Source organism: Mastigoproctus giganteus, chromosome 6 (genome assembly GCF_048544385.1).
Source record: "Mastigoproctus giganteus isolate SK-2022 chromosome 6, ASM4854438v1, whole genome shotgun sequence".
NCBI lineage: Eukaryota > Metazoa > Arthropoda > Arachnida > Uropygi > Thelyphonidae > Mastigoproctus > Mastigoproctus giganteus.
In genome coordinates, this window is record NC_143580.1 from 154,888,099 (window position 1) to 155,032,277 (window position 144,179).

The following is a 144,179-nucleotide window of genomic DNA, read 5'->3' on the forward strand; positions in this document are numbered from 1 at the left end:
ATTAGTGGAGTTGGGAGAACGGTAGAGACAACAGATGAATTTGACAGAATGAGGTAGAGAGATTTTAAGCCAGAGAAGATCAAAGAGAGGAGATTCCAAATTGCCAAGTCTCTGACAGGGAATATCAGAACGGACATATGCACAAGTACCACCTTTGAGGCGAAAGGAATCATACAGCGAATAATTTGGGCATCTGAGATGAGCAGTAGATGAATCAACCGATAACTGAGATTCTGTCAGAAAAAGTACATGGGGTTTGGCAGACTGCAAGTGGAAATGGACATCGTTGAGATTAGAATTGAGACCACGTATATTTGTGAAATGAATTAGGAAATCCTTGGGAGGTTTAGATCTTTTCGCAGATAAGCTTGCTCTATTAGTTTGACAATTCATGGTGTATTCAATAGTAAGAAAAAGTAGGTGGGACATGCTGTATGAAGTAATGAAATTTTTGGATATGGCATACATGTGGTAAGAATATACCCAGATCCTTGACATAACGTGGCCTCGACAATGCTCCCCGCATACACACTACTCGGACTCCCTCCAGTCACTATCTGGCAGAGTAGAGGTAGCAAGATTATACACTAGCTGATCCGGAAGCTTCCTAGAGAGTTACCAATAGGTTCAGTCCAGTGTACTAACTAGCGGCCGGCCTGCGAACACCGTTTTTAGAGCTGTACCCTCGAAATGTAAGGAATATTGGATCTCGCCACGACGTTCATCATAACCTCAAAAGTCATCAATCATACTGCACGATGGAAGAGATAGAGACGGGTTGACCGGAACTTAGCTCTAGAGCAGGGGTGGGCAACTTTTTTCGTCAGCGGGCCGAATGAAATTTTCGTATCATGATGCGGGCCGAATGAAATTTTCGCATCATGATGCGGGCCGGAATAGATTGAACGATTTTATTAAAAAAATCAGAACCTAAAAAATGTTATATTACTTGAATTACCAAATTATTAATGTATTTTTAAAAAAAATATCTGGATGTCCAATTATCATTGAAAATGCGGCATTCGGCATCAATTTTTCTTTTTTTTTTAATTGGCTCATTTTATGGGCTATAAATTATATTAAATTAAAAATTGTAATAATTAGAAAAGGCATAAAACATAAAATATCTCGCACCAATATTATTTTTTTCAATAAGAAGTCAAACCCAAAGGAACTTCGTTCGATCGATGCTACAATAATAATTAGGAAATAACTCTTTTTGACGCTGCGTAGAATCACTTGGTTACTGTTGTACTGGCCGCAATTCCCGATTGAACCGAATTAAGCCGAACGTTTACGGCGAGTGTAGTCAGGTATGGATTTTCTATATTTATGCATTTACCGAGGGGGCCGGATTCAACATCATCGCGGGCCGGCTGTTGCCCACCCCTGCTCTAGAGACTAAACATGGGTTCCACCACTTCAAGCCTCCAATAAACAAAGTGGTAGTATTTCACCGGTTGATGAGAGTCATCTACCACCTAGTACTGCCTGGTAACATAGAGGGGCGACGTTCCTCCATGTGGTGTGGGCGCCACACCACCTGGGTGGTCACCCACCATGTACTTGTGCATGGAGGTTATACCCAGGATTACTAAAAGTCCCACCATCGTGAAGGTGCAAGCAGAGGATTTGGCTGTCACAGACCGTCCGGACTTTGCCGAAATTGGGTCCACTTGACTTGAGTGTCACCCGAATATCAGTTCAATCAGCGTTTTAGACTCCCAGGTAGCAAGTACAGCTTGCTACCTGGGAGTCTTGTCTGGCATATCTGAGAAAATGTCTGTGACAACCTCAAGTACCAGAATTGCAGAAGGAATGAGCCATGGTTGGATGAAAGAGGAAGAAAAACTATTCATTCATCAATTCTGAAGAAGATGAAGTAGGCTTCGAAAGAGACAAAACTAGGTTGTGAAAACAGTGATACATGGTCCAATGCATTAAATTTTAGCTAGAGCTTATGCTTTTACTGTACTCGCCTCTTAATCCATGTGGTTGAAGATAATGAATTGAAATTTAAAAAATGCCCTAAGGCAAAAAGAAGTGCACAACTCTTTTCTCAGGTTGTCATGCATAATTAAACTATAATATGGGCCAAGTACCAAGAGTCTTAACGCGGCATTTCACGACATTTCGTGAAATGTCGTCAGTTGGGTATGCCCTGGAAAAGAAGTTGTGAACTTTTATAAATTAACTTAACTCCCAGGATGCACTGTTAAAGCATGTGTTGGAAATTTTATATATGTTAGATGCCATATTGGCAAAAGGTTTGCAGGTAATTTCATATTAAGAATCTCATTTTGTGAATTTTGACAGAACCATTCAACAGCCAAGGCTTCATATGATAATAATTTATAATTAGAATTTGATCTCATTAAGGTTATTGCTGAATCTATTTGAGGGTTATGGTTATGTGATTGTGGGTGTTGGCTGTGCTCTGTTACGGAAATAATTTGACTGAAAATTATTATTATGATAATAAGCTCTAGTATTTACGGTTCTAATTTAACAGTTGTGCTGCCGATATAGCATGTGTTGTTACAATTGTGTTGGCATTTGATAAGATATATTATGTTGTTTATATCTTGAATGTTGTATATGTTTCTTTGTATATGTTAAATAATGTACCTAGTCTGTTATATAAAAAAATCTGCATAATATCAGTACCTGAAAATATGTTACGGATTCATCGGGCTAACTTGACTATGATATGAAAGTATAATTCTGATGCATTATTTATTGTTATTTAATTTAATTGTTTCATTGTAAGAGGGTTATTTATTCTATTTTTTGCTTCTGAAATAGTTTTTTGTATTAACTGTATTGTGTATTTCCTCTTTGCAAAGGCATTAGTTAAATATTGTATTTCTATTTCTAAGTCTTCTTGTGCACGACAGTATTTTATGGTGTTGTAGATTTGATTGTGATACTGATTTTTTTCACACTGTCAGGGTGATGTGAATAAAAATATAAAAATTATAAAAGTTTACAACTTCTCCATGGCATAACCAACTGATGACGTTTCACAAAAGTCATACGTTAAGACTCTTGGTACTTGGCCCATATTACAGTTTAATTGTGTATGACAGCCTGAGATAAAAGTGGTGCACTTCTTTTTCCTTAGTGCATTTTTTAATTCATCTCGCTTCACTTGAATTTTATATCTTCAACCACACATATTAAGAGGTGAGTATTGTAAAAGCATAAGCTCTAGCAAAAATTTAATGAATTTAATGAAATTCATTAAATTTAATGGATAGTATGAATCAGAGCTGTAATACTCAATATGTTCTACGTTGATAATAATATTAGTAAATTAATAAGAGGAGTTTACCTCAATATAGTACGTGGAACACTTCCGTATGATACCCTCCAGAAATTAAAACGGAAAAAACGAAAAAATCGACAACTTACCGGTCCATTAAAGTAAAATATAAATAATTAAAGTAAAATATAAATAATTAAATAATCAATTTAACACAATTCAAAATCAATTCAAAACAATTAAAATTCAAATTAACGTAATTAAAAGAATAACGAAAATATTCAAAACGATCTTCCTTCCTGAAGCTGACAATGCTTTTCGACCGACTGTCGTGATCACAGGAATGAAAATCACCGAATCAGGCAAAACCTGCAACTTAAATAGTGATTATGTGTCTTCGCGCATCCGCGTAAAGGTCCACGCATCGGAGATCAAATATGGCCGCCGAACATTAACAGAATTCTCGTGTAATTTAATTTCAATGGTTTCTGCAATTAATAGTCGCGTATAATTACGTTGAACGTTAAGTATTTTGGCCTCGTTAAATAAAAAAGTATGTTTTTCGTTAATGGCATGAAAGGCTAATTCTGACGCTGCTGAACGAGAAGCACGAACTGAGGCTTCGTGTTGATTTACACGAATATTAAGAGAAAACCGCGTCGAACCCTGATAAGACGAGTCGCAATCACCGCAAGAAATGTTGTATACTAGATCATTAATTTGTGTTGCGAACGCGGAAAGAACCGAGCGATTGTTCAGTATAGTGTGTAACTTCCGTATAGGCCCAGCTATAATTTTAAATTCGGTATCTTTAAAGAATCTGTTAAGCTGTTTGTGCCACTGTTCAACGTATGGGACAGAAATAAAGTATTTTTTGATATTACTATTGTTGATTGGTGCAGTATTTTGTATCCTATCCTTAGCTTGTACCCTAATTCGATTTATTGTGTTAATGGGATAACCCCTGTTCAAGAATCTGCTAGTTAATATTTGTATTTCTGAGTCCAAAGCAGAATCGGTCGTTGAATATTTATAGGCATTTAGAAATTGATTAAAGATAATCGATCTTTTGTAGGTGAACGGGTGGTAGCTATTATAATGTAGAAGCATACCGGTGTTTGTGGGTTTTCGATAGATGCTAAATTGTATTTTGTTCGAGTCCCGGGTAAGCGTGAAATTTAGAAAGTTTAATGATTTAGTATCCGTATCTTCCCTTTCCAATGTAAATTTGAGTCTAGAATGAATATTATTAAACGAATGTAAAATGTCTTGGATAGTACTACTATCGGTAATAACTAGAACATCGTCTAAATACCTCCCATAGTATGTGATACGGGGACGAAAAGGTGTCAAATGTATCTGCTCAATCGTTGAGAGATAGATCTCTGACATTAAGCCACTCAGGCTCAAACCCATTGGTAATCCAAAAATTTGTTTGTACACCTTGTCTCGAAAGGTGATGTAGTTAGCCTCAACTAATAGTTTAATTAAGTGAAAAATTTCCTTAATAGGCAGCTTCGTATAATTAGTCGGTGTCGAGTTTTTATTTAACATATCCCAAATAATATCCAATGTGTATTCAACGTTTACATTCGTATATAATGATGTAACATCTAATGAGAATAAATTGTCATTGTCGCCGAGTCTACAGTCTTTAAGATTATTAAATAATGTATCGTAATTCTTAATCCCAAATTGTATAACCTGTCTAAAAGGTTTTATAATGTTATATACATATGTGGCTAAGGCTGAAAATGCCGAGTTCCTGTAGGAAACAATAGGTCGAATCGGAAATCCAGGCTTGTGTAATTTTACCTGACCAAAAAGTGCAGGAATATTGTATGTTCTGGACTTCAATTCCTTCAACTGAACCATAGTAATGTAGTCGTTTTTACGATATGTGGTTAACGTTTTATTGTATTGATTTACCAAATTGGTAAACAGTGTCGGGTCCACTTCACGATAAGTGGAGGTATCAGACACAACTGAATCTAACTTATTAATATAATCATGTTTATCTAGTATTACCACTGTGTCTCCTTTATCTGCCCTCTGTATAATAATGTCCTTATTTTCTCGAAGTTCTCGTAAAGCTGAACTGTCATGTGTATTCAATTTAGGAAGTCGCGTTTCTTTTATGTTATTCACTACTTGGTTAACTTGTTGAATAAATACATCTTTTTGTGGAACACTACGAAGTCCAAATTCAATATCAATTACGCATTGTTTTTTTGGCAGCTTTCGAGGTGGTAAATTATAATTTAATCCTTTGGATAAAAGTGAAATCTGGTCCTGCGATAGTGTACACGAGGAAAGATTTGTAACCTGTTGATATGTCGGTTCGTTGGATACTGGGTGAGGGGGTGTTCGTGAACTAGCCGACATATTCTGTGGTAGTGCGTTATGTGTCTGTGGGGGGGATGTCACCCAACTCGTGTGAACTTGGTCGCAAGCTCGCGACAATGTGTTAGAATTCGCATGAACGTGTCTTGAACTATTCGATAATGTTTGCAACTTATTAACGTGTCTGTTTTTTATCTCTGAGGCTTGTGCTTCCCGTCGCAAATCTATGGAGGTCTTCAATACAGACCAATCGTTCGGATGTAGATAATTTTTTAATTTATCGCGAAGCTTCCTAACCTGGGAAAGGTATTTTTGTTTATCCGAATATCGAGATTTTAAGGCAAGCTTAACAATATTACGTGATGTCGCCAGTGATAGTTGTTTTATGCCTGAAATTTTTTGATTTAAATTCACCCTGGCAAACTTCGGAACGATGTTGTTTTGAAGGCAATATTTTAGGAAAGAAATATGGTAACTTTGGGCCGAGTACCTTAGTGTAGATTTAATGTAATTTTGTACCAAGCCATTCAAAAAATCTCCCATAATTGTGTGTATCGATTGTATACTACTGGAGAGACAGGAAGTGAATGGAATAGTCAATAAGAGTTTGGAAATTAATTAGATTAGTATGAATTTCATTAAATTTAATGAAAACACGGTACTATAATTCCTTGGTAAAATTTATATAGTGTGTACCAATACTTATATAAGTGGTTTCTACAAAAAAATAGTGAAGGAGTACTGATAAATGAGGTAATTTTGAAAGCATAGGCACCTTAAATTTCATAATCTACTTGGTGGAGATGATGACACATTTAAAGCTTCTGAAGGGGGGCTTTGGAGATGGAATGCTCATCATTGGATATCCCAGGTTAGTCTTGTAGGCAAATCTACATTTGGTGACATTATAGCAGCAGAAGCATCTCCTGAATTTCTGCATAATGTGATTCGAGATAGTGAATTCACAGACAAACAGTTATACGGCCATGTCAAAACACTGGATGTTAAAAAGGCACCCAACAAAACAGGCATGAAAACTAACAAAGAGAGAATTACTGTGTTAGTTTTCATGCCTGATGCCTGATTTACTGATGCATAAAGCCATTATGCATCAGTAAAAGTCAAAGTCCCTGGTGTTTTTAGCATATCAACATGTGTTGGATCACTGCCCAGCTCATCCTTCTGCTGATACCCTGAAATTGAACGATGGCAAGATCAGAGTTGCATTTCTGCCAAGAAACACAGCTGCACTAATTCCTCCAATGGATCATAGTATTATTCAAGCCTTCAATACCTACTGTCATGGTGAGCTACTTGCTGATGTTGTGAACTCAGAAATTCAAGTTCTAGAATTTCTGAAAACATTAACAATGAAAGCCATTGCATACAATATTGGATTAGCGTAGGAGAAAGTAAGCTCAACAGTAATCAAAAACTGCTGAAAAAATGTATTGGAATAGATGAAATCACTAATAATAACCTTGAATTAGCGGCATTTTCAGAACAAGAAGCAAAGGCTGCTTGTAATGTACTTGGTAGCAGTCTTGGAGAAAATAACCTGGCTGCTCTGATTGAGTTGGATGCAGAAGCTCCAGTTGCAGATTATCTGAGTGAGGAAGAAATCGCAGCTTCTGTAAACAGTGGGAAGACAATTGACAATCAGAAAGCCAACAATCACGTAGGAAATAACTCAGAAGATACATGATACTTTCCTTACATGAATGATCCACAGGCACCTCTGTAGCCAGGTGGGCAGGAGCAGCAGTGCGTAGCAGACGCTTCTTGAATACACTGGAGTTCGAGCCCGTGACCACCAAATACGAAAAGGTCAGGGAATAACCACCGCATATCCCTGAAGCAATATGGCCTTAGTTGCGAAAGCTCCAAAAAACCAAATAACAAACAAACACAAACACAACGAAATCCACATTCATGTAAGGAAAGAGCACTAGAAATTAGCAAAGTGCTTGAAAACATTAATGAGGTGTTGGTGTGATTAGAATGTCAGGATGATAGTGAACATCTTTATTTATTGGATCTAACCACTATTAAAATTTTCAGAATGGAAATTTAAATGCAAGTCCATAACAGCATTGTGTATTAGTAGAATGCAAAGGGAAATATAACCTTTAATACTTTTAGCATTAGCAGAGGAATACGATGCAAGAAAGCAAGCTTATGCAGCATCAGCCAAAAAAAAAAAAAAAAAAAAACCATTTCACTCCAGCTGAGCCTTAAATTTATTTAGGCTATCAGCTTCCACAACAAGGGATGGAAGTCTGTTCCACCAACCAGCTATCGGCTGGCTAAGGCTAAAGGCAAATTTCCGCACATCTGTTCTACATCTGTCTTTCCTAAATCTGAATTTATGCCCTCTCAGGTGATTATTCTGAGCAAGAGGAAGAATCCTATCGGCATTGAGCATGATCAAACCATTCAAGGCTTTATGCCAGTGCCTAGTCTCCAGACACTGTAATTTGCAAAACTTAAGCCTTTCTTCATAAGAGCAACCTTTTGTTCCATTCACTAATCTTGTTGCCCTTCTCTGAACTCGTTTCAGCAGCTCTACATCCTTCTTGAAATTAGGCCTCCAGACCTGTATACAGTACTCAAGGTGTGGCCTGACTATTGCCTTATACAAGGGAATAATCACCTCCTTATCCCTGCTAGAAAAATTCCTGTATATCATTGACAATACACCATGAGCTACTCTTGTAGCCTGTATGCACTGCTCAGAGAACTTCATATCTGCCTGCACAATTACCCCCAGGTCCTTTTCATTCTCTACCACTGCCAGTATAGTACCACAGAGTTGATACATTGCTCTGAGGTTGCTGTTTCCCATATGTAGTACTTTACATTTGTCAATGTTAAACTTCATTTGCCACCTCTCAGCCCATCTGCTCAACCTTTCCAGATCCTGTTGCAGCAGCATAGCATCAGTAGTATCCTTAACAACCCTGCCAACCTTTGTATCATCTGCAAACTTGGACATTAAGCTTGATATACCATCATCATCAATATCATTTATAAATTTTACAGTATACAGTACTCTAGGTGTGGCCTGACCTGGGGGTAATTGTGCAGGCAGATATGAAGTTCTCTGAGCAGTGCATATGGGCTACAAGAGTGGCTCATGGTGTATTGTCAATGATATACAGGAATTTTTCTGGCAGGGATAAGGAGGTGATTATTCCCTTGTATAAGGCAATGGTCAGGCCACACCTAGAGTACTGTATACAGGTCTGGAGGCCTCATTTCAAGAAGGATGTAGAGCTGCTGGAACGAGTACAGAGAAGGGCAGCAAGATTAGTGAATGGAACAAAGGGTTGCTCTTACGAAGAAAGGCTTAAGTTTTGCAAATTACAGTGTCTGAACTAGGCACCGGCGAGGTGATCTGATAGAGGTGTATAAAGCCTTGAATGGTTTGAGTATGCTCAATGCCGATGGGATTCTTCCTCTTGCTCAGAATAATCACCTGAGAGGGCATAAATTCAAATTGAGGAAAGAAAGATGTAGGATAGATGTGCAGAAATTTGCCTTTAGCCAGCAGGTAGTTGGTTGGTGGAACAGACTTCCATCCCTTGTTGTGTAAGTTGATAGCCTAAATAAATTTAAGGCTCAGCTGGACAGGTATTTCAAATGAACAGAGGGGTGAAATGGGAGTGGTTTTTGTTTTGTTTTTTTTTTGGCTGATGCTGCATAAGCTTGCTTTCTTGCATCATATGCCTGTACTAATGCTAATGCTGTCAGAAGTCATGGGATACTTGCCATTATAAAAAAACATATTTTCTTCTCCATTCTAGCAATCAAGAAGTACTATGTACAGTTTGTACAGCTACAGTTGTCTTCCTTTGTCATTATATACAAATTACCCCTCTCCTCAAACTTCCGTATTATGTGGCATAACTCATTTTGTGACTAAGGAGAACATCTTGATCTTTTTTTATATTGTTTGAACAGCATGTTGCACAGGTTATCTTTATCTGAATACTTGAAATGAAAGCAGTTTGACTGTGTGACATTTAGACTCTCTTTATTACTAATGAAATCTCAAAAATCATGTTTTGCAAATTTTTGCTTCTCCACTTCAGTGATTGTAATCCTGCTGTTGCACCATCATGAAAAAAAAAAAAAAAAAGACTAAACTGACAAACCATCACAAAAGATCAGTCTTACAATTTGTCAGAAATGTATGATTTTTAGACTCTGTTAGTAATAAATAGTTTCTAAACTTCATATAAGTGAAGTGCTTTTATTTTAAAAATTTAGATTGCTCTTTTCGTTTGTTAGTGATATTTGCAAAGAGCAATCGAGTAAGTGATATCGTTTTGGTAATAGAGTCCAGTAAAGCACAGTTCTTAAATACAAGTTTAAATTTGAATGTTCTTCATTTTGTTCTAATATCTCTTCCATGGGCACATCATCAGAATATAATTAACATGATTCTTCTGTGCATTACTGTTTTCTCCATTTGTAGCACTTTATGGAACTATTTTATTTCTTTCCTATATTCCTTGCTGGGTTGCCTTGAATTTGTCCATTCTCAATTTCAGCTCTTTATCATTAGCCATTTTCTGGCTTCAGGTTATCAAAGTGATTTAGCTTAATTATAACCATCCTGTACTTCATATATCATTCATAATTAGTTTAAAGAAGCCTTTGTTCTTTCTGTAATCATTATGCATAGTGTTCAGTCTGCCTATTCAGATAATATAATTTTGTTTAGATATTGTTTATTTGTGTAGTCTTTCACAGTGCATTCGACTACTAGCATTTCATAGGATTCCTAGTAGTATTTAATCTTTTTCTAAGTATTATAGAAACACTTGCTAGTTCTTGCATGGATATTAAATTTCTCGTAATGCTTTCCTAATTCTTTTGTGTATTCTTTGTTTTTTTTCTAATAGCTATTTATGTACACCTGTGTAAATAGAGTACAGGAAAAGATAAAATGATTTGTTTGATTACTTAGTTTTCTTGATTTCATAAAACTACATTGTGTTATTCAGTTTATTAAATTTAAGGCCTAGATACAAAAGAATATATCCTATTTATAGTATATATTCATAGTATATATATTTATAGTATATATTGCATGCTTATATCTGAAAAAAAAATTTTTTTTTAATTTAGTTACCCTGGATGATGAGCTGTGGGGATTGTTTGAGGATCGATTGTATTACCACTCATCTCATATTCTGTCTTTTAAAAGTGTAGAGACAAAAATTTCACTGAAAGATTCAAGTTCTGCATACCAAGAAAATGACTTTGAAATACTTTGATTGTCTTCTGATCTAGTCAGGTTTCCCACGAAAACTGTATCCACACAATTGTTTTTATTTTTTGAAGAACTTTTACATATTTTTCATTATCAAAAATATGAAAACTGAATTTCATATTGTAGCAAAAGTATATAAGGTGAATCCAAAAGAGCATCATATGATTTGGCATCCCCTGATGTCACAGAAGGTCAAATTACATTCTTGTTTACAATCCCTAGCAATGGGAAAAACAGATCTAGATTTAACTACAGATTTTGCTATATGGCCTCAGAGAAGTTATAAAAAAGTTTGGAGGACAGTCATCCTTTCAGTGTTTTTCTGGCCTATTTAAACTTCTTTGATAATGCTGTGGATCTGATGCTCTCAGCAGAACAAACTTTGCCTTCACAATGAGTTGTTCTACTTTCAAACAAATGGCCTTGCCAAAATTTATATTATAGCATTAGTTATATTATAAAAATCTTTGCATTTCTAGTTTACACATTTTGTGCAATTTGTTTTTTATACGTTTTCCTCAATTCCAATTTAACTCTTGTTGATTACATGCAAATTCCTTGCACATGTTCTTACCCCTTGAACAAACAGTTTGAAAATGTTGTCAGTGGCATAAGAAAAGCTATCTATCTGTTATAGTTGGTGTGGGGAGGTAGAATCATATACACCCATATATCACAGGTATCATTGTGAATAGGATTAGTAGCATAAAATGATGCAGGCAAACTTATAAATCATCAGTCAAAAACAACTGTTTAACTCCTCTGTCTGATCCCTCTAATAATTTATTTAATTCTTCCTTAAGTTTATCCAAACCTGGTGAAAGCAACTTCTCGCATATTTATTGCATATCCACTGATATTGAGGGAGACAGCCAGAGAGAGTATTGAACTATTGAGATTAATTATTAGGATCATTGGACTTGGGAGAGATGGTATTAGTATTAATAATGGCCGCATGGTGCAAGAAAGCCTATGGCTTATGCTGCACCAGCAAAAAAAAAAAAAAAAAACCCCGAATAAAACAATGATAAAAAAAAAAATAAATAAAATAACAATAAATAATAAAAGAAAAGGAAATTAAACCTAACATCCTATACGCTTCCCTCACCCGAAGGTACTATCCAGATGACCTTTGAATTTCCCCAAACTGCCAGCCTCTACCACCCATGTAGGCAACCTATTCCAATAATTTACAACTCGCTGGCCAAAATAAAACTTCCTGCAGTCCAATCTAAACATTTCCCCTCGTAACTTGAATTTATGTCCCCTAGTTCTAGCTTCATATATAATCTTGAAAATTTCTTCCCCATTCATTTTACTGATGCCACTCAGAGCCTTAAACACCTCAATCAAATCTCCTCTAAGGTGTCTAGTTTCCAAACTCTGCAAGTCTTTCTGCAAAAAAACTCTGTAAATCTTTCCAAACTCTGCAAGTCTCGAAGTCTTTCTTCATAAGGATGCCCTTTTGCCGATCTCACCAGGCGAGTTACCCGTCTTTGCACCCTTTCAAGAAGCTCAATGTCTTTCTTTAGGTGCGGTCTCCATACTTGAACACAGTATTCCAAGTGTGGTCTAACAAAAGCCTTATATAATGAGATTATCACGTCCCTATTTCTACTTGCAAAAGTTCGATAGATCATAGATAGGATGCCATGGGCCTTCCTTGCAACCTGTTTACAATGCTCAGAGAATTTCATGTCTGACCGTATCGTAACACCCAAGTCTCTTTCCTCCAATACTGAGTTTAGTTAAACTCCACCAAGTGAATAGGTTTTTTTGGGATTACTGTTTCCCAGGTGTAATACCTTATACTTTGTTGGATTAAAGCATAGCTGCCATTTTTCTGACCATTCCTGAAGTCTATCTAGGTCTCTCTGAAGAAGCTCAGCTTGACAGTGATCATTAACTACTCTACCAATTTTAACATCATCTGCAAATTTAGACATCACGCCCTCTATCCTTCCATCGATGTCGTTTATGAAAATTAAAAACAACAGTGGTCCTAATACTTATCCTTGGGGAACCCCACTTCTTACATCAATCCAATCTGAGGAATAGCCATTTATCACTACCCTCTGCCTCCTGGAAGAAGGGTGACATGATTTTTAAATAAAAAAAAATCATGTCACCCTTGTTGAATAAAATGCATTGTAAATTTGCAGTGTATTTTACTCTAAAAAGTAATTTATTGTTCATTAATTCTCAGAACTTGAAATTTAATAAAATTAAAACAGATTGCAGTTCAAAACGATTCCTATTTTTTTCACTTTGAGTATAATGTTATTCGAAGTATCTCCTAAGGTTTTTCCACATGTTTGCCTCTAGAGATAATTGCTGGTGTATCCCACAAGCAGTAATTTTGAGCTACTGTCTGTTCATTTTCATTCGCAGTTTTAGCATTTTCCATTGATATTCAATATTATTTTTGTTCACCCCTGAAATTTAACATAAAGTGCTCTTTATATTTCACCATTAAATGGATGAAATATCTGCCTCTTAAGTTTCTGATTTTGTTGTAGGCTGACCATCATATTATAGCCATCGTTATTAGCCATTTGTGCTATGTATATTTGTGGGCCAATCAGCACGTTTGCAGACTGAAAAACCAGGAATAACTCAGGAGGAGGTGGGGGGAACTCTACTTCTTTTTCTGCTTGAAATTGGCTAGCACCAACTGAAGAGGGCCTTTAAGAGGTTTTCCAGTTTCTGATGGGATTCAAATCCACACCTCTCCAAATGAGTGATAAATGGCAAAAAAACAACTATATTGTCGCAAAGGATATTTTTGGTGCTACCTTTTCTTTTATATACAGCATTCTTAGCAAACTTTTTACCTCTCTGTTCTTTAGAAATTAAGTATGCTAATTCAATTCTCTTTCATATATTCAAAAAAAAAAAAAAAAAAAACATTATTTATTCAGTTATGTTTAAGTTTTATTGGCAGGATTTCAATTAATAAATTAATGAATCAGTCAAGTAATTTCAAACTGTAGACAGATCAAAGTTATGGGTTCCTCATAAACAGTTGAGAAAGAAGTAGGGTGAGATTATTTTCCTTGCTTTATTTTTAATTGATCATCATCACATCATCAAAGAGGCCAAGTGTATTTATCATTGTTTAAAAAGTGTTGGTTACTATGAGGAAAAAATTTAATTAATCTAGAGAGTTTGTGTGCTTTTTTTTATTATTTTTAACTATTTAAAAATCCAAAATTTCCAAAATTGTGTGAACAAATTTGAATTTTTCAATTTTTCAGGGGCACAAAATTGTGCCCCTGAACATTACGATTTGATGCAAATTTTTTTTTAAATCAAAAAGATTTATCTTTTTGATTTAAAAAAAGTCTTACACTATACCAGTGATTGTGCCCCAAAATTCGACCTCAAAAAGGAAATAGAAACTTCAACTAGCTGATACATGCTATGTTAATATATATCCAATTGTGTGCACTGACTGCTGATCAAAGCAGCTGGCAATTTGCTTCAACCAAAGTTTGTTTTACTTGGGCTTGAATTTTGCCCAGTAGTGTTTATTTAACCATGTTCATAGAATATGTGCCAAAGCTCAAGTGAGCTTTTCTTGACAAAGATTGGATGTAAATAAATCTCCATAGGTGCCTCCGTAGCCAGGTGGGCAGGAGCAGCAGTGCGTAGCACATGCTTCTTGATTAGACCGGGGTTCGAGCCCGTGACCACCAAATACGGAGGATGCGGAAAGGTCAGGGAATGACCACCGCATATCCCCGGAGCAATATGGCCTTAGTTGCTAATGCTCCTAAAATCCAAATAACAAACAAAACAAACAAATCTCCATAGTCAGATTGTGTTATCTGAACAAAGAGCTGAGCCCCTCTGCTATAATAAAAATAGTAGCATTTTTATTATAATAGTTAGGGCACTGGGGATGAGGCACCCTACCGTGTCATTCAACATTTCCTTGATAACTTTTGCTACATCAACTACTTAGGCCATAGTGCACTAGTTCTTATAATAATTCAGTATAATTGTATTTGCATATAAGTAAAAGTACCGGGTGATTTTTTTTTTTTTTATTCATTTCATTCACATTTGAAGGGAAGTGATATGCCTGTACAAGTGTGTTCATGGGCCAATTTTCTTGCTGTGAGGGCTGAAAACAGAATACTGTAATCAAAAGGAGGAACCCCCTACTCCCTACAAATTGAAAAGGCCTTTAAAGATTCTCTGTCTCCAGGAATCAAGCCTAGATCGCTCTCCAAATGAATTAAAATTGCTAAAACCATTATACCATCACAAAGGATTGCCGTTTACCCAGGACCAAATTGGATATCTGCATACTCCTACCTAGAGTACTGTTGTGTAGTACATAAGTTTCTATAGAATGTCTGTTGTGAGGCTGTTCAATTTTTAAAGATCCACACACCCCTGCACTTCTGTGTCACCTTATCATTTTGATATCAAGTCCCCAAATTTCATTCTATGATTAGTTGTGTGTCTGTTGTACAACTTCAAGGATGAACAACTTGAAGTTAGGTGATTTGGAAATTCCTAAATCTCCCTAACTGATGACTTTTCAGATGTACCTTCTTCAACGCAAATGTCTGTTGCACAAAACTGTAATTTAATCTTCTTTTGCACGTTGGGACAAGTACAGAGTGATTTTTTTTTATTCATCAAACCATTTTAGTTATATATATTTTTCTAATTCTTACAGTCTTAGAACTAAATACACTTTATTTTAAAAACTTTAGTTATAAATTTGGAATATACTGTATATTGGCAACTTTGGAATGGCTCCATTTCACCCTAAACATTATGATAGAAAACATTACCCTGAGCCCTAATGTTTTACCCTAAACATTACCCTAATGTTTCACCCTGAACATTACAATAAAAAAAAAAAAAAAAAGAATACTACAAAAATGGAAATGGGAATATTCTTTGCAGGATTTATTTTATGCAATACACCATTGAAAAACACTACTTTCTGTTTGTAGAAACAAGTTACCTTCTCTCAATCAGATAGAAGGGATGTGCTAGGCATCTATCCATAGCGCATCTGATATTCATGTTTTGTGGGAGATATAACATAGTTTTCTTTTGACATCTCAATATTTGATGAAGAAGGCATCCAATATCTACTAAACACCGGACAATATTTTTTGTTGGTATAGTATATGAATTGAACTCTATCATCATTTCTTTTATAAGAATTTCAATTTGTTTATTATTTCATTATGAAAGCCTCCTGTTGCATACTTTATTCATTCATGATGTTTGAAATTAAAATGGCACAGTTACAAAGTTTCCGACATAAATTCTGCATATTAATAATAATAATATATACCTAGGATCTTAACTTTTCAGTTACAAGGCTGCAGAATTGTAAAAATACACACAGCTAAAATGGATTCAATGAATAAAAAGTTGCTCTGTAAAATCATATACATTTTTTTGGTGGAGGCTCTTTTGCAGTCTGTTTATTAATATTGGTTATCATTTAGAAAAATAAACTATACTATAAATTAAATTAAACTATAAACTAATAAGCCATAATTAGTTGGTAAAATTAAAATTTTTTACAATGTTTTTATAGCAGATTGTGCAGTGATAATTATCAGCACATTAGAATATGCTAAAAAAACTATTCGTGTAAGAATTGACTACTATCAAATACATTGGTATCAGATTTCCACAAGGGAAACTTCTGTTTTACTGAGAGAAACTAAAGAAAATAACTTTACATAAAAGATTGTACTTGAATAGTTGAATAGCACATCCCTATTCCTGATTTGCAAAATAACTTTTATTGAAAAGATGAAGGTCTCTTGATATGGATATGTTTTTCATATATCCAGAACTGACGCCACCTTTTCAATGAGTTGCAATTACCAGATGATGAAACGGAATACCATTTCATCAGCTAAAACAGCTAGAGGGTGGTGGTGGTGGTGCCACACTTTTTTTTTTTTATATCTCACTTCCAAAATGCAATTTATTTGAAAATAGTGTAACACTAAGGCAAGTCACTGAAAAGCTGTTACTGGTTTTTTGTGTGAAAAACGTGTCCATCTGAAAATATCTTTGTCTTTTTAATACAAATTTATATTTGCTCAGTAGAAATAGAAAACAACTACAATATCATCCAATTATATTATTATATCATTCTTAAATACAATCTTTTCCTCTTAGTCATAGCTGAAAATATATTTTTTTTAAATAAAATTTTTAATCTCCATATGACATCTTGCCTAAAGCCATTTCTTTTCTGAATTGTTTCATTAAGTTTCTTTATCTTGGAAAGACAGCAGTATAATAAAAATAATTATTAGTGCAATGACAATAAATAGCAAAATACTTCTATTTTGGGTAGTGTTATTTATTTTATAATAATAAATAAATCAGGACAACTCATTGAAAAGGTGAAGTTGATTCCAAGTGTGAGAAATAAGTCCATGGAAAGTGCCAGGAATAATATGTATGGGCAGTATAGTGCATCTGTTCTGGGTATTATTCAGATTATTTTATAATTTGAAAGCAGTTAAATGAATCTGTAATATTGTAGTTCAATACAAGTTTTAAAATGTTTTTTTTTTTAAATATTGCATTATAGTATATAACAGAACTATGATGCTCAATACGTTCTACGTTGATATCAATATTTGTAGAAGAATAAGATAAGTTTACCTTAATATGATACATAGAACACTTGAAATGTTTTACATATTCTTCTACATATATTGCATTATGTATATTTGACTGTTGCCTCACCTGTGATATAAATCATTTGGTTGTATATGTGCTGAAATAATTCATCTCAGAAATATTATATACTGAATAGTTTTGAGATTAATATTATACCAAGAGTTTTATAATTAAAACTTTTTGTTTGGAATAATTTTCAATTTTGATTTGAATTATATAGTGCTGTAATTTTTATCTAACTAAATAATCTAGAAATTTTATATTTTAAAATTTAAACTATTACACATGCATAATAATCAAGACATTATCATATATTCCAGTTATTACACACTGGATCTGTCACCAGAATGTCTACTCTCATCAGAGTAAACGTGTATGTACACCTCAATTAATAAATGTTCTAATTTCATGTCAGATTTACAATCTGAACAGCAAATTACGCCTTCATTGCTGCATATGTCCACCAACCAACTACCTTATGATCAAATTTAATTGCTTTGATATTTACTCAAAATTATTATTAAAAAATTTAAAACATACCATGTACTATATAAATGCAGTTTTCTTTATAATGCTAGGCTGTTTCTTTTTTGAAAATTATATGAATGCAGTTTTGTGCACAATCTTATGGTTCTTTTATACTTTAATATATAAAATAAAAGAATGAACCACAGTATAATGCACAGCATACAGCATAATGACTTCTTTGAACTAACTTCATTGTAATATAGTTTCTTCTATAATCACTGCAACATTTGATAGGTGCACAGGACCAGGGTCCTGTTCCACTTATCAAATGTTGCAGGGGCAAAGGTTAATGATGTTGTAGAGCAGATATCATTTAAGAACACAAAAGGTGATATTGTTGTACACATTGGCACTAATGATATTAAGAGTAGGAGACTAGTGGAATTACTTAACAAGTACAAGTCAATGTTGAAAAAAAAGCCATGAGTTAGGGTTGAATTTGAAAGTGTCTGCAATTCTGCACAGACATGATAGGAGGGAGTAAATTATGAGAGCCTTGTTGATCAATTCGGTCCTGCAGAGATTATGCAAGGCTCAAGGGGTAAAATTTTTCTCAGCCTGGTCTATATTTGTTAACAGCAGAAACTGCTTCAACAGGGATCGGATACACTTAAATAGAAAGGATGCAACAATATTTGCTGATGCTATCGAGGCAGTGTTAGGCGGGTCAGAAAACTGCTAGCTTGAGGGGCTACATGGAATAATAGATTAACAGTAGCTGTGGCAGAGGCAAAAGTGATTCTTGCATTGCTTCTATTGGAATGAGCAGCATCCTGGAAAACAAGGTGCAGGGGATTTCAGAGAATGCGCGGAGTCATTGCGGAACAAGTAACTACATGGGCTCTGTTATTACAGTAGCTAAGAATAGGAACAGGTGCATGTATAATTGTGTGTACACCAATGCTAGGAGTTTGGTAAATAAATATGATGAATTTGAGATGTTGGTCAAAACATCAAAGGCAGATATTGTTGGGATATCAGACTTGTTGTGGCACACAGATATAAGGAATGCAGAACTGGAATTTGGGGAGTACAATGTGTACAGGAAGGATAGACAGGACAGGAAGGGAGGAGGGGTTATGCTGTTAGTTAAGAAACACATAAAATCCAGAGGTACAGTCAGTCGACATGGCTAGACAGTTCAGTGTCAAGTCAGTTTGGTGTGACCTAAGTACTGGGAAACCAAAATTGAGGGTACGAATGTGTTATAGGCCTAATGACTCTGATGAGTATAATAAACAATTATACAGAGAAATAGAGTGGGCCAGTAAATCAGAGCATCTTATAATGGGGGATTTTAATTTCCAAGATATTGATTGGAATTTCTGGGTTAATCACTGACACACTAGCAAGGCTTTTGTGGATTTATTGGATGATTGTTTTCTACAGCACCATGTTTGGGAGGCAACCAAATGGAATAATACTCTTGATCTGATTATCAGTAATGATTCTTCATGCATTAAGAATTTGCAGATAAAGGAACCATTAGGTGGCAGTGATCACAATGTGCTGAAGTGGGATTTACTGAAAGAGGTAAGTACCGTCAGGGGTAAAGGAAAAGGTTTTTGCTTTTGTAAAGGTGACTAAGGTTGTCTGAGACAGTATTTAAATTCTATATGGTGGGACCAACTGATGATGTTACCAACAGCAAATTCAAAATGGGAAGCATTCAAAGAATTAATCTTGGAAGCTACAAGGCTTTTCATACCAACTAAGAAATATTGTTCAAGGATTAGGCCTAAATGGATGTCAGATGAACTAATGAGACAATGTGACAGAGAAGAAAAAAATGCATGGGATACATATAATTTAATAGGTGACACAGAAGCCTATGATAGATATAAGCTGGTCTGTAACCAAGTCACAAAGGAGGTTAGGCAGGCAAAGGCAGATTACGAGAAATCTTTGGCAAAGGATGTGAAGAAAAACAGCAAAAAGTTCTTTACTTATGTAAACTTTAGAAGGAAGGGGATTTTTTTTTTTATGTAAACCCCAAACATGAGAGGTATTAGAACCCATAGTACTTAGTACCGTGCTTGGGTTGAAGGTTGAAAAGATGAAAGAAGATATTTTTTGATATTGGACTTGAACTTCAGTAGACTGTTATTTTCAGGAAATACATACGAAGGAAGGTTGTTCCAGAAAATGGCAGTTGAATGAATAAACGAGGAAGATGAAAAGTTGGTTCTGCGAGTTTGAAGTTGGACATTAAATGGATGTTGGCTGGTGGCTGCATGTGTTCGGACTGTTTTAAAAGAGAAAGCAGGAATTGTAGAAGCCAATTCAGAAGAACAGTGCTCATGGAAATATCTGTAGAAGAGGCATGCAGCAGAAACAGTACATCTATGAGACAGCGAGTGGAGAGACTCTGTTAGAGATGAATCATTAATTAACCTAACTGCCCTCTTCTGAATGGAATCAAGAAGCCTGAGAGAGGTTTTGGGGGCACCACTCCAGATGTGAGAACAATATTCCATGGTAGGACGGATTTGCTATTTGTAGAGAGTGAACAGCTGTTTGGAAGCAAAATAACGCCGAGAACAAAAGAGAAAACCAAGTTTTTTAGATGCAGAGTAAGCAATATTTGTAATGTGCTTTTGCCAAGAGAGACTAGAAGTCAGAGTAATCCCCAAAAGAGATATATCATTTTGCCTACTAATTAGATTGTCACCAAAGATAAGCATAGGAGCAGAAGAATCATTTTTGCAAGATATAAGACAAGACTGAGTTTTAGAAGGATTGAAATCAACTAAGTTGTCTTTGCCCCACTGGAGAATTACCAGAAGATCCGCATTTAAGGAATTGGTAGCAGATTTTCGAGAAGTTGAAGTTGATTGAGCAGGGCAAGGTTTCTCAAAACGGAAAGTGGAATGCAATGTGCTATCGTCGGCATAACTATGGATAGGATTTCCAGTCAATGGAAGAAGGTCATTAATATACAAAAGGAAAAGAGTGGGGGAAAGAATTAAACCTTGGCGGACACTGGCATTAGTGGAGAAGTTAGAAGACAGAACACCATCTACCATCACTCTCAGTGAGCGATCAGAGAGAAAACTGGATAACCAATTACAAAAAACAGATGGCAAACCATAAGATGAAAATTTGTTTAGAAGACTTTTATGCCAAACACGATCAAAAGCCTTTGAGATATCAAGAGCAACTACTTGTGTTTCACCAAACTTTTCCATTGAATTAGTCCATAAATGGGTAACATAAGCCAGAATATCACCGATGGATCGACACTGATGGAATCCATACTGGCAATCGTTGATCAGACTGAAGGTTTCTAGGTAGTTTAAGAGTTGGCGGTTAATGGATTTCTCCATTACTTTAGAAAGAGTAGAAGTAATTGCAATGGGACAATAATTGGATGGTAGGGATTTGTCACCATTTTTAGGAATTGGCTGGATATGAGCAAATTTCCAAGCAGAATGAAAAACACCTTTCGAATAAGAAAGTGAAAAAAGGTGGCAAAGAACAGGAGTAAGTTCAGGAGCACAGGTTCTGAGAACAAATGGAAAAATACCATCAAGATTCATCAACATCCTTTAGATGGAAGACTACAGGAGGCATTGAATGGAGCGTGTTGGGAATGGTGGGAGGTGTTTTACCAAGATCATTAATACATGACTTGGAAGAAAAATGAGATGCTAGCAGGTCAGCTTTATCCTTGGTTGAAGTGACAACAGAACCATCTGGTTTGGACAGAGTTGGGAGCAGATATGGGCAAAAGTTGCGGCCAATAGCTTTGGCAAGAGACCAGAATTCTCGGCTACCATTAGAGCAAGAAGTAAGTTTTCTACTCTTAGCCTGTTCAAACTCTAGTTTGGACTGATTAATAACTGATTTAAAATTGTTGCAAGCTTTGGTGTAGGCAGAAAATGAAGCTAAAGAATTAGAAACAAGCCAATTACGATATGCAACATCATTCTTCTCTTGAACAGCCTTAGCACATTTATTGGAAAACCAAGGTTTAGATAAAGTATGAGATTTTAAAGAGGAGTGTGGGATAATGGATTCCATTCCTGCAAGAATAATTTCACTGACACGATAACTTGAGAACGAGAGTAGCCTGTGCGGACGTAGCTTTTTGCCGCTCGTGGAGCAGAGAAGTTTTTTCTGATTTCTTTTCTGTTTTATTAGCTAAAATTGCCATATTAACTTATTTTCTAGAGTAGCTTTATATTCCTATTTACAATACTTAGTTTAAAGTAACTTAGATAGAGATTTTGGAGGTATTACTTAGTATCGGTAAGGGTATCAAATCCACGTGTTTACCGTTCGTAAATTGCCGCCATTGTCACGCGATACAAAATATCTCGAACTAGGTTGCATAAGCTTAATATAGTATAGTATAGTACATAATATTGTCAATTAATCAGTAAAATCTATTAATCTTGTTGAACTTCATTGTCAATTAAATTGTACTTTTCACTATACATATAACGACTTAGGTTACGTAACATAAATAATTAGTAAAAATAAATAATTAATACTTAACTTGATACGGAAGTTACATAAAGGGATTTCGTAGATAACACTCGATACTGAAACATAAATATAGCGTTATAACTGTGTTGGGATACAAGTTTAAGGTTTTAATTTTGTACTGAAATTGAAATTTTATTGAAATTAAATCAAAATCATGACTCAGAGCAGCAAAGCAAAAGGCTCAAGCTAATGGGAGGGCTGTGGCTCAGGGGAGAACTGAGGGGGGCAGTTGCCCTCTGAATCACAGCCTTTTAAAATGCACTACTTGCTTGATGTTTGTGGAGCAGTCTAGTACGGGACATGATACTGCCATGGGGGGATGTCTTTGTGTGTGCGCGATGCATGGAGTGTAAGGAAATCAGGTGACAACTCAGCGTTATTATGGGCCTATATGAGAGCTTGAAGGACAGGGTGGATGCCCTCGAAGGATTAAAAGTGAGGGGCATATCAAGCTCTCAGCTGCCCACACCAATGCCAGAGCTTGCACTTGGTCATCATGCAATACAGCGGCAGCCCCCAAGGCAGAATGCGCTGGTCCCAAAGGAACTAGTAGTTGTTGGTGACACTATTGTCAGGGAAATGGGAAACATGCTTTGTAAAAAGGATAGGTGGAACAGGACCAGGGTATATCTGCCAGGGGCAAAGGTTGATGACGTTGTAGAGCAGATATCATCTTTTAAGGGCACAAAAGGTGATATAGTTGTACACGTTGGCACTAATGATATTAAAAGTAGGAGACCAGCAGAATTACTTAACAAGTACAGGTCACTGTTGAAAAAAAGCCGTGAATTAGGGTTTGAATTTGAAAGTGTCTGCAATTCTGCCCAGACACGATAGGAGGGAGTATATGATGAGAGCCCTGTTGATCAATTCGGCCCTGGAAAGATTGTGTAAGGCTCAAGGGGTAGAATTTTTTTCAGCCTGGTCTGTACTTGTTAACAGGAGAGACTGCTTCTACAGGGATGTGATACACTTAAATAGAAAGGGTGCAAGAATGTTTGCTGATGCTATCGAGGCAGTGTTAGGTGGGTCAGAAAACTGCTAGACTGGGGGGATACAAGGACTAATAGGTTAACAGTAGCCACTGGCAGAGGTGAAAGTGATTCTTGCACAGCTTCTATTGGAATGAGCAGCAGCCTGGAAAATAAGATGCAGGATATTTCAGAGACTGCTGGGAATCATTGGGATACAAGTACAGTAATACCCCGAAGTTACGCAATAGGTGGGTCCGACGAAAATCGCTTAAGTTGAATTCGCGTTAAGTCGGGGTACAACTTTGCATATAACTACATATAAATTTTGTTTAATTGGGACCAAGGACTAACAAAAACATTAGTTTAAAAGAAAAATATTTAATAAAATTGCAGTTATTTATACATATTAATACAAATTATGTATTAAAAAAATAAATGAGTTACGTAAAAAAGTTATTTCGTTGTCGATGGCTTCATAAAATCTAACAAATTCGTCTGGCGACACAGCGCCTTCTTTTTTTCACACAGAATTTCTTCGTAGCAAGCTAATAATTTTTTATTCCTTGCTTTGTAGCTATAACGCATTCTTCGTTGGGGTCTGTTTTCTAAAATTTTTAAGCCCTTTTCAATTGAGCTGTGAGACCTTCTGTCAAGATTGCAATTGTCATGTGCTTTTCCGGTGGAACTGGGTCTGAAATGTCGGATAATTCAGTGACGTTTTGCTCACGCATCTCTATGAGCCCATTCATTGTCAGCTCCTCACTATGTGAATCCAACAGCTCGTTGACATCATTACCATTGACTTCCAAATCTAATTGCCTGGCAAGATTAACAACTTCTTCTATCATATGAGCGACATAATCAGTTTCTGGCGTTGTTTTCGTCTCGTTTTTGAAAAAAAATGGACAAAGTTTCTTCCAGACATCATTCAAAGTTTTTTTGTGAATTTCATCCCAAGATTCTTCAATGATTCTTACAGCATCTAAAACATTGAATTGTTTCCAAAAGTCTTTAACAGATATCTCACTATTTTGTCTCATAGCTTCATTCAGACGTGCAAACGAACGCCTCGTGTAGTAGGCCTTGAATGTTTTGATGACTCCCTGGTCCATCGGTTGAAGCAAGCTGGTTGTGTTTGGAGGCAAAAACACAACTTTCACACGTGGGTCAAAATTAATTAGGGTGGCAGGAGGGTGACTGCGTGCATTGTCAATAAGAAGCATCACTTTAAATGGAATCTGTTTTGACTTGCAATAACGTTCGACTTCGGGTATGAAGTGGTGACCAAACCAGTCGTCAAAAACAGAAGCTGTCACCCAAACTTTATGATTTGACTTCCAAATCACTGGTAATCTAATTTTAGATATATTTTTTAAAACTCTTGGGTTTTTGGAGCGATAGATTAAGAGAGGTTTTAACTTGCAGTCAACAGCTACATTCCTGCCAACCATCACTGTCAATCGGTCTTTCGAAACCTTAAAGCCTGGAAAGTTTTTTTCTTCATGAAAACGATGTAATTTCCGACAAAAGTTGAGCAAGAATTCGAACGTACACATATAAATATGACAGTTGGAATGCAAATCCTTGTATATGTGTGCAGCTCATGCGGCAGCAAAGTTGAATTTTGTTCTTCTTTCGCTCTCACTCTCCGCCGTCGCACCATATATCGATAGCATATGAAAAACGACCTTGAAGATAGTGGGCTGCAGTGTTGCCAAATGAAAAAAATCAAGAACCGCGTAACTCCGAGTTCGCCTAAGTCGGGGTATTACTGTAATACAAGTTTCTTAGCTACCCTAACACAACCCAAGTAAACACATGGGTTGTGTTAGGGTAGCTAAGAAAAAGAACAGGTGCATGTATACTTGTGTGTACACGAATGATAGGAGCTTAGTAAATCAATTTGAGGTATTGCTCAAAACATCAAAGGCAGATATTGTTTGGATTTCAGAGACGTGGTGTCACACAGATATAAGGAATGCAGAACTGGAATTTGGGGAGTACAATGTCTACAAAAAGGATAGACAGGATAGGAAGGGCGGTGGGGTTATGCTATTAGTTAAGAAATAAATAAAATCCAAGAAAGTGAAGCCAGTTGACATCGCTGGACAGTGCAGTGTCGAGTCAGTTTGGTGTGACATAAGCATTGGGAGATCAAAATTGAGAGTAGGAGTGTACTATAGGCCTAATGAGTCTGATGAGTATAATAAGAAACTGTACAGGGAAATAGAGTGGGCCAGTAAATCAGAGAGTCTTATAATGGGGGATTTTAATTTCCCAGATATTGACTGGAATTTGGGGGCTGGTCACTCACACACTAGCAAGGCTTTTGTGGATTTATTGGATGATTGTTTTCTACATCAGCATGTTCGGGAGGCAACTAGAGGGAGTAATACTCTTGATTTGATTATCAGTAGTGATTCTTCATGCATTAAGAATCTGCAGATAAATGAACCACTAGGTGACAGTGATCACAGTGTGCTGAAGTGGGATTTACTCAAAGAGGTAACTACCATTAGGGGTAAAGGGAAGGGTTATTGCTTTCGTAAAGGCGACTACGATGGTCTGATACAGTATTTAAATTCTATACAGTGGGACCAACTGATGATGTTACCAACAGCAAATTCAAAATGGGAAGCATTCAAAGAACTTATCTTGGAAGCTACTAGACTTTACATACCAACTAAGAAATATTGTTCAAGGTTTAGGCCTAAATGGATATCAGATGAACTAATGAGACATATGGCAGAGAAGAAAAATGTATAAGATATATATAAATTAACACATGACACAGAAGCCTATGATAGATACAAGTTGATCTGTAACCAAGTTACAAAGGAGGTTAGGCAGGCAAAGGCAGATTACGAGAAATATTTGGCAAGGGATGCAAAGAAAAACAGCAAAGAGTTCTTTACTTATGTAAACTCTAGAAGGAAGGGGATGAATCAGATTGGTCCCCTTGATATCGATGGGTCAACTGTTGATGATCCTGCTCAGGTAGCTAACAAAGTAAATGAATATTTTGCATCGACATTCACACATGAGGAGTTATTCAGCGAGGGGAATGCCAGAGGTGTATTCAACTCTGGCAGTAAGCTAGAGAATCTTGTAATAACTGAGAGTAAAGTGGAGGAGAAACTGTTGAAGATAAACACAAGAAAGGCAGCTGGGGTGGATGTGATCTATCCAGTTATATTAAAGGAGGCAGCAAAGGAAGTAAGCAAGCCCTTAGCCGTAATTATGAGAGCTTCCTTGGACTCAGGGGAGGTACCCATGGACTGGAGATGTGCAAATGTGACCCCAATTCACAAAGGAGGATCAAAGGCTGACACAAGTAATTATAGACCTGTGAGTTTAACATCTGTTCCCAGAAAATTAATGGAGGCACTGGTTAAAGAAGCACTGCAGGATCATCTAGACAAGACTTCAGTTATAGCTCGGACACAGCATGGTTTTGTTAAGGGGAAGTCTTGCCTGACCAATTTGATTGGATACTATGATGCAGTCACAAAAGAACTGGATGCAGGGAATAACTTTGATATTATATACTTGGATCTTAGAAAGGCTTTTGATACTGTTGCACATGGAAGACTGTTGCACAAATTGGAGCATTGTGGCATTGGAGGCAAATTGCTGCTATGGATAAAGGGGTGATTGAGGGGGAGAACACAAAGAGTGGTAATCAATGGACACTGCTCATCGTGGACTAATGTTAGTAGTGGAGTCCCTCAGGGTTCATTGTTGGGTCCATTATTGTTTTCTGTATTTATAAACAATATTGATGATGGTATATCAAGCTTAATCTCCAAGTTTGCAGACGATACAAAGGTTGGCAGGGTTTTCAAGGACACTACTGACACTATGCTGCTGCAACAGGATCTGGAAAGGTTGAACATATGGGCTGAGAGGTGGCAAATGAAGTTTAACATTGACAAATGTAAAGTACTACATATGGGAAACAGCAACTCCAGCGCAACGTATCAACTCTGTGGTACTACACTGACAGTGGTAGAGAATGAAAGGGACCTGGGGGTGGTTGTGCAGGCAGATATGACATTCTCTGAACAGTGCAGACGGGCTGCAAGAGTAGCTCATGGTGTATTGTCAATGATATATAGGAATTTTTCTAACAGGGATAAGGAGGTGATTATTCCCTTGTATAAGGCAATGGTCAGACCACACCTAGAGTACTGTATAGAGGCCTGGAGGCCTTATTTCAAGATGGATGTAGAGCTGCTGGAATGAGTACAGAGAAGGGCAACAAGATTAGTGATTGGAACAAAGGGTTGCTCTTATGAAGAAAGGCTTAAGTTTTGCAAATTACAGTGTCTGGAGACTAGGCACCAGGGAGGTGATCTAATAGAGGTGTATAAAGCCTTGAATGGTTTGATGGGATTCTTCCTATTGCTCAGAATAATCACCTGAGAGAGCATATATTCAAATTGAGGAATGACAGATGTAGGATAGATGTTCGGAAATTTGCCTTTAGCCAGCAGGTGGTTGGTTGGTGGAACAGACTTCCATCCCATGTCGTGGAAGTTGATAGCCTAAATAAGTTTAAAGCTCAGCTGGACAGGTATTTTGAACGAACAGAGGGGTAAAGTGGAAGTGGTTATTTTTTATTTATTTTATTTTTTTTTTTTTTTGGCTGATGCTGCATAAGCTTGCTTTCTTGCATCAAATGCCTCTGCTAATGATCTGAGCAAATGTTGACATCAGAAGTTTTGAAACAGTAATCCAACCAAGGAAAAGAAGAAAAGAAATCTCGCAGGTCATCCCATTTTGCATTCTTGTAATGCCAAACAACATGAGGTTTTGAATAGCCATGAGATAAAGGTTCCATTGGAGAAGAGACAATCACCAAGTTTTGATCTGAAGTGCCTAAAGGACCTCTCACTTCAACCGTGTACTTAGAAGGGTTGTTTGTGAGAAAAAAAATCAAGCGTGTTGGCTGTATTATTAGGATTGTCCAGTATTCTTGTAGGTAAATTAACAATCTGTGTAAAGTCATTAGTAATTGCAAAAGCCTCAGCATCTCGACCAGCTGGGTCGGTGTGACTAGAAAACGGAAGCCAGCTGGAGTTGTGAACATTAAAATCACCAAGGAAAATTACCTCACTGTTAGGAAAGTTGGACTGGAGGGAGTCAAATTGCAAAGAGAGGAAGTCAAAGAGCTCCAAGTGATTAGTGGAGTTGGGAGAACGGTAGAGACAACAGATGAATTTGACAATGAGGTAGAGAGAATTTAAGCCAGAGAAGATCGAAGAGAGGAGATTCCAAATTACCAAGTCTCTGACAGGGAATATCAGAAAGGACATATGCACAAGTAGCACCTTTGAGTCGAAAGGAATCATACAGCGAATAATTTGGGCATCTGAGATGAGCAGTAATTGACTCAACTGATAACTGATATTCTGTCAGAAAAAGTACATGGGGTTTGAAGACTGCAAGTGGAAATGGACATCGTTGAGGTTAGAACATATAATTGTGACTACATATAATTGTGAAATGAATTAGGAAGTGTTTGGGATGTTTAGATCTTTTTGCAGATAAGTTTGCTCTATTAGTTGACAATTCATGTTGATTCAATTTCATTTTCTGCCTACTCCATGGCTTTGGTGTAGGCAGAAAATGAAGCTGAAGAATTCGAAACAAGCCAATTATGATATGCAACATTCTTCTCTTGAACAGCCTTAGGACATTTATTGGAAAACCAAGGTTTAGATAAAGGACGAGATTTTAAAGAGGAGTGGGATAAAGGATCAATCAAGTTGGTCCACTTGATATCAATGGTTCAACTGTTAATGATCCTACTCAAGTAGAACAAAGTAAATGAGTATTTTGCATCTATATTCACACATTAGGAGTTATTCAGGGAGGAGAATGTCAGAGATGAACTAAACTCTGGCATTGAGCTAGTTGATTTTGTAATAACTGAGAGGAAAGTGGAAGAGAAATTATTGAAGATAAACATAAGCAAGGCACCTGGGGTGGATGGCATCTATCCAGTTATGTTAAAGGAGACAGCAAAGGAAGTAAGCAAACCTTTAGCAATAATTATGAAAGCTTCCCTGGACTCAGGGGAGGTACCCATGGAATGGAGATGTGCAAATGTGACTCCAATTCACAAAGGAGGATCAAAAGGTAACACAAGTAATTACAGACCTGTTAGTTTAATTTCTGTTCCAGGGAAATTAATGGATGCACTGGTTAAAGAAGCACTGCCGGATCATCTAGACAAGATTTCAGTTTATAGCATGGGTTTGTGAAGGGGAAATCTTGTCTGACCAATTTGATTGGATACTGATGTGGTCACAAAGGAACTGGATGCAAAGAATAATTTTAATATATATTTGGATCTTAGAAAGGCTTTTGATACTGTTGCACATGGAAGACTGCTGCACAAATTGGAGCCGTGTTTCATTGGAGGCAAATTGCTGCTATGGATAAAGGGATGGTTGAGTGGGAGAGGACAGAGAGTGGTAATCAATGGAAATTGCTCTTCGTGGACTAATGTTATTGGAGTCATCTTAGTCATCTTAATGTTATTGGAGTCATATTAGTGGAGTCATCCAGGGTTCAGTGCTGGGTCCATTGCTGTTTTCTGTATTTATTAATGATATTGATAATGGTATATCAGGCTTAATGTCCCAGTTTGCAGACGATACGAATGGCGGCAATGTTGTTAATGACACTAATGACAGTATGCTGCTGCAACAGGACCTAGAAAAGTTAAGCAGATGGGCTGAGAGAGGCAATGAGAGAAGGCAAGCTTGCTTGCTTGCCTTCTCTCATTGCCTCTCTAACGTGCAGTTGTAAGAAACAGTGATCCAATAAATCGAAAAAATTACTGTTCTTACCGATTTATCAGTTGTTGTTTTTTTCATTTATTTCTTCTTCTTCAAGAGGAGTGTTTCCATTTACAATGGGTTTCCTCAGTCTACAAGTTGTTTCTTGTTAGGAATTTTTTCCCGCCATAAAGTGCGGTTCAAGTTGTCTTGGTTGGTTAGGCCTCGGGCTGTCGTGCACTCCCGTAATCCATCCATCCATGTCCTCCTAGGTCTTCCTCTTCTCCTTCTTTCAGGAGGTATCCATTCCAGGATAGCCTTTGGATATCTGTTTTCTTGCATCCGTTTTACTTGTCCATACCATGTTAGATGCTTTTCTTTGGTGGTGTCAATAATACTTCTTTGTACTTCTATTTTTTCCCTTATGTCTTCATTCCATTTTCTGTCTCTTCTAGAAGTTCCTGCTGAGCATCTCCAAAAATTCATTTCTGTGGGGAGCAATTTGTTTTCCGCTCACCTATTCAGTGTCCAGGTTTCCGCTCCATACAATAGAATTCTTTGTACAATTGTTTGCATTATAAGTTTCTTTGTTTTATTTAGGATATTTTTGCTCCACCGAACAGAGTTTAACATGCCGATAGCCTTTCTGCCGTCTGCAATTCTCTTATTGGTCTCTGCTTGGGATGATCCATCACTTTGTAAGATTGATCCCAAATATTTGAATTTATCGACTTGTTTGATTTTAAAACCTGCAATATTTAGAACATGTCCTGGCCCTGAAGACAACATTTCAGTCTTGCTAAGATTTATTTTTAGATATATATTTCTCAAACAATTGATGAAATGCATACTTTGCATCTTCTAAGTCTTGTGCTATCATCACCTGATCATCTGCAAAAAGTAAATTGTGAATATAGGTGTTCTTGTTAATCGGCAATCCTATTTTATTACATTTTTTTGACCAGGGTCTTAGGCAGATGTCGATATAAATTTTGAAAAGCGTTGGTGACATGCAACAACCTTGTAATAAGCCTTTTGAATGTGGAATTCAGGTGACAAAGCTGATCCCACTTTAATTCTGCATCTATTATTCCTGTAAATTGCCTTAATAATGTTAATCAGTTGTCCATCAATATTTGGCTCTTTCAGTGCTTCCCATAAGAATTTTCTTGGAACACTGTCATATGCCTTTTCAAGGTCAATGAGAATCATAAAGATTTTTTTCCTTTTTGATTGGCATTTTTCAAGGATCTGTCGTACTGTTGAGATATGGTCTATACATAACCTCCCGGCTGAAAAACCACTTTGTTCTTCTGATACCTCGATTTGGGCTTCTAAATGGTTCCTGATCCACTTTCCAAGGATCTTTAACAGCGGGTTCAGGACGCATATTCCTCTGTAATTTGAACAGCTTTTCCGATCGCCCTTCTTATAAATTGATGTAATATATCCTGTTATCATTTATTTCGGTATTTCTTCTCCTCTCAGTATACTATTTAACAGTTTCTTATCAGAACAGCCACTCCTCTTCCTCCTTATTTCAGAAGTTCCATGTAAACTCCTCCAGGTCCAGGTGATTTGCCATTCCTTCCTTCCTTCCTTTAGCAGGAGTTCTACTTCCCTAACAGAAACTTTTAAGCCCGATTCTTCTACACCAAAATCGTCCATCCTCTTGAACTCTTCCCAGTCTTCGTTTAAAAGTTCTTCATAGTACTCCGTCCAGTCTTCCAAAGGTATTAATTGCAAACCAGTGTTGTGTTTATTCTGTTTTCTCAAGTCTTTAAGGACCTTCCACGATTCTGCTGATTGCTTGAAGCCCAATTTTCTATTAATAGTTGCGCATTTCCTTTCCCATTCTTCATTTTTTGCTTCTATTACCAACCGATTGGCTATTTTCTGTTTTTTCACCTTAAAGGTTCCTATATGCATCATTCCTATCACTCGGCCATTTCTGATATGCAAGTTTCTTTTCCTCTACAGCAGCTTTTACTTCCTCTGTAATCCAGGTCTTTTTTGGTCTTTGGCTTTTCTTTTTGCCTAGGATTTCATGAGCTATTTTTTTAACAGTATTTTTTAAATATTCGTAGATTTCTTCAGTATTACCTTTTATCTCTATGTTAATTGCAGCATCCAGTCTCTGGGTGAAGTTGTTTCTAATGCTGTCATCCTGGAGTAGGTCAACGTTAAATTGATCCACTTGTAGCATTTCTCCTTCCTTGCATTGTTGGTTGTCCACACATATTTTCTTAATCCAGTTCCACCTCAGTGTTGTTTTAACAAGAAAATGGTCAGATCCACATTCAGCTCCTCTATAAACTCTGACATCTTTCAATACATATGTCCCTGAATGTTTTGAAATAATGTAATCTATAACTGATCTAATTTGTCTTGTCTCCTGTGACCAAGTATATTTATGGATATCCTTGTGTTGGAAAAATGTGTTGTTTATTCTCAAGTCGAACTGTTCACAAAGATTGCATAGTCTATCTCCGTTGTCGTTCCTCTCTTTCTCTCCAAATCTTCCAATAACTTTGCTATTTTGTTCATTTCCTACTCTTGCATTGAAATCTCCCATTAGAAATATCTCTTTGTTCTTAGTAATTTTTTCTATTAGTTCTCTCAGATCCTCACAAAATTCATCCTTCAAGGTATCGGCGGTGTCATTAGTCGGGGCATATATTCCCAAAATACATATTTCTCTCCCATACATTTTCTGTTCCAGTGAGATCATTCTTTCATTAATAAATTGCCAGTTTTTGATGTTGTGTCTCAATTTCTTTTTAACAGCAATAGAAACTCCTGCTCTTGCTCTTTCACTGTTATCGACTCCACTCCAAAAATGGTAGTATTCTCCCATTATTTCCTCTCCACATCCCTTTTTCTTTGTCTCTGATAACACGATGATGTCTAACTTGAATTTTTGCAGTTCATCCGGAAGAAAGTTTCTTTTTGTTGAAAGGCCTTGAATATTCCAGCATCCCAAAATCATAATCCTTTTCCGTTTGCTGAGTCGTGTCCGAAAGTGCAGTCCATTTTCATTTTCGCTTGTAGGTCGTTTAGCATTTGTGTATTTTTTACACTGAACGAGGAGCTAGCCCGTTGCAGCAACCCCCAACCTGGAGGGCCGGGGTATCTCTCTTAGTCTGGCCCCAACCCTTTGACCTGTCCGGCTTGGGAGGCCCTACTAGTAGTTAAGCTACTGCCGACTTAGCTCTCCGGGTCATCGGGACACGCAAGACCCCCCACTGCGACAAGATGGAGATTCATTTATTTAATCAGTAAATTACTGATTTACTAGTCCACTCTTTTCTTTTTTTGTTTCATTGCAATCCTACTGGAATTTTTGTTTTCCCAGTGCTTATGTCACACCAAACTGACTCAACATTGCACTGACCATCAAAGTCAACTAGATGCACTGCCTTAGATTTTGTGTACTTCTTAACTAAAGCATAACTCCCTTTTCCTCTTGTCCTTTCTGTACATATTCTACTACCCGTATTCAAATTGTTCTTCCATTATGTTCAAGTGACACCATGTCTCCAATATCTCTACAATGTCTATATTTGATGACTTAACCAATACTTCAAATTAATCAAATTTATTCACTATGCTCCTAGTTTTAGTATAGGCTTATACACTAATACACCTGTTATTATTCTTAATAAAAACAGGTGCATTAGTGTGACCGTTTCTACTAAGGTGCATATACCTGTTTTTACCCTAACAGAGCCCATGAGGTGTGCTTAGCAGGCCTTGAAATCCCCGATGTCTTGCTTTCCAGACCACTGCATGTTCCAATTGCAGTACTGGAAGAATCACTTACACCACCTAAGGCTTCTATTAGTCTATGTATACATTCAGGCTAACAGTTTTCTGACCCATCTAACATGACACTGCCTTGATAGTCTCATGTTAACAAGCACAGACAAAAATTCTACCCATGAGCCTTGCAAAGGCTCTTCAGTGTCAAATTGATTAACAAGACTCTCATCGTGTCCTCCCTCCTATGGTATCTGTGTAGAATTTCAGACATTTTCAAATTTAATTCCAACTTACAGTTTTTTGTCAACATTGTCTGGTACCTAGTGTTAGCATTAGTAGAGGCATATGATGCAAGAAAGCAAGCTTATACAGCATTGGCCAAAAAAAAAAAGCTTTCCCATTTCACCCATCCATTTGGTCTAAAACTTTGTTTTTCCTTGAATTTATTTAAGCTATCAATTTCCACAACAACAGATGTAAGTTTGTTCCAGCAATCAACTACCTGCTGGCTACAGATCAAAATGGACATTAATTCTCCATGTTCATAAAAGGGATCAAAGAGGTAAATATATTAAGTAATTACAGACCTTTAAAAATAATGGCCTGAGAACATAAGGGGAAAAAAAAGCACATTGCATTTTCTTAAACAGAAGAAAGATGCAAGTTGAGTGAAAATTGCCCACAAGTTTTGACAAAACTTTATAGCTCTCAGATGTTGTGTGCTATGGTAAGAAGACTGCAAATCTACAGTAAATGAGGAAGTAATGTTTCACTCATAGTCCACAAAAATCATATTGGATCAACAAAAGAATTTGGTGTGCCTCAAAACACAATGTGGAGTGTTTCTTAAGCATTTGCATCTAAAACATGAGTTGCTGATGGTAAAAGCTGTTATGGCTGATGACAAGATTAAACATCAGGCATTCCATGTGGACATTTACTAAGATGGCAGAAGGTGAAGAGCTGCTCTTAAAAACGTTTTTTGTTTAGTGACTACATCACAGGCAAAGTGAACACAACACTGAGAATATATGGAAGTGAAAAAAACCTAATATGGTTTTTAACATGTCTGAGACAGTCCCAGAGTTAATATATTTTGTGCTGCAAGTTGTAAAAAAGTGTATGACCTGTCCTTCTCACAGAAAGAACTAGGGATGACTAGACTAGCCACCAACAACTGATACCCTATGGACAGAAGCTTCTGGTATACTGAGAAACATTGCCCAGTGGCTGAGTTATTGCCCATCAAAATTATTTTGTAAGTCAAAATGCTGCTCAACAGAATTTCATTAAAATAATTTTTATGCATAAAATATATTTAACATTTAAATTCTCAGAAATGTAGAGAAATTAATTATAATGCATCCCCCCCTCCATATGTTTACAAGAATTTAATTAATGATATTTTCTTCAATGGTTTTTTTTTTTTTTTTTTTCGGTTTTAATTTTAATGTGATTTTTTCCTCAAATTTGCATCCTGAGGAGTTGCCTAGTTTGCCTATGAATGGGCCACTCCTGGAAAGAACAACACTGGTCATGTGTATGGAGATTTGCTGGAAACTTATCTGAGCTCATAAATTGCACAAGGAAATTCCAACGACATGCTCTTCCACAAGGTGGTGTAACCTCTTCACTTCCATAAAGACATTTGAAGCTGTTTGGATATCCAGTTTCCAGGCCAGTGGGTAGGGTGTGCAGGTCCACTTCTGTGGCCTTTTCATTGACCAAACCTCATACCATTGGACTTTTTTTTTTTTTGGAAGTTACATTAAGGACCAGACACCACAGGTCTTCTCTTGCCGGCTGATGTTAACAACTTGAAGTGTCACTGCAGCGATTGACATCCGATTGATGCTCTGTAACATGGATGTTACTAGTTTGCACTAGCCATTTTAGAGTGCATCTGGAAAAAGGTTGTTACCATCAGGATGTGAGCTGCATTCTTACTGGAAGTGAAATAGAAATGCATAACTGTTACTTCCACTGCAACTGTGATGGTTTTGTACTAATTTTATCCCAGTAGAATGTTTCTTATTAATAATAATAATAAATTATTATTAATATAATAATAAAAGCAAAACATAATAAAAAGTTATAAGGCACCAAATGTGTGAAACTAATTCTGGGTTATCTAGTTATGACATTTTACGTTCATCAAATTCATATCCCCAAATATTAATGAAGTTTGTACAATAATTTTTCAGGTAAGTATATTATATGAGATTAATTGCCTTCAGGAAATGACTATGTAATTGGAAAAACAGAAAATCATATGTACTGGAAATCACAACCCTGAACAATTTTTATAATTTCTCTGACTCTAATTTATAAGATAGATTTAACAGCTACAAATAGAAATAATAAACTTGGTAATATGCATTTTTTCAAAGCTGCACTTTCATGTGCTGAAGAATGTTTATCATCAAAATTAAATTTTGATCTATGCTTCAGTTATATAATAGAAGTGTAGATATTCTCTCGATAAACAGGATTTTGTATGTTTGTTTATATTGAATAAATGTATACAACCAGTGATATTTTACTGCTGATATAATTAAGGTATAATAATAAAAGAAAAAATAATTGAAATTTGGAGTGGAAGCACATTATTTTATGCTGCAACAAAATTGTGTGTGAACTTACATGTATAGCATGTAATTTCTGAAATAGACAAAGGAACTCATACATATCATATCAAGTTTTCTTTCCATTCAAATGATATGCAGTTTGGAAGACCTTAGCAACAACTCTTTTTTTTTTTTTTTTTTTCTGTTCCAAAAGAACTAGGCTACGAGGTGTTAATGCATTGCCCTACCCGAAATATTTGGACATTTCTTCAATGTGTGTATGGTGCTAGCTAGATATATGCAAAACAAGAACAAGTTAAAAGTGTGTGCAATATCAGATATCACAGTAGAAAGACAGTTGCGGTGTTTCAAACAGACTTGATATTCAGATGCCATTTTATAAATTGCCATTGTAACAGTCACACATTTCATCCCAAGGAAAAAAAAAAAAAGTCAAGTGCAGCCATTATCAACCCACTGCAGGGTGGAAGCCTCCTCAACAATTCATGCTGAGGGAAATGGACCATAATCTGCCACGCTGGTCCAGTGCGGGTTGGCAGATCGACCGTATTCAGCATTCAGGGGCTTGAACCCCGGTCTACTCAAAGAGCGTGTGCTACTGCACTCCCGCTCCTGCCCACTCGGCTACGGAGGCCGTTTTCATCCCATCCCAAGGAGGTCAGCCATAACTGATGTGGTGAAAGCATAGAAAAAGCGAGCTATGTAAGTGTATGCAGCAAGTAAGCTAAAGCAAAAGGAATAAAAGCTTATTAGTATTGTCGAGCCCTGATATAAAAAAAAAAAAAATGTGAAGGTGAAATGTGTGACATCCTTAGAAAACATTACATGTAACATTTTCCAAGATTTCCTCAGAAGTATCAACATCCCCAGATTTCTGCAGGAGTATAAGTGTGTCTACTGCCCATAGGAAACTGCATACCATGGATTTTCATGGCAAAGCTATGTTTGCTAACTTCACATTACATATATGAATGTCAGATGCCCTTTGGTGTCCCAGCCCATGTTTTTTGCACCATGGAACAGAATAAAAAACCAGTGGAGCAACAAGTTATGTTACATAGCCCTCATGGGTAGCACAGTTGGTAGGATTGCCATCCTCCACACACTAGGTGGAAAAAGACTAGTTTGAGCCCCTCTGATGATGGAATTTTTATGGGCCTTTATCACAACGTGACTGAGTTAGTCAGTGTCAGGAGAGGGCAGCATTGTTTTTCTCTCCCAGAAACTCATGTTTTTCTTCCAGCAAAACAGAAAATCAACTTCAGAATACAATTTACAGACAATATACATGGAGCAATATGGCCTTAGTCACTAATGCTCCTAAAACCCTACTACAACATGTTGCATAGTCCGGTATGAAAAATGGGCCATTTCTAGTGGTTCATAATTGGCGCCATTGATTGTAGTGTGGGAAATCATTATTATCGAGCCATCATACATTCGCAACTTGTACAACTTCATGGTACCCATGAGCTTTGCTGAGAGTAGTCTCCATGTTCCAGCTTGATAATGCTCCATCCTGTAAGGCAAACAGTTTTACTTTGAGAAAAATGAAGTTGAATAATCCACATTGTCCATGTGTGCCCAGTCAATTGTTATTGGGTTTTAGGCACAGCAACTTAGGCTGTATTCTGCCATATATATATATATATATATATTGTGTGTGTTCTGTGGTTGTTGTTTTTTTGTTTTCTGGACAAAAAACCTGAATTTCTGGAAGCAGGCGAAATCCTAGTGAATTTGGAGCATTTCAAAATTTTCTTCATGAATATGTAAGTTTCGGGTTTTCAGGTGCCCCCTTGAATGTTGGTGCCCGGGTGCAGTGTACCCTTGGGATGGCCCGCTCCTGTCCGGAAGAACAAAAAAAAAACATGCCGCCTCTGCCTGAGGTTGACTTAGTCAACCTCAGGCAGAGGCGGCATGAGGTTGACTTAGTCATTGTGAAAAAGACCCATAGAAGTTGCTTGCATCATTGACAGGATTGAAATTCAGGTGTTTTCCAACAGGTGTGGAGAGGACAGTGATTATATCAACTTAGTCCACAACTGATTCTGATCAAATACCTTTGGTTTAAAGTGGAATGTTGCTCGTCTACAGTGTTCCACAACCAATCAATGCTGTCATTGGGCTGTAGATGGGAATACCTTGATTTGAAAGATAAAATTCATGAAAAAGGCCCATAAAAAATTCCTTACATCATCGGGATTCAAATTCAGGTCTTTTCCAGCCAGTGTGGTGAGGGTAACGATTCTACCACTTATGCTACTTGAGAGCATGTTAGCTGGTAGTTGCATGTGTTGCCTTCTGGAAAGTCAGGTTTCTTTCCAAGAAATGAACAATTACATACATGACACTCACCTCGTAGCTAGTTTTGGCACTTAAAATACATCAGACCTCTCCTGTCACTGAACAAAAAAACCTGAATTTTCATTTGCAAAACCGTGCAACCCTCTTCAAGGCTAATAAGGTCTAAAAATAGCCCAAAGTCTTAAAACTCAAGTTGAAGGCTTTTACCACACAATGTGGAAGGCCAAAAAAATTCTCCAAAGAATACCTCTGCCAGTCCTATGCTATTGAAAGAACGTTTATCAGGAGCTAATGGGATGTGAAGGTTCTCAACTTACAAAGCTCTATGAGAAAGTTCCAGGATTTCATCCTTATACACCACAACAATCACATTTCTTCACTATAATTGAACCCATTGTGGGTAGCACAGTTGGTAGAATCGTAGATCCTCCTCACATCAGATGGAAAGACCCAAGTTGGAGTTCCATCAATGACAGGAGGAATTTTTGTGAGCCTTTTTCACAATGTGGCTGAGTAGGTCAGGTGAGAGTGGCATGGTTTTTCATCCAGCAAACAAAGTTGACCTCAGAACACAAGCAATATATTCAGAACAATATGTCTTAGTCGCTGAGCCCCTAAAACCCTGCAACTATAAATTGAGCATGGACTCATGAACAATGCATGTAATTATTGGTCTTTATTATTATTATTAGCCATATGGTCAAGAAAGCCTGAGGCTTATGCTGAACCAGCCAAAATTTCCATTACCCTGAGAGAGAGAGAGAGAGAGAGAGAGAGAGAAGGGAATCACCAAGAAAGAAGAATGATGATATCTAGCTCAGGACCCTGGGTGTGCCAAGCCCATACCCACCAGATGTGAGTGCCTGGAAGGCATATTTTCATATACAGTATTGTGCATGCTGTTATAGATATGTATCTTAGAATTATTTGCCTTTGGTATGCAATGATTATAATCTCTGTCCTTCCCCACCATCTGGGAAACTTGAAAATCACTTCTCGATGGAACTTTTATCGGCTTTTTTCTCATTATCTCCAAATCAGATTGTCATGTGCGAGGATTGCATAATTTTTGATCCTGGAATGGCGAGGGTGGCATGGCTCTTTCTCCTGGAAGCTTAGGTTTATCATCCAGCAAACGGAAAATCAACCTCAGAACACAAGCAATTTACAGACAATATGCTAGGAGCAATATGTCCTTAGTCACTGATGCTCCAAAAACCCGACAACTATAAATTGAGTGTTGACTCATGAACAATGCATCTAATTATTGCTCTTAGATCCAATGGAGGCATATTTTCATATATTGTGCATGATGCTATTTTAGATATGTATCTTAAAATTATCTGCTTTTGCAGGTGTGCAATGGTCAGTGGCATAGCTACCATGTAGGCAGGCAAGGCAATTGCCTTTGGGCCTGGACCCTTTAGGTGCCCAGCATCTTTGGCTGTCTCCTGTTTTTGCAATTTTCATTAATTAAGTATGGGCGCAAACATGTTCTTTGCCCCTGGGTCCGAAAAAGGGTAGCTATGCTACTGCCAATGGTAATAATCTCTGTCCTTCTCCACCATCTGGAAAACTTGAAAATCACGTCTCGATGGAAAGTACTTTTATGGGCGTTTTTCTCATTATGGCCAAATCAGGTTGTCGCATGCGAGGATTGCTGATTTTTGATCCTAGAAAACCCCCAGAAAAGACATTGCCATGGAATGCACGGTTTTCACAGACATACCATGCTTCTCATGGCCAGAATTACCTCGGTGCAAATTCAAAGGCACTTTACCCTTAAAATTCTCCAAAATTCTTAAAATGGAAATAGCCAAACTTCAGTAGTTGCCAATTAGATAATTTTAATTTTAAAATATAGGAATCCAGAATCCGATTCTAGTGCATTACAGACCCAGAGCGTTTAAAGAAAGTTTGTAAATGAAAAGGAAATTTCAGGAATTCGTTAGCATTTCTGATATTGTTTAAGTAGTTTAATTTTACTGAGATGCTCTTCATTTTTTGCTTAACAAATCTGCGTTTAACTTAAATATTCATGAATCTGTAACCCACACACGGCAACATGTTTAAATCTCATATCGGACTCATAATCACTTAACTGACGACAATCTTCTGAAATTTAATTGTTGTTCAGCCAAATATATTTCGAATATTACACGAGTTTTGAAAAGATTCTCAAAATTGCCACAATACCATCGGGTATATTTTAGTATTCGTAGACTAGATTCTCTTCATCTGAAGCCTCACTGTATCAAACATATTAAGATGTGTTTCATTAATCTAATTTTTTAAAAGAAATTCGAAATCATTTTGACTTCTTTGTTTTGAAGTTCTCCTGGTTTATGGAGTTACCTTGATTGTCCTTGTTTATGACGTTATCTTGTCTATCCTTGTTTTATGACGTTCTCTTGACTATCCTTCGTGGTTTATGAAGTTATCTTGACTGTCCTAGTTTGGAAGTTATCTTTAAAACTCTTGTTCCAATATTAACTTGCAATACGAAAATTAGATTAATCAGGATAGTCAATATAGCTCCATAAACCAAGACAACTTAAAAACCAGGAAGTGAAGAAAACTTCAAAATTTATAGAAATGCTTTCAAATTTCTTTTTAAAAATTAGATGACGAAGGACATCCTAATATGTTTGATATAATGTAGTGAGCCCTCGGTTTCTAAACCCCATCACTTGCAATCATTACTACTAAACGTAATAGTTATTTGTACTTCTTATAGTAGAAATATGTTACTGCTATAATTATAACAATGATGACTATTTTTATTCCATTTATGTGGATAGAACTTTAGTTAACTTTACACCGTAAAAAGTTTTATTTATATTTTAGGCTATCTAAAATATAAATACAATTTTATATAGTTGCGATATTATATAGTTGAATTTGCTAAATTAGTGTAACGGCAATTAAGGCCATAATATACTGTATAACGCCTGTTTTTTCTGAAATACACACCATATATTGTATACTAAAGAACTATCAGTGTAAATACACAATACTTTATTCGTAATAGTAAACTATAGTAGTAGTAGTGTGAACGGCATCGATTTAATTGTACCTCATAATTGTGACTACCTTCACAACGAGTTACCATGTATTGCACTACCTCGAATAAGTAACGCTTCACCAATGGAGAAGGCTATTATTACTTGTTCTCAATGGATACACTACCCAGACCGCACCATTTCAAACTGGATTGGCATGATTGTAAAGACAACACTGATGATAGGACAACAAGCTTGTTGGCCTATCATCGGTGTCGTCTTCTCCATTGGTGAAGCGTTACTTATTCGAGGTAGTACAATATATGGCAACTCGTGAAGGTAGTCACATTGAGATACAATTAAATCGATGCCGTTCACACTACTACTGTAGTTTACGATAACGAACACACAAAGTATTGTGTATTTACACTGATAGTTCTTTGGTAAATTGCAAGTTCGTAATATATTATGCCTTGTGTATTTATTTTTATTGGTAATATTATTATGTTCATATGAACAAATGTTCAAATATATGGAATGTGAAACGCCGGAGTCACCCCGAACAAATTAAATTATGACTCTTGTTAACTAATTTGGTTCAAGGAAAAAAACTAGAAGCCTTCTAACCATTCACAAAATTGAAAACTTTCACCTTCCCGCTTAGTAGACATGTTTATGCGTACCTGTCTAAATAAAAAGGTATCTTCTAGCTTTGGAAGAACTATCATAAAATTCAGAAGTATGAACAATTCGGTTATCAGTGATACACTGCAAACAAATAGTACCATTTCCATGCTTTAATTAATTGTGTTTTATCCAAACTCTGAAATTACCAAATTCTTATATGGACATTTTAAACTGTTAGTTGGTTATTTTATTATGTGAAACATATTAATAGAAATATCGTAAACTACATTTCAGTTTGTAGTTAAACATAAGTGATTAAATGGCCATTGTGCCTAGCTGTATCCATAGGAAAGAAACATAACACAGACATGGAGGGGGGCAGCTTCAGAAAACATAGTACTATTAAAAGTTATCTTAAATTAAAATCCGCCTAAATCGACATCGAACCCGCCACCAAAATCAGTACCCATGTCAGTATCAAAGCCACCTCCAAAATCATTGTCAAATCCACCAGAAACAATAGCGTCATTATCAATTGTTTGCTCTGTGTTGTTAATAGTATTGTGAGTGGTCATATCGATGTCATTGTTAACCACTGTGCGATCCATGTCATAATTGTTGATATAAATATTTGTATCATGATAACCTCCCCAGCTATGACCCCCACCCCAACCATGTCCCCATCCCCAACCACAACCCCATCCAGAATTGAGAGCCCCGCCCACCAACATTCCCATAGCAAAATCTCCATCATTCCTTCGGTCTTGGACGACTAGAGTTGTGTTATTTGCTGGCAACTGGCGCTGCTGTTGCTGTGTTGTGGGATAGAAGCTGGAGTAGGCTGGTTGTAAAGGACCTCCTGATGACGGATACTGACCAGGAATGGGAGCTGAAATAAATGAAAGTAATTTACTAGAATGCACTTCAGACGCTATAGAATAAAACTACATTTAGAGAAGGGAAAATATTAATAGCGCTAGTTAAGGATTATTTTTCATGTAAGCTAACTATACTACATGGCCACTTCATTAGGATCATAGAAGGTTTGGATCATAAGCAACAATTTCTGCAAAAATATGTAAATCGAAGAGGTCACATGGTACTGACTAATTCCTTCCCAAAATAAGTTCACCTATAACAGATATTTCAAAGAGAACAGACATTACAGACTTCCAAAGAAATCTGTGAGATACTGTTTCACGTTTAGCAGGTTGTACAGCAAAGAGGACAGCTACACTTTTTCAGTGTTCAATGATACTAGTAGTTATAATCACTGTACTCTCCACACTGTGTGGAAGAGGTCCGAGTTCATATCCCGTTAATAACGTGAGGAATGTTTATGGGCTTTTTTCACTCCACAGCCGAGTTAATTGGTCTCAGGCGAGGATCTAAGGTTTTTTGTTTGTTTTTTTCACCCAGAAACTCCGGTGTTTCACCCAGGAAAACAAACAAACCAACCATAGAACAAATGAATTTTATAAACATAATATACACAAGTAGATGAGGTAATTCTTTTGAAGTCATGATCTCACATCTGATAAGTATGGGCTTGGCACACCCAAGGTCCCGACCTGGATATCATTATTCTTTTCTTTCTTGGTGATTCCCTTCTACTCTGACTCTTGCTCCCTCTCTCCTTCTCTTTCTGAGTAACTCTGAGTAGCTGACAAACTGAATGAGTATTTTGCATCTACATTCACATATGAAAAATTCTGTAAGGAAGGGGAGGACAGAAGCTTACTAAACTATAACAGGGAACTAAATGATTTTGTAATAACAGAGAGCAAAGTGGAGGAGAAATTATTGAAGTTAAACATAAAAAAGGCACCTGGACAGATGGAATCTATCCATTTATATTGAAGGAGGCAGCAAGGGAAGTAAGCACACCCTTAGCCATAATTATGAGAGCATCCTTAGATTCAGGGGAGGTCCCCATAGACTGGAGTACAGGCTGCTGGAAGGGGCATAATAGTATGGTTCGTGGCATACCTTTCATCTCCTGATTCTACCGGAGGGCATTGAACATCAGAGCATATCTGAATATCGTTTCATGATCAAGCACACCTGCAATTCTGCATGTTTACCGCAATAGGGGAAACACTTTCAAAATGAAAATGCCACTACTGCCAAAGATGCAAAATAGTGGTTTGAGGAACAACAGTCTGACCAACTCAATTGACAGCTCTAAGTACCATTGAACGAAGGCGGGACGAACCTGAAAGGCGTGTTCTTCAGCACATTCTACACGATCCACATTAATCCTGGAATTGAGGACAGTTTTTATACGTGAATGGTCCAATGTTCGTGCTGTCAAGTTTCGATACCTTGTTGACTTCATGCCGCGTTGTATCGGAACAGTAATTCGGGCCAACGGCAGTCTGACACGCTACTAGCCTATCATAATATAATGGCCATAATGTAAAATTTTAGGTTTTAGCAATGAATGGTAGCATGATATGTTATTGTAATGTGTGGCAGACCTCAGAAATAAAATTTTACTGAACGATTTATCCGGATGATTACCTTATTTTAATTTCGGCAGAACTCATCTGTTAAAAGTTTTTATATTCCACTACCATCAAATGGCAAGTGTAGTTGACAATTTCATTGTTTACAGAATCGATAATGCAACGCTCAGTAACAATGGAACGTAGCCGTTTTTTATTTATTTATTTATTATATATGAATGAATTAAGAATTCCAAAGTGCCTATGAACGACTACTCATGCTATTTCAGGATCATAGTCAGTCCTAATTCTTTTAACAATCTGCATTTAAGTTAAGACAGTAAAATAGAATGATACTTTATAGTGTTGCAAAATGTAAAAGTTTCCTGAATAAAGCGATTGAGTAGTTGTTTTTTTCCCTCCCCTTCCCATGCATTTTTAAATTACGTTTTAGTATCGTTTTATTTTAATATATAGGTTGTAATAGTTTCTTACAAAGAACTGTAATACTGTATGTAAGTCTTATTATTATTATTTTTTTTCTCTTAAACGTATATGGTCTTTTGAACGAAAAGTTTAAGCTTCTTGGCAAGAACTTTATACAGGGATCTTCGCATTTAGGAACATTTGGTCTTAGAGTAGGAATGTTTAACCCTTACAGTAGGAATGTTTAACCCTTACAGTAGGAATGTTTGTGCGAAAAGTGTCAGTTCTATTTACAAAGGGTAAAATGTGTAAAGTCGATTATACCTTAACTTTTCTCCCCAGTGTACATAATTTCCGCAGAAACAGCATTTACACCAGTTTTTCCTTGAAACAGCTGACGAGTTCTGGCCGCCTGTATTACTAAATATTCATTTTTATCTCACGCCTTCTAATCTTCCTCCTTTATTCCGAATGGTATTATCTTAGGTATTTATATGACATTCCAAATAAGAATCATATCTTGATATTCCAAATCAATATCATATCTTAATATTCTTGATATTCCAAATAAATATCATATCTTAATATTCTTGATATTCCAAATCAATATAATATCTTAATATTCTTGATATTCCAAACAATATAAAGAGTTACTATTTTTTGTTTTTTAGTTCCAGGTAATTGTGGAGGAGCCTCTGTTGAACCCAAAGTGGAGTAATACTGTTGATAGCTATGCTACTCCGATGGTTGGAGGGATGGCCTCATCCATCTCAACATAATTGTCCTCTTCCTGCTTTTGGAGGAATAGTATCTGGTTCCACTAGTCACCATTCCTTTAATAACCCTGCAAACGACTAATTAAATACTCTAGAGAAGAGTACATGTTGAATACAAGTGACATCAGCAGAAATGTCGTGTGATAAATAGAAACAGTACCACGTTTAACGCATCAGAAAAACCTTGCCATGCCATGTGGAAAGCTTGTATCCAGAGGAGGGCTCTACACCTTAGATAGGCCAAAATACGCAATTTTAGACCACAAGGATCCCCTTGAGATATTTGCTTCTCCCCTACAAAGTAAATGTGACCAAATCAGTGGTCTCCTGCCATAGTTTGTTCTCCACCTTTTACACCAGAGTTTTTCCTTGAAATCATTCTTTACGATGACAGTTCATTCAAGAAATAGTTATTCTCGTGCTATAAGTAGATATAAATCACCTCTAATTGCATTCTGCCGGTGGCAGTAGTAGTAGTGGCATGTGATGCAAGAAAGCAAGTGTATGAGCTTATGCAGCATCAGTCAAAAAAAAAAAAAAATACAAAACAATTCCCTCTAAATGTTTGTCCAGTTCCTCCTTAAATTTATTTAACCTATCAACTTCCACAACGACAGATGGAAGTTTGTTCCAGCAATTAACCACCCGTTGGCTAAAGGCAAATTTCCGCACATCTATTCTACATCTGTCTTTCCTCAATATGAATTTATGCCCCCTTAGGTTCGTAATCTGAACAAGTGGAAGAATCCCATCAGAATTCAGCATGCTCAACCCATTCAAGGCCTTATACACCTCAAACAGATCACCTCAGTATCTGCAATGATTCGCATACTGTAGTGTTTTATGGAACTGTCTCCAAATGAATATCAAGTTTCTCGATATATTATGTTATTATACCATCTCATCTTGAAAATTCCTCCTTTAAATCTTGCAACAACTCTTCACCATAAAGAATCTTCCAAATAATAATAACTTGCCATTTTTCAGACTAGTTGATTGGTGTGCGAATTAAACTCCTTGTCTGGTAAGGCATATCATCAGTATATTATATCTAAAAAAAAACCTATTATATTTAGGCCACCCGAATGCATCTGCCGTGCTGTATCTTATGTCTGTTAATTGCGTGTGTTCTATGGTCGATGTCTGTTTGCTGGACGAAAAACCCGTTTCTGGAGGGAAAACCTTGCTATCTACGCCTGAGACCGACTAACTCAGCCACGGAGTGAAAAAAAGCCCATTAAAGTTCCTCGCGTCATTGACGGGATTTGAACCCGGGCCTTTTCCACCCGGTGTGTGGAGGACGGTGACGATATCACTCTGCGCGCAGACAGTATATTACATCTGTAATGGTGTCTATTCCCAGTCGGTTTGCCTCCTTGCTTGGCAAAAAAAAAAAAAACACCTGGGTTTCCATAAATCAAATCATTCATTCTCCGCCAAACAAAAAGACTAACTAGCTTTACCATGTTGTGAAACAAGCTGATAAAAACTCCTCCCGCAGAGACGTTATTCGAACCTAGACTTTTTTTCTTTTTTTTCACACGTGTGGAAGGACGGCGATTGTAACCGTTGTTCTAGCTACCAGGGCCATTCTCCAGGCGAAGTAGCCAAACGGGCTTCTCTACGAGGGATATCCATGAAATGACGCAAGTTTATAGCTGTTGCCTTTTATAGGTTTCGCTGATTTGCACGTTGCAATGCAGTTTCGATTGGATATTCAGAATTTGCACATAAAATTACATACAACAGCTTATTTTCACTCTGTGTAAGTGAAAATAAGCTGTTGTATGTCTGTGGATAAACAACTTATTTTCGGTTAAAACACAGTACTGTACTGTAATTTACATCAAAAGTGATGTGGCTGATAAGAACCAAAATATGAGAAACTTACGTTGCGTAGTAACAGGTACTGTTGTTACTAAATGAGACGGTGAAGGAGAATTAGGCATAGGTGGCGCTGTTGCTGTAGTGTAGTTCACCTGGCCCTGAGGGACTTGTGGAGGTTGAGGTGGCGGTGGTAACTGTCATTAAAAATCAGAAAAGTGTTAATTATGATATCCATCATAATATCTACTAGTTTCCTTATATCTGATTAGTTTACAGGATCTCCCGTTATGATGCCATTCAAAAATACATAAAAGAAACTACAGATAATCGCTGTGTAGCTTGCAAGGGTTTTGCAATTACTGTAGTAAAATTAAAATTTATTCTTTCAATAGAAGAATGTAGAATGTAGTTTTCAGTAGCCAGATTCTGCGGAAATTGTTAAAAAAATAAAATAATAAAATAAAATAAATAAATAAGGGGAAAAATTAATAAAAGCCTACATTAAGGAGAAAATTTAACGCATACTGAGTGAGAGTATACGCTATTTGCTCTATTAAGAAAAAAAAACAGGGTATGTGGTGATATACGCGATATACGCCATACACCCCCCTTTTATTTACTATATATAACTTAAAAAAGGGTATAAAAAAGCAAAACATTTGAAAACGTGGAAATAGTTAAACAAAACGCAATGAAGCAGCTTTTGGTAATTTCGAAAACTGTTTCAGAGTTGTAGTAGTAGTGGCATGTGATGCAATAAAGCAAGCGAATGAGCTTATGCAGCATCAGCCAAAAAAAAAAAAAAAAAAATAGATAAAAAATAACACCATTCCCTCCAAATGCCTGTCCAGTTCCTCCTTAAATTTATTTAACCTATCAACTTCCACAACGACAGATGGAAGTTTGTTCTAGCAATTAACCACCCACTGGCTAAAGGCAAATTTCCGCACATTTATTCTTGTGGGTTGGTCACTCACACACTAGTCAGACTTTTGTGGATTTATTGGATTATTATTATTATATATATATATATATATATTTTTTTTTTTTGGTTTTTTTAGGAGCGTTAGCAACTAAGGCCATATTGCTCCGGGGATATGCGGTCGTCATTCCCTGACCTTTCGCATCCTCCGTATTTGGTGGTCACGGGCTCGAACCTCGGTCTAATCAAGAAGCGTGTACTACGCACTGCTGCTCCTGCCCACCTGGCTACGAAGGCGCTTGTTTATTGGATGATTGTTTTCTGCAGCAGCATGTTCGAGAGGCAACCAGAGAGAGTAATACTCTTCATCTGGTTATCAGCAGTGATCATTCGTGTATTAAGAATTTGCAGATAAAGGAACCACTAGGTTGCAGTGATCACAGTGTACTGATGTGAGATTTACTTAAAAATTTAATTACCATCAGGGGTAAAGGAAAGGGTTTTTGCTTCCGTAAAGGTGAGTACAGTTGTCTCAGACAGTTTTTAAATTCTGTACAGTGGGATCAACTGACGATGTTACCAACAGTAAATTCCAAGTGGGAAGCATTCAAGGAATTAATCGTGGATGCTACTAAAAGTTTCATACCTATTAAGAAATATTGTTCAAGGTTTAGGCCTAAATGGATGACAAATGAACTAACGAGACTCGTAACAGAGAAGAAAAATGCATGGGATGCATATAAATTATCAAGTGACTCAGAAGCCTGTGGCAGATATAAGCTAGTCTGTAATCAGGTCACAAAGGAGATTAGGCAGGCGAAGGAAGATTACGAGAAATCCTTGGCAAAAGATGCTGAGAAAAACAACAAGCATTTCTTTACTTATATAAACCCTAAAAGGAAGGGGAAGAATCTGATTGGTCCACTTGACATCGATGGTTCGACTGTTGATGATCCTGCTCAGATAGTAAACAAACTGAATGAGTATTTTGCATCTACATTCACACATGAGGAATTATTAAGGTTTGAAAATGGCAGAAGGTTATCAAATTGTAGCAGAGTGCTTAATGATTTTATAATAACTGAGAGCAAAGTGGAGGAGAAATTGTTGAAGTTAAACATAAGAAAAGCACCTGGGGTGGATGGGATCTATCCAGTTATATTAAAGGAGGCGGCAAAGCAACTAAGTAAACCCTTAGCTATAATTATGAGAGCATCCTTGAACTCAGGGTAGGTTCCCACGGACTGGAGATGTGAAAATGTATTCCAAATTCACAAAGGGGGATCGAAGGGTGACACGAGTAATTACAGACCAGTTAGTTTAACTTCTGTTCCGGGTAAAATAATGGAGTCACTGGTTAAAGATGCATTGCAGGATCATCTAGACAAGACTGCAGCAATAATTCGTACACAGCATGGGTTTGTTAAGGGAAAGTCTTGTCTGACAAATTTGATTGGTTATTATGATGTGGTTGCAAAGGAACTGGATGCAAAAAATATTTTTGATACATATATTTGGATTTCAGGAAAGCTTTTGACACTGTTGGGAATGGAAGACTATTGTACATCTTAGTAGCCTGCAAAGATTCTTCCCATCAAATGCAGCGAAAATATTTAACTCACTACACATAGATGCCGAAAAACTCTGTGAGGATGCAGCATACCGGAAAGAGATCTTCCAGAATTCGTACAGACTTACCGAAATATGAATCGGCTGCAAAGTACCAAAGAATTGAGAGTAAAAGAGAAACTTTCTATTTTAAGAACAATAATAATTTGTTGACCAGAAAAATATACCTTCTGTAACAGATATGTAAGTTATATGTGGAATTATTAGTGAATTGTAAATATATGAGTTGTATAATGTATGTACAGAATCATTAATGTGTAAATACTGTATATATTAAACATAAAATGTGTATATAATATTTCGGGACGAGACTACGTGTTCAGTATATGTAACCCACTGCACGTAGTATCTCGTACCCTGATATGTACTTAGCACCCTCCTGGCACTTTGCCGTCCCGGGGCGTTTCCTTATGGAAATAAACAGATAATAATAATAATAATAAAAAATTGGAGCAGAATGGTATTAAGGGTAAGTTGCTACAATGGATAAAAGGATGGTTAAGTGGGAGAAAACAGAGGGTGGTAATCAATGGGTGCTTCTCTTCTTGTTTTGTTTTGTTTTGTTTATTTATCAATGATATTGATGAAGGTATATCAGGCTTAGTGTCTAAGTTTGTAGATGATACAAAGGTTGGCAGGGTTTTTAATGACAGTAATGGCAGTGTGCTACTGCAACAGGATCTAGATAATTTGGGCAGATGGGCTAAGAAGTGGCAACTGAAGTTTAAGCTTGACAAATGAAAAGTACTCATATGGGTAGAAGTAACCCCAGGGTAAAGTATCAACTGTGTGGTAGTACACTTAAGGTGGTAGAAAATGAAAAAGACCTGGGAGCAATCGTGCAGTCAGATATGAAGTTTTCTGAGCAATTCAGACAGGCAGCCAGGGCAGGTCATGGGGTTTCGTCAATGATATATAGGAATTTTGCTAGCAGGGAAAAGGAAGTGATTGTCCCTCTGTATAAGGCAATGGTCAGGCCACGCCTTGAGTACTGCGTACAGGTCTGGTGGCCTCATTTTAGGAAGGATGTCGATTTGCTTGAGCGTGTACAGAGAAGGGCAACAAGATTGGTGAGGGGAATGAAGGGATCCTCTTACCAAGAGAGGCTTAAGTTCTGCAAATTGCAGTGGCTGGAGACTAGGCTCCTGCGCGGTGATCTGATTGAGGTGTATAAGGCCTTGAATGGGTTGAGCACGCTGAATTCTGATGGGATCCTTCCACTTGTTCAGATTACGAACTAAGGGGGCATAAATTCAAATTAAGAAAAGACAGATGTAGAATAGATGTGCGAAAATTGCCTTTAGCCAGCGGCTGGAACAAACTTCCATCTGTCGTTGTGGAAGTTGATAGGTTGAATAAATTTAAGGAGGAACTGGACAGGCATTTGGCGGGAATGGTGTGATTTTTTTTTTGACTGATGCTGCATAAGCTCATACACTTGCTTTCTTGCATCGCATGCCACTACTACTACTTCTACTGTTTCTCTGCTGCATGGCCATGATGTTCTGGCTCTCCAAGTGGTCTGATATATTCTTGGTTATGCAGCTGGTCAGAATTTTGTAGTGTTGGGGGGCAAAGTGACAGATCTGTACTTCGCCGCGTTTGTGGTGTCTTTGACCTTCAACTTCAGAAAAGTGATTTCTTCAGTCAGAGACCCTGGGATTGTGTCAGGTCCCTCTTATTTGTGTGAAGAGCTCTGCTATATGCCTGTGGTACAGCTGAACTTCTTGTAGCAGTAGTTGTATATGGTATCTATTCCTGGGATTCGTCAGTTGTCGAACTTCCTGATCGAATATTGTACGTCTTCCTCCCGAATCTCCCATTCTGTCATCTCTTGTATGATTTAGAATGGAAATCTATCCAAGCCAATATGGTTAACTTCGCTGCTCAACAGGTTTCCCCAGAACTCCTCGAGTAACCTCTGGTTTGGTAATCAGTGCCTTCCTTCTCCTCTTGTCCAATTTTCCCGTAAAATGTTCTCTGGTGTTCTTCAAATGTCCTATTGTTTGTTTCTTCTGGGCACTCTCCCTAGAACGGCGAAGTCTCTTGCTGAGCGCCAGAAGCTTCTGCTTGAGGATATCAAGGTATTCTTCGATCCTCTTATTATAGGACTCGTGTTTGCTGCGGATGTTGTTTCTCTTGTGTATGGCTTCACTTTTCTGACCAACTTCTTTCTTACTTCTCTTTCCCCGTTGTTACTGGGTCGGTTGGCTTGTCTTCACCTTATCTCTTCTATTTTTTGGCATAGTCTTCTTTTCCAAGCTGGTGGTTCCTTGTCTTTGCCAATCCCAGATACTGGTACCAAGTTGTTTCATTGTTATGTCCGGTTACTATTAATTCTGATCCTGAACACCTGTAGGACAGTCAGAGGAACTTGCTTAGTATCCTACTGGTGTTCAGGATCGCAACTTTCTGGAGTTCCATATAAGTGTTCTCTGGGAGGTCTATTACTACTAGGCTCTTTGCCACCAAGCCGTTCTTTGACACGGTGAACGGAAATGTCATTACTGTGCCATATGCCACATTTATTTGACTTCCTGTCTTAGTTCTGTGTACTTACTGATCTTTTCCTTGTAGGTTTTACGGAGATTACTGGTGTTGGGTACTGCTATATTGATGAGATTGGTAGTATTTTCCTTTCTTGTCAGTGAGTGTGATGTCCGTTCTGTTGTGCGGGATCATCTTGTCCGTCCCAGTACGTCTCGTGGGTAGGTTTGACTTTTTCCGAATTCAACCCTGTACGTGGTAAAATCTACATATTACAATGTTTTCATTTCTTCATACATTGTTCACAACATTAAGGATGACAATTTCGAAGTCCAAAAAAACTGAAAGTGAAAATTATAACTCATTTCATTATCACTTTATTATTATCACTTTCAATTACTTTCAAATATTGTATTGCTTCATTTTTTTAAAACTATCACAAGGATGCTAATTGAGTATAGAAAAAATAATTCCGCCATTTGGGAAATAATTAATTATGCCACAGTAATGCAGCTGATAGATTAAATTGTTTTCTTGAAATATTTTAGTTAAATTGAAAGCAAATCAATACAAACACTTAAAATATTTCTCAATTGACAATAATCTCGTAGCGCCCCTCTTCATTAATTTGAATTCCATCAATATCTGATTTTCACAAATTTATTTAATGATCCGTAATCCTCGAGTAGCGAACCTCTGAATTACAAACCTACAGTATTAGCCTAACCTGGTATCTTCATTTTGTACAGCGTTTATAACAGCTGAAATAAACGGAGATCGCATATTAACTACAGTTTATGTGCTATACGAAAAAAAAAAAAAAAAAAAAGCGTCTATACAGTTATTCTTTTTAGCATATGGATCTTTTTTCGAAAAATTCTGGAATCATTGTCAAACATGCACGTGTAGTTTGACACTGTAGCAATCGCCAGCGCTGTGACAACGAAGACAGAAATTTTTCTGAGACATTATCGGTTCTACATTGACTGGTCGCAGGCATGGTCTCTTTAAAGGTGTTTCGCTTCCACTTTTCCACTGCAAGTTCTTCACATATTTAGATAATTGTGTATGTAGGATTGGTTAGAATGTTTCACTGGCTTTTTTTATAGTTGAGGTTAGGGAGAGCATACTGCAGTGAAGAGCTCAGTTAAGGTCATTGTTTGCAAAACAAGGGGCGCTTTCACCAAATTGCTAGAAAGAATATTAAATTGACAGTACTTAAAATTCTATAACAAATGAAAATATAAATATTTTATTTGTATTTTGTGGCTGATTTTCATTGTTAAAAGTTCTTACCGTATTGCTGATAGCTGTCATCCATGTTCTGGAAAAAAAAAAAAAAATAAAAATAATAATAATAAATAATAAATAAATATATAATTAGCATTCTGACTTCGATAATATCAGATAACATTTGAAAGGGCATTCAGTCTATTATGAGTAGTTTAAAAATAATCAGGAAAATGGCTGAAGTAAAGAATGATACAAAATTTTTACAATGGCTGGTCTCAGCGGCGATAGTCATGACTTTGGTTATATTTTAAACACGCAATTTCACCTTAATCCTGCACTGGTGGCTTTTCCAGTTGTAACAAAGACAGGCCCTGACAAGTGACAATTTTCTTTTTAATTTCTGAACAAAGTTTTGGAATTTTATAAATTCTGCTTGAACGTGCATTCTTTAGTTTTTAATAAAAAATATTTTAAAAAATACTGTAATTTTTACAACTATTTACAATTTTTTTATTTAAAAAACACGAAAAATTACCAATTCTCCTGAAAATTAATAAATATAACCATGTTTAACCGGTTTACGAAACATTTTTAAATTTTTAAACACCTTTAAAACAGAAAACGAATAACGTTTTTATTTAATTTTTTAAACCTATATAATATCGGTGTAGTTACACCATAGATAACTCTTAAGAAACTACGATGGTAGTGTGGGAGGCATCATTTGCTCTATATCTCATATTGTGCTCTTCCTTCACAATGAATTTTTTTTTTTAATTTTTTAAAGGAATTTTAAACTGGAAAATTTCATTTTCACGTGCAGATGCGCATATTTTGCTGCTCATTATATGTATAAATAATTAAAAAAAATAGATATATTAGATACTTTCATTCAGTTCCATTTTTTAAAAAAATTTAGTTTAAATTTGGCACGCCGTCAATTGCAGCATTAATATCAGTCAGGTTTCCTGTCTATTATGAGATAAAAATAATTCTAAACAAGCTAGCGCCTCACCTGATAGGTTCTCTCACGCAATAACTTTTGGGGAAAGAACTATATACCAAGTAAACATTTGTCTATACTTAAGAAGGTATAGAAATTTGCAGATTTTTATTTTAAAACAACAAGGTAACGTACAGTTATTTTTACAGGAATAAAAATAATTACTTCCCCTTCCAAAATATACCATCCTGCGTAAAGTATATTCTGAAAGCGGAAAAGTATAAAGTTTCACACAGTAACTTCACTGAAGTCCCAGTGTCGATTGTATTTGACAATACCACCTTTTTTACCATACTCTTGTGCATGAGTTTTGAAATGTTACGATCCACTGGGCGACTTAAATTTTCTTTTAGGCAGCATTTGGGCAAATAAAACTGGATGAAAAGCTGTCGTGTCGTTGTTTACAAACGACAATCTAAAAGTTCAAAAACATATAAATGCTAAACATGTAGGCTTAATGTATGATGCAAGAAAGCAAGCGTATGAGCTAGCATCAGGAAAAAAAAAAATTTTTTTTACACATCCATTACCTCTAAAAGTTTGTCCAGTTGCTAGTTCCTCCTTGAATTTATTTAAGCTATCAACTTCCACAACGACAGATGGAAGTTTTTTCCAGAAATAAACTACCCATTGACTGAAGGCACATCTATTCCGCAAAAGGCATCTATTCTACAAAGGCACATCTATTCTCCAACTGTCTTTGCTCAATTTGAATTTATGCCCCCTCAGGTTCCTAATCTGATCAAGCGAAAGAATCCTATCAGAATTCAGCGTGCTCAACCCATTTAAGGCTTTATATACCTCAATCAGATCACCTAGCAGGTGCCTAGTCTCCAGCCGCTGCAGTTTGCAGAACTTAAGCCTTTCTTTGTAAGAAGACCCCTTCGTTCCCCTCACCAATCTTGTTACCCTTCTCTCTACTCGTTCTAGCAACTCTACATCTTTCCTAAAATAAGGCCTTCAGACCTGTACGCAGTACTCAAGGCGGGACCTGACCATTCCCTTATATAAACGGATAATCACTTCCTTTTCCTTACTAGAAAAATTCCTGTATATCATTCACAATACCCCATGACCTGCTCTGGCAGCCGGCTGCTCCTCTCAGAAAACTTCATATCTGACTGCACAATTACTCCCAGGTCTTTTTCATTTTCTGCAACCCTAAGTGTAGTACCACACAGTTGGTACGTTTCTCTGGGGTTAATTCTACCCATATGCAGTACTTTGCATTTGTCAATGTTAAACTTCAGTTGCCACTTCTCAGCCCATCTGCCCAACCTTTCTAGATCCTGTTGTAGTAGCACAAACGTTTATGCTGGAATTTGTATATAATATACCACTCCGTTCTCCTGCTGGCTATTGCTGTTAAGCAAACTTTTGCTGTTATTTAGTTTGATAAACACAAATAAATGATAGGAAACACTTCGAGAACATTTGCTTTTGTTCTCAAGTTAGAAGACAAACAGCCGTCTAATCTCCAGAAAGTGAGTTAAACTGGCTACCATTTGCAAAATATAGTCAACAGTCCATAAGGGTAACTTCTTGGCTGAGTTAGTTGGTCTCAGGCACAGATAGTAAGGTTTTTTCCCTCCCCAGAAACTGAGGTTTTTTGTCCTGCAAAACAGACAAATCGACCATAGAACACACGCAATTAACAGACATAACACACACAGCACGACATAGGAATTTAATTATTAATGGAGTGGCCTAATATAATATTTTTTTTTTTTTTTTTTTAGTCCATAAGGTTTGGAGCCTGTTTAGAAAACTTTTTTTGTCAGACGCCATCAGAAGCGTTAGAAATGTTACGAGCAACTGCTTCAGTTTCACCAAACATTTCTACCGAATTTATCCAAAGGTAAGTAACATAATCCGAAGTATCTGCAATGGATCGACTCCGATGAAATCCATATTGGCGATCACTGATCATATGGAAGGTTTCAAGTATTTTAAGAGTTGGTGATTGATGGATTTCTCCATTATTTGGAAAGAGTAGCGGTAAGTGCAATGGGACAGTAAATTGTAAGGGATGGTATGAGCAAATCTCCAAGAGAGGAAAAAGCAGTATTCGAATTGGAAAATATTAGCAAGTAGAACGATAGTAATTGGCAACAGAAACGTTGCCAAATACTATCGTGCATATATAATGAAAGTAAAATATAACATTAATATTTATATAATGAATGTTGTTTTCAACATTCATTATGTATTTTGTCGAAAGTTTATTCAACACATGCAACCGCTATATGCCATATTGTGTCTTAATGTCTGAACTAATGGCTCAGATATATTTAAGCCATTATTTGTTGTTTTAAAATTGCTCATGAACTTGTAAATTCGCAATGGCCATCTGATTATTTTTAATTTTATGATTGTTTTTTTTAGAAGTTTAACAATCTGAAATTTAAGTTGTTGTTTTTTTTTTTAATTTTAAGCAAACTTTTCAACACCCGTGTTCTGGTTCGTTTTTGCCCAATTCGAGCAATTTCTTAGCAGAATAAAATGAACCTCCCCCTTCCCTTCGCCTGTGAGGATTTCCTACCTGTAAACAACGTATTGCAACAACCAGCAATATTCTTCTTAATTTTACCAAATTCATTTAACAGTGAATTTAAATTTAGATTTTGGTATAAACAAATAATACATAATAAAATATAAGCTATTAAAATCTCTCTCAACAGTCTTCTCAAACTTTAACCCACGCACGATAATGAGTACTATGGGTATGTATGTTCTGATACTTTCCGTGTTTGCAGTTTATAAAAAAAATATATATTTTTTTCTTCAGTAAAACTAAATAATATGTAGACGTCACTGCTAGTAACGTGCCGTTAGTGTATTGGAATTTGGTGATGTTAATTTTGTGCTGTGAAGTTGTTGTGACTAATTTTCCTTTTTTTGTTAGGTAGCTAACAGTTATCTCAGTGATATTCATATCTATTAAGTTTGTTTATGTCCTGACTTTAATAGTGGTAAGTGATTTTTTTTTTAATTTGCAATTTATCATTGAATTCGCTCTTGTATCTACAGTAAGCCTTTTCAGGCTTAACTCTGAACAATCGTCTGCCTGTCACAAATTTGTCAACAAATTTGCCTGTATCGTGTGATTATATTCAGTGTACAGTAAAACCAATAGGCGATCATACATGACCGATTTTCCTCGCAGATCAGGAACCGTGGCAGACTAGATCCGCGGGATAAAAATGCTCGAGTGAGGCTTGCTATAAATATTAAAAATTTCAAAAATTTATAATCTTCAGTTTATAAAGTTTTAAAAAATAATCATTTCGTAAGAAATTACTGCAGGTAGTGAAACCGAAGTTGTCCAGATCTGCGGGAAAAACCGTGTGTGGCCGCCTAATAAAGCTCTTCGCAATGCCGGGGTGGACTTGCAGATGGATTGCTGGATGAAGCGTATGGTGTTGGGGGGAATATGAGACCTCTAACAAAAAATAGGGGATGGCTCCGATCAAAAAAAAAAGAAAATATAATTTTTAATGACTAAAGCAACAATTTTCTTTAAAATTGCATGAAAATATATTAACCATAAGGCTGTAAATCTCAGTATAACTGTGTAAATACTGTTATACTGATCGGGTGTGATTGCGTGGATGATTGCGAAATTCAGAATTCACACGATGTCATATTATCATAATAATGCATAGATATCTGGTGCAAGTGAAACAACATTCCTCTGTACTTATTTTTAATTAATGAAAAAAGTGGTACAGTAAATTTTATAAATAAAATGATAAAAATATTCAAATAAAAAACATATTAATAAAGAAAACTGCCGAGCCGACAATAAATTTTATTTATTTATTTATTTTATTATTATTTTTTTTTTTTGGCTTGGTTGTTGACCTTGGGACATCAGATTAGATGGCAGCTAAAAGAGTTAATAAAATACGATTTGTGAACATTTTTCAATATAATCGGTACTGGGAACTAGAAAAATCTCCCAGGAAAACTTAATATTGGAAACTGTAGCATATTCAAAAGCAGGGCCGCTGCGACCCTATGTGCCTCCAGTAAGCGAAATCAAATTTGACGCCCCAAAATATTCAAAAAATAAAATAAATAAATAATTATTATTAATTTATTGAAAAAGAAAACAATTACAGCATATCTCACATATAATATAATGAAAAGACAAACAAAAATAACAATTTCATTCGGAAATTCTGGAAATAATCTTTAAATTATAATCACATTAATCGTACTCTATTACAATAATAAAATAAAAGTAAAATTAAAATGTTATAGAAATTTGTTTCCTTGCTTTAAGAGACGCGAATTTATTAATTATTTCATTTATGTTTATTTGTTCCAAATGATCATTTTCTATTGAAATTATTGCCAAATTAGAGAGGCGTTGTCGAGACACTGTCGTCGTATATAATTTTTAATTAATTTTAATTTTGAAAAACTGCGTTCAGGCTGAGGCAACTGAAACTGGTAAAGTTATAAAAACTGGCATTAGCATTAGTAGTGGCAGATGATGCAAGATAGTAAGCTTATACGGCATCAGCCAAAAAAAAAAAAAAAAAAAGGTGGGGAAAAAAACCCACTTCCCATTCACCTCTCCATCCGCTTCAAAGGTTTGTCCAGTTCCTCCTTGAATTTATTTAAGCTGTCAACTTCCATAACGACAGATGGAAGTTTGTTCCAGCATTCAACCACTCGCTGGCTAAATGAAAATTTCCGCACATCTATTCGACAACTGTCTTTCCTCGATTTGAATTTATGCCCCCTCAACTGCGTAATGTGAGCAAGAGGAAGAATCCCATCAGCATTGAGCTTGCTCGAACCATTTAAAGCTTTATACACCTCAATCAGATCACCTCGCAGGAGCCTAGTCTCCAGATGCTGCAATTTGCAGAACTTAAGCCTTTCTTGGTAAGAGCACCCCTTTGTTCCCCCTCATCTGCATAAATTCTTAATGCTAGATTTGGAAAAGTATCTGTAAAATCGTTTTTAAAATATATATTGTAACACTTCAGATGGAGTAATATTGTCTTTAATATAAATTTGAAGTACTCTAAGTTCTTCAAATAATGCTAAACCATCAATAACAGACGCATTACGATCAATGTCACTTAATTTAATATGTAAATCTTTTCAATGATTTAATAAATCGTCATCTGACCATTTTTTTAATTGAGAAATATTAAAAAAATATTTTAAATATTTCTACATGTTCTTTCATATTTCTAAACCTTTCAGTTAACGAGAAAATTGTTGTGTCCATAATTTGAAAGAAAAAATTAGCGGAATCAAGAATTTTTTGAAATGCTTCTCTGTTCTATTTTCTTGAAAATATTTCGTGATTTCCCGTTGGTAGGGGTGTAAGGCAAGGATGTTCCATGTTTCCCATGATATTTGATTCATACGCAGAGCACTGATGAAAGAGTTCAAAGAAGAGCGGAAAGGAGGTATAAAAGTCGGAGGGGAGAAGATAAAGACAATATGATTTTCAGATGACTAGATATTGATTGCTAATAATGAAGAATTACAGAGCTCCTTGAACATCTTGAACATCACAATAAAGGAGTACAATATTAAGATTAATAGCAGTAAAACCAAGGTAATGTTAATATCAAAGTGGTCAAGAGGAAGAATCAATATAACATTGGGTGGAATAATATTGGAACAGGTCGACAGATACAGACAGATACTTGGGAAGCATAATGACAGAAATTTGGAAAAGCTTGGAAGAAATAAAATCAAGAATTTCAATGGGAAAAGAGGCGTTTAGTAAGAGAAAAGAACTATTGTGAATAAATTTCAAGGAGGAATTAAGAGAGCAAATAGTGAAAACATTAATATGGACTGTTGTACAGTACTATATGGCTCCGAGACGTGGACACTGGGAAAGAGGAGATGATAGCTAGAAACTTTCGAGATGTGGGTGTGGAAGAGAACGGAAAGGGTGAAATGGGTGGACAGAGTAGGTATCGAGATTTTGAGGAAAGTAGAAGAGAGAACGTTAGTAAAGAATTAAGAAGGAGACAAAATAACTTTATAGGACAGGTACTGAGAAAAGAAAGCATGTAGACGAAAGGGATTGAGGGGTAGATGTGTGGGAAGAGAACTACTGGGAAAAGGAGAATTGGAATGATGGATTGGATGTTAACAGGAAATTATGCAGGAATTAAAAGGATAGCACAAGTTAGAGAATCACGGCGTCAATGGAGCCCTGAATCTGCCTCACATCTGGTGAGCATGGGTTTGGCACACCCAGGATCCTGAGCTGGATATCATCATTCTTCCCTTTCTTTGGTGATTCCCTTCTACTTTTAACCCCCCCCCCCCCCTCTCTCTCTCTCTCTCTCTCTCTCTCTCTCTCTCTCAGGGTACTCAGAATTTTTTTTTTGGCTGGTGCAGCATAAGCCTCAGGCTTCCTTTCACCATATGGCTAACAACAATAATAATAAATATGAAACACAGATCCAGATAAGCAAATTAACGTCAATTTCATGTACTGTATTTATTTCAAATGAATTATTTGCCTGCCTTGTTGAATACTGGTAAGCAGTGGCGGATCCAGAAAAAAAAAAAAAATGACAGGAGGAGCACCAATTTTGTGCCTTGTTTGTGCACAAAGCATAAAATAATGCACGGAACAAAACAAATATGACACTCAAACAGAATGTGACTGGCGGACACAGGCACACAGCTAAAGTCCGAATTACTTTGAAGTAAACATTACGAACGACCAAACTGCGTGACATCTCGAACTAGAATAGCGATCACTTCAGCATCAGAGTTGCCAACTGTAGTCAGTTGAAAATAGCCGAGCCACAATGCAGAAATAGATAAAATCCTATATTAACAATGAAAAAAAAACCAATTTTTTTTGTACCTGAAGAGAATTTAAACGATTGGTGTATATTCTCCGAAAAACGACAGGAGGACACGTGCTCTACCCTGTATTTACCATTGATGGTAAACGATGGAAGTCGTGCTGGTCATCTGATTTCTGGGTACGTGGAACAGGCGGTTGGATAGGTTTTAAGAATAGCACTAAGTTGAAGAATGGTAATCCTTTGGCTTTTAATTCGTGCTTAGCAGCAGCACCAATTGACTCAATTACTTGAAGGCCTGAGGTGCGAACAATGCGTTCCCAGTAAAATCTCTCGTAATCCGTGGTTATATGGAAGTAGTCTTCATTTTACTGAAACTATTTTAAATGCAATTACCAAGGGAAATTTTAAAAAATCGCTATATAGAAAAAAATTCTATAAAGCAGTTCGTTAAACAGAGGTCCGACTTGTACATGTCAAAAATATTTTTGGTGCCCTCCTGAACTGCCGCCCGTAAGCGACGCTTATCTCGCCTACCCACTTGCGGTGGCCCTGTTCAAAAGAGGTAGAGGGGGTGCCCCCAGAACGTTGTACTGCAATAACTGTATTTATATGAACGTAAATATGGAATGTAGACAGCTACATATTAAAATTTTTGTATTATTTCGTCCTCTCTCCCCTCACCAGTTCTGTAGTCGTAAAATTAGCAGAAGGTATACAGTACTTTATGAATGTTACGAAAAACAGAGTATACTGTGCATATCAAGCTTATTAATCGATTTCCAGTTGGATATACGGCATATACCCGTATATATACCGTATATTTACTTATGTATACGCATATATATTAAAAATAAAATTATACGTATTGCCTAAGAATCAAATTCTAATAAATATATTTTTTAATTTTCAGTAAATATTTCAATATCTGTGTTTTTCAAGTCTTCCAAAAACCAGAAGGTATACGCTTTTCACCTAAAAAATCCAGGGGGTATAAGGTGTATATCCGCGTACACCCTCCACTACAGCCCTGCTCCTCACCACCATCAAAGTGACACACTGAGATCCATCACTGATTGGAAAACTTTCATTTTGCCAGTGACTTTGATCTGAAGATGTAAAAGAGTACTAGACCTGATACAATTAAAAAAATGTAGAATAGAAATAGGAATAGAAAAAATGTAGAATAGGAGTAAGAGGAGAATGCCGTGCCAATCAATTAGGCACTGGAGATTGTCCATGGCTCGCGAGGAAGAATTTTTCTGAGCATGATATTTGCATTTTAATATAAGAAACCGTTTTTATAGGGTTGGGATACACTTAAATGAAAGGAGTAGAAGACTATTTGCTGATGCTATCGAAACAGTGTTAGGTGAGGCGGAAAACTGCTATCTTGAAAACTGCTATCTTGGGGAGAGGATTTGCAGACTAATAGTTAACAGCAAGTGGAATCAGGAGTGAAAGTGATTGTTACGCTGCTTCTATCGGTACATGCAGCAACCCAGAAAGCAAGGTATCTGTATGGAATTACAAGGCCTGCCGAGTGAACTCATGACAAGCAAATACGTGGTCTATATTAGACTTACTAATAACAAAAATAGGCGCACGTATACACGCTGTTCACCAATGCTAGGAATATAGTAAACAAATTTAAGTACTGATTAAGCCGTCAAATGCGGGCAATTTTAAGGTTATTGGAAACAATGTGCCAATCAGACCAAAGGGATGCCGAAATTGAATATGGTGAGCGCAATGTAGTAGTAGTAGTAGTGGCATGTGATGCAAGAAAGCAAATGTATCAGCTTATGCAGCATCAGCCAAAAAAAAAAAAAAAAAAAAATCACACCATTCCCTCCAAATGCCTGTCCAGTTCCTCCTTAAATTTATTCAACCTATCAACTTTCACAACGACAGATGGAAGTTTGTTCCAGCAATTAACCACCCGCTGGCTAAAGGCAAATTTCTGCACATCTATTCTACATCTGTCCTTTCGTAATTTGAATTTATGCCCCCTTAGGTTCGTAATCTGAACAAGTGGAAGGATCCCATCAGAATTCAGCGTGCTGAACCCATTCAAGAGAAAACCATGTATTCAGGAAGGACAACAGGACAGGAGAGGGGGATTGAGTTATCCCCTCTCCTTTCCTGTTAAGAATCACGTAGAATCTAAGGCTGTGTACCAAGTGATGCGGTTGGCCAGAGTAGTGTTGAGTCGTGTGAGACATAAGCACTGGTAAAATAAACATGGGAGGAGGATCATGTTGCCGACCGGGCTAGCCCGGTGGGTAAAGTGCCTGCCTGGCAACCCAAAGGTCGCGGGTTCGATTCCCGCCTCGGGCTTGGATCAAAATACTGCAGAAACCTTGGGAGGTGCATTATGGCCACAGAAGCCTATGCGCCAACAACTACAAAAAAAAAAAAAAAAAAAAGATCATGTTGTAGGCATACTGACTGCGATGAGTAATGTATAATAAACAATTATACAGACAAGTAGAGTGGGCTAGCAAATCAGTATGTCTAATAACGGGGATTTTAATTTTCCGGATTTTGACCGGAACTTATGAGTAGGTGGTTCACACAGTAGATGACGCTATTTTAGAGAGGCAACAAGAGAAAACCATATTCTTAATCTGGTATCAGCAATGACCGAATCCCGTCAATGGCTCCAAGAACTTTTATGGGCTTTTTTACTTCGTGGTTGAGCTAGTCGGTCTCAGACGAGAACAGCAAGGTTTCCCTTCCCCCGGAAATGCGGGTTTTTTATCTAGAAAAACAGACAAACCGACCAGAGAACACATGCAGTTTATGGACATACACATCTACCCATTACCCATGTAATACACATGGATAATGGTTAGATGAAGTTGTTCTTGGGTAACCCTAATATGACAGTTTTGTTTTTTTTAATCAGCAGTGTTAGAGGATATGATATTAATTCAGATCATTTTTTAGTGGCTTCAAAAATAGAGTTATGGGCTAAATGAAAGAAGAGAAAAGCTATTAAACAGGGGAAGGAGGAGTTGGGTTATAAAGTATATCTACTTCAAGAAGAAAGTACAAAATTTATATGAAAAAAGGATTAAAGACGAAATAAGTAAAACATCGGAGAGAGAACAAATAGAAGAAGAATGGAATAATATACGAAATATAATTCAAAAGGTAGCAAAAGAGACACTAGGACAATTCAGGAAAAACTATAAAAAGAGGGGGGGGGGGTAAAGATAGGAATGGAGAAATAGCTAAAGCAGTACAAGATAAATATCTTAAATATATACAAAACAGGACAAGTGAGAATGAAGAAATATAGAAACAAGAACGCAATAAAACTAAAGATATAATAAGGAAGGCTAAAGCAGAGCCATGGGATAGATTTATAAGCACAATAGAACATGATGTTCATGGAAGACAAAATTTGGCATATAAAATGATGAAACATTTCAATAGCACAGAGAAAGACACTTCAAGAATAAATATAATAAAGGAAGAACAATGGAAAAAATATTATGAAGAATTGTGGAAAGACCCAACATATCAAACAGAAGAGATACAGTTAGTGACGTAGTTCTGATAATGAAGGAAGAATTGGAAAAGGCATTGAAAGCTATAAAAAATAGGAAAGCAGTGGGAATGGATGGTATAAATGCAGAACTGATCAAATATGGAGGAAGTTTTTTAAAAGATAGGATACTAAATTTATTTAATAAATGTTGGGAACAATGGAAGATAGCAAAAAATATTTCAATATTTAAAAAAAGGAAATAGAAATGATACAAAGAATTATAGAGGGATTAGCATACTAAATACAGTATATAAAATGTACAAATTTTTTTTTGTATAGCAAAATAATAAATAATAGAATTAAAATGATCTCTTATGAAATATTAATAGAAAACAGGCAGGATTCAGAAAAGGAAGATCATGTACAGATAATATATTTATGTTAAAACAAATAATAGAAAAACGAAAAGAGTTTAATTTAGAAACATATTTAGCATTTATAGATTATGAAAAAGCATTTGATCGTAAACAGACGAAAACTATGGGACATATTGAGTAATAAAGGATACCCAAAGCATCTTACAAAAATAATACAGAGTTTATGTCAAGGAACAAAAATAGTAATAGATACAGGTAATACATTAACAGAAGAAAGTATAATAAATCAAGGAGTTATACAGGGATGTAGCTTGTCACCAACGCTGTTTAACATGTATATCGAGGATATGATATGAAAATGGAAAGTAGAAATTAATACAGGTATATACAGTATTTAAATATAAAGGATAGGATTAATACACTGTTATTTGCAGATGATCAAGTAATTATTCAAGATAGTGAAGATAATTTACAAAGAGCAGTATTTAAATTAAATCAAATAACAGAAGAATATAAAGTTAAAATATCAACGATGAAAACTAGAACAATGGCTTTTAAAGGGAAAAATACGGTGAGAACAAAAATAGTTATAGACAACAAAATATTAGAACAAGTAAAACATTTTAAATATCTAGGATGTGATATAACATATGATGTCGAAGAAGATATGAACCAGAAATTGGCGAAATTTCAAAATATATGTGGAACAATAAAAGAAATCTGGCTAAGAAAACAAGGAAAGAAACACAATTGAAATTTTACAAAGTAATGGCAATACCAACACTTCTTTATAGTTCTGAAACATGGATACCGAAACAAAGAGACATTAATAGAATACAAGCTGCAGAAATGAAATTTTTAAGATATGTTAAAGGATGTACAAAATTAGAAAAAATACCAAATAAATACCAAAATACCAAACATAAATATTAGAAAGGAATCAAAGATTTACTCAATTAATGGCAAAATTATAGAATATAGACAAAGATGGAAAGAACATGTAGAAAGAATGGAAGATAATAGATTACCTAAATTAGCTTATACATATAGAACAAAAGGAAAAAGAGACAAGAGGAAGACAAGCTGGGCAGACCTCTTCGAGATCGGAACAGGCGGGTCGCCTAATCCACGGAGGAAGATAAGATAATAAGATTATAAGATCTATCCTACAAGCAAATCTGGGCACCACTCCCTGGAGACGTATCATCATGACAAAAAATGTCTTCACGCTTGCACCGGCTTATAACGAGGCGAATTGATGCTCCATCGGTATCCACATTAATCTCTGGCCCGAGGAGGGCAAGAGGGGAGCACCCCGACTCCTGTCTCCCTCTACGCTTTACGCTGTCAAACATTGATTCCCTGAGGAACATGTTTCCAGCCAATTGTCTTCGGATCTTCAATAAATTTAGGATCCACCCTGATAGGTTCTGTGAAGACAAGCCGTACAGGAAGGAAATCCTCAAGAACTGCTACCAGATTATGAACTTATAATACTCACCTGCTCCTGGACATGACTGACTGTTTTTTTTTTTTTTTTTTATATTTTGTATATTTTTGTATGTTTAATCCTGTAAATATCTCGGGTCGAGCATGCATGTACTCTTGTCTATTGTACATGTGTTCGTCGCACCTTAGTCTGTAAATATTCACACCCTTCTGGCACAGAGCCGTCCCAGGGTGACTCAAGGTTTCTTGGGAAATAAACTGATTTAATAATAATAATAATAATAATAATAATAATAAGATAAGATCAGCAGTGACCATTCATGCATTAAGAATCTCCAGATAAAGGAACTATTAGACGGCAGTGATCATATGTATATTGATACACTGTGCGACAAAAAAAGTAAAGTTACGAACAGCTTATGGTGTGGAGGCCTTATTTGAATAAGGTCTCTACACCATAATTGAATTCAAATAAGGCAAGTATGGATAAGGAATATATTTTCTTACTTCTCCCCCTCAAAACGGTAGTATCACCGTCCTCTTCACGCTGGATGAAAAGAAACGAGTTTGAATCCCGTCGACGACGTGAAGAATTATTACGGGGATGAGTTAGTTGGTCTCAGGCGAGGGTAGCATGTTTCTTCTCGTCTACTCCGATGGTATTTATTCCTGCTGCCACATTCATCTGAATGTCAGAAAAAAATGGGCGTGTCACTATAGCGTTTGGTCTACCGGCGTTATCGGACCCTATAGTGTGAGAATACACTTCAACGTATGGGCTACCGGCAATATAGCATGCGGTCTACCGAACGCTATAGTGCCGATAGACCGCACGCTATGGTAGCACCGCCAGGCCTTAAAATCGTTCAGTTCTTTTTTTTTTTTTTTTTTTTTTTGAGCTTATTCAGTGTTTCAGTGTATCGGACTGAATTCATTGTGATCCCATTTTCCAAATATTTGGTATGAATAACCCAATATATTCCCAGGAAAACGGTTAACATTTTGTTCAAAATGATTCTTTTTAGAACAGTGTAACTTGTAAATGAGCAATGAACACTACTGCACATGTACCAACTATTAGGATGCATGGAATATCTAGTTGAATTTTGTTGTGCCACCTAACGTTGAAGTCATGAACTAAAAGATATTACTTTTATCTGTCCTCTTATTTTATCGATTTCAACATTGTTATTTTATTTTATGCATTCGATTTATTTTGTTAGTTTATTGACTGAAAGTGTCACTAAAAATAGCCCAAAATTATGTAGTAGGCCGCGGTTATATGCCGCGTGAATTTTCAGTTACTTTAAAATATATTTAGTAATAAATTTAACTAATAAAAAAACAAATGCAAGTATTATATTTTATAGAAAATCATTTTAACAACAAAGAAATAGAAATTAAATGGACACTAATTTTATATACAATATAATAGTTTTATCATCTACACAAATATACTCTTTTGTTTATTGTAATTAAAGGAAAATAGTTTATAAATTAACTTGATAAACTACTGTACATACTATATGAGTAAGTAATAAAAACACTTAATACTACGCAATAAGCTGACAGAATAATAGTTAATTTGTTACTAAGTGTTGTACAATTACTATGAGATAAGTCCCAAATAGCCAGATATTGCTCGAAATCTGACTGGTTGGATTTAGGCCGAGGGAATTGAAAAGTTTGAGAAGTAATGTTCTATAGTACGGAGAGAAATAGAATGCAGTACAAGGTCATTCACAAGGCCTATCCATTCCATACACCGTGGAGTGAATGAGAAGGGAGAGAGAGGGGCCTAGCGAAAGCAATAGGATGTCGAGCTTTGTTGTATTAGTGCAGAATTTGATTTATATTTATATTTTATTTTATTTTATTATAATAAAAAATATGCAAGTTATATATTTACTCACATGACATCATCTTCTGTTTGACATAAGAACCAATGGACGGTGTCCTTTCCTCTCGTTCCAAATGCTAGGTACTGGGTCACATTATATCCATCGGGTAATTCAGGTCTGTTTGGTACCCTGTCTGTGTATTGTCCATAGGCCATCAGTTCTGGAGCGTTCTTAATGACAATGCCGCCTTCAGGCGTGCTTTGTCCTTTTTCAGAGAACCAAATAAATGTGCTGTCGTTGTACAAGGTAACAAAGTGATCCCTCCAGTCTTTACCAAATATCCTTTCTGTTAAAATAAGAGCAATTGGCGGTTGTCATTCAATTAAAATCAACATATTCTAAGGCAGCGTTGGCGAACCTTTTCCTGGCGGCGTGGCAAAAATCGTTATATTTTTGAGAAGAAAGAAAGAGAGAGAGAGAGAGAGAGAGAGAGAGAGAGAGAGAGAGAGAGAGAGAGAGAGAATAAGTTAGTTAATATATGTGGTGCTTTACATTTTAGTTACTTTAGCAAATAGTAATGCATGATTAAAAAAAAAAAAAAAAAAGCGAAAAACAAGGATTTTATGCACGAACCAAAAACATTTCGTTTCTGCTTATCCTTTATACATTCCCATTCATTGCTCCTATCAGCACATGGCAAAAAATATAATATAATATAATATAATATGTGCTTCAGGTTACAATGTTCGGTATATGTACGCTAGTCTATGTGATAGGTATGAAAAAAAAAAAAAAAAAAGAAAAGAAAGAAACAATGTCCGCATTTCAATTGATCCCAATTTAACGAAATTTTGGACGACTTGACAAGTTCTTCCAAAAGGGCTGCATGTAAAATTTAATGAAAATCCACCCATTGAGATCCGAGTTATTACATACTGACGGAAAAATAAATAATAATTTTTAGATTTCTAGTGGTTCGATTTTAATGAAATATAGGATCGTACGTCTCGCTCTCTTTCTAATAGAGCTATGTATAAAATCCATCCACGGGATTATATGCGGACGGACGAGCAAAGGCATGGTGAAGGCAATGGGTGCATTACGCATATATGTTAAGGCGCCTGATGACTAAAATTAGTAATGGTATTATAAAAAGGTAACAATACTTGAAACTTTCTAACGAGAACTTTATTGCTACATAATTTTTCCAAAATTGCATTACTGTTTTCACTACTAGATGGTGGCTAACGGAACCTTAAAACAAATGTATCTTCGAATAAAAAAAAAATAAAATAAACAACTTTTTTATAGTATAAATTCTTTGAGTTGCCGTGTGCCGATATATTTTCATATGCCTGCCACCCATTGGAAAACTGGTTCGCCTTCGCTGTTCAACTGTATATAATTCAATTGAAAGTTAATGAAATTAGTGATTTTTTTTTAGTTAACTTTCCAGAAATGGGAAGCTGGTTAATGAAATTACCTTGTGTGTGTGTGTGTGTGTGTGTGTGTGTGTGCACGAGCGTTTCCATCCCCATTCAGTAATTTTTTTCTTTACAGTTTAATTCAAATAAAATTTCAGATATTCTTTGTTTTTTTCGGGGGGGGGGGGGAAGGACAGGACGTTTCTTTAGCAATAAAAAACTGTCAGAGGGCCCTACAAATTCAAAATAGGGCCACCCGTAATCTCTTACATACACCCATATATGTATTATGACTGTAAATTGTGCGTGTTCTTGGTTGATTTGCCTGTTTTGCTGGACGAAAAAACTCCAGTTTCTGGGGAAAAAAAACTTGCTATCTACGCTTGAGACCGACTAACTCAGCAACGGAGTGAAAAAAGCCCATAAGAGTTCCTCACGTCATTTCTCAATTTCTCACCGAGTGAAAAAGGTTCGAGCCTGAGCCTTTTTCACCCGGTGTGGGGAGGACGGTGATGATACCACTGTGCTACCGCGCAGACTAGAGGGGAAAGGCCCTACAGTTAGTTTTTAATGGTTCCGAGTATTATAGTTTAATAAAATAAACATTAAGCATTAAAAAAAAAAATCAACGCCCCCATGTTTTAAAGATATGGGGAACGTTAGAGAATGTTGCGATGGGGCTCAGAATTTTAGTTTCATTATTCAGTTTGATGGACATTTTAATTTTTATCCTGAAATTTTTTCTTTATTTTTAGGCATTCTGATTTAAACCAAATTCACAGTACATGAGCATAGCTTATTTCAATCCATCGAATTGAAATAAGGTGATCATATTGATAAACGGATTTTTGACACCGATCTTAGCTCGAGATCCTCGTCAAACCTGATGAATGCCATTGTCCCAGCACTAGTGTATATTTAGCATTAGTAGAGGCATATGGTGCAAGAAAGCAAGCTTGTACATTATTATTATTATTTTAGGGTTGCCCGTAATTAAATACATTAACCCGTATTTGTGTCTGTAAATTGCGTATGTTCTATGGTCGATTTGCCTGTTTTGCTGGACGAAAAAACCCCAGTTACTGGGGAGAAAAACCTTGCTATCTACGCCTGAGACCGACTAACTCAGCCACGGAGTGAAAAAAGCCCATTAAAGCTCCTCGCGTCATCGACGGGATTCGAACCCAGGCCTTTTCCACCCGGTGTGGGGAGGACGGTGACGATACCACTGTGCTACATGCGCAGACTAAGCAAGCTTGTACAGCATCAGCCAAAAAAAAAAAAAAAATATACCTTCCCATTTCGTGTCTGGGTAGAATTGCATACACTTTCAGTTTTAATCGTCACTCGCGACTTTTTTCCACCATTAACCTGTACTTGTTAAGTAAGTCCGATCTCTTACTCTTAAGGTCATTAGTGTCAACATGTACAACCGTATCACCTTTTTATACCCTTTAGAGATGATATTTGCTCTACAACGTCATCGACTTTTTCCCCTGGCAGACATACTCTGGTCCTATTCCATCTTCTTTTTTTTTTTTGCATATTATATTCTCCATCTCCCTGACAATAACTAGCTCCTGTGGGACCAGCACATTCTGCCTTGAAGATTGCCATTGCGTTGCCTGATGCACAAGAGTGAGCGCTGGCTTTGAGTTGGGCAACTGAGAATTTGATGTTCTTCCCGATTTTAATTCCTTCGAAGGCACCTATCCTACTTTCAAACTCATTAACGCCCATCAGAATGGTGAGTTAGTGCCTAATTTCTTTACACTCTCTACACCTAGCACACACAAAGACTTTCTCTTCTGCTACATCATGTCCTGTTCCAGAATCCGCAAACATTTCACAAGTTACACATTTTTTTTAGGCTGCGATGCGTTGGAGAATCGTCACCTTCGGTTTTCTCCCGAGCCACAGCACTCCCGCTGCCTTGTGCTCGTTGCTCTGCTGCTCTAGTCTGGGCATGATTTCCGTTTAAGTACAAGGGCTGATCATTTAATTCGCGGACTGGTGCAAGATCTTATCTTAATTGTCGTATCTGAATATTCTGTGGATTTCTCCAGGGCTGTAGTGGAGGATGTGCGCCGTATACCCTCTGGATTTTTTTTAGATGAATAGAAAAACCTCCTGGTTTTTGAAAGACTTGAAAAAAACAAATATTATTAAAATATTTAACGTAATAACATGCATGGAGTATACCTTCTGCTAATTTTAATACTACAGCACTGGATTTCTCCTTCTTAAAATACTGTACTTGAACTTTACACACTTTTGCCCTTGTCATTCCTAGGCATTAAGTGCTTCTTGCAAGCCATTTTTTGAAAGACTGCAAAGTGCTTCCGTTGTGGCTCTACGAGCGTCATTGTTCGAACGTGAAATGCTTGCCTTACAGAAATTTTTTTTAGACATGGAAACAGAAATAAATCGCATGGAGCTAAGTTCAGTGAATAAGGCGGATATGGTAGAACCTCTACACTGATGGCAGTGATCACTGCCTGCACAATATTAGCCATATGGGCCTGGAATTGTCCTGATGGAGAAATCAGTTGACACTGGAAAGTTTGGTCCGACTGGAATATGGCCGTCCTACCAAGACATTCATTACCATTGGCTGTTCAATCTGTTTGTCTGACATGATACTTGCCTCAAAACAATCGTCAGTGACACGCGGCTAAAAAACTCTCTTCACGCAACAATAGCTCGAAAAGTACTAGCATGTGCGCACAGAGTCTGCTCAGTAGCGATTAAGGAGAGCGCCTCTAGCGGCAGTTATGGAAAGTTCGAGCGGTAAACGTAAAATCTTTCATCAGTCCGCGAATTAAATGATCACTTCTCTTACAAAATTTAATTGATTACCAACGAAAAATAATAAGATTAATAAATTTAATTTATTAATTGACAATACTACACTAAGCTAATCGATTCTTAAATGCAGTGAGACCTATTATGCTATCTAGTTTCACGTTATACCTGAGCAGAGGTGGACTGACCATAAGACTTAGAGGAAAACTCCCGGTGGGCTGGAGACCGCCATAATTTTTTTCCGGTAAGAATTTTTGCCTCATTAGCCTCAGTTGCTTTGGTGTAATTATAGGAAAAAAATATACAAATTAATGTATGCAGTGCGTTACATTTCAGTCTTGTTAGCAAAATAATAATAATTCATGATTTATATAAACCAGCAAGAAGCAACGACTTTTGTGTACGAATCGAAAGCATTTCGTTTTTGCGCAACCGCCATATTCTCATTCATTCATCCAGTCAGTGCAAGCCAAAAAAACATTATATCCAGTGTTTCAGTTATAACATATTGCTCACGGATAGCCTATAATATATGATATGAATGGGAGAAATAATAATAATAATTGCTGAATTTATATTGGTCTGATTTCAATGAAATTTGGGAAGGCTTGACAAGTCGTTCTAAAAGAACTAAATATAAAATTTCATGAAAATCGATCCGCTGAGAAATACGAGTTCACACATGCGGATGGAGGGACAAAGAAATAGTAATTGATAATTGTCCGATTTCTATTGATCCGATTTAATGAAATTTGTGATTATTCTGTACGTCTCTCCAAAAGAGGTAAATATAAATAAAGCCAAATACAGTAATTGCAAAATTGACAAAGTAAAGATGTTGACAGAACAAAACTGCCAGGTGCCAGTCTAAATTTCTAAATTTTTCGATCAATTTGTAACTTTTTTTTTTATTTATTTAAAAAAAAAAAAAATCAGATACGTAATCTCTCTCTCTCTCTCTCTCTCTCTCTCTCTCTCTCTCTCTCTCTCTCTCTCTCTCAGAGTAAATCAAAAAAAAAAAAAAAAAAAAATTTATTTTGGCTGCAAAAGCGTCAGACTTGCTTGCACCATATGGCTAATAATAATAATAATGACTAGGGGGTCCTGCCCCCTGCTTGTCAACGCGTTTCTACATAAAATGGAGAGGTATGACGGAGAAAGCAAAATCTTTTCTACATAAAAGACACCTGTCGAAACATAGTGGTCGATATCTAAGGAAATGACCTATGTAATTATTTACCTGTGCAATTGTAGTGACTTCATTTCCCCGCCCACTTGTACCACATGATCCGTATCCCTCTTCTCCCATTGGCTACCCCACCACGCGGCATTCTCAAGGTCGAGTAAATATTACTACGTAATAATTTACCTGCGTTCACATAGGTCACTTAGGAAAAGGCCTTTTGCTTCGGGTTCCATAATGCATGAGGAATATTGTTGCATCCGAAAGAGCAGGACTAAAATAATTAACTAAATATTTTACAAATATTTGAAATATTTACAAAATACTAATGTATTTACAAATATACAAACGAGATCTGCTGATATTACTTCATCAGCTGATATTACAATGGAACATCAAATGATGCCAAGCATGGTCATTTATTAGACAGTGAAGCACGTGGTTGAGGTTGGTGAATGTTATGGAGGCAGTTGTCTTTCAGTGCTACAAACGTTGGCATGTGTCCCACATTGTCACCCTGCGTTGGACTAAAATAATTAACTAAATATTTTACAAATATTTGAAATATTTACAAAATACTAATGTATTTACAAATATACAAACGAGATCTGCTGATATTACTTCATCAGCTGATATTACAATGGAACATCAAATGATGCCAAGCATGGTCATTTATTAGACAGTGAAGCACGTGGTTGAGGTTGGTGAATGTTATGGAGGCAGTTGTCTTTCAGTGCTACAAACGTTGGCATGTGTCCCACATTGTCACCCTGCGTTGTCAACAGCAAGTGTCTGATCCTGCCCAGTAACCCATTTCTGTTCCTTCCACTTAACGTTCACCATCCTCGTGCACGTGCTTCACTGTCTAACACATGACCAAGCCTGGCATCATTTGACGTTCCATTGTAACGTTTTTTGTATATTAATGTCAGCTGATGAAAGGGCCCATCATCCCGATATAGTAGAAGATTGTAAATGGTTCGGTTTTGAGTAAATATTTGTTTAGTTTTATATTGTATAGTGTTTTCCATAATAACATTATACTAATATATTAATATTATAACGCACTGGTCGAAATCTAATCAGAAATGACCTATGTAATTATTTACCTGTGCAGTTGTAGTGATGTAATTGGCCTACCCTCTTCTCCCATTGGCGTGAATAAATATCACTAGGAGGAAAACTTTTTTAATGTATAGAGTGATAATAATAATAATACTTCCACTTCATCTTACCCTTTCTATTTGTCCCACATTATATCTTACTTTATCACTTTATTTTGCATTTTTTCTCTAGATTAGATTTGTACATTATGTACACCGATGAGCCAAAACATTATGACTACCTACCTAATATGACGTTGGTCCTCCACATGCAGCCAAAACAGCTCGTACCTGGTGAGGCGTGGACGCTACAAGATTTCTAAACGTGTCTTGTGGTATCTAGTACCAACATGTAACCAGCAGATCCTTTAACTCCTGTAAGGTCTATGGTTGAGATGCCACAGATCAGAGTTGCTGTTCCAACACAAACTACAGATTCTCGATGGGATTGATGTCTGGGGAATTTGGAGGCCAGGGCAATACTTGGAAGTCTTATTCATGTTCCGTGAACCAATCTCAAACAATCCGGGCAGTGTGGCATGGAGCATTATCCTTCTGAAAGAAGGCACCGCCAGAGGGAAAGACCGTTGCCGTGAAAGAGTGTACCTGGTCAGCAATGATGTTTAGGTAGGTGGTAGACGTCAGAGTGCCTGGCACATGGATGATTGGACCCAGGGTATCTGACAAGGCCGATTTGGAAAGTTGTGCGACAACATTTTATTTTGTGAATTTTGTAATTACTTTTTCAATTATGTTTTTTTTTTTATCTCTTATTATACCTATTTTTTGTTACCTTTTATCCCCCTTCTATCACTCTCTCAGTCTCTCTTTTTTTCTTACTTTATTGTCCATGCTCTGCATAGATTTAGCTTTTGTTGCCTGTGACTGCACTAGACCACATACTCTTTTTCTGTTTTTCGCCTTTCTTGTTATTCAATTCGTCCTCAAGACAAATCTCATCAAGAAAACTTTACGAGGTTAAGTTTTTGTCCACATGTTGGACAAGATTTCGCAGCTCTGGCAAACGCTAAGTTTTTGAAAAATATATAGCCGTTCTGTTAACTTAATTATCATATTCATTTATTTTCTAGAAGCAGCTTATAGTCGTAGTGACGCTAATTAGTTATTTTGAATTTAGATAGCGATTTTTAAAGTTAATACTAAGTGACTGTAGAGCCTCCGTTCGTAACTTCCTGCCATTGTTATAGTATATTAGATCGATACCGAATAGCATAACGTATATCCCGAACTTGACATCATAAAGTACAATGTAAAACTAGATAGCATAATAGTAGCACTGTATTAGGAATCTGTTAGCTTATTATAGTATTATCAATGAATCAAAAAAGTTATTAATCTTATTAAATTTCATTGTTAATTAAATTGTACTCAAACGGAATCACCCAGACTAGAGCAGCAAAGCAACAAGCACAAAGTAGCTGGAAGTGTGAAGAATTAAGGTGCCAACTCAGCATTCTGATGGGCATCTATGAGAGTTTGAGGTAGATGCCCTCGAAGAAATAAATATCAGGGACCCATCAAGCTCTCAGCTGCCCAACTCAATGCCAGAGCTCACTCCTGTGCAACACAGCGTCAATCTCCAAAGCAGAATGCCGTGGTCCCAAAGGAGCTAGTTATTGTCAGTGATTCTGTTTTCAGGTAGATGGGGAATATATTATGCAAAAAAGGATAGGTGGAACATGACCAGAGGCAAAATTTGGTGGCGTTCTAGAGCAGATATCTTTTAAGGGCACAAAAGGTGATACAGTTGTACACGTTGGCGCTAATACCTCTGCAGTAAGAGATCTGCAGATCTCTTACTGCAGAGTAAGAGATCTGCAGATTTGAGAAGTACAGGTTAATGTTGAAAAAAAAGTCGCGAGTAAGGGTAAAATTTGAAAGTGTCTGTAATTCTGCCCAGACACGATAAGAGGGAGTACATAACGAGAGCCTTGTCAATCAGTTCGGCCATGGAGAGATTGTGCAAGGCACGTGGGGTAAAATTTTTTCAGTGTGGTCTAATAGGAGAGATCGCTTGCTAATAGGAGATATTGCTTCTACAGGGATGGAATACACTTAAATAGAACGGGTGAAATAATATTTGCTGACGCTATCGAGGCAGTGTTATGTGAGTCGGAAAACTGCTAGCTTGGGGGGGGATTCCCAGACTAAAGGATTAATAGAAGCCACAGGCAGAGGCGAAAGTAATTCCTGCACTGCTTCTATTGGAATGAGCAGCAGCCTGGAGAGCAGATTGCTGGGGATTTCAAGAACTGCTGGGAGTCATCATGGAACAAGTAAACACATGGGCTGTGTTAGGATAACTAAGCGTAAGAACAGGTGCACACCAATAATTGCATGCACACCAATGCTAGAAATATAGCAGATGAATTTGAAGTGCTGTTCAAGACATCAAAGGCAAATATAGTTGGGATTTCAGAGACATGGTGTGACACATACACCGATGAACTTGTCAAACATTATGACCAGTGAGTCGTGAAGCAAATCGAAGCAACTGCAGGTGAACTACATCAAGTGCGCAGGTCGTGACACGGTATAGAAAGCACCTGATGCCTAGCTCTGTTAATCAGCGTTACTCTTGTTTTTCAGATGGGAAAGGCAGCATATCCGAAACGTGCCGTTTCGGATATGCTCTGACCTTTCTATCTGTATGCAAGCGAATGCCCCACAATTTCCGAACCTAATTACATTAATCTAAATTACATTCGCCCAGTAATATTTCCGGCCTTTCAAATTCTAGCGTTATCCCCACTACACAATTATTCCCTGTCTTTTTTTTTTTAGGTCCTAGCAGTCGAAATCTCAGGAAATTAAGCGGCAGGACCTGCTAGAGTAAATCTTAGTTTACTGGTGTTTCCTGATCTGCCTCCACAGGGCAAAAGTGGGATAAGTTGGGCCTCAGCACGGGTGCAGCGGTTAAACGACCAGAAGAAGAATGGTACATAACAGTACACAAATACAATATCCGCACACTTTTAAATCTCTGGCATTTCCAGCGAACTAGTATACCCACAATGAAAACAACGCGGAGAAGGGGGGGGGAACCCTGATGTCGTTTGATCCTAAACACACTTTACACTGTTACACTTTACCTAAACATCATTGCTGACCAGGTACACACTTTCATGGCAACGGTCTTCCCCTCTGGCAGTGCTTTCTTTCAGCAGGATAATGCACCATGCCACACCGCCCGGATTGTTCGAGACTGGTTCGCGGAACATGAGAAAGACTTCCAGGTATTGCCCTGGCCTCCAAATTCCTCAGATATTCATCCCATCGAGCAATTCTGGTTTGTGTTGGAGCAGCAACTTCGATCTGCGGCGTCTCAACCACGGACCTTACAGGAGTTTAAAGGATTTGCCTGTTACCACAAGACACATTTAGAAATCTTGTAGCGTCCATTTCTCGCCGGGTACGAGCTGTTTTGGCTACACATGGAGGACCAACGTCATATTAGGTAGGTGGTTATAATGTTTTGGCTCATCGGTGTATAAGCAGTGCAGAATTGGAATTTGGGGAGTACAATGAGTACAGAAAGGATAGGCAGGGTAGGAAGGGAGGAGGGGTTATGCTGTTAGTTAAGAAACACACAAAATCTGAGGAAGTGCATTCAGTTGATATTGGTGGACAGCGCAACATTGAGTCAGTTTGGTGTGACATAAGCAATGGCAAATGTAAAATGAATTATAGGCCTAATGACTGATGAGTACAACGAACTTTTGTGCAGAGAAATAGTGGGCCAGTAAATCAGAATGTCTTGTAATGGGAGATTTTAACTTTCCAGATATTGACTGGAAAGTTAAACTTGTGGATTGGTCACTCGCACGCTAGCAAGAGTTTTGTGGATTTATTGGAGGATTGTTTTCCACAGCAACATATTCGAAGGGCAACTTGAGGGAATAATACTCTGGATTTGATTATCAGCAGTGATTTTCATGCATAAGAATTTGCAGATAAAGGAACCACTAAGTGACAGTGATCACAGTGTACTGATGTGGGATTTACTTAAAGATATAACTACCATCAAGGGTAAAGGGAAGGGTTTTTGCTTTCGTAAAAGTGACTACAGTTGTCTCAGACAGTTTGAATTCCATACAGTAGGATCAACTGATGATGTTAAAAACAGCGAATTCTAAATGGGGAGCCTTCAAGGAATTAGTCTTGAAAGCTACCAAGCTTTTCATACCTATTAAGAAACACTCTTCAAGATTTATACTTAAATGGGTATGAGATGAACTGTTATTTGTTATTTTGTGTGTTTTTTTAGGAACATTAGCAACTAAGGCCATATTGTTCTGGGGATATGCGGTGGTCATTCCCTGATCTTTCTGCATTCTCCGTATTTGGTGGTCAATGTCTCGAACCCCTGTCTAATCAAGAAGCGTGTGCTACGCACTGCTGCCTGCCCACCTGGCTACGGAGGCGCCAATGAGATGAACTAATAGGGCTCGTGGCAGAGAAGCAAAATGCATGGGATGCATATAAATTTTCAGGCAACATAGAAGATTATGGTAGATAAGCTTCTATGTCGATATAAGCTGGTCTGTAATCAAGTCACAAAGGTTAGGCAAGTGAAAGCTGATTACGAGAAATCCTTAGCAAAGGATGCAAAGAAAAACAAGAAACAATTCTTTACTTATGTAAACTCTAGAAGGAAGGGGATGAATCAGATTGGTCCACGTGATATTGATGGTTCGACTGTTGATGATCCTACTCAGGTAACTGAAAAGCTGAATGAGTATTTTGCATCTCCATTCACACATGAGGAATTCTGTAAGGAAGGAGAAGGCAGAAATTTACTAAACTCTAGAAGGGAGCTAAATGATTTTGTTATAATGGAGAGCGAAGCGGAGGAGAAATTGTTGAGGTTAAACATAAGAAAGGAGACCTGGGGTTATGGAATCGATCCAGTTATATTGAAGTAGGCAGCGAGGGAAGTAAGCAAAACCTTATCCATAATTATGAGAGCATCAGATTCATGGGGGTCCCGATGGACTGGAAATGTGAAAATGTGTTCCCAATTCACAAAAGGGGTTCAAAAGGTGACACAAATAAATAAGTATAGACCCGTTAGTTTAACTTCTGTTCCAGGGAAAATGGAGTCACTGGAGTTCAGACACAGCTTGGGTTTGTTAAGGGAGGTCTTGTGTGACCAGTTTGATTGACTACTACTACGATGTGGTCATAAAGGAACCGGATGCAGAAAATAATTCTAATATCTTATACTTGGATTTCAGGAAAGATCTTGATACTGTTGCACATGGAAGACTTCTGTGCAAATTGGAGCGGTATGGCATCAATTGCAAGTTTCTACAATGGATAAAGGGATGGTTGAGTTGGAGACGACAGAGAGTGGTGATCAATGGACACTGCTCTTCGTGGACTAATTTTATTAGTGGAGTTCCCCAGAGTTCAGTACTGGGCCCATTGTTGTCCAAGTTTACAGATACAAAGGTTGGCAAGGTTATTAATGACAGTAAAAATAGTATGCTACTGCAACAAGATCTAGAAAAGTTAAGCAGATGGGCTGAGAAGTCAACTGAAGATTACTATTGACAAATGCAAAGTACTGCATATGGGTAGCAGTAACCCAAGAGAAACGTACCAACTGTTTTGTACAACACTCAGGGAAGTGAAGAATGAAAAAGACTGGGGATAAGTGTGCAGTTAGATATGAAGTTCTCTGAGCAGTGCAGACGGGCTGCCAGAGCAGGAAATAGAGTATTGTTAATGATATACAGGAATTTTGCTTGCAGAGACAAAGAGGTGATTATCCTCTTGTATATATACAAAGGGTACTAAGAAAGTTTTGCAATACAGCTTTGTTTATTTAATTTTTTTCAAAGTAATTTCCTCTACATTCAATACACCTCTCCATCCTCCGAAACCAATCTTTAAACCAGTTCTGCCAAGTTTCACTAGGGAGTAAAGCACACTCGTTGTCCCAAGCCCGTAGAAGGTCCTCATCACTGGAAAACCGCCTCCCTTTTAGCTTCATTTTCACATGTGGGAACAGTGCAAAGTCGCAGGGAGCAAGGTCTGGACTGTAGGGAGGGTGCTCGAGAAGTTTCAGTCCTGTCGTGGTCAAATATTCGGTGCAGGCTTTGGCGCGGTGATCTGGAGCATTATCGTGATGGAGGTACCAGGTGTCCATTCTTGACTTTGGCCGCAGGTTTTTCATAGATCCAATGACTTTAGGCAGGCATTGTTCAGTATACCACTTAGCTGTGACTGTCTTCTGCGTGTCCAAAACGACACGTTCCACAATTCCACTCGATTTGAAAAATACAGCTATCATTTTCTTCTTTACAGATCGGGATTTTCTGACAATTACGGGTGTGTCGTCATCATCAAAGACCCAAACTTTGTTTTGAGCCTTGGTCGGCAGATCCTAATAGTACAGCCAAGTCTCGTCACCTGTCACGATGTTGTTCACATACCGAGATTGTCCCTTATCAAACTTTTTTAACATCTCCCGGCACCAAGTCACACGTCGTGTCATCTGCTCTTCAGTCAGTTGATACAGCACCCAGAGAGAACAAAGTTTCTTCACGTGCAAATGATCTTGCAGAATCGAACGAATTGCTGGTGCATTTAGGCCCAAAGTATCCTCTATCTGTTGGTAGGTCACTCGCCTGTTTTCGTCAAGCATTTTCCTCACAGCAGTAACGTTTTCCTCCGTAACTGACTTTCGTGGCCTTCCCTGCCTCTCAGAATCTTCCAGAGTGAAATTTCCACCTTTGGAATTCTCTATACCACCTGAATATCGTTGTACGATGTGGACAATCATCATCTAGTGCAAGAGTCATTTCTTCTAAGCACTGGTCTATGGTTAAACCACGCACGAAATTATACCGCAAAACTGTCCTTCTCTCATTTCGTGACCGCGATGCCATCGCAAGCACTTTACACTCTCACTACTAATGAATAACTGAGCCCATCGACTTGGCGCGGCGGCTACTATGCACATATGAACATGTCTCAACATGCAGCAACAAGCAGCTTCCTGTGATTCATTGTTGCGTCATATTGCAAAACTTTCCTAGTACCCTTTGTATATATATATATATATATATATATATATATATATATATATATATATATCCAGGTATGAAAAAGCAAATATTAAATGTTATAATAAAAATATTATAATAAATATTAAGTAGTCACATAACCAATTAATGCCATCTAGTACGATTAAACATTACATCGGTCTGTATAAATATGAATATGAGTTAAGTTGACAGTGGTAAGAGTTTTTAAAGGTTTTTATTCTCGTCACTACCTTTTGGCTCTAACTTACTACTACCATTTTACATATATTTGGACATAGTTATGCTGGACGATGACTACAGAAACGGATAGCTCGTTAATTATGGTTGATACATTGAAAGGGTTAGCCCTCGAAAAAGTCCCTTTCAATGTATCTTATTGCCATAATTAACATTTTAATGGTATTTTTATATATGTTTATAATTTATTGCTTATGTCATAGCATAGATTGATTTTTTTCCAGGTCACGTTGGGTACCAGCCATGGTTTATGTTTGTCTGATAAGCTAGTATATCATATTTTACCTTTAAAAACTCTTACCACTATCAACTTAACTCATATTCATATATATATATATATATATATATATACAGTTATAAGGCAATGGTAAGGCCTTGAATACTGCGTACAGGTCTGGAGGCCTCATTTTAGGAAGGATGTAGATTTGCTAGAACGAGTACAAAGAAGGGCAATGAGATTGGTGAGAGGAACAAATAGGTGTTCTTACCAAAAAGGTTTAAATTCTGAGAGTTACAGCATCTGGAGACTGGGCACCTGCGATGTGATCTGATTGAGGTGTATAAGTCCTTGAATGGCTTGAGCAGGCTCAATGCGAATGGGATTCTTCCGCTTGTTCAGGTTATGAACCTGAAGGGGCATAGATTCAAATTGAGGAAAGACAGTTGCAGAATAGATGTGCGGAAGAGTGCCTTTAGCCAGTGGTAGTTGATTGCTGGAGTAGACTTCCATCTGTTGTTGTGGAAGTTGATGGCTTAAGTAAATTTAGGGCTGAACTAGGTAAACATTTGGAGTGACCGGATGGGTGAAATGGGAAGGGTTTTTTTTTAATTTTTGGCTGATGCTCTATAAATTTGCTTTTTTGCATCATATGCCTCCAATGCTAATGCTATTCAACTTATATATACATATATATGTTTAAGACTTTTAAGACATAACTTTAAGAACAAAGGTTTCTTGTTGGCATTAGTGAAATTCTGTAAATTTCGATTAAAATCATGAAAGAAGGTTCCAAAAAACAGAGGAAGGGGAAAGTCAAATTTGTGTGTTTGGAGTTCTATAGTAAATGAATCTTAATTGGTTGAGGTTTGTGTTATGACTGGTTTGGAGAGAGGCGGAATTACAGATTCCATTCAGAATACCAGTGCCCATGGAAATATAAAAAACGCATGCGGCAGAACTATTTGTGAGACAGAGCCTAGAGAAACTGCATGAAACGGGTCAGTAATTAATCTGATGCTTTCTTTCAAATAGTCTAGGAGCTTGAGATTCTTACAATCAGTAGGTGCTTAGAAGAAAAATAACGCCGACGACGAAAAACCTGTTTTTGATGCGGAGTGAACAATATTTGTGATTTCATATGCCAAGAGAGATTAGAAGTTAGGGTTATCCCAAATAGAGATATGTGATCCTGTCTAGGGATGTGTGTGTCATTGAAGATGGGCATGAGTATTTTCAGTGACACACACGGATTTGCGAGTAATATCTTATTTCTCCGTAACCGAGTGGTCATTATTATTATTATTATTATTATTATTATTATTATTATATTAGGGTTTCCCGTAAATGACTACATAAACCCTTATTTGTGTTTGTAAATTGCGTGTGTTCTCTGGTCGATTTGCCTGTTTTGCTGGACGAAAAAAAACCCCGGTTTATGGGGAGAAAACCTTGCTATCTCCGCCTGAGACCGACTAACTCAGCCACGGAGTGAAAAAAAGCCCATTAAAGTTCCTCGCGTCATCGACGGGATTCGAACCCTGGCCTTTCCACCCGGTGTGGGGAGGACGGTGACGATACCACTGTGCTATCGCGCAAACTAACCGAGTTGTCAGCAGCGGGAGTGCAGTAGCACACGCTCTTTGAGTAGACTATGGTTCAAGCCCCTAACTGCTAAATACTGTCGATGGGCCAACCCGCACTGGACCAGCTTGGCAGATTATGGTCCATTCCCTCAGCATGGATCGTTGAGGAGACTTCCATACTGCAGTGGATTGATAATAGTTGCAGTTTACTTTACTTTATCTTATTTCTCCCAAAAAACAGACTTTTTGTGAGGAATAGAATAGGACTGAGTTTTAGAAGGATTGAAGTTAACCATGTTTTCTTCGCCTCGTCGGAGAATACTTTGCGACCGGAATTTAAGAAATTGGTTGTGGATATTCGAGAAGAATAATATGCCGTTTTTGCAGGGTAATGTTTCCAAAACTAGTAGATGGCATGTAGAGTGCTATCATCACCAAAACTGTATACATGGGTAGCATTTTCAGTGGAAGATGGTCATTAATATACAGGAGGAACAGCGGAGAAAGTACCGAACCTGGGGGGGGGGGGCACCACTATTGATTAATAAGTTAGAAGACTGTTAACTAATATCACCCGCACAGAATGGGGTTGGAGAGAGAGAGAGAGAGAGAGAGAGAGAGAGAGAGAGAGAGAGAGAGAGAGATTTCACGTTCTTAACGTGAACTGCCTGATGACTGCTATCATCTATGTGGCAGTTGAAAATCCTGACGTGCGTATTAAACATGCATTAGGAGTTAGAGTTCATCTCTTATAAAATGAAACCTTGTTTCCCCGAGCACACTGAATCAGCTGGCGATGTGAAACGAAAGTCCGACTTTAGGACTCTTAGTTCTTTTCTTTTTCATAGCCTTTAGTTCATCTTTGACTAGCCGAAATAAAAAAAAAATTGTCTCATTTATTATTATTATTATTATTAACATCTTTTTATTTCCACATCAGTGGGCACCCCCGGAACAGCCTGGTTCGGCTAGAGGAGTGTACATCATAAACAATCAAGGCGATTACATTGATTGAATTAAAAGGAAGGAAAACACATTGTATTTACAAGTAGGCTTAACATTTCTTCATCTGATTGGAAACAATGCAAATCTAGCTGAGCTCATCGTTTTCTTGAAGCAGACAGGAGTATTTAACAGAGAAATTTTAACTGGTAATTGCACTACGGAATAGAATCAGGCACAATATGGCCTTAGTAGCTCTTAAGCCGTTAAACAAAATATCATCCAACAAGTAGGATAATATAGACACAGAAGTTTCAAAACTGTCAATAGTTCTAGTTTATACGCATCTTTCAGCGTATCCTGTCTGTAGCGCTTCGAACTGCATAAAGCTGAGGCATCAATTCCCAGGGAGTTATACGGTCCGAACGTATTCGCCAGAAACACTGATCCTAGGTATTGCAGGTTTTGTAGTGAAGGTCTAAGACAAGATGTTGCACTGCACCTGGTCCGTTCGGTGATCCCAGAGATTGTCATCACTTCCCAGATGTCAGATGGATCCATTCGGCCACAAAGGAGTTGTGTCAATGATGGTATCCCACGGTTTCATGCCGAGGTGTGCGTAGAGCACGCTCCGAGAGATGGTAAAAGGGTAGCCCATCGCCTTGTTTAACCATCTCATGAGCCAATACTCTGTCCCAAGAAATCTCTTGACTTCAGAAGAGGAGGCCCCTGACCAAAGCACCGATGCATAGAGCGGTACGGGGATCAAATTTCTTTGGACATAATCCAAGAGGAACGCTCGAGGCCTAAGACCGACCAGCTCCTGTCGGACTGCCCAGAGAGCCACGAACGTTTTCTGCCTGGCTATGTTGAGGTGGCCTTTGAAGGCTAGTCCATCATTCCACATCAACCCCAAATCGGTGTGAGAGTGAACTTTTTCAATGACGGCCCCGTTGATTTTGAGTGTTATTCCATTCTTCGTCTTCCATTTTGTAAAGGTCATCTGAGCTGCTTTCTGAGGATTCATCTTTAGCCCGAGACATCGTAGATAATCCTGGAGTTCAACTAGGACGTTCTGTGTTTCAAAGGCGACTGCATCTACTTTTTCTGGATCATCTGATATGACGAGCATCTTGAGATCATCAGCATATGAGAGTGCTTCACAATCTTCAGTCATGTTTTAATACGTACATTAGGAGGTAGGTTTCGAGAAATCAAGCTCTGCTATAATCTGCTTTTAGCATATGCTAATAATTACCTTTATTATTATCTTTATTGTCTTTCCCTTTCTTTCCTTCAACAATTGCTATTTTTGCATTATCTCTTTAGTAATGTAAAAATAGCAATGTTGATATGATTTGTTGCTTCCTTACACTCCACTGGAACAGAAAATGACACTGATGCTGTACTGTTTATTTTTTAACCAGCCTTTTGAGACGGGAAGTGCAATTAGCGCAGTATATGAAGGAACGACCCTTTCCTGATCGTCTGATTTGCATACAAAATAAAGAACCGCACACATAACAAACGTTATCTGTGAATTAAAGCACTGTTGTGACATTTTTAAAAGCACGTTCAACCGCAAGTTGCAGCAGTAAATAACAAGAGCACATGGGTTTATTGATATGTAACAACGTTAACTGGAACACTTACAGACCCAACTGCTTGAACTGTCTGGGAGATTTGCTTCACATTTTCGTCTGACATGTGGGGAGCAGTTTGAGTTGGGTTTGGGGGAGGGGGCGAATAGACTATAAACTGTCGATAACTTCTACTCCAACAAAGTCTAGAAAACTCCTGATTCTAGAACTTCTCAATGTGCAATCCAACTAATATGGATAGATATAGACCAAGATCCAATTAGTGAAAACTAAAATATTAAATGTCTTGCGAACTGAGGGGTGCAAGTTAAAAACGAGATGTACATTCGAATTAATCGTTAAAACACACACTCTCCATCACATTTCTGTTTAAAAAATTTTAATGGTTCAGTGTTTTTGGTAAATTATTTCAATTCGCATCTTTGTGCATTGCCATGGTTTCTGTCTGTTTTTTTTTGCCGCAGCAACTAGGTCGCGAGGCATCGTGTATCTTGTCTAAATTTCGCGTACTATGGTCGGATTGATAGTTTTGCTCGATGAAGTTCCAGGATAAAGAGACGAACCAGCTCATGCTGTGGAAAAAAAAAAAAAAAAAAAAAAAACCTATAAAACCTTCCTCCCATCCAGTGTTGAATCCAGGGGGGTGACCGGGGGTGAGTTTTACCCCCGGTGGAATAAAATTCCCTCCGGTGAAAAAATAGTACCGGCAATTTTTATTTTATAGAACACGAATTCAATAATTTATGTCAAATAAACACAACACGAAAAATCACATCAAGTAATGTGGTACTTGTTAGGTGGTACACGGCGAAAATAAATCACTAAAATTCTAAAGACACGAAAATTTCAAAATAATTAAATGGGCAACATTTCTGGCTGCACAAATTGTAACTAAAAGCCACTATTTCAAGTGTCCGCATTTTCGTTTTATGGTTTTCAGGTTCCCTTTATTTTCACACGAACCATCTCTTGATAGTGTTTCACACAAACGGTCTTTTTGTGATTAATTCTTTGTTTGTATATATACAGGGTGATTCACTACCAGTGCGACAAACTTGCAGGAGGTGTAGGGGGCACAAAGACGAATCGGATTCACAAAGCATTGCAGGGTCCGAAATGCCTTCGTCATGCGATAGAGGACGTTGAACGGGAGGTCGCGTGAACAGCGATCCCGCTGGAAGTCAGCATTTGCGAACCGGTTCCCGAGGCAGTAGGATGGAGTTCCCGAGGCGGTAGTATTCAAACGTTGAACTGGCCGACATGCACCTCGCGTATGGAGCTGCGGACTGTAACGGGCGCGCCGCTCTGCGCTTATACCAGGAACGTTTCCCGCACAGGCGTGCTCCTCATCATACGATTTTCGCACGTGTGCACAGAAGGTTACGTGAGACTGGTTGTTTCACGAGAGGTACCATGAATCGAGAGCGAACGACGAGGACGCCAGACAATGAGGAGAATGTCCTACGTCTTGCAGAAGGCAATCCGAGAACGAGTACTCGAGCGATAGGCCAACGATTGGGTATTTCCCAATCCACTGTATGGAGGATACCATCTGCAACGCGTCCAATCATTGGAGCCTGCGGATTATCCACTCCGGAGGACTTTTGCTACTTGGTTTCTTCAACAGAAACGGTTCGCAAATGCTGACTTCCAGCGGGATTGCTGTTCACGCGACCTCCCGTTCAACGTCCTCTACCGCATGACGAAGGCATTTCGGACCCCGCAATGCTATGTGATTCCGATTCGTCTTTGTGCCCCCTACACCTCCTGCAAGTTTGTCGCACTGGTAGTGAATCACCCTGTATATATATATATATATATTTTTTTTATATATTTTTGTTTTTTTGTATGTGCGGCTCCTAGAACAGAAGTTCATCTCCGCCTCGTAGCTCTGTTCAGTTTTTACAGACTCTGTCAAGGTAAAGCCAGTGTGTATCATGTAAAAAAATAATAATAATAAATTTAAAAAAATTATAATAAATAAATTAAAAATTTTTTTTTTTTTTTTTTTTTCCCAATCCACATAGGAATATCCCATGATGGATGAAGATAGATGAAAAGAAAGGCGAGAAAGAGAAAAAAAAAAAAAAAAAAGAAATTTCATCCCGCACGGGAGAAAGGGAAAGAAAACAAGAAAAACTGTGTTTGTGAGCTTATGTGTGTGTGTTCTGTTGTAGCGTGATATGTTTTGGCCTTTTGGCTACCTGGAAGCAGTGATCACCTGGACGACTTCCTCCAGGTACTCGTCCCTAGCAGAAGGAGGGCAAGGCCTCCCTTACTATCTGCACGCCCTCCTCCCTGGGGAATGAGTTCCTAGGGAGGAAAGAAAAACTTGTATAAGATGAAGAGAGGGAAGGAGTAAAGAGGAGGACTATCCCGGCTCAGGATGGATTGCTAGAACAACAACGCAAACATACAAAAAAAAAAAAAAAAATAATAAATAATAATAAAAAAAAAAATAATAATAAAATAATAATAATAATAATAAATAATAATAATAATAATAATAATAATAATAATAATAATAATACAATACAATACAATACAATTTATTTATCAAGAGAATATGTTTACAATAAATGAACTTGTTAAGAAAAGTGAATTTCTTGACAAGTTGAAATTCTTCATTTACAACAGTTTTGTATACAAATTCTTTTACTACCAGAAAAGACAATGAAGTCACTACTCATAGTACATTCCACACTGTATACAGAGATAGTAATTTATCTGTATAGCAATTTTATTCCACTGTATCATTGAGTATCAAGAATTTTCTTATTAGAAATTTTAATTTGGAGATGGGATAACTTCTCTTGAGCCTGAAATCAACACTAGCCAGCAAGTTGTTTATTATATACATTATGTGCCTATCTCCAAATCTATTTAGTACCCTAGGGTGAGGCAAAGTAATTGCTTTTGGGTTCCTTAAATTGTGTGCCATTCGATTGCAGATTTGATTCTTCATAAATAGTGTTAAGATTTTTCAAGAATAAATTTAACTTCAGTTTTTGAACTGGATACAGTATTTTGTATTTTAACAAAAATTGCCTTCTCTTATTCAGGTAATTCCAAGAGTTTGCCCCCATTAAAAGTTTCAAAATCCTATTAATTAAGTTGTTTATTACCCTTATTTCTGTTATATTTGCTCGTGCCCATACATTTACTAAATAATTGAGTTGGGAGTCCACTAATGCATAATATAAGGTAACTTTTGTTCTAAGATTTAACTTATTCTTAATGTAGTAAAAAAAGTACACATAAAATCTCATTTTTTTGTACAGATTTGTTATATGCATTGCCCAACTTAGACTGTAGTCAATCCATAACCCAAGGTAACAATGATTTGAAGCTTCTTCCACAGTTAGACATTTGCAATTCTGGAAATTCTGATCATGTAGGCATTCATGTTTATGTAATTTAATAGAGGGATGAATGTCCAGGGTTTGATGAGGAGGTCTAATTACCAAAAATTTTGTCTTTTCAAAGCTGAGTGCCAATTTATTATCATGCAACCAAGTGTGTAAATGTATTACATTCTGCTGTAAATCTTTTGCCATTTTTGTCAGATTCTTTCCAATTGTTTATATTTCCGATAATAATAATAATAATAATAATAATAATAAATAATAATAAATAAATAAAATAATAAATAAAATAATAAAATAAACGTATAGTGTGAGAGAGGAGCTTTCCTGGTCTGGGGAGCCCCAGCCCAGGTCAGAAAAAAAAAAAGAAGTTTAAATCCCACAACCTGGTCAAGGAAAGGAATAGAGCTGTTTGTTTGTTTGTTTGGTTTTTAGGAGCATTAGCAACTAAGGCCATATTTCTCCGGGAATATGCGATGGTCATTCCCTGACCTTTCCGCATCCTCCGTATTTGGTGGTGACGGGCTCGAACCCCGGTCTAATCAAGAAGCGTGTGCTACGCACTGTTGCTCCTTCCCACCTGACTACGGAGGTGCCTAGGAATAGAGCGTCGGCCAGGATGTCAGCAAGCAGAATGATGGGAAGAGAGAAAAAAGAAAGAAAGAGGGATTTTTTTTTTTATTATTATTAATTATCCCACACGGGATGGATTGCTAGGGCTACTAGTGCTAGCAGATCAGGAGAAGATGAGAGAGAGAGAAAAAAAAGAACTAATTTCTTCCCATGCAAGATGAAAGAAGTGGTGAGTCGGCATTAAGCCAAGCGGCCATTAGTTATTGATTTGCAGAAGCTGCTAGGATGATCCTCCTTCTACGCTTGAATACCTCTGCCGCAAAGTGCTGTAGTGCACCTAAGTTCCTTTGGGATTGTACCAGGAGTTCTACTTGGTCAGGAGAAAATCCCGAAATTGCTGCCTGGAGTTGTTGTCTATGGTCCTCGTAGGTAGTATATTCAAAGAGTAGATGTGCCCAACTCTCGACAGACCCACAGAGATCGGTATTTATTAGGCCTAGTTGGTGGAGTTTCTGGTTGAGGGATCCATGCCCAGTGATCAGAAAGGAGGTTTCCATGCTAATTGAGAACTACCTGTTGACCGCTTTGCTGATTGCGAATGTGACATCCGGTATAAATGTTCTCGTAACCACACCTTTTGTGGTCGTGTTCCATCTTGTCTGTTGTATATCGCAAACAAAATTGCAGGCCGCGAATATGTTCGCCTGAATTCGTTCCTGACAGATGCTATTGTAATTGTAATTATAAAGTGTCTCGCAGCTTTCAGGGGAATCTGCAGCCATTAACTCAATCGTCAGCAGTTTCGCTTTATGGTTTTCACATTCCTTTTATTTGTTTTTTTCACAGCAAGGGTCTACTTGTGGCTAATTCTTCCTTTGTATACCACAAACAAGACGGTTTAGTCGCAGCCTATAAAAAATACATTTTATATCATTTTTATTATATATGCATCAGTCAATGGAGTTATGAAATTTTGTGAAGAACGATGCAACGCAATGAATATTTTTATTAACAGGTCCCGCATATAGTATACTCATCCTCTATTTACAATAATCATTTCGATAATAAACGAATAAAAACACGAGATCGTTTTCAACTCTGAAGTTTAACCGTAGTTCACATTTAGGCCCAAGTGATTGAGTCAGTGCCTAGTTGGCAGGTTGCCAATAAGCATTTTTTAGAGATGATAAAACTAGTCAAAGGAACTGCGGAGCGAGCAGTGCCGATTTCAACAGTGCCCCAAACTTTAATGAAAAAGCTATTAATCTATTTTCAACAAATAAAAAGTGAAGAATGGATTTTATTTTTAAATAAAATTTCGAGATTACCTAAGTCTGTTAATGGTAAGTGTCCAGTTAATGTTTTGTAGTATTTTTAACTTGCTTATTATTATTATTATCATCTATGTCTACATGTCTTATAACCAAGGCAATTTAATGTAACTTTAAGAAGCAGTACTCCCATACATTAGGGTGACGAGCCGCCACTGATATGTATCTGTACTGTAATATCGAAAGAGGTGCCTCTGTAGCCAGGTGGGCAGGAGCAGTAGTGCATAGCACACGCTTCTTGATTAGACCGGGGTTCGAGCCTGTGACCACCAAATACGGAGGATGCAGAAGGTCAGGGAATGACCGCCGCATATCCTCAGCCCGAATAAAAGGTGAGGGTTGGCGTCAGGAAGGGCATCCGGCCGTAAAATTGCATGCCAAAACAATAAAAACGCTGACCCCATATAATAATGGGAAAAGGCGAGGGAAAAAAAAAAAAAAACTGTAATATTGAAAGATTGCATGAAGATAAGTTTAGAGGGCCCGAATGAGTTATCGGAAAAATTAATAAATGAAGTGATTGATACACATGCAAAAAAAAAGCAAAGAAGAATAAGATTATTACAATACAGTACTTGAATGTTTGATTATGATTTGTATTTTTTTTTTTTTTTTTTGCAAATTTTAATCGGTGATTTTCATATTATTAAACTGGGATTATTGTCAGTAATGTGGTTTTTGTGAACTAACTATTGTTATTTGGATGTTAAATAATAAATATTTCCTTTTGTTTTCTCATATTCTCTTATTATAACATTCATAAATATACAGATTTGTTTGTAACATATACATATGTTGCAAATATTAAATAATAATAAAAAATATACTACATGTACCTCCGAAGTTTACATTCTTTCCCCACCCGGTGCATGTACCTCCAAAGTTTACATTTCCCTCTCCCGGTGCAAACGCTCCGGATTCAACACTGCTCCCATCTTGACAGCACTGGAATTTTAGACTTTTCCACTCATTGTGGAAAATACAGCGATCGCAGCCAGTAGTGGTGTACGCTTCCTTTGTGCTCAGTCACCAGTCATTTTCCTACGCAAAGTTTTTTGTTACTGATAGCAGACTTGATATTGCAGAGATTTAAATTATACATAACATTTCTAATGAAACAATTTATAATAATTTCACAAATATTATTTGAAATGAAATTGGGATAATTGCATGTTGATATGAAACGTGCCAAAATGCGTAATTTGGAAGATGCAAGTGTTCTCCTGTAATTAAATGTTGTTTATCATTACTAAAATAGATTGACAGTTAAATGTACAAGAGTAGAAAAGTAAGTGAAAGTAATCTTTTATCAACAGAGCTATATTATACAGGTTGTTCGCAAACCTCTTTGACAAAAGTAGAACGTTATTGTGTGAATAAGGCACATTATACAAACCTGAAGTGACGTCCAGGTGGTAAGGATATCTTCAAGTTTTAATTTAAAGGTGTTTGATGTGAGTACCTTTAGTTGCTCTGCAGATTTGCTGCCTATAATCCTGTTTCTATCATCTCTAGGAACAGGATTATAGGTAGCAAATACCGATGCGTTGTTTCAGCTCCTTAATGGTGCCTAACATATGTGGAATTATTATTATTATTATTATTATTAGCCATATGGTGCAAGAAAGCCTGAGGTTTATGCTGCACTGGCAAAAAAAAAAAAAAAAAAAAAAAAAAAAAATTCCTTATTACCCTGAGAGAGAGAGAGAGAGAGAGAGAGAGAGAGAGAGAGAGAGAGAGAGAAGTAGAAAGGAATCACCAAGAAAGGGAAGAATGATGATATCCAGTTCAGGACCCTGGGTGTGCCAAGCCCATACTCACCAGATGTGAGCCCCTGGGGGTATATACACCCTGTCTTTCTCACAAATTCCCGGAGAGTAAAATCTATAGGAGTCACATCAGGGTATCATGGAGCCACATAATTGGCCCTCTCTTCCAATTCATTTCTCAAGAAAACTGGATATGCACGAACTTCTTTTGGTACTGTGTCGGAGGTCCTTCTGTTTGGAAAATAATGTCGCTACCATTGTCGTATTGCAGTTGGAGCATAAGGAAATTCTGTAAAATGTCCACACACACACACGATGCCCCTGACGGTAGCTTCTCCAAAATCGAAAGGACCATATACTTTGAGACAACTCATCACTCAAAAGGCCAAGTTCCGATGATAGTTTAGCGATTTTGCTGTCATCTATCGAAGTGCACATTTTCCGGTTGGTGAATAAAAATTCTAAGATTTTCCTCTATAACATGGAAGTGATTTCCGGTTTGTATCATGTACTCTATTCGCACAATAACGTTCTAGTTTTGTAAAGGAACTTTGTAAAGGAACCTGTGAAAACCTAAAAATCTTGTAATTCTACTACATAAAGGCTTGTATACTTACTTTTATGGTATAACATGCAACCGTTTTTAACTTGTGTCGCCATTCCTAAAAGAAAAAAAAGCAAACTATATTTTCTATAGAAGTGATTCCTCATAAATATGCACTCAGTACCAAAAAAAAAAAAAAAAATTGCCCATCCTTAAAAAGAGTTAATGGAACTGAATTTTTTACAGTATATTAGTCTATTGTGAAGATATGTTCAAATGATCAAAACAGGCTGTAAGTTCGATGCAGTTGAGTAGGATTCACAGTCACTGAAATAGCCATTGTAACAAATGCCGTTATTAGTTGTAAAAGAAGACATAATACTGTATTAGACACAGAATACCATTTGCCAGAAAGGCTTTTAAGATGCCCAAATGATATGTACCAGCAGCTACTCAGCTAAATTTGTTTAATTAAACAGTTTCAAAGTCAGTAACTATAAGGCCAAGCGTTACACCCGGGATAATTGCTGTTCACCGAGTACGAGACTGTATAGGTCAGTCGGTTCTGTTGCCGCAGGTTCTAGGGCAGCCAGACAAACATTCATAGTTTGAAGACCAGATAATTCATTGGCATGCTACGGCTAATATATACGGTTGGGTTTGATTGGATCGTTTTGAATTTTTGATGAGGTCTAAGGTTGTTGTTATTTGGTTTTTAGGAGAATTAGCTGCCCGGCCATATTGCTCCTGGGATATACGGTGGTCATTCCCTGACCTTTCCCATCCTCCGTATTTGGTGGTCACGGGCTCGAACCCCGGTCTAATCAAGAAGCGTGTGCTGCGCACTGCCGCTCCTGCCCACCTTACTACGGAGTCGCCGAGGTCTAAGGTCATAAATCATCAGTATTATTGTTTGCACATTGAGTTGCCACTTTATTATGTACACCAACTCTTATGAAGTGAAGCGCTGTGTCAGTGACAGCGTCAGTCGTTCCTACCGTGAGATATACGAGATACATATAGATATACTCTACAGTACTTCTAAAGTGGGTAGGCAGATACGTAATAATTCTATATGTGGGAAATTCTGTGAGAATCGGCAAGGCGAAAGATTTAAGTGACTTAGAACGTGGTATGGTAATCGATGCCAGACGCGCCAATATGAATATTCCGAAAATTGCAACTTGCTGGGGTTTTCGCGTACTAATGTGTCCCGGATGTATCGAGATTGGTTCAGTAATGGAATAGCATCCAACCAATGGTAATCCTGTAGTCGGAAACAGCTCGTCGATGTGAGAGGCCAACTCAGGTTGATGAGACTTCTGTTGGGTAACCAAAGGGATTATTTGACAGTCAGGCAAATAATAATTCAGCACAACGGTAGTAACCAAAGAGGCATTATAGAACGCACAACTTGTCGTACCTAGTAACGGATGGGGTATCGTAGTCGACGGACAAACCGGGTTCTGCCTCCTGTCAGCAAAAATTCAAAGAATGCACGGTAAAAGTGGGCTTAGGAACACAAACGGTGGACAGTTGTTGATTGGAAAAACGATTTATGCTCTGATGAATCCAATTCCTGCTGTTTAATGCTGATGGGAGGACCAGAATTTGGTGAAAAGAGCATAAATCCATGGGCCTATCCTGCCAGGTGTTAGCAGTGTAAGCGCGTGATGATGGTGCATTTTGTGTTTGCACATTTGGCTCCTCTCTAAGAGGGGAGAGGCCCAAGTGCGCCACAAATTTGGATGCCACAAGTTATCTGGAAGTTGTTTCCGACCAAGTGAATCCCTTCATGATTGCACTGTATTCATTTGCAAAAGGGTACATCCAACGGAATAGTGCACCATGTCACAAGGACAGAATTGTACAGAACTTCCAGGAACAGGAGAGCTTAACCTGCTGTGGTAAGAGAAAGTTATTGTGGGGTGAAGGGTAACGAGCTTCGGAGTAAAAATCCGCAACCATCCAATTTGCAACAATACAACTATGGGAAAGCAGATGAATCAACATCGTCTGTCATCGCTTTCAACATCTCATTGATTTCATGCCATGACGAATCCAAGCTATCCTGGGGAAAAAAGGGAGGGGGGATTCTAGTCGCTATTAGGTAGTGTACCTAATTAAGTGGCTAATCAATGTAAATTTTGTTGTATTCTATGGTCAGTTTGCCTGTTTATTGAATGAAACTCTCGATTTTCTGACGGAGAAAATCAAGTGACCATCACCGCCCGAGACCGACTAATTTTGTCACGCTGAGAAAAAAAAAAAAAGGTTATAAAGCTTTTTTCCCGTCAAGATGGGATCCGAACCCAGGCTTTTCGGAATGGTGATAATGAACGGCAGTTATAATCACTGGAGTAGCCGCTGTCAGATACGCCTCTCTGAGCCAGAAAGATGAGAGGCCATGTGAATTCATTTTTGTGACGCGCTTGTGATTAGCATAGTTTATAATCGCCTTCTGCCACACCGTGTGGAGAAGGCTTAGGTTCGATTCCCGTCGAATAGGCAGACAACTAGGGATGTAGTGGAGGGTATATGCCGTATACCCTCTGGATTTTTTTAGGTGAATAGCGTATACCTTCTGGTTTTTGAAAGACTTGAAAAAACAAATGTTATTAAAATATTTAACATAATAACATTCATAGGTATACCTTCTGCTAAATTTTACGACTACAGCACTGCAGACAACCCATACAAAACACCAATTTAGAGACATAGCACCTTGACGCCTTATGGCTTTAATTCTTGGGCGCAAAATCAAATTCAATTAATTGGAAAGATAAATTAATCAGTATTAATTAAGCTTGACGTTATTAGAAGATGCCTGGCAGAGGCAGGGTTGCTTTCACGTTGTGCAGTCTGCGCGTGTAGCACAGTGGTACGTCACCGTCCTCCCCACACCGGGTGGAAAAGGCCCGGGTTCGCGTCCCGTCGATGACGCGAGGAACTTTAATGGGCTCTTTTCACTTCGTGGCCGAGTTAGTCGGTCTCAGGCATAGACAGCAAAGTTTTTCCTTCCAAAATGGGTTTTTTCGTCCAGCAAAACAGGCAGATCGACCAGAGAGAACACGCAATTTACAGACAAAATACATATATGGGTATATATAATCAATTACGGGTGACCGTGATGTAATAATTTTTTTCACGTTGTGCATTGCCACAACTCCCTGTCACATCTCATTATCTAGTTTGACTTCAGTGAGGTTTACACAGATTGATCCAGCTGGAATGAATGGCGATGGACTGTCTTTAACATAAGAGAACGAGATTAGCTCGGTGCGAGCGAAGTTTTTACGGCTCCAGCTAATAGAGAACTTTTCTTAAATTTTTACCATTTTATTGACTTAATTGACATATTAATTTGTTTTATAGAAGTAGCTTTATATTCCTAGTTACGATAATTAGTTTATTTTGAACTTTGATTTTTTGTAGGTTATTACTTAGTATATCAGTAAAATTTATACCGTTCGAAACTTGCCGCCATTGTGTAGTATCGATACGAAATAGCGTAGCGTACTGTATATCTCGAACTTGATAGCTAACGTACTGTATATCTCGAACTTGATAGCGTAACGTACTGTATATCTCGAACTTGATAGCGTAACGTATAACCTAAAACTAGTTAGCGTAATACGTAGTACTGTAGTAGGAATCTGCTAGCTACGGATTAAATTTATAAATCCTTTTAATTTTTATTGTTAATTAAATTGTATTTAAATGGAAATCATGCCCCAGACTAGAGCAGCAAAGTAGCGAAAGTGCTGTGGTTCGGGGGAAAACCAAAGGGGGCGATTCTCAACGCATCACCGTCTAAAAAAAACGTGCAAAATGAGACATGTTTGCGGATCTCTTTCGAACAGGACATGATCTAGCCATGGAGCTCTTGCGCACTAGGCCAATCTTTAATCCAACACGGGGGCAATCTTTAGGGCAGAATGCGCTAGTCCCACAGGAGCTAGTTATTGTCGGTGATTCAATTGTCAGGGAAACATATTGTGCTAAAAGGATAGGTGGAATAGGACCAGGGTATGTCTGCCAGGGGAAAAAGTTGATGACGTTGTAGAGCAGATAGCATATTTTAAGAGCAAAAAGGTGATATTGTTGTACACAGTTGGCACTAATGACATTAAGTGTAGGAGATCTGCGGATTTACTTAGCAAGCACAGGTCAATGCTGGAAAAATGTCGCGAGTTATGGTTAAATTTAAAATTTTCTGCAATCCTGCCTAGACACGATAGGAGGGAGTATATGATGAGAGCCTTGTCAATCAATTCGGTCCTGGAGGGGTTGTGCAGGGCTCATGGGGTAGAATTTTTCTGAGCGTGGTCTGTGCTTGTTAATAGGAGAGATTGCTGCTACAGGGATGGGATACACTTAAATAGAAGGGGTGCAAGAATATTTGCCGATGCTTTCGAGGCAATGTTAGGTGGGTCGGAAAACTGCATCAGAGGTGGAAATGATTCTTGCACTGCTTCTATTGGAATGAGCAGCACCCTGGAAAGCAAGTTGCTGGGGATTTCAGGAACTGCAGAGAGTCATGAAATAAGTAAATACATGGGATGTGTTGGAGTAACTGAGAGTAAGAACAGGTGCATATATACTTTCACGTACACGAATGCTAGGAGTGGAGTATATAATAAATGAATTTGAAGTGCTGGTTAAGACATCCAAGACAGATATGGCTTGGATATCAGAGACGTGGTGTCACTCAGCTATAAGGGATGCAGAAATGGAAATTGGGAAGTACAATGTGTGCAAAAAAGGATAGACAGGATAGGAAGGGATGAGGGTTTAGGCTGTTAAGAAACACATAACATCTACGGAAGTCCATCCAGTTGATATAGAAGGACAGTGCAATGTTGAGTCGGTTTGGTATGACATAAGCACTGCCAAAAATGAGGGTAGGAGTGTGTTATAGGCCTAATGAGTACAATGAACAATTATAGAGAGAAATAGAGTGGGCCATCAGAGTGTTACATTGGGGGATTTTAACTTCCCAGATATAGACTGGAACTTGTAGGTTGGTCACTCACACACTAGCAAGGCTTTTATGTATTTATAGGATGATTGTTTTCTATAGCAGCATGTTAGAGAGGCAACAAAAGGGACTAACACTCTTGATCTGATTATCAGCAGTGATTATACATGCAAAAATAATTTATAGATAAAGGAACAACTAGGTGGCAGTGATCACAGTGTACTGATGTGTGATTTACTAAAAGATGTAACTACCATCAGGGGTAAAGAGAAGGGTTTTTGCTTTCGTAAAGGTGACTATAGTGTCTCAGAAATTTTTTAAGTTCTATACAGTGGGGCCAACTGAGATGTTACCAACAGCAAAATCTAAATGGGAGGCATTCAAGAAAGGAATTTTGGAAGCTACTAAACTTTGTGTTCCAACTAAGAAATATTGTTCTAGGTTTAGGCCCAAGTGGATGTCAGATGAACTAATGAGACTCGTGGCAGAGAAGAACAATGCATGGGATGCACATAAATTGTCAGGCGACCCAGAAGCCTATGGTAGATACAAGCTGTTGTTGTTGTTTGTTTATTTGGTTTTTAGGAGCATTAGCAACTAAGGCCATATTTCTCCGGGATATGCGGTGGTCATTCCCTGACCTTTCCGCATCCTCCGTATTTGGTGGTGACGGGCTCGAAGAACCCGGTCTAATCAAGGAGCGTGTACTAGGCACTGCTGCTCCTTCCCACCTGGCTACGGAGGCGCCAGAGATAGAAGCTAGTTTGTAATCAAGTCACAAAGGAGGTTAGGCAAGCGAAGGCAGATTATGAAAAATCTTTGGCAAAGGATGCAAAGAAAAACAGCAAAGATTTCTTTACTTGTATAAACTCTAAAAGGAACGGGATGAATCAGATTGGTCCACTTGATATCAATGATTTGACTGTAGATGATCATTCCCAGATAGCTGCCAAACTAAATGAGTATTTTGCATCTACATTCACACATGAGTTATTCAAGAAGGAGAGACCCGAGATGTTTATCAAACTCTATCAGGGAGTTAAATGACTTTGTAATAACTGAGAGCAAAGTGGAGGAGAAATATTGAAGCATTAATTGTAGCATTAAACATGAGAAAGGCACTTGTGGTAGATGGGATCTGTCCAGATATATTAAAGGAGGTGGCAAAAGAAGTAAACTCTTAGCCATAATTATGAGAGTATCCTTGGGCTCAGGAAAAGTTCTCACGGACTGGAGATGTGCAAATGTATCTCTAATTCACAAAGGGGGATCAAATTATTTTGAACAAATACTAATAGTGAATAGCGATTGTAAATGAAGGCATTCCATAACAACGTGGTTTTGGGCATGTAGGCCTCTGCTGAATACACTTCTTTCACCAAGGCAGGCTACACACGGATCATTTTGCCATCGCTTTCCAAGAAGAAGCTCCATTCATCATTAGCATTAGTCGAGGCATATGATGCAAGAAAGCAAAGTTATACAGCATCAGCCAAAAAAAAAAAAAAAAAAAAAAACCCTTCCCATTTCACTGATCCATTCGTTCCAAATTTGTCCAGTTCTTCCTCAAATTTATTTAAGATATAAACTTCCACAACGACAGATGGATGTTTGTTCCATCAATCAACTACCCGCTGGCTAAAGGCAAATTTCCCCTCATCAGTTCTACATGTCTTTTCTCGATTTGAATTTTTGCCCTCTCAGGTTCGTAATCTGAGCAAGAGGAAAAATCACATCTGCATTGAGCCTGCTCAATCCATTCAAGTCCTTATATACCTAAATCAGATCATCTCGCAGGTGCCTAGTCTCCAAACTGCGCAACTTAAGCCAAACAAATTTGCACAACAAATTTGCAAACTTAAGCCTTTGTTTGCACAACTTAAGCCTTTCTTGGTAAGAAAGGTCCGTTCCCCTCACCAATCTTGTTCTCTGTTTTCGTTCTAGCAACTCTACTTCCTTCCTAAAATGAGGCCTCCAGACCTGTGCACAGTAATGAAGTAATGATGGTCTGATCATTGCCTTATATAAAGCGTAACGTCTACTTATCCCTGGTAACGAAATTCCTGAATAATATCATTGACAAAACACTATAAGACAGTCCGCCCTGACAGCCTGTCTTCACTGATCAGAAAACTTCATATCTGACTACACAATTACTTCCAGGTATTTTTTATTCTCCACTACCCTCAGTGTAGTACAACACGATTGTTACGTTTCTCTTGGGTTATTGCTACCCATATGCAGTACTTTGCATTTGTCAGTGTTAAACTTCAGTTGCCACTTTTCAGCTCATCTGCCCAACTTTTCTAGATCCTGTTGCAGTAGCATACTGTCATTACTATCATTAACAACTCTGCTGACCTTTGAATCATCTGCAAACTTGAACATAAAGCATGATATATTTTCATCAATATCATTGATAAATATACAACACAACAATGGGCCCAACATCGAACCCTGGAGGACTCCACTAATAACATTAGTCCACGTAGAGCAGTGCCCATTGATTACCACTCTCCGTCTTCTCCCACTCAACCATCCTTTTATATCCATTGTAGCAACCTGTCTTTAATGCCATACTGCTCCAATTTGTTCAGTAGTCTTCCATGTGCAGCAGTATCAAAATTTTTCGTGAAATCCAGGTATGTGATATCAAAATTACTTTTTGCATCCAGTTTCTTTGTGACAACATCATAGTATTCAATCATATTGGTCAGACAAGGCTTTCCCATTAACAAACCCATGCTATATCTGAATTATTACTGCTCAGTGGTCTAGATGATCTTGCAATGCTTCTTTAACCAGTGACTCGATTATTTTCTTCGGAACAGAAGTTAAACAAATAGGTCTAATTACTCGCGTCATCCTTTGATCCCCCTTTGTGAATTGTGGATACATTTGCACGTCCCAGTCCGTGGGGAACTCCCCTGAGTCCAAGGTTGCTCTCATAATTATTGCTGAGAATTTGGTTACTTCCTCTGCAGCCTCCTTAAATATAACTGGATAGATCCCATCCGCCCCAGGTACCTTTCTTATGTTTAACTTCAACAATTTCTCCTCCACTTTGATTTCAGTTATTACAAAATCATTTAGCTCCCTGTTAGAGTTTAATAAGCCTCTGTCTTCCACTTCCCTACAGAATTCCTCGTGTATGAAGATAGATGTAAACTACTCATTCAATTTTTCAGCTACCTGAGCTGGATCATCGATATCAAGTGGACCATTCTGATTCATCCCTTTCCTTCTAGAATGTACATAAGTAAAGAAGTCTTTTCTGTTTTTACATCCTTTGCCAAAGATTTCTGGTTATGTGCCTTCGCTTCCCTAACCTCCTTTGTGACTTAATTACAGACTAGCTTGTACCTACGATAGTCTTCTGTGTCGCCTGACAATTTAAGTGCATCCACCTTTTTCTTCTCTGCCACGAGTCTCATTAGTTCATCTGACATCCATTTGGTACTAAACCCAGAACAATATTAATTAGTTGGAACAAAAAGCCTAGTAGCTTCCAAATTACTTCCTTGAATGCTTCCCATTTAGAATTTGCTGTTGATAACATCATCAGTTGGTCCCACTGTATATACAATTTAAAAACTGTCTGAGACCACTGTAGTCACCTTTATTAAAGCAAAAACCCTTCTCTTTACCCCTGATGGTAGTTATATCTTTAACTATATCCCACATCAGTACACTGTGATCACTACCACCCATTTAATGGTTCCTTTATCTGTAAATTCTTAATGCATGAATAATCACTGCTGATAATCTGATCAAGAGTATTACTCTTTTTTTTTTTTTTTTTTTTTGCCTCTCGAACATGCTGCTGTAGAAAACAGTCATTCAATAAATCCACAAAAAAAAGTCCTCCGGCTGGTAGGAAAATCTATCTCTGCAGTCCATCCGTTGTTCAAGAATAATGCTTACAGATTCTGCTGGTACGCTGGAATTATACACAATTTTGCCTTTTTGAGGGTTTCTTCTAGATGCACCTTGATGGCTGCACTTTTGCCTATTGAAGATGGCTCTGGAGCGCGAGAAGGCAATTTTATTTCACAAGTTACCAGATTGTTTCACTTAGTGTGAAGAAGCTGCGTGGTTTAGAAAATATTCAATGATTGGATCTAGCAGGCTTTGGAATGTGCAGTGATGATGATGATTTTCTTGGCGGCATCGTAGTTGGATATTGTTTTAATCCATTTAGTTAGGAGATTTATTGCTAGGCTGTAATCAGAACACTGAAATCAGTCTCACGGGATGGCCCGGGGCTGCTTCATGATAGCGTTCTGGTTTCAGATAGTTCTGTCCTGTTATGGTTTTTATTTGCCTTTGACTGAGCTTATTGAAGTTAAGCGTGGGTATGCTGAACCGAATGATTATGGAGTCATGATCAGACTGGAACTGTTCAGCGTATTCCTCAAAAACAGCCTGTAAAGTAATCATGTGCCATGCCAAGTAAATTGGGTCCTCTTGTTGGCTGTTGGTTGATGGTCATTTTTAAAGTCTTGAAGAAGGGTTACAGTTTTCCGCTGAGGTGATTAAATGCGGGTGGAAGACTGAAGTCCCCATGGATGATATGGTAGACTGATGTGTGGAGGTGGTTGATGGGCCAGTTGATCAGCCGTCTATCACCTTTAGATTCGGGTTAGGTGGCACATGGATGCAGTGTTCACTAGGGAACTATGGCAATTTAGAGTAACTGAACAGCATCAATATTATACTACAATCAGCATAGAAGACAAATGAGAAGTGTTCAGAGTTAAAGAGGTTGGCGGCGCCGCCTACTTAGCGACCATGTTTGGAGGCACAGATAGGTGGAAATTTCTGGGACTGCAAAGGGCAAAAAAGTGTAAAGTGTATTCGTGCCTAGCGGCACCGGAGGTTTCCCCCAACTCCGCGTTTCTTTCATTGTAGGTGTAACAGTTCACTGTAAAGGCCAGAGATTTAAAAGTGTAGTGTTGTGTTTCGTTGTTCTTCTGGCCATTTAGCCGCTAGACCCCTGCTGGGGCCCAACGTTGTCCACACTTAGCCTCGTGGAGGCAGACCAGGTACCCAGTAATTGATATTTTACTCTGGCAGGCCCTGCCACCTAGTTTCCTGAGATTTCAGTGGCTAGGGCCTTAAAAAAAAAAAAAAAATAAATAAATAAAAAAATAATAAAATAAAATAATCGCTGAAAAAGGTTTAAGCCGAAAGAGTTTTGCGTGTGCGGTTTGAATTTGGACATATTTTAATTTTTAACATTGTGTGGCACGTTCGCTGGTGTATAGACAGAGTAGGGGAGGGAGACTAAAGACTGAGGGGGAAAAGCCAGAAGTAAGTAAGTAAAGAAGATCTATTTTCTTGATCTTTGTAGGTCCTGTTGGGTCCTTTGATCCATTTATGGCCTCACTTTGGTCGGGGTTGTCTTCTTACACGCTCATTTTGATTTCCTCGTACTCTTTGCAGTCTTGTGGGGTGGTCGGTTTTCTTCGAGCATCTAATTTACTTTCATTCATTGTGGATGGCAATTTCCGTTCTTCTTCGGTAGAAGACTTCTCGTGCAAATTGGCTGAAAGCCGCGTAGTCGTCTTCTGTGTCCAAGAGATGGTGTTCTTTATTTTTTGGTATGTACTGTATTTTAGTTATTAGCAGGCTTCTGTGTTCCTCATAGCACTCACAGTCGTGCATTATATGATGCCATGTTTCAGGCTCACCACAGGTGCAAGTTAGCTCCTCCGTTATACCCAGCATGTTCAATTTTGCCTTGAATGGACCATGGCCCGTTAGTAAGTACGTTGCATTTAACCCCGGGTTAAACCACGGGGGGGGGGCTTTTGGATACGTCTTGGCAACCAGTGGTATGAATTTCTTCGTCACTTCGCCTTTGTTTGATGCTGTCCATCTGTCCTGCCACAGCTGTAGCAGGTGAGCCACGATTCTATGCTTTTCTGCTTTGCGGTTGTTGTTTGGTTCTAGGGTGAGTCTATAGATGGTAGTGGGTGTTCCCTTAGACAGGTGGTACATGAGCCCGCAGCGAGTCACTTCCAGGTCCAGTGGGAGGACTCCTGTCAAGACCTGGAGGGCGTGCGTGCTCACTGTTCTGCATGCACGAGAGATGATGAGCATAATGCTACGCTGGATTGTGTCCAGGTGTCTTTTATTTACTACTGTTCCTGCTTTTTTGTACCATATCGGGGATCCGTAGGTAATGGCTGGGATGAAAATTGCTTTGTAATACAGGGACAGGGTTTTTCTGTTTAATCCCCAGTCCCTGCGTGAGACTCTTGCTATTAATGCTGCGTAATTCCCTAGTTTTTCTTTCAGGTGGATGATATGAGGGGTGGAGGATAAATTATTGTCGATTGTAATTCCTAAGTATCGTATTTGTTTTGCAAGTTTGATGGTTGCTCCTGCTATCTTTATTTGCGTTGGTCTGTGGATGTCAAGCACTCCTTTCAGTAGAACAGAGTTCGTCTTCGTGGGTGAGATCTTCAACATGTGTAGCTTTGCCCAATCCTGTAACACCTGTATTGCCTGGTTTGCATGAGTCTCCAGGCCCGATCTGGAGTCCGCCTCCACGATCAGGACCAAATCGTCAGCAAAGGCCTGGCAGCTCACTTCGTCCAAGTCCTGAGCCAGGAAGTCGTCAAAGACAATGTTCCACATGAGTGGCCCCAAGACCAAGCCCTGGGGTCAGCCGCTGCGGACCATCGAGCCACTTTTCGAAAAGGTGTTACCACCTCAGTTCTTCGGTCAGTTTGGTAATCCTTTATACACTTGTAGAGGTTTGTTGGGAGCGCTGCCTCCCGGAGCCGGCCGAGGACGCTCGGCCACCACAGGGTGTCAAACGCCCCTGCGAAGTCCACTGCAATGACTCGGAAGCACTTCCTGTCGCATTGGGTTGCTTTGAATATAAGGTTTTGGACTGCTTCTATGGTTGATAATCCCTGTTTGAATCCATATTGTTTTGGTGATTCTAGGTTTGCAGCTTTGTAGTGGTTCATAATTCTTTTATGCAACAGTTTACTCAGGGTAGTCAGTAAAGCTATCGGTCGGTAGGAATCCGGTTGTTCCGGTGGCTTGTTAGGGTTCTTCAGGATGAGTTTCAGATTTGCGGTTTTCCAGGAGGTCGGAAATTTCCCCGCTTGCAGGCAGCAGTTTAGAAGTTTGAGCAGGAGGCCAGGTATGTGTTCCACAGCCTTTTTGATCAGCTCCGACTCCAGGAGGTCCGGTCCCGGGCATTTCCTATTTCGCATCTGTGCCGCAGCATTTTGTAGCTCCTCCACGGTGAAGGGTGGCTCCATTTGTTGCGATGCGTATGCCTCGTTCGCTTGGGAGATTTCTTCTTGCTTGTCACTGAGATTGTCTGGGGGTTCTAGAATGATTGTATTTAGAATATTATTAATTGAATCATCCCATGTTTTAGTGAGGGATCCTTGAGGCGTTTTTGTTGCCGTCGTTATTTCCCCCCTGGGGAGCTTATTTGTGGTTCTTTTGTATACAACCCCCCAGGGGTCCTCATTTCCGGTCGCAGAGACTAGTCGCTCCCAGGAGGCTTTCTTATTTTTCTTTATTTTTTCAGTGTAGGCATTGCGTAGCTGTTGGTATTGATGTCTTAGATAGGCTACCTCTGTGGGTGGCCAGGTTCTCCGCGCCCTCTGGTATTCTTTTCTCTTTATTTGAACTTGCTTTCGTAGTCTTTGTAACTCCGGGGTCCACCACGGCATGGCTCCTACGCAGGGTGTCTTCCTTTTCATCGCCATTTCCGCTGCAGTGGTTATAATGTGGGTGACTTTCTCCTGCATCCTGTCTACGTTTTCCATCCTGTCACTCTCCCATCCGGTCACTTCCTCTTGTGCTTTGCGGATCAATTGTTCTCGAAAGAACTCCCAGTTTGCCTTTTTGATGGCGAACCTGCTCGCCATGTATTTGCCATTTGTTGGTCTTAGCATCGTTCTCTTGATATTGAAGGTGATTGTGCGGTGATCCGATGTGGTCCAGGCGTTTTGCACAGTCCAATCGGTCACATGAGCTGCTATGTTTCTTGTGGTTAGCGTGATGTTTATGGTTTATTCCCATAAGGTCAGAGATTATTGGCCTTACTCTAAGATCTCACCGGGAAAAACCTCCTCATTGCTACTGAAAGGAACATTAAATCTCCGTAATCCACCTCAAATTAAAGTAGAAAATACAACTATCAAACTACTCATTGAGATGAAATACCTAGGAGTCATACTGGACAGGAACCAATCTTTCAACCCACACTTGAAACATATCCGAGGGAAAATCAGCAGATATTCTGCCCTCGTTGCAAGAATAGCCAAAAGGGATTGGGGACTCAAGAGGCACACCTTGGGACTGTATTACAAAACGACATTTATACCAGCCATAACTTATGAGTCACCCGTCTGGTTCCAGAAAGAAACTACTGCAGTTAACAGACGGACACTAGATTCCATCCAGCGGACAATACTCCTCTCTATTACACGGGCCTGCTGTACTGTGAGTACACATGCTCTGCAGGTTCTGGCGGGAGCACTCCCCCTGACCTTGAGGTGGTGCGTTGTGCTATGATGCATGTGGACATGTGTGGACATGTGTATATGTAAGGGCGGCACCTAGAACTTTGTTCAACTCCGCCTCGTGTCTCTGTGAAGAACAGTATCACTACAAATGGGCCAGATATGTGTGTGACGTACGTTTGTGTGTTTTATGTGTGTGTTCTGTTGTTATGTTGTGCTATGATGCAGCATCTCGCAAAAGGGCTTCCCTGCACCTTCCTGGGCCACTCCATTGACCCTACAGGAAACCTGAAAAGAGAAAAAACAAAACTCGCCACCCACCTGCAACAGGTCTGGCAGGACAGGTAGTCAGAATCCACAAAAGGGGAAATGACGATGAAATTTCTGCCTAATGTCAGAAGATTATACCCAAAAGCACCATCATGGTTTCACTCTAGACCGTACACAACGTATCTTTTAACAGGTTATGGGGCCCTAAATGCCAAACTAAACGAGTCCAACAGTTTTAAATTAGTGAACGATCCTCGGTGCAGGTTCTGTGGGGAAGTGGAGACATGGTCTCACATAATGTACAACTGTGAAAACTATGAGGATCTCCGCTGCCTCCTGACGACAAAACTGACTTACTTCCGTCGCGACAGGGAATCAAACCTGTTGGACTCGCAAGAGGAGCATAAGGAGTTGACAAAATTCGCCCAGGGACTGTTTACCCGAAGGAGGACATTTATTGCTCTCTAGAGGGAACAAGAACAGACACCACGACAAAACTAACCATCGTTCGACTCAACCAAACTAGCTCTCACCCAGATACAAGACTTTCCTTTGGGACTGAACTAGCATAATAAAGGACTCGCAGGACCCGACCCAAGGTAGCGAAGGAACCCGCTCAAGATTAATACCACGGACCTGACAAACCACAGATGGACTCCAAACACCGGACTGCACGGATGGGATTTATCCCACAAATGATCTTATAATTGGTCTGATCCCTGCTGGGATCAGACTGGGACAACCGGACAGATCGCACCTCTGCTGCCAAATGCTGTTGGGCTATCTGAGTAGGGTGCTCTAACCCTATTCACTTTTAATTACCAAACCCCTGGCAGGGGGGGGAGGAGATTTTTTTCCTCCCTTCCCTGCCGTGTTTTTTTTTCCTCCTTAGCCACGCTCCCTTGTGTGGCCCTTTGCCTCCACTCCCCGGGCGGGAGGGGAGGTTACTTCTGCCCCCCACCCCATCACTGCCCCTCTCTTCCCTCTGGTGAAGCATGGGCCTGCTCCACTGATTTGGGAGTCATGTTCTCTATGGACCCCTTATTTTTGTCTTTTCCTCCCAGCCTTCAGTCTCTCCACCCCTCTCTCTAACTTATAATTACTAGTGTGTGAACCATTGTTAAATTGCTTGAGCCCTACACCCAAAAACTTAATAACATCTATTCGCATAAATAGTACTCCTTTTGGCTGACCACTATCTATAACGGTTTTTTATTTTATTTTATTTTATTTATTTATTTATTTTTATGTTATTTATTATTATTATTATTATTTTATTTTATTTTATTTATTTATTATTTTTTGTTTTTAAGGTCCTAGCCACTGAAATTTCAGGAAATTAGGTGGCAGGACCTGCCAGGTAAATAACTATAATAGTGGTGTACCTGGTCTGCCTCCACGAGGCAGAGTGTGGACAACGTTGGGTCCCATTAGGGTCCCAGCGGCTAAATCAGATCCTTAAGAACCTGACTTTGGCCAGGCACAGTGCACATTGATAAGGGCAGCATAATAATGCCCAATATATTGTAAATAATGTTCAAAGCACGATGTCTTTATGAATATGTTGTAAATAAAGTGAAGAATATCTTTATGAATATAAATATTAATATAACATAATGTAAATATGAATATCTTTATTATTTCATTGTAAATACTGCCAAAAGCATATATCCTGTAAATAATTTGACACTGGTTCTATTTTATTGTTGGCTCTGGGGGATGAGCCCGAACTTCGATGTGGCCCCGTCTCCCCAAGGCTATTGTCCACCAGCCAATGTAAAACCCCTGGCATTGCTGCTGTGAAGGGTCTATTGTATATACCACGTTTGTATACAATAAAGATTATATATATATATATATATAAATGGCCAGAGAAACAACGGTACACGACACTACACATGTACAAAATCCATACACTTTTAAACCTCTGGCATTGATAGTGTTCTGTTTCACACCCACAATGTATAGCACGCGGAGATGGGGGAAACCCCTGGTGCCGTTTGACACTAAATACACTCTACACTCTACTCTAACCATGTCCCTGTGATGCATATAACCCAAGGGTGTTCGAGAAGAGAAGCTGTTCAGTTGTGTCCAGCTTATTGCGGAGCAAGCGAAATAGTTCCCCTCTTTAATTTCATCCATATAAAAAAAAAATAATATCGACATTTCATTCATATATATATTTTTTTCAGATGTACAAGGAAAATTTGTGATAAACTGTAATTTAAGGTTGTTCTAGGGGGGTTTCGCCAATAGACTGTTTTCCACCTGCATGGCATGAGATCTTTGAAGTTTTCTCGTCATTCTCATCCCACTTTTATTTGAAAACACCCACAGTTCGAATCGTAGTGATTACATTGCCTGATTAAAAAAAAAAACGCAACTCCGGTTATCTGATTTATTAACAACTGCATTCAGACAGCCCAGTGGTCACTAAGGTGGTAAACCTTCAGTTTACAAAATGGGTAACAGTAAACGATCGAATTATTCAACCCTCCCAAAAATAGTATGTCGGTACGTCTGTGAATACATGCCTCTGAGTTGAATGATGTTTGAATCGATAATCATAAAATACGGTTATTAGCATTAACATAAAAGCAGTTCTTCCTTGAATTTATTTAAGCTATCAACTTCCACAAACGACAGATGTCATAAATCTGTCGTTTGTGGAAGTTGTTCCAAAAATATTATTGATAACATTTTTGTTAAATAATTAATTGGGAACTCTGAACTACGTGGTCGTTCTAGAGTATAAAAGAGAACGTTCTAGATTTCATTAGATCTTTGAATAATTTGAAATCTGAAAGTAATACATGTATAGTAATTTGAAAACGGCTATTTTGTAATTTGATTGCTAGTATTACAACATAAGCATTATTATTCTGTTTAAATTATATAATAATAAAGTTGCTTTCCCTGGTATGAAACGTAAAAATATAAATTTATTTTATTATTGCTGAAGCAGTTAATTTGTATCGCGTTTCGTATATAATATATTAACCATGTGTAATTAATATAAAGTAAATCATCCCTAGTTAATGAATAATTCCTGAGAGCGAAATAATAATTTATTTGCTTTAATGATGTGAATTTTTTTTTATACTGTACGACAGCCGGACATTGGCAAGGACATTGGCTGATTCAACTACTGCTCATCTCAGTTACCCAAATTATTCGCTGTATTAATTTTGCACAATTACCACCTTTCGCCTCAAAGGTGGTGCTTGTGCATATGCCCGTTCCGACATTCCGTGTCAGAGACTTGGTAATTTGGAATCTCCTCTTTTCGATCTTATCTGGCTTAAAATCTCTCTACCACATTTTGTCAAATTCATCTGTTGTCTCTACCGTTCTCCCAACTCCACTAATCACTTGGAGCTCTTTGACTTCCTCTCTTTGCAACTTCACTTTCTCCAGTCCAACTTTCCTAACAGTGAGATAATTTTCCCTTGTTGATTTTAATGTTCATATTTACCTAAAAGAATATCGTACAGTCCTAACCATACAGCCAACACGTTTGATCTTTTTTCTCACAAACAACCCTTCTAAGTACACGGTCGAAGTGAGAGGTCCTTTAGGCACTTCAGATCACAACTTGGTGATTGTCTCTTCTCCAATGGAACCTTTATCTCATGGCTATTCCCAACCTTGTGTTGTTTGGCATTACAAGAATGCAAAATGGGATGACCTGCAAGATTCCTTTTCTTCTTTTCCTCGGTAAGATTACTGTTTCAAAACTTCTGATGTCAACATTTGCTCAGATCGTGTCAGTGAAATTATTCTCGTAGGAATGGAATCCTTTATTCCACACTGCACTTTAAAATCTCGTCCTTTATCTAAATCTTGGTTTTCCAATAAATGTGCTAAGGCTGTTCAAGAGAAGAATGTTGCATATTGTAACTGGCTTGCTTCCAGTTCTTCAGTTTCATTTTCTGCCTACACCAAAGCTCGCAACAATTGTAATGCAGTTATTAATTGGTCCAAACTAGATTTAGAACAGACTAAGAGTAGAAAACTTGCTTCTTACGGTAATGGTAGCCGAGCATTCTAGTCTTTTGCCAAAGCTATTGGCCGCAACTTTTGCCCATCTCTGCTCCCACCTCTGTCAAAACCAGATAGTTCACTTCGGCCAAGGATATAGCTGACCTGCTAGCATCCCATTTTTCTTCCAACTCATGTATTAATGATCTTAGTAAAACACCTCCCACCATTCCTAACACGTTCCATTCAATGCCTCCTGTGACTTTCTGTCAAAAGGATGTCAGAAGGATTTTGACGAATCTCGACGCTAAGAAAGCTCCAGGTCCCGATGGTATTTCTCCATTTGTTCTCAAAACCTGTGCTCTTGAACTTACTCCTCTTCTTTGACGCCTTTTTTCACTTTCTTATTCCAAAGGCGTTTTTCCTTCTGCTTGGAAATTTGCTCATATCCAGCCAGTTCCTAAAAAGGGTGACAAATCCCTCCCATCCAATTATCGTCCCATTGCAATTACTTCTACTCTTTCTAAAGTAATGGAGAAATCAATTAACCGCCAACTCTTAAACTACCTAGAAACCTTCCGTCTGATCAACGATCGCCAGTATGGATTCCGTCAGTGTCGATCCACTGGTGATATTCTGGCTTATGTTACCCATTTATTGACAAATTCTATGGAAAAGTTCGGTGAAACACAAGCAGTTGCTCTTGACATCTCAAAGGCTTTCGATCGTGTTAGGTATAAAGGTCTTCTAAACAAGCTTCCATCTTATGGTATGTCAACTGTTTTTTGTAATTGGTTATCCAGATTTCTCTCTGATCGCTCACTGTAGGTGATGGTAGATGGCTCTTTGTCTTCTAACTTCTCCACTAATGCTGGTGTCCCCCAAGGTTCAGTTCTTTCCCCCACTCCTTTCCTCTTGTATATTAATGACCTTCTTCCATTGACTGGAAATCCTATCCATAGTTTTGCCGATGATTGCACATTGCATTCTGCTTTCCATTTTGAGAAACCTTGCCCTGCTCAATCAGCTTAAACTTCTCGAATATCCGCTACCAATTCCTTAAATGCCGATCTCAAGTGGGGCAAAGACAACTTAGTTAATTTCAATCCTTCTAAAACTCAATCTTGTTTTATATCTCGCAAAAAGGATTCTTCTGTTTCTATGCTTATTTGGTGACAGTCCGATTTTTGGCAAAATGATATATCTCTTTTGGGGATTACCCTGACTTCTAATCTCTCTTGGCACAAGCACATTACAAATATTGCTTCCTCTGCATCTAAAAAACTTGGTTTTCTCTTTCGCTCTCGGCGTTACTTTTCTTCCAAACAACTGCTCACTCTGTATAAATCGTAAATCTGCCCTGCCATGGAATATTGTTCCCACATCTGGGGTGATGCCCCCAAAACCTCTCTCAGGCTTCTTGATTCCATTCAAAAGAGGGCAGCTAGGTTAGTTAATGATTCATCTCTGAGTCTCTCCACTCGCTGTCTCATAGACGCACTGTTTCTGCTGCATGCCTCTTCTACAGATACTTCCATGGGTACTGTTCTTCTGAATTGGCTTCTATAATTCCCGCTCTCTCTTTCAAAACAGTCCGAACACGTGCCGCAACCGGGCAACATCCATTTACTGTCCAACTTCAAACTCTCAGAACCAACTTTTCATCTTCCTCGTTTATTCATTCAACTGCCATTTTCTGGAACAACTTTCCTTGATATGTATTTCCTGAAAATTACAGTGTACAGAAGTTCAAATCTAATGTCAACAAATATCTTCTTTCGTCTTCTCAACCTCAAACCCCAGCACGGTACTAAGTACTATAGGTTCTAATACCTCTCGTGTTTGAGGTTTTCATTAAAAAAAAAAAAAAAAAAAAAAAAGGAGTTTACAATTACATTTGTTTTTTCTGACAGCTACTGAACAGTGCTTAGTTTATAATGAGTTATGCATGCATTTTAATGGCTACGTGTAGGTTTGAAGGCACAGGTGCTGAGTATCACGTTACCCTAGGATCGCGGCCATTTTACAAGTGTAACTTCGCTTTCTTTCTTCTTTAGAGCTTTTCGCTTTAAAATCAAAAAGGTCTGTGCGATTTTAACTGTACAGAAATTGTTAATGTAAAACGATAGGCTTTCGCTATCCTCCATTTTAATGGAAAGCTGAGGAAATCCAAGCTAAGGTTATTGATATGTTATTCTACTGAGGAGCATATAAACACGAACAAAATCCTTGGTTTCTGTATAGTCTTGTATGTTTTTTCGGAGTCCGCATCGACCATACAAAGAATCGGAATATTCTCTCTTATTGTTATGGTAACACTTCCGAATACCCAACACAATGGCAATGTAACTCACTAGTAGTAGTCCGGCCATTTCAAACACACGTGCACATTATTGATTTCTTAGGTCATGTTCTTAAGTGCATTGGTTGCCATAGTGATATCAGCGTCGTGGTTTATTGTATACAGTATAAATATAAAGTATAAATATTTCAAAGCAGTAACAAAACTTCATACAATTAAATGAATACCATATCCAATTCTCTTTTGTATTTTCAGATATGAATTTTCAATTTCCAGTTTTGAAAAATGCATTGCACCCTTGACATTTTAAAATATTTCTTTAACAAGTCTCTTCAGCTTTTTGAACAGAAACTCTTCTTTTGCGTTGGGATTGTAAAATTTTCTGCCAATTTGAACAAACTTCTTTAAAATGTGTAGGGGTGTCTGAGTTCATAGGCCTATTTAAATTTCAATCGATATAAAAATTTATGTAAGCGAACTAAATCAGGGCGAAAAAAAAAATGTACCGTCATTAAGTTTGTTAACTTCCAGTTCGAATTACCATGGCAACGCAACACGGGGATATTACTTTAATATTTAACGAACTGGCAGCAAAGCGAGTGCTGCACTGTACGAACTGTTATCTAATCTCAAGATACAGTATGATAAGGTGTTTTACAGAATGAACGATGTATTACAGCAGTTAAAAGTACCTAATTTTAATAATAATAATAATCTGTTCCTGATGACTTCTCTATGACTGGTATTTATATATATAGAGTAAATATGTTTTTTCATAGTTCTTCGTACTTGGTTGTAACGAGTCAAAGTCAAACTTACCTGACACACGGACGGCATCGTCTCCGCAACACGACATGGCAGTAGTGGAATTTAAAGGCACGCTCACCGTTTGTTAGTTTAGTGGATATCCATAATTTTTGTAATGGATTTCCATGGATAGAGATTCAATTTCTAGAAGCATAAACATACCGCCTTAAGCGCCCTCAGACTTATCTTGTTTGTAAAGAAAGTGCTTGTTTGTTCCAGTGTCGCCATCTGATGGACTTTTAAGAAAATATAAGCAGATGGATCGAAGACAGTATTTTTGCATTTTCGATATACATTTACAGTACTACATTAATTTTTTTTATCTTTTGAATAAATGTTATTTAATATGTTTGTGTAGATACCTGCAAAAATCATACTGTAATAATGGTTAGTTACACATTTTAATAGCAATATTGAGACTAATATGAACAGAGGGGGATTTAACGGCGGCCGACCGGGCGCGCGCCCTGGGCACCGACTTTACACTTTTTTCTAATGACACCAAGTTTGGTTTCATATGTGCAATTTTAATTACTACCAAGTTTACAATCGGCGGTAAAACCTGATAGTATGTTTATATTCGCTTATTTTCATTATTTCATTACTACGCTGCATACTATACACATACTACGCTGCATACTATACACATACTACGCTGCATAAGCCCCGCGCGACCGCGCTACCGCTCATCGGAGCAATAGAATCGTATTTGCTTCTTTGTACTTACAAAGGTTCTCCTGCAATGCAGATTTACGATATACGCGTATTTGCGATTATCGTATATTGTTGCAATTATATTAAGATAAAATTAATTCCTTTTGTTACATCAGCGCCTGGATTTTCGTAGTTTATGAATAATTTTTGAATTTTAATTAATCATTAATTTATTGCACTATAACAAAAAATCTCTTCTCTAGTATTCTAATCATTCAGACTATTAAATTTTATATTTTTCTTTTCATTAGTAGGCTACCAGTGGTAGCTAGAAAAATGAAACATCTATCAGGGGCTGAAAAAAGACGCGAATATAATATAATACATATATTATATTCAAATTTTATTGGAAAGAAAACATTAATAGTGCATAATATTTTTTATCTATTTAAAAAAAATGGTTAACATGCATTTTTATTTTCCCTGTCTCTCTATTTTTTTTAAGGGACCCAATATTTTCTTCTGCGCCCGGGGCTTCAACCGACCTTAATCCGCTTTTGAATATGAACATAAACCACTTGACATCCTACAGGGTGTTTTTTTTTTTTTTTTATTATTCATCATAATATTAATTTTCTTTGCAGTTTCGCAAATTTAAAATTTTTTATGCCAACAAGATCATTACTCTGTAAAGAAAAGTTTGAGATTTGATTAACAGTACTGAACGCTGTCCAGAGTTTTCTGAAATTTGTGGATTAAATTTTTACAACAATGTGGTTTTTAACCGCTACCCTGCGTAGTACGGGAAAGGACTGATGTGGCCTCGAGTGTCACCCGATTCAAACCTATGTAATTTATTATTATTATTATTGTTATTATTTCTGGGGTTATCTCAAAGACAAGAGTGCTTCAGAATAATCCAAGAACCATTTTTTGTGATTGAAGATGAAGTTTTTTCTGTGTCGAAGGAAGCTTTGGAGCATGTTCTTCCCAACTGCAACACGATATTGATAAACGTAGAGGAAATATTGAACATGTTGTGGTAGGAATTTCCCAATGTTGCTAAATATAGTTCAAGTGTTAATTTGTTTCTAAACAATATTTTATGTTTTTCAGATAAAAAAAAAATCACCCTGAATTTTATCAGGTCACAGAATTTCAATTGTTTATGGAATCACAAATTATTTGGACGTTCGGACATTACAGTGCATATGTTGATTTTCTTAATTATTTACTTATTAATCTTGGTAAACTCACTTATTGTAATGCGCCTCAAATATTTAATATTTTCGATGCAGCTGAACTGGATAGCAGTGACTTCAACTCAATTCAGCTGCATCAAAAATATTAAGGATTTGGGACGTATTAGGAAAATAAGAGCATTGCTAAAGTTACTAAGTTAAGAAAAAAAATATTTGACATACTGTATTCACTGTATTTTACTGCTCTAATATTTTCTTTAAATAAACAGTGATATTAGCGAGTTTAGGTTAAAGAAATACTTGGATTTGGCAGAGGAAGCTGTTGGCTTTTTGGTTTGAATATTTTTAGTCAAGGATTGGTAAATATATAGAATATAGATACAAATTTAGGTCGCGGCATGAGGTATGAGGTATATTGAGGGTCTAGCGGCTCCTGGGATTTCTCCCATCTCCGCGAATGTTCTAAGTATCGGTGACAGTACCCTGTCAAATCCAGAGATTTAGAAGTGTGTGGGTCATGAGTAGTGTTATATGTTGTGCCCATTGTTTATCCGGCTTATTGGCCGCCAGGCCCCTAATGGGACCCGACGTTGCCCATACCTCGCCACGTGGAGGCTAGCCGGGTGTTACCATTGAGTCAATTGTACTCTGGCAGGTCCTGCCACTTACTTTCCTGGGATTTTAGTGGCTAGGACCTAAAATAAAATTGGAACGACCGCGGTTGATTTTAGTTCACTTACATTAAAGCGCTAGTATGGGGTTTGACGCTGAAGGCCTGTTTCTGAAGTGCCTAAAAGGTTGGGCGAAATTTTTTTGGTGTATTTTAAATTTGGACGTGTAGGGCTATACACTGTGCAAGAGAAAGTGCTGGGAGGTGAGAGTGAAGGCTGGGGGGTGAAACAGGAAGAAGAGGGTCGATAGGGTAGGTGATCCCCAATTATTCAGTGAGGCATGCCCATGCCCCACCAGAGGGAAGGAATGGTGTGGCAGGGAAGAGAGGAGACAGCAAGCCGTCACCTCCCTCCCCTGCCGGGTGTGGGAGTAAAAGAATTGCACTGCACAAGAGAGTGCAGAGCCTTGAGCCAATATGGTTCCGTCAAGGCAGCAACTTGGAGTTTCTCTATCTTCATCGGTCTTCTCTGTCATTGGTAGCCTTTGGTATCCAGATTTGCCCTCAGCTATGAACACTGGTCAGGTCCGTTGTTAGTCTGTTATCAATGGCTGCGGTTCTCTTCATCATGGGAAGATCCGCATTTCCATGGGGTTATTCTTGCGATCGCTGGTTTTAGATGATTAGTAGTGAGCAGGTTCCTGAGGGAGGTTCTCCTTGAGTCCTCTCCACGCGTGTTCTGTGTCTCTTTTTATTTATTTATTTATTTTATTTTATTATTTTTTATTTTTATCTTCTTCTGTAGATGGCTATCAGTGTTTTACGCCTACCAAATAGTTTTTGGGCATATTCCTTTAGCTCCCTGTATTCCTCTAGTGAGTCCAATAGCTGTGATTCCAAGTTCTTGGGGAGGTAGTGTATCAGTCTGCACCTGAGGTCCTCATAATAGGTGCAATCGTACATAATGTGCTCCCAGCACTCAAGCTCCCCACAGGCACAGCTCGGATCCACCTCAATCCCCAGTGCTGTCAGCTTGGCTTTAAAGGCCCCGTGACCAGTCAGTAAATAGGTGGTGTATAAGCCAGGTTGAAACCAAGTTGGGGGACTGGGGTACATCCTGTCGATGTTCGGAATGAATTTCCTTTAACGTCCACAGTATAGCCATGGTATGTACAAGGTATTCCTTTCTCTATGTGGTAGCTCATTCCCCTGCGCGTGATCTCTAAGTCAAGGGGGAAGAGCTCCGGCCAAGACCTGCAGTGCGTGGGTACTGGTTGTCCTACAAGCACGTGTAACTGTCAATAGGATGGTTCTTTGCGTTGCATCAAGGATACGTCGGTTTACTACAGTTGCTGTTTTGGGAAACCATATTGCTGAGGCGTAAGTGATGATCGGTAGAAAGGTTGTTTTATAAAACAATGACAGGGTGCGTTGGTTTAACCCCCAGTCCCGCCTGGCGATCCTAGCCACCAATCCAGAGTATCTTTTAATTTTGGCTCTGATATAAGTTAGATGGTGTTTAAAGGTAAGATTACCATCCAGTATAACCCCTAAATATTTTAACTGGGTCACTAATTTTATTGTGGTAGGTCCCACCTTTATTTGTGGCAGTCTACGTATATCAAGCTTGCCTTTTAGCAGGATGGAAGATGTCTTTGTTGTTGATATCGTCAGGCAGTGAGTTCTGGTCCAGTTTTGCAATATCAGCATTGCCTGATTGGCCTTTTCCTCTAGCTGGGCCCTGCTATCTGCAGCAATGGTGAGGACCAAATCATCAGCAAAGGCCTGGGAGCGCACATCACCGAGGTGCAAAGCCAAGAACCCGTCCAGAACCATATTCCACAGGAGCGGCCCCAGAACAGAACCCTGGGGACAGCCCCTGCGGACATCACGATTCACTCTACCATAAGGTGCTTCCACGATAATGCGTCTCTCGGAGAGATATGACCTAATTATGGAGTATAAGTTGATCGGCACTTGTGCCTGCCTTAGTCTTGCCAGTACGCTCGGCCACCAAATGGTGTCGAACGCCCCAGCGAAGTCAACGGAGATGACTAGTAGATATTTATTATTGCAGTTTGCTGCTGATTCCGATAGGCTACGCAAGGCTTCCACAGTAGACGAACCCTGCTTGAATCCGTATTGCGATGTCTCTGTGAGTTTCGCTGCCTGGTAATGCTTATTTATCCTTGTGCAGAGTGGTCTTTCTAGCAGTTTGCTTGCAACCGGCAGTTGGGCTATTGGCCGATAGGAGTTTGGCAGGTGGGGTGGTTTGTTCGAATTTTTGGCGATTAATTTTACCTTTTCTGTCTTCCATTTTTTGGCGAAGATGCTCTTAGCCAAGCAGCTGTTATATAGTTGTAAGAGGAGGTCTGGAACGATCTCCACGGTCTTCTTAATAATTTCGGGTTCTAAGTAGTCCAGGCCTGGACATTTATTGTTTCTTATCTGGGTTGCCATTTGTTGTAGTTCATCCCGTGTGAAGGGTGGCTCCTGAGTGTCTGTTGAGTAAGCTTCATTATCTTGACAGATGATAAGTTGCTCTGGCAGTGTTGGCTCTATTGGTTCTGGGAAGATGGCATCCAATATATTGCTTATAGATTGTTGCCACGTGGTGGTATAATCACCTTGTGATTATACCACCACGTGGTCTGGGTGGTTTAAATGACTTCCCCCCTGGGAAGTTTATTCGTCACTATCTTGTATACCACTCCCCAGGGTTCGGTGTTCCCTGTTGTGCTAACAAAAGTCTCCCAGGCCTTGCGTTTGCTCTTAACGATCGCATTTGTGTAGCTGTTTCTGGCTTCTCTATATCTTTCCCTTAAAGCTTCAACCTCATGGGCCGACCATGTGCGCCTTGCCCGTTGAAATTGTTTTCTTCATTTAATTGTTTCCCGTCTGAGCTGTTGAATTTCCAGGGTCCACCAGGGGACAGCCCCCCGGATCGGGCTTCTTCTTTTTATTGCTGCATTGCTGGCTTCTGTTATTATCTTGGTTACTTTAGTTTGGGTTTTATTGGGTTCCTCGAGCTGATTTGTCTCAGTTAGGTGTTGGGCCGTTGCTGGTATTAGGATTTCCTTAAAACGTTCCCAATTTGCTTTGCGAATGGCATAGCGGCTTTGTATTTGCTTGGATATTGGGGCTCGCGGCAGTTGAACGATGTCAGAGCGTAACTGCCTTTAAATCAGGTAGCCGTTAACAATAGTCTACGTTAGTCGTGAAAGAAGAACTGTTGCGCCATCTCTTAAATTGGTTATAAATGTAAACTGTAAAGGACGATTCAATAAGCTTTAGGTAGCATAAGCTGTACTACCTTTTACTTTGCTCATTAAGTTTACGGTTGCGGATTCTCACCATGGATGAAAGGATAATGGCTAAGGATTTAGAAGGCGCAAAGAACAAAGGTGAGATTGGGGGAAAGACAACTGGATGATAAGTTAGGGGACAGAGATAGATGCATGAATTTAGTTGAAGATATGGAAACAGGAAAATACGGTAGTTATGGAAACAGGAAAATACGGTAGTTATGGAAACAAGGACAATAAAATATTTTTGGGTGGAAAAGAAGGTGATTTTGATGAAAATGGGACATTGGTGAATGAGTTGCTTTCTCACAGCAGGGAATAATCAAGACATACTGAAGGGAAGTAACGATTGCTTGCGTGAAGAATCATCGAATTACAAGGTTGTTCTAGATATAGTTTTTCTGCCTGTTCAGGCAAATTGGATAACAGAATAAATATGGTAAGAGATATGACTGGATTTGGGGATGAGGAAGTTGATAATGGAGAGGATGAATATAGTGAAATCTACGTGACTGTGGGGAGTCATAAGAAAAAAACAGATGCAATAGCCGCTGGAACAATGCAAAGAGTTCTGGAAAGGGTAGGCCGAAGAACGTTAAGAATAAAACCGATGGAACATTCACTAGACGAGATACTCAGGAATAAAGCAGAAGTGAAGATTTGCAGATGACTGGTGATTTGGGAATGGTTACTCCATTCTTTTCCAGAATTCGGTCTCCCGGCTAGGTCTAATAGAGTGGATGACAGTTCAAAGGGCACCCTACCCCGCGGGGCACGGCTACATCGTCATACAGTAGATCCCCTCAGCCTAGGAAACGTACCAAAGGTAAATGCGTGCAACGTTCCAAAGTAAGTACCAGTTTGAAAAATACTATGCACAATGTTCAGAAGGATCTTGATTTAGCCAAGGCAAATAGGAATTTGGAGAAGTTGATGAAATGCACACCACCTGTCCTGTTTCCTTTGGTTTGTGTCCATGTGATGGAACATGGAGTATTCTAGATCAAGGGGATTTTTACCTGGATCGTGCGAGGGAACCTGTAGATTTAGCTGAGAAAATATCTTTTAAAACATGTAGTGAGCTTTCTCTCTGCCTGCGCAAGGACTTCGAGATGGGGTACTTTCAAGATGGCGCACGCTTGAAAGTGCTCTACATGATGTTGGCATTGAAAATGAACGTATAAAGGAGAAGGTCACTGGCTTAGATAGGGTACTGGATGTGAATGAGAAACAACTGAGAGAGCTCCAGATCAAGGAAGACTGGCTTACTAAGGAAATGTTTAATGCTTCTTTGGTGGGAGCACAAAATAAATGCTTAAAGGATAACATTACATCCTTGGAGGTGAAATTGGAGGAATACAAACAAAAAAATTGAGTGACTGAAAAATAAAGATAGTGATATGGTAAGAGAACTATATAGTAAGGTAATCCAGCAAAGAACACCTCAGAATCAGTTAAACATCGAGGGATGAGGGCAAACTAAGGGCAGAAATGAAAGTCAGGTGTGCTTGTCTTCCTCATCATTAGATGGGACAGGAGGACATGTTCTGATAGTTAAAGCAGCTGAGAGATCAAGATTGAAAAATAGTGATGAGGTGTGTTTAGCAGTAACTAAAGAGCTTAAAAACAGCTTAAAGAAAATTAGGATAAGGAGACTTCAGAAGATTAGGGATAATGGTGTGGTATTGGAGATGCAAACAGAAAAGGAGCTACAAGAGGAATGCTCTCGAATTCCTCTTGTAGACAGGGCAAAAAATAATATTGTAGCCAGGGCGAAAAATATTGTATGATGTGGAAAAACGATCAACAAGGAAGACCTGTTAGAAGGCATACAACTAAAATTTAGTAAGTATGAACATCTCTAGGGAGGTAGTGGAGACGGAGATATTTGTCCGTTTTTGTAGTATTAATAAAGCAAAAACAGGAAACAGTTGGGTCCTTTAGGTGTCAAGGCGTATTAGAAGTTACTTGTTACTGCAGGGTAGGATTTTCATTGCTTCATGTAGTATAAGTTCAATGACTTTCATTTAATTACCTTGTGCTATAATTATCAGGGATTTGGTCATACAACCAGAACATGTTACCACAGAGACCCTGCTTGCAGTCACTGTGCAGGTATAGGATACTCCTACACATTCTGTACTCATCAGCGAGAACAACCGATCTGTTCCAATTGTAAGGCAAAAAATCGGGCCGCAAATCATTCTGTAAACAGTAAACAGTGTCCAGAATACTTGAATGTACTTAAGTTGGTCAAAGAAAGAGCACGGAAATTTGATAACGTTAATGGCAGATATTGATAATCACTTTATTCTTAATCAGTACAATGCAAAATCGAATGGTAACCTACGTATACTACAGATTAATGCTCAGAGATCAGGATCGCAGGTTGATGAAGTTAGACTAGTGTGCAGCAGAGAGAATATTGATATAGCTTGCATACAGGAACCATACTTAGTGAAAGGTGGGCCTATAGGATATCCAGTTTCAGCACGCGTACTCTGTGCAGATGAACCAGACTTATGAGCTGCAATTGTAGTGTTTAATAAGGACATAATTATCACTTATAAATTCGTTGTGCTCTTCACAGATGGTGTGCATAGGGGTGGAGTCAGATCATGCGTAATTCTATCTATGTTGTATATATTGTCATCACTCAACAGACATTAATATCTACATCAGGTACATGGAACTGGTTCAAAATTGCTTGGGTAGTAGAGTAATTCAGTAATATTTATGATGGATTCTAACTCAAGATTAGCATCGTGGTTTGATAGAATTACAAATGATCGTGATAGTCAACTAGGTGAATTCTTGGCTTGTGGATTGCTTATACAAAATCTACAAAGTTCAGATAGTAATGGAGAATCAAATTTTTACTTGACAATCTGTAACGTGAAGGCAGCTGGTATCGTGGACGATTGGCAAGTAAGAGCAGATTGGGTCTGCTCTGATCATCGGGCCATTGTATTTTCTATCAGGGACATAGCAAAACTATCTCCATCACAGGAACAGTTACGGCGATTTGCTATCAAAAAAGCAAAGTGTAATAGTTTTGACGAACATATTCATGTCCGACTTGGGAATCTGGGCACTGGGGCATTCAGTCAGATGTCTGGAGAGAATGCAGTGGACTTATTTATTTTTGAGGTTTCCAGCACATCTATGAAGCATAAGAACTGTAATAGGATTCCAGTTAAATGGTGGTCTGGTGAGTTAAGCCAACTTCGGAAGAAGGTTCATAAAGCGCGGAAAGGTACCAAAGAAGTCAGCGTAACAATGGGGGAGCAGGAAGATAATGTATTTAAAGTAGAGTATTAGAGGATACGGAGTGCATATGTGCGTATGATATCTAAATCAAAATTAACTGCCTGGAGAACGTCGGTTAGAACAGTGGGCAATGAGAACCCATGGGAATTGTATATAAGCGATGTACTGGCAAGAGTAAAATAGTAAATGGCACCATTATTCGACCCTACTATAATAGGAGAACCAGTCACCTTCCCCAACCTCCACTTCTGCACCAAAACCAAGTCTGCAACATCACTACCCACAGCTGACTGGACTTGTTCCCGGACAACTTCCAAAGATCTCAACAGTCCTCCTTTCGTACCACTGCTCTGCCAAACCCCACAGTTAAGGCACCACTCCGCCATGATAAGAGTATCCTGAGTCCCCTAGGTGATGGACCCCATAAAATACCAGTCCATATTTCGTCAGGACGTCGAGCCGTTCGCTTTCGAACACGCCAACTCAGAACACCTCCAATCAGGACGGAAGTTCGTCGAACACCTGTCATCAGGGTCTACTTCCAAAATATCAGGTCCATTAGGAACAAACTAGACTCAGCAGAACAGATCTTTCTCTCCCAGGTCGCTGATGTGGTCTGCCTCGCAGAAACGTGGCTTCAACCTAATCAAGATACACTCTTCTGCTCAGCTATTGCTGGTTACAACATGCTGTCTGCATCCAGGGAGCAATCTAGAGGCGGTGGAGTAGCCATACTGTACAACTCCTCCCTATTCTCATATGAGAATTCGACCTCAACTACAACTGAAGATTTCGAAGCGATTATAGTCTCACTACGCTTCCACTCCAGCCACATTGATATCGCATCTGTGTATATTCCCCCAGGGCCTACAATTGAAATTATTGAAGATTTGGGGAATTGGCTCTTAAACCATCTTCGTCCGTCTGCACAACGCCTTGTTTGTGGTGATTTTAACCTGCCTCCAAACCGACATCACCTCTTTATCAGGCTCTGCGAGTTCTTCAAATCCATCAACATGATACGGGTCAATGAGAACCCCACCAGGGGATTGAACCTACTGGATCTCGCTTTTGCTTCAACACCATGCACAGCTGAGGATGATCCCATTGCATTCTTCCTGTCTGATCACCAGCCCATAGTGTTGACATGGTCATTGCAGGTGCCAAACTTCAACATCCCTGACAACAAAATAGTCAAATACGTTTCAGCACCTAAATACCTTAATCCTCAACTCTGTGTAGAAGCAGCATCTTGCATTCCTTGGGATGTCCTCATTGACTGCGACCTCAGCCTTGCAGTGACACTCCTGTCTGACTGGATTAAATCCGTCACCGACTATGCTGCCACCAAACGAGTAACAGTAACTCCCCGTTCCAGATCGTGGTGGACTGCTGATCTTAACAACAGCTTCAAAATGAAACAAGTCCTACATAAGAAATGGAAGCATACAAATGACAGTAAAGACAGAATCGCCTTTTCCCGTGCCAGGGCCCACTTTAATCGAAAGAAAGCTGACGCAATCCAAGTGAACCTTAACCGCACTTTGAGGAAAGGAAAGCCATTCTATGCTGCCCCACATGGTGGATTCAATCACATGCTTGATCCTCAAGAATGGCTCAAATACATCGCCAGATTTTCAAATACAACCACAGTCCCATCTACAGTTGTCCAGCCTGACTATGAAAACCCTTCAGATGTCCTAGGGACTATCCAGATCACGGAACAGGAGCTCATACGTGCCATCAATTCCCTTCCCACAACAGCCACTGTTGGGGAGGATGGAATTCCACAATTTATGATCAAATGCTTAAGCACATTCATCATAGGCCCTCTTCTCTCGATCTACAACAGATGCCTCGCTGAGCATTATTTTCCACCCCAGTGGAATAAATACAGAGTGTACCCCATCCCCAAAAACCAATTTGCCTCAAACGTCAGCCAGATCAGACCCATATCAGTTGCCTCTTGTCTGTTAAAAACTCTTGAAAGGCTTTGCTACCCACAATCACTCAACAAATCCTCCAGACGAAACCACCTGAAATCCATTATGCTATCGCAGGAAAATCATCAATCACTAACTTGGCAGCCACCACAGAACGCATTCTCTCAGCATTCGAACAAAGAGCTGAGCTAGCAACCACATACCTCGACATAAGCGCAGCCTTTGATGCTGTGTCGATTCCGGCCTTGCTCCTCCTACTTAAGGAGAATTTTCACATTCGAGGTGATATGCTGTGCTTTTTGGAATCACTTCTCAGTCACAGAATACTTATTCTCCATCGGCAGCAACATACCCTATCCTGCGACATTACTGCTGGAGTACCGCAGGGGGGTGTCCTGTCTGGTGTCCTGTTCACAGCCATCATCGTGCCCATTATTGCCTCAACGAATGGTCTCCTATGCTATGCCGATGACTTCAAACTGCTGACTCCAATTAACCCTGGCGACGACCCTGCCCAGCTTAGCAACAGGATCAATTCCCAACTTAAGGATCTAGAATTGTACCTGGCAAACTTCAATCTAAAAATCAACCCTCTGAAGTCTGCTCAGGTTATATTCTCCCTTAAATCCATGCCGACAGTACTCAACGTTTCACTCGCAGGGGTACGAATACCAAACGTACCCTCGCACACAGACCTTGGCGTTCTGTTCGACCAAAAGATGTCCTTTGTCCACCAGATCGACAAACTCAGTACCAGATTTTCTCGTCTACGGTGGATCTCAAAGCAGCAGCTGCTACACGTCCGACATCCTGCCACTGTTAAAAGGTTCATCACCTCCACCGTCTACCCTGCCATTCTCTATGGTGCAGAAATATGGGCCTCTGCTGCACATACAAACCTTAAGCGGGTGTACACTGCTGAATACTGGCTACTGAAATGGGCGAATAACAAGCTTCGGCTACCTCCCGCTACCACAACTACCATGATGGCACAAGCACTCGACATCCCGAGGTTGAAGTTCCTGATCGTTGAAAAGAGGCTGGTCTTCACAGCCAAACTCATCTCAGGCCAAATATCATCTCCAAATATTTGGAATGCTTGCTCTTGGAGGATTCCACAGCCAAGCCTAAGGTCGGTACCAGCACTTGTGGCTCACCACAACAGGCTTGTACTCACCGAAAGATTTCTGCCCAAGCAGATGCTCGCTGCCCTCAACCGTGTGGACGCCGACATCGACACCATAATAAGTAAAAAGAAGGACAGACACAAGTTTATCAAAGCTCTTGAAACCTGAATCACTGCCAACTTGTATTTGTTTTTCTTTATTTGTGTTCAGCTCCTTGTTTTTATGATGTATTTGTATTTCTTTTTGCATTTGTAATCTGTATTTTGTAGCCTTTTGTATGTGTTCGCTATATTTTGTAGCCATTTGAATTTGTACTTATGTTATCTATATGTGAACCCCTGGCGCTCGTCGCCGTGATGGGATATTGTGCTGTAAATCTACTTCACAATAAAGATTTATTTATTTATTTATTTATTTATTTATATAATGTAGATACGGCATACTCTATTGGAGGTGTTGATAAGGATAGTACAAGTTGGAGAGAAAATACACTGGTGTGCAAAATTTAAGGACCACTCAGGTTTTCATCTAGCTTTTCATAGGAGTGGCCTGGATATGGGAAAAGCATACCACAGGAACCTCATGGGGTACAGAAATGATGAAGGAAACAACACCGACACAACAACAGAAACAAAACGGTACAGAGGGACTTTATTCAAAAATAGCAACATAGCACTGGCTGCCATGATACAGATGAATCACTGCCAAAGATGGAACAAAGGGAAGAGGTGGTCCTCAGTAGAAGATATGACCACCCGTGATGTCCATTCAGGCTTTGCACCGCCTGTCCATACTTCAATGTTCTTGATAAGTTCTTGCTGTAACATCGTCCATTCCTCTGTCAGCACCATCTTCAGCTGGTGAACATTTTCTGCTGGGTGTGGATATGCTGCTATGCGTCTCCCCAGAGCGTTCCACATGTGTTCGATGGGATTTAGATCAGCTGAAACGGCAGGCCAATGCATGCGAACAATGTCCTCACTTTCCAAAAGCATATCAACAGCTGCAGTGTGATGGTGTGTGGCGTTATAATCCATAAACACGAACTTGAGGGCCAATGGCACCTCGGAACAGACGCACATGGGGAAGGATTACCTCAGTACAGTAGCGTGCACTGGTTACAGTACCGCCTTAGAGTATCTGGAGTTGTGTACGTCCATCCAAGATAACGCCTCCACAGACGAGAACACTTCGACCGCCATATCGATCCCTTTCAGTGATGTTTGTGGGGTGATACCATGTGCCAACCTCTAGCCAGATTAGCTGACGTCCAGAATCGCTGCTGAGACTGAATCTACTCTCATCAGTAAAGAGTACCTTAAGTAAAGATTTTGTGGTTGTAACCTTTAGAAACAGTGTTGATCCTTAAGTTTTGCACACCAGTGTATGTTTGCAATTTTGGATCATCTGATTGGAGATACTATCTCTGAGCAATACGATGAGGAATAGATGTTGATGAAAAGGCTTAATCATGCTTACTCTGGGGTACATGATGGGGATCCCTTTAGCCTGATTGAACTCTGTGATGCAGTACAGTGCATAAGGAACAATAAATGCCCAGGGATGGACCTCACTGAAGGAGAAGTCATTAAACGGGCTCAGTGGCTGATACTAGGGATCCTTCTTGAAGTGTTTAATAGCTGCCTGTGTGATGGGGGTCTATCCGTCCCTATGGAAGGATGCCTTATTAAAGCTGATACTAAAGGGACCATCTAGGCCAAAGAACGAACCCCAATATCATCGACTTATTGCTCTCCTCCCTGGATTTGGAAAGGTTTTGAAAGAATGCTGGCGAGACAGATAATTGACTATAAAGAAAAAAAACTTACACTGGTCTGGCAGACAATATAGGTTTACTCCAGGTCCTGGAACAGAAGATGCGCTTCGGGCATTGCGAAACTATATATTAGGCTCGAACAGTAAGTATATCCTTGGAATCTTTATTGACTTTGAGGACGCTTTTGACTCCATTCAATTTACTACTTCACGCACTGGACAGTGACTGTTAAGTCTTCGGTTAGTTCTATTGTACAAGAAATGACCAGGGGATGCCCACAAGGATCGGTTTTTGGACCACTAATGTGGAACTTAGTTTTGAAGGACTGGTTGCCTAGGGACTTCGAGCATACAACGATGGTGGCATATGCCGATGATCTTGTGCTGTCTATTGAAGGAAATTCACTGATGCAACTAAAACCAAGGTAACAGCAGGTTGTGCTTGAATTAATAACTGGTGTAGGTTACATAAGCTATCTATATCAGGAATAAAAACGAGGACTATGAGCTTCAAGGGTCATTTTTCAAGTAGAAGACCCCCAGTTGTGAGAATGAATGGGTCGAGTCTAAAATCGGCTAGGCAATTAAAATATCTAGGAATTATGTTTCTAGAACTCATATGTTACATATCTATCATAAAAGGTAAGGAAATTTATTGGGATGATTACTCGAATCACTAGGGTTGGCTGGGGAATAAAAGGTAAGGTGCTGAACTTGCTATATGAATGTGTATTTATTCCCGTGGTAACGTATAGTGCACCAATTTGGTTTGGGGATGTAAGTGGAAAATTATTTACTAGAAAGCTCAGTTCCATTCAAAGAATAAAGCTCATTATGATGTGCATGGCGTGCAGAACTGACAAAAAAACAAACTGTTATATTAGGCCACCTAATATTTAAATTCGCCTGCCGTGCTGTGTTTCTTATGTCTGTAAATTGCATGTGTTCTATGGTCGATTTGTCTGTTTTGCTGGACGAAACACTCCAATTTCTGGGAAAAAAACCTTGCTATCTACGCCTGAGACCGACTAACTCAGCCACGGAGTGAAAAAGCCCATTAAAGTAACTCGCGACATTGACGGGATTTGAACCCGAGCCTTTTACACCCAGTGTGGGCAGGCCATTCTATACAAACAGTGTCCTCACTTTTCAAAAGCATGTCAACAGCTGCAGTGCGATGGGGTATGGCGTTATCACATATATACACAAGAACTCGGGACAATGGCACCTCGGAACAGACGCAAATGGGGAAGGATTACTTCAGTATAGTAGCCTGCACCGGTTACAGTACCGCCTTCCAGTATCTGGAGTCGTGTACGTCCATCCAAGATAACGCCTCCCCAGACGACATATGGACATGTGTTATTTTTTTGGGGCGGCTCCTAGAATGTTAGTTTAACTCTGCCTCGTATCTCTGTGAAGAACAGTATCACTACAAATGGGCCACATATGTGTGTGACGTAGGTTTGTGTGTATTATATGTGTGTTCTGTTGTTGTGTCTGGCCGCTTGGCTACCCAGAAGAGTCACCTAGACAGATGATTCTGGGTACTCGTCAACACCACGGGAAGGTGGGCCATCCCAATGGAACACGTACTGTCTCCATACGAGACTCTGACCCACCTAACGTTGCCAAAAGGTGGGCCAGATTCCTCTAGGGGCCTACTCCAGAGGAGAGGAGAAAAAAAATAAAATTTTTCCCATGGTGCAAAAAAAAAAAAAAAACAAGTGATATCACTGTAGAATGCGAAACAACAACAAAATAAAAATAATAATATAAAAAAAATGAAATAATAAAAAAAACACAACGTGACAGTAACACTGAAGAACGCAAAAAGAAAAGAGAGGGAAAAAAGAAAAGAAAAAACCATGTGACAGCCACACTGAAGAATGTGAAGAGAAAAGAAGAGATGGGAAGGGGAAAAAAAAAGATAGTGTTTTCGGTCCTGCACCCAGGTCCTCAGAAACAAGCTCCACAGCCCATCTAGGTGAAGAAAATGGACCGGAAGAAAAAAAAAAAAAAAAAGAGATAGTGTTTTCCGTGTTGCACACAGGCCGCAGAAACAAGCTCCACAGCCCATGTAGTAGAACGGAGTGCGAAGAAAAAAAATACATGGTAGGTTTCAGTTCACTGCTGGATCATCGATGTTGGCCACTGGGGGCCTCTTAATCCTTCGTCTGCGCTTAAAGACTTCAGCTGAGTAAGTTTGCAGTAGAGGGAGGTTGCTAGGGTTCTGTAGGAAGAGCTCTAGATGCTCGCCAGAGATCTGTGTATACAGCTGACAAGGTTGAGTCTCAAATCCGCGTACGTAATGCACTGAATAGTATGTGCCACAAGTGCTCTTTGGCTCCACAATGGCAGAAATCTGTTGGGTGGAGTCCCAGATGGTGTAATTTTTCATTCATGGATCCGTGTCTGGTAATTAGGTATGACGTTTCTAGTGAAGGGGCAAACCAAGACTGTACAGATTTAGTAGCATCATAGGTTACATCAGGTAGGAATCTTCTTGTGACAATGCCCAGTGTTGAGTTATCCCATCGAGTTTGCCTAATGTTGAAGAGCTTGTTCTATTGATGGGTCATCTCAGCCTTTGGGTCAGCATCCAGGTTAACCTCAATGTCTAGAATCCCTGTTGGGATATTTCTCGTAATTCGGAAGCACAACCCACGGAAGATGACATATATAGATCAAGCGGAAATGCTCCCGCGATGACCAGAATTGTAGGGGTGGAGACCGTTCTACACACTCAGCAGGTTGCCATTAACATTGACCTCTGGATGGTTCCAAGCTTGTCTCGCATCTTTAGAAGAGTTACCCGATGGAACCAGGCTCCGTCTGCATAGGTCACAATTGGTAAAAATACTGCTTTGTAATACAACCGCAGGGACTTTTTGGAGAGTCCCCAATAATTTTTAGAGATGCGTATGATGGTTCCTGAGAATCTCTTAACTTTGTTTCTTAGATGAACAAGATGTGGGAGAAAGTTGAGTTTGTGGTCAATAATCACCCCAAGCCCCAAGTATCTTGGTTTCGGTAATGATCGGTGATGATTGTCAGTTGAGCATTAAATATCTTTACCTGCGGTGGGCGCCTGAGATCCAGTCTATTCTTGAACAGCATCATTTTAGTTTATGTTGGATTGATATGCAGCTTATTAAGTGCAGCCCAATTTGAGAGATCGTCTAGGACCTGGTTTGCGTTTTCTTCGATGGCCTTCCGTGAATGCCCTGACACCACCACTGTGAGATCATCAGTGAAGGCCACAAAAAAATTTTCGCATGCATGAAGGTGTGGGAAAGGTAGTCTTGGAGGACTATATTCCAAATGAGGGGCCCCAGGACAGACCCTTGGGGACAACCTCAATTTATTGATCTGCTGAGATGCTGGAATTTTGACTTAAGAATAACTGCTTGGTCGGGAAAATAATTCTGTAAGAGGCTGTATAATTGCCGGGGGAAAGCGGCAGTTCGAAGGCGTGCCAAGGCACTGTCCCACCAGACAGTGTCGAAGGCTCCCTCGAAGTCTGTGAAGATGGTCAATTCGAATTTTTCTTCAGAACTCTAAATATGTAAGAGCAGATCGAAAAGAGCTTCACACGATCTTCCACTGATGAAGCCATACTGGCATGGTGAGACCAAATCATGCATCTGTAGCAGGGAGACAACCCTGAGAGCCATGAGTCGCTCAAGGACCTTACCAAGGTTAGCCAGCAGGGCAATAGGTCGGAAGCTGCGGGGTAGTTTGGGAGGTCATTGAGCGTTGGTGGTTTGTGAGGCTTTAGATAAATTATAGAATGTCTTAAAATACCGTGTGATTGGACTAAGTTTCAATAGCAAAAGCTTAATTTAGGGAACTCACCTTGGACGATCTGCAGTTGTTATTTGGGTGAATGAATGACTAAAAAATTTTTTTGGCTTTGGTTAATTTAAAGTTAAATAGATTGATTGGTAAGTTAATGGGATGAGAATAAATTAATTAAAATTAAAAACGGAATTAAAATACGCGCAAGGAAGCAGAAGTGCACAACTCCGTCCGTAGTTGTCATGGAGAATTAATTGATTAAGGACTCTAAAATATGTGAAACAGATGAGGCCAATAGTCATAACGGTAGACTTTCGTTTTGTTAAAAACGTCTTCAGTTGGCAAAGTTTAGTGGAGAGAGAGAAAGCGTGCTGTATTTTAAAGGAGTTTCTCTGTTCCCGTGATACACTTTGCGACATGCGGAAATCTCAAATGTGTGCGATTCCAAACCGGGGAAAGGTTGGAGGGTAGTTTTGCATTTATGATGTTTAACTTAGAGTGGTGACGGAACCATTCTATGATGAGGGCGTCGTATTGGAGAATTTTGTAACTGGTTTTTAGTTTTACTATGGTAATAGCTGAATAAACTAGGGGGGGGGGGGCGATATACGTGTAATGTGAGCTCGGTGCTGGATTGTCCTGTTCTGAAACTGTTATAGTGATAATATGCCCGTGTATTAGAGGTTTTAGTGGAACCGAATTTAGTTGTAGTACTTCCAATATAGCAAGCGTTGCAATTTTGTTGGCATTTAATCAAATATATAATGTTGTTCATGTCACTTGTCGAGTACTTATATGTTTCCTTATATGTGTTGAACAATGATCCAAGTTTATTATACGCGGAAAATATAAGTGTAATGTCTGTGCCCGCGAACACTCGGCGGAATTGTCCAGCGAGATCACTATGGTAGGGGAGGATGATACGTGTGTTCCCTTTTGTGATGTGTTTAGTTGAATTATTGATGTTGTTTTTTGCAATGGAGATAATGTGTTGAATTAAATGAAGTGGGTAGTCCCTAGCCATGAACTTTTTTGTGAGGTATTGTAGCCCAGTGGATAAGTCGTCTTGTGAAGTGCTGTATTTTATGGCGTTATGGATTTGGTTGTAAAGAACAGATTTTTTTTGTGCTAAATGGGTGGTGTGATGCGAAGTGTAAATATTTCCCTGTATGTGTGTTTTTCCTAAAGATCTTGGTTCCCAGTCTGGTGCCTGTTTTGTTTATACATAGTAAGGTTGAGAAAGTTGATTTGTTTATTAACTTCTGTTTCAAGTGTGTATTTCAATCTATCATGTATTGAGTTGAATTTAGTAAGAAGATTGTCAATTGTGATTCTATTTTCAATTATAAGTATATCGTCTGCGTATCGTATACAGTATATAGTTTTATCCCTGAAGGATAAGGCTGTAGAATTTGGTTTTCTGTTGTTGCTAAATAAATCTCAGATAAAGGAGCGGAAATACCTAGACCCATGGGTAGGCCAAATGTTTGTTGGAATATTTGGAACGGAACCTGAAGTGTCTGGCATCTAGTAGTAATGAGGTAAGTTCTAGGATGTTGTTGATAGAGAGAGAGGTACGGTTGATTAAGGTGTTGTCTGTCATTAGGTATTTACGTAAGGCTTGTAATGTGAATGTTATGTGTACGTTTGTGTATAATGATACTACGTCAAAAAACGCTAAGATGTCTCCATCGGAGATTACGGTGGTACTTATTTTTTCGAATGCTTGATTGGTGTTGCTGATTTTAAATTTAGAGAATCTTGTGAGGGGAGGGATATAATTTTTACTAAAAAAGTGGACAAATTAGCGAAAGCAGATTTACTAAAGGAAATTATTGGACTTGGGGGTGGCCAGGTTTGTGTAATTTGGTAATACCAAACATGTATGGGAGAATATTGTTACGTATGCCGATCTGTTGTAGAGTGTGAAGGTTGACTTCTTTGTTTGATCTGACTCTCCTTAGGATTACATCGAGTTTATTTTTGAGTTTGGAAATATTGTAGGTATTGTCAATTTTGTAGGTATCTTGATCAGAAAGGATCTGTTCCATTTTATTTATGTAGGCGCTTTTGTCTAGGATTAGGATCGTGTCGCTTTTGTCTGCTTTTTTGTATAATGATATCAGGGATGTTACTTAATTTATGTATGTCAAGGAGCTGTTGTTTTTTTATGTTGGGTTGAGAGGTAAGTTTTGAATTAATTATTGCGTTGGTTTGGTGTATGATACGCCACTTATCAGAGTGATGTTCGAGTTTAGTTTGTAGTTCTATGATACAATCTTTTATGGGGTAATGATGGTCTCTTATGGAGAAATTAAAACCGTGTTCCAATTCTGCGAGTTCAGTGGAAGTAAAGGTTTTTGAAGATATATTAACTGTAGAGGTTTGTGGGGGGGGGTTTGTTTTTTGAGGAAGCGTAACCATTTCTTAGTGTGCCTTTGCTCTACGTCTTGGAATGCTGCATTAATGCGTATGTTGTTGAGGTTAGTGAATTCTATCCAATTTCGGGTTGGCATTTCTTTTTTAAGATTAAATATTAATTGATGTATTTGGTGTAATAGGTGGTATATTTTATTAAACCTTTTACGTAGTTCACCATCTTCTCTCCTTTTCCTCACCATACCATACCATACAGCGTCTTTTTATTACTGTCGATATCTTGTCCTAGAGTTTCACTCCATTCTTCCAACCACAGTCTTCTTTCCTCTTTAACTATCCTCTTGGCCTCTCTTCGCGGTTTCATATCTCTCTTTATTCTCGTCATTTCTGTTCTGAAAGTAGGTCCTGAATGCATTATTCTTGATTTTCACAGCCTCTCTCGTCCTATCATTGTACCATGGGGGTTTCTTTCCATCTCCTTCTATTGCCTGTCCTTCCACTAACTTGCTCTGTCAGTCCTACTATACAGTCTTTGAATGCTTTTCATTCTGATTCCACGCTGTTCGCCACTGTCTTAGGTACAACCTTCCTGAACTCTTCTCTGAATATCGCCCCTTTTTCTTCTTCTTTCAACTTCCACACCCGTAGTTTTCTTTCTCTCTCTCTCTCTTTTTTTTTTTTTTTTTTGCTTTCAAGTTGTTTCATGACGATTTGACGATTTTCGCAGTAATTGTATGTATGAGTTGTTAGTATTATGTTCTGTTTATATTAGCGGGGATGTGGGAGCAGCAGCCCCCAGAACAAAAAAAAAAAAAAAAAAAAGAAACATTTCTATTGACGTATATGAGCAATTCTCATTGTTAATGCACGTGAAATCGTCTAGTAATGTGCGGAGGAGAAGAATCAGTGGTAGTGGTTGTATGTGCTGGAAATTTTTGTTAGTTTAAAAAAAAATTGCCGTTTTGTCGTTTCTTATTATACATTTCAGCTCCGACATATTTTGATGTCACGTGACATCCTCCAGTAACACGTAGGCGAGGAGGATAGCAGTGAGTGGGAGTTGCCTTCACGTCCTATCCCTGCTTTCTTCCGCTCTTCCTGGCCGAAGTACGGGGTTGTAGCCATGTTCTGAGTATAACCCTGCGAAATATAAATACGAAACAGACAGCGCCGGACCAAGGTATTTCCGCACCCTGGGCAGAAAGATTTTTGGCGCCCCTTACTCAGGATATACAGTACTGTATATATTTTTGCCTCATTGTTCTTCTGTTTTTGGCACCCCGAGCGAGAGCCTTGCTAGCCCGTACCTTAATCCGGCACTGAACACAGATCCAGATAATAAGAAAATTAACGTAAGTCTGCAATTTCATGTATTGAATTTATTTCAAATGAATTATTTGCCTACCGTGTTGAATACTGGTTAACGTTAACCAATCAGATGACCAGCGCGACTTGTAGATATGTAGAACAGGGGGTTGGATAGGCTTTATGAGTATCACTGAGTTACAGAATGGTAATCCCTTTAACTCTTAATTCGTGCTTAGTAGCAACACTAATTGTCACAATTGCCTGAAGGCCAGAGGTGTGAACTGTTAATCGTTCCAGGTTAAGTCTCTCGTAATCTGCTCGTTATATGGAAATTTTCTTTTCTACGGAAAATATTTTAAATGTAATTACCAAGGGAAATTAAAAAAAATCTTTAAATAGAAAATTTCGTTTTAAAGAAGTTCGTTAAACATAGGTCCGAATTGTATATGTCAGAAAAAAATTTTGGCGCCCTCCCGAACTGCCTCCCATAAGCGACGCTTATCTTGCCTACCCACTTGCGGCGGTCCAGCTTACAGCCTCAATTTCACGGATTGTTGCTTGTATCCGGGGCTCGTTGGAAGTTCTTGTAGGCCTGGTGGATCCTAACTCTTAAATCTTGCAAGTTAGCGCTCCATCAAGGATATGGTGTAGTGGTATGGTTTCTTTTAGGAATGTCACGGGATTTTTTAATGGATCTAGTGAGCCGCTGCACAAGTTTCTCCGATGAGGGATGGCTGGTGGTGTGTCTGTTTTCCCCCACACCGGGTGGAAAAGGCCTGGATTTGAATCCCGTCGATGACGCAAGGAACTTCAATGGGCTTTTTTTACTCCGTGGCTGAGTTAGTTGGTCTCAGGCGTAGATAGCAAGTTCCCCCTCCCCCAGAAACTGGGGTTTTTCCTCCAGCAAAACAGAAAAATCGACCATAGAACACACGCAATTAACAGACATAAGACATAGCACGGCAGATGAATTTAATTATTCGGGTGGCCTAAAAATAATAGTTTGGTGTGGGTTTTTTTTGGGTGGAGTGTGTGTAAAAAATATATATATAAAAATTAAATTTAAGTAAGACTAAATGCAGCTAGGCATGATATTTTTAAGAGTTATCACTTTTGGCATCTCTCATATTGTGGGATTATCTTCACAACTGGGTTCAAATTATTAAATTATTATATTAGGGTCTAAATGATTATATATACCTGCTTATGTGTTATGTCTGTAAATTGTTTGTCGATTTTCCTGTTTTGCTGGACGAAAAACTTCAGTTTCTGGGGAAAAAAACCTTGCTATCTACGCCTGAGACCGACTAACTCAGCCACGGAGAGAAAAAAAAAAAAGCCCTTTAAAGTTCCTCACGTCATCGACGGGATTCGAACCCGGGCGTTTTCCACCCACCCACCCACTTTTGCTTAGTATTGAATACACCATGAATTGTCAAACTAATAGAGCAAGCTTATCTGCGAAAAGATCTAAACCTCCCAAGCACTTCCTAATTCATTTCACAAATATACGTGGTCTCAATTCTAATCTCAACGATGTCCATTTCCACTTGCAGTCTGCCAAACCCCATGTACTTTTTCTGACAGAATCTCAGTTATCGGTTGATTCAAATACTGCTCATCTCAGATGCCCAAATTATTCGCTGTATGATTCCTATCGCCTCAAAGGTGGTACCTGTTCTTATGTCCGTTCTGATATCCCTGTCAGAGACTTGGCAATTTGGAATCTCCTTTCCTTGATCTTCTCTGGCTTAAAATCTCTCTACCTCATTGTGCAAATTCATCTGTTGTCTCTACCGTTCTCCCAGCTCCACTAATCACTTGGAGCTCTTTGACTTCCTCTCTTTGCAACTTGACTTTCTCCAGTCCAACTTTCCTAACAGTGAGGTAATTTTCCTTGGTGATTTTAATGTTCACAACTCCAGCTGGCTTCCGTTTTCTAGTCACACCGACCCAGCTGGTCGAGATGCTGAGGCTTTTGCAATTACTAACGACCTTGCACAGATTGTTCATTTACCTACAAGAATACCGGACACTCCTAATCATACAGCCAATACGCTTGATCTTTTTCTCACAAACAACCCTTCTAAGCACACGGTCGAAGTGAGAGGTCCTTTAGGCACTTCAGATCACAACTTGGTGATTGTCTCTTCTCCAATGGAACCTTTATCTCATGGCTATTCCCAACCTCGTGTTGTTTGGCATTACAAGAATGCAAAATGGGATGACCTGCGAGACTTTTTTCCTTCAAAACTTCTGATGTCAACGTTTGCTCAGATCGTGTCAGTGAAATTATTCTTGCAGGAATGGAATCCTTTATCCCACACTCCACTTTAAAATCTCGTCCTTTATATAAATCTTGGTTTTCCAATAAATGTGCTAAGGCTGTTGAAGAGAAGAATGTTGCTTATCGTAATTGGCTTGTTTCTAATTCTTTAGTTTCATTTTCTGCGTACACCAAAGCTCGCAACTATTGTAAAGCAGTTATTAATCAGTCCAAACAAGAGTTTGAACAGGCGAAGAGTAGAAACTTGCTTCTTGCCCTAATGGTAGCCGAGCATTCTGGTCTCCTGCCAAAGCTATTGGCCGCAACTTTTACCCGTCTCTGCTCCCACCTCTGTCCAAACCAGATGGTTCTGTTGTCACCTCAGCCAAGGATAAAGCTGACCTGCTAGCATCCCATTTTTCTTCCAACTCATGTATTAATGATCTTGGTAAAACACCTCCCACCAATCCCAACACGCGCCATTCAATGCCCCCTGAATGTGATCTTCCGTCAAAAGGATGTCAGAAGGATTTTGACGAATTTTGATGGTATGAAAACTCCTGGTCCCGATGGTATTTCTCCACTTGTTCTCAAAATTGTGCTCCTGAACTTACTCCTATTCTTTTCCGCCTTTTTTCACTTTCTTATTCCAAAGGTGTTTTTCCTTCTGCTTGGAAATTTGCTCATATCCAGCCAGTTCCTAAAAAGGATGACAAATCCCTCCCATCCAATTATCGTCCCATTGCAATTACTTCTACTCTTTCTAAAGTAATGGAGAAATCAATTAACCGCCAACTCTTAAATGTTACCCATTTATGGACTAATTCAATGAAAAGGTTCGGTGAAACACAAGTAGTTGCTCTTGACATCTCAAAGGCTTTCGATCGTGTTTAGCATAAAGGTCTTCTAAACAAGCTTCCATCGTATGGTTTTCCAACTGTTTTTAGTAATTGGTTATCCAGTTTTCTCTCTGATCGCTCACTGAGGGTGATGGTAGATGGCTCTCTGTCTTCTTACTTCTCCACTAATGCCGGTGTCCCCCAAGGTTCAGATCTTTCCCCCACTCTTTTTCTCTTGTATATTAATGACCTTCTTCCATTGACTGGAAATTCTATCCATAGTTTTGCCGATGATAGCACATTGCATTCCACTTTCCATTTCGAGAAACGTTGTCCTGCTCAATCAGCTTCAACTTCTTGGGGATTACCCTGACTTCTAATCTCCCTTGGCACAAGCACATTACAAATATTGCTTCCTCTGCATCTAAAAAACTTGGTTTTCTCTTTCGCTCTCGGCGTTACTTTTCTTCCAAACAGCTGCTCACTCTGTATAAATCGCAAAACCGCCCTGCCATGGAATATTGTTCTCACATCTGGGGTGGTGCCCCCAAAACCTCTCTCAGGTTTCTTGATTCCATTCAAAAGAGGGCAGCTATGTTAATTAATGATTCATCTCCAACAGAGTCTCTCCACTCGCTGTCTCATAGACGCACTGTTTCTGCTGCATGCCTCTTCTACAGATACTTTCATGGGCACTGTTCTTCTGAATTGGCTTCTATAATTCCCGCTCTCTCTCTCTTTCAAAACAGTCCGAATACGTGCCGCCACCAGCCAACATCCATTTACTGTCCAACTCCAAACTCTCAGAGCCAACTTTTCATCTTCCTCGTTTATTCATTCAACTGCCGTTTTCTGGAACAACCTTCCTTGATACATATTTCCTGAAAATTACAGTCTACAGAAGTTTAAGTCCAATGTCAACAAATATCTTCTTTCGTTTTCTCAATCTCTAACACAAGCACGGTACTAAGTACTATAGGTTCTAATACCTCTCGTGTTTGGGGATTACATAAAAAAAATAATAAAATGAAATAAAAAATAATCTACACTTCTTTGCATAATTATATTTGAGATTAAAGTAAATGTAGGAGCACAAAATCACTAGACCGTCACAGTCACCGCACATGCCCGTCAGCGGGGAGGTGTAATAGCAGCTTTTATGAGAAGCTGAAGAGGAGAGTATGTGAGCAACTGAGAAAATAAGGAAGGATTGTTTCTGAATGTGTGTAAAACTAAAATTATGGTGATTGGTGATAATCACGGTTCCTGTAAAGTGAAGGTTAATGTCGAGGAAGTTGACGAATTTGATTACTTAGGGTTAGGAATAAATAAAAATGGTGACTGCTCAAACGATGTAAAGAGACGACAGGCAATTGCTAAAACGTTGGGCACTGATCTGACAAAATAATGGAGAGATCAAGATCTAACCCTAAAGACGAAACTGAGAATCATTGATTGGTTAATTTTTCCAGTTGCCACTTATGAAATGGAATCTGAAGAGACAGGAAGAAAATTGAGGCATTTGAAATGTACTGGAGAATACTGCGTATTTCTTACCTTGCTCGAAGAACAAATGAGTGGGTATCGAATAAAATTGGCAGCCTAAAATTCTTCTTCATAGCATTAGCAGAACAAAACTTAAAATTTTGGACACATTGTAAGGAGGAAAAACTTTCTGTTGAAGAATATAATGGAAGGAAAAATCGAGGGGAAGAGGTGCAGAGGAATACCTGCAACTAGGTGGAAGGATGGGATCAGTGAACTTTTGGGCATGACATTTTGCGATGCTGCTCGTATAGCACATGATCGATGGAGTTGGAGGAATTTGTTGGTGGCCACAACAGCTCCTCAGAGAGCCATGTGACTGGAAGAAGACGAGACCATGCACATCCCTAGTATGATGCATTTTTTCCTAGACAGAAACGGGATCTTCCAAGACGATAATGCACCTTGTCATCGGGCACGCACTGTACACAAGTGGTTCGAGGAGTACGGTGAGAACCCTTGTTATCGTCTGTGGGCTAATGGGATGGAAAGATTTTTTCTTAAAAAGTAGAAATATTGTCTAGTACGCACTGGAATATTTGTAACTAATAAGTTTTTAAAAATTTGCAAAATTCATTAACTTGCAGGGAGTTCTTCAAAATCATATGTTCTGTATTATCATAAGAAAAAAAATGTTGTGATATATTCTGAATAGAGCATTCTCACTTCTGAACGTCCTTTGTGCTGGGTCTTTTTCTCTTCCATTGGGATAGTACATTTTGCTTTATGGCACGGAGCGTAAGCTTTGATCTGCACTATAACTGGAGCAGCAGTGCGTAGCACACGCTTCTTGATTAGACCGGGGTTCGAGCCCGTCACCACCAAATACGGATGATGCGGAAATTTCAGGGAATGACCACCGCATATCCCGGAGTAATATGGCCTAAGCTGCTAATGCTCCTAAAAAAAAAAAAAAAAACCAAACAACAACAGCACTATAACTGCGTCCAAGTCAACTAACTTTCATTAGTTTGGACAGCGTTTCTGAAGCGTTTATCTTTTATACCTCTTAATTAAAATTAATATAAATTTAATTAAATTAGATAATTGTGTTTACATTTTTAGAAGTATGAAAATTATTTCATAACATTTAATTCGTAATAAAATTTAATTGAAAATACTTCAAGCTTTATTTAAAATTTTGCAATAAATTTTATTTTTGTTATAGTTGTTAAATTTTTGAAATAAATTTGTTATTTTTGTTATTATTTTGTTTTATTTTTCAGCCTACTTTCCTCAAACAATTCCTCAAAATCCTTTGTGGATATGGCGAGTCAGATGAGGCTTCTAAAGATGATGATGGATTAACCGATTCAGAGGAGATATTGCTGACTTTTCTTGCAGGGGTTTGCCACACAATATAAGTCCTGCCAGATAAAGCTAACTGGGTATCAGGTAAGGGTCTTATAACTAGAACCCAGTGGCGTAGCTACCATGTAGGCAGGCAAGGCAATTGCCTCGGGGCCCGGGCCTTTAGGGGTCCGACGTCTTTGGCTGTCTCCTCTTTTTGCAATTTTCATTAATTAAGTAGGGGCCCGAGCACGTTCTTTGCCTCCGGGCCCGAAAAAGGGTAGCTATGCTACTGCTAGAACCTTAAAAACATTATACTCGAATAATAAAGAGAGTGGATTATTATTTGTATTTTTGTAAAATAGTGTAACGTTAATCTCCCGTATTGCCTAGCGAATTTTGGAGTTGTGTATAAAGATCCATCTAGTGGCGCAATTAAAATTAGGATTGAAAGTAATGCTGAACTTGTTTCATTATTGAGTTATTTTCCGTTTTTTGGTTTGATTACAGGAGTTAGTGAAAATCATCTTTTATAAAGTCAATTTACAGTTTTGTATTATGATTCCAGGAACTTTTATCAAGTTAATATTCATTTACTTTACTTACTTCGTGAAGAGGAGCTGCAATCTGCAGTCCATTTTAAATAATTGCATGTTTAATTGGAATAATAAAATACACTAACTCCCAATTAAAATTCTTAACTTTATTCTTAACTTTATTCTTAAGAGAGATTCGCATTAGGTATATGTTAAGTGCTAAACAACTAAGCTATGAGGCGTTATTATATCGTGACTGTAATTGCGTATAGTGTTCGGGCGGTTCGCATTTTGCTGGATGAAAAACTAGAGTTACGGGAGAAACAAAAATCGTGCAACCTTCGTCTGAGACCGTCTAACTCAGC

General features: G+C 38.5%; 2 protein-coding genes across 2 annotated transcripts in view; one reads left to right on the forward strand and one right to left on the reverse strand.

Annotated features, from left to right (window-relative positions):
- The window catches only part of LOC150084668 (tectonin beta-propeller repeat-containing protein 2), a 262,877-nt gene extending 251,912 nt beyond the window's left edge, over nt 1-10,965 (forward strand). The window contains 1 exon segment of the mRNA XM_090376317.1: nt 10,745-10,965. Coding sequence (XP_090232443.1) covers nt 10,745-10,893 — 149 coding nt within the window. The 3' untranslated portion in view covers nt 10,894-10,965.
- Nucleotides 10,966-42,967: 32,002 nt separating this feature from the next.
- Nucleotides 42,968-116,139, reverse strand: LOC150084669 (uncharacterized). Its single transcript, XM_090375408.1, has 6 exons — nt 115,976-116,139; nt 95,192-95,236; nt 69,435-69,708; nt 54,451-54,478; nt 48,181-48,310; nt 42,968-43,529 (listed from the first exon to the last, which is right to left on the reverse strand). Exons 1-6 carry the CDS (start codon nt 116,010-116,012, stop codon nt 43,060-43,062), a joined length of 984 nt encoding a protein of 327 aa, XP_090231534.1. The 5' UTR covers nt 116,013-116,139; the 3' UTR covers nt 42,968-43,059.
- Nucleotides 116,140-144,179: the final 28,040 nt, after the last annotated feature.

What these genes read in the sequence shown, in the direction of transcription:
- LOC150084669 (XM_090375408.1), bottom strand. Translation starts at nt 116,012, where the DNA reads ATGTCGTGTTGCGGAGACGATGCCGTCCGTGTGTCAG. An exon ending in TTGCATGTTATACCATAAAA is followed by an intron (nt 69,709 to 95,191) that starts GTAAGTATACAA and finishes TTATTTTAACAG; the next exon opens with AAAGGATATTTGGTAAAGAC. An exon ending in TGACAGCTATCAGCAATACG is followed by an intron (nt 48,311 to 54,450) that starts GTAAGAACTTTT and finishes TTTTAATGACAG; the next exon opens with TTACCACCGCCACCTCAACC.